Source organism: Scleropages formosus, chromosome 18, assembly GCF_900964775.1.
Source record: "Scleropages formosus chromosome 18, fSclFor1.1, whole genome shotgun sequence".
Lineage (NCBI taxonomy): Eukaryota > Metazoa > Chordata > Actinopteri > Osteoglossiformes > Osteoglossidae > Scleropages > Scleropages formosus.
Window position 1 is genome coordinate 24,942,714 of NC_041823.1, and position 121,896 is coordinate 25,064,609.

The 121,896-nt window shown below is 44.3% G+C and overlaps 6 protein-coding genes across 9 annotated transcripts; 1 reads left to right on the top strand and 5 right to left on the bottom strand.

Annotated features, from left to right (window-relative positions):
• Window positions 1–26,598: 26,598 nt before the first annotated feature.
• Window positions 26,599–36,870, bottom strand: rragca (Ras-related GTP binding Ca). The gene is made up of 7 exons (XM_018726881.2): window positions 36,450–36,870; window positions 34,808–35,011; window positions 33,034–33,233; window positions 31,392–31,506; window positions 30,510–30,652; window positions 28,283–28,431; window positions 26,599–27,929 (listed from the first exon to the last, which is right to left on the bottom strand). The coding sequence occupies exons 1-7, from the start codon at window positions 36,627–36,629 to the stop codon at window positions 27,778–27,780; spliced, it is 1,143 nt and encodes a 380-aa protein (XP_018582397.1). The 5' UTR covers window positions 36,630–36,870; the 3' UTR covers window positions 26,599–27,777.
• A 2,112-nt stretch (window positions 36,871–38,982) lies between these two features.
• Window positions 38,983–43,551, top strand: mycbp (MYC binding protein). The gene is made up of 5 exons (XM_018726933.1): window positions 38,983–39,107; window positions 42,012–42,084; window positions 42,192–42,240; window positions 42,714–42,843; window positions 43,107–43,551. Exons 1-5 carry the CDS (start codon window positions 39,093–39,095, stop codon window positions 43,149–43,151), a joined length of 312 nt encoding a protein of 103 aa, XP_018582449.1. The 5' UTR covers window positions 38,983–39,092; the 3' UTR covers window positions 43,152–43,551.
• Window positions 43,552–45,607: 2,056 nt separating this feature from the next.
• On the bottom strand, window positions 45,608–47,137 carry gja9a (gap junction protein alpha 9a). The gene has a single exon (XM_018726932.2). It carries the CDS (start codon window positions 47,135–47,137, stop codon window positions 45,608–45,610), a length of 1,530 nt encoding a protein of 509 aa, XP_018582448.1.
• Window positions 47,138–56,697: 9,560 nt separating this feature from the next.
• Window positions 56,698–69,065, bottom strand: rhbdl2 (rhomboid, veinlet-like 2 (Drosophila)). 3 transcript variants are annotated; one of them, XM_018726879.2, is made up of 8 exons: window positions 68,891–69,065; window positions 65,560–65,809; window positions 60,099–60,247; window positions 59,738–59,850; window positions 59,538–59,638; window positions 59,277–59,337; window positions 59,044–59,105; window positions 56,698–58,198 (listed from the first exon to the last, which is right to left on the bottom strand). In XM_018726879.2, exons 2-8 carry the CDS (start codon window positions 65,797–65,799, stop codon window positions 58,022–58,024), a joined length of 903 nt encoding a protein of 300 aa, XP_018582395.1. In that variant the 5' UTR covers window positions 65,800–65,809; window positions 68,891–69,065; the 3' UTR covers window positions 56,698–58,021. The 3 variants fall into 3 exon arrangements, with proteins under 3 accessions (XP_018582395.1, XP_018582394.1, XP_018582396.1); XM_018726878.2 differs by lacking the exon at window positions 68,891–69,065 and adding an exon at window positions 68,476–68,889; XM_018726880.2 differs by lacking the exon at window positions 68,891–69,065 and adding an exon at window positions 66,324–66,564.
• Window positions 69,066–71,815: 2,750 nt separating this feature from the next.
• akirin1 (akirin 1) lies at window positions 71,816–82,606 on the bottom strand. The gene is made up of 5 exons (XM_018726864.1): window positions 82,231–82,606; window positions 74,062–74,208; window positions 72,692–72,826; window positions 72,230–72,301; window positions 71,816–72,061 (listed from the first exon to the last, which is right to left on the bottom strand). Exons 1-5 carry the CDS (start codon window positions 82,433–82,435, stop codon window positions 72,051–72,053), a joined length of 570 nt encoding a protein of 189 aa, XP_018582380.1. The 5' UTR covers window positions 82,436–82,606; the 3' UTR covers window positions 71,816–72,050.
• A 5,402-nt stretch (window positions 82,607–88,008) lies between these two features.
• Window positions 88,009–100,890, bottom strand: cnr2 (cannabinoid receptor 2). 2 transcript variants are annotated; one of them, XM_018726951.2, is made up of 2 exons: window positions 100,681–100,890; window positions 88,009–89,433 (listed from the first exon to the last, which is right to left on the bottom strand). In XM_018726951.2, the coding sequence occupies exon 2, from the start codon at window positions 89,350–89,352 to the stop codon at window positions 88,183–88,185; it is 1,170 nt and encodes a 389-aa protein (XP_018582467.2). In that variant the 5' UTR covers window positions 89,353–89,433; window positions 100,681–100,890; the 3' UTR covers window positions 88,009–88,182. The 2 variants fall into 2 exon arrangements, with proteins under 2 accessions (XP_018582467.2, XP_018582466.2); XM_018726950.2 differs by lacking the exon at window positions 100,681–100,890 and adding an exon at window positions 89,675–89,761.
• Window positions 100,891–121,896: the final 21,006 nt, after the last annotated feature.

A 121,896-nucleotide genomic window follows, 5' to 3' on the forward strand; every position in this document is an offset into this window, starting at 1 on the left:
TCTCTAAAATGACTTATAGTGTTAAGTAACCTACAACTATTTACCCTTTTATACAGTTGGATAATTTTACCAGACCTATTTAAGAAAAGTACCGTGTCCAGTTGTATTTCTATGAGATGTACGTCGCTTTGGAGAAAAACATCTGCAAAATGAATAAATGCAAATGTCCAAAGGTACTACAACAGTTGGTGAGACTGAATCGGCATCCTTTGGCTCTAAAGCTATCATGCTGAAAGCATGGGTTGATAGTTATTGTAGTGGTGAGAGGGGGAGCTGTGAATATCCCACAATTCAGTGCTGCCCCAGTGTGTAAATAGTTGAAGGGGCAACAATTTTCGAAATATGGGGAACTGCAGGTTCCAGGGTTGTTCTGTCTGATCTGCAGTGTGTAGAGTGCAAACAGTACAGTGAAGGTGGGTTGTAATTATTATAAAGACTCTATAAAGTGTGTTGGAGACTTACATTTACTCATGTAGCTGGTGCTTTTCTCCAAAGCAGCTTACAATTACCTATTTACAGAGCTGGGTAATTTTACTGGAGCATTTAGGGTAAATACCTTGCTCAAGAGTACTACAAGCCAGAGGTAGGGATCAAACCTGCAACCTTTCAACCCAAAGGCAGTACCTCTAACCACTAGGGTACCAGCTATCTCATACTTGAAAAAATAGATACTTGGAAATATTGTTTTTAGTTTTCAATGCACTGGAAATTAAGTTATTCTTATTCCCTTTTAAAATACTGGGAAATGGGCTCTCGGTATCCAAAAAATTTGATATACACAATGTTTTCCAGAATGGAATAGTCTGAAAAATTGAGAGATATCTGTATATGAGGGAAACAACACAGAAAGAATCCTTGTCGAATAACACAATGTGTTAGTAACTAAACAGTAAACACAACTAACTCCAGAAAGGCAGCCAGGTGAACGACTCCAGTAAAGTACAGGGACAGCAGGTGGCATAGTAGTTAGATCCCAAGGATCAGTGTGTGAATCATGCTGCAGTACCCTTGATCAAGGGACTTACCCTGAGATGCTCCTGTAAAATGACCCATCCATATAAACAGGTCAGCCTTTATGAGTACTTTAGTACACAAACTTAACATTGCCAGCTGCCTTGAACAAAGGTCTCTGTAAAATGAAAAAAAAATGTCAGTAAACTGAGATACTAAGAATATGCCAAAAAAACATCCTGTAAGTTTGGACCCAGTCAAACGAAATGCATCTAGCTTCATACTAACAAATATTGCTACTTCTCTCAGATGTATGTGTACGATAATGTAAGAATGTTATGCATCTCTTAGTGTTACTTTTTTATCATTGGAATACATTTTCTTGCATTCCCCCAGGCTGACTCATGGAATATGCTGTTTTATTTCTTTATGTAAAACAAAACCATCATGTTTTAACCAAAACAAATGTTGTCAGATAATATTTCAACACAGTATTTATAATTTTTAACCATGCGCCATATGTGAAATCCAATCCGATTTATAAGTATGTCAGTTCATGTCTTGGCCAAAAAAAAATCCAGCTTTAAGTGTACACGATGCTGTGTGCCGGCGGCTGGCCAAATGTGCCATGTTCCCTGGGCTGCGTGCATGTCACATTGTGCGCCGTCTCCGCTCACAGAAGTGTCACAGCACAAAAGGTGCTTTCTTCACTTCCATTTGTTTAGCAAATGCTTTTCTCTAAAGTGACTTACAGCGGATGGTAACTCACACTGCTAGATACACTACTTACAATGGGTCACTCATCCATGCATCAGTGGAACACACTCTCTCTGTGTCACTCACACAACTATGGGGAACCTGAGCATGTCTTTGGACTGTGGGAGGAAACCAGAGCACAGACACGAGGAGAATATGCAAACTCCACACAGACCGAGCAGGGAACCAACCCACATTCTCTCGCACCACCACTGCTCTGTGATGGGTCTGGGGTTTGAGCCCTGCTTGGGGTGCCTTGTGGTGGACAGGCATCCTGTCCTGGGTCTGCCCCTTCCCCCTTCGGCCTTGCACCTTTGTTGCCGGGTTAGGCTTTGGCTCGCAATGACCTGCTCAGGGCAGGCAGTTGTAGACGTTGGTTGTTTGGTCCTCCATACCAGTGGACATTTCATTCATCCTTCTTACGCTGTTGTTCTCTGCTTCCTGCCTCCCTCTACTCCTTTCTGTCCACCATCCACCTCTTTATCAGAGCAATTAAGGCACGAGCCGCTCGCCTCGCGGCCAGTCCAGGCGTACGCTCTCGACGCCGCTCACTTTCCACCGGCAATCTAATTACCCTTAAAGAGGAGCAAGCGGCGAGAAATGGGCGCCGTCGCGGCCGTCCGTCCGCATTTGCCATTACGATTGTGTGATTCTCCCCTTCTCTTTTTGTCTAATTTTTTGCAGCCCTTCTCTTTTCCTCATTTGAAAGAGGGAAAAAGAAAGCGTTCAAAAAGAGCGGCCGCACGCTGCCGCTGAAGTGCTCGGACGGTAACGGCAGCGAGGGCGGCCGCGGAACAACAAACACGCCCGCATCTCATCAGGCCGCGGCTAATGTAAACAATGTCATTTTTTGCCCTTAATGAGCCAATTCTCCCCGGATACAAGGGGCTAACAATTGGGGCAGCGCCTTTGATGTGATTCATTTGAAGGTTTGTTTGTGATCGCTGGCACTTTCGCGGCGAGCGCTTTCATCTCGCTGAAAAGGGAGAGCCACATCTCACTTGGGTACGAAAGATGGACCATCAACCCTTTTCTAAATAAGCTGTCTTTCGTCAGCTGACCTCTGCGAGCCCCCCCTCCACGTTCCCCTCCTTCTTTCCACCCACACCTCTCCCCCACCCTCGAAAACAGACGCGCACAACCGGCGTATCTCGAAATAAAACAAGCGCTTCGGTGTTGTACTTATTATGATCAAATGAGGGCTCATTAAAAGGCTCCCCGACGCACCGTCAACACAACGACCGGCTTTAATTAACCGGGGGACGCAGAAAAGGTGAGGCACACCAAAGGGCCAGCTGGCAGCCACGTGTGGACACGCTGCTTGTGCCACGGAGGGGTCTGGCGCTATCCACACCTTGCTTGTCCAAGGGGGCGTGTCCCCAGGAGTCAGTGGTCCAGCTTTCCCGGGACACCCTTTTCCTACTTGCTTGTTCGACGATCTCCTCCATCTACACATGAATACCTATCTATTGCTAGTCAAGAAAGTTTTCAAAGCCTGTTTCGTTTTCCAGAAATGTTTAACCCACACACACACTTTGACTGAAACTGCTTGTCCCAAGCGGGGTCGTGGCAAACCGGAGCCGAACCCAGCAACACCGGGTGCAAGGCTGGGGGGGACATGCACCCAGAACTGGACGCCAGCCCATCACAAGGCACCCCAAACAGGACTTAAACCCCAGACCTGTCAGAGAGCAGGACCCAGCCAAGCCCACTGTGCCACCACACCCCCCCATTTAACCCACACACACACACACACACACACACACACACACACACACAAACACTGACTGAAACCGCTTATCTGAAGCGGGGTCGCGGCAAGCCGGAGCCTAACCTGGCAACACAGGGCATAAGGCTAGAGGGGGAGGGGACACACCCAGGGTGGGACAGCAGTCCGTTACAGGGCACCCCAAGTGGGGCTCAAACATTAGACCCACTGGAGAGCAGGCACAGGCCAAACCATACCCCTGTCCCTGTTTAACCCTTGAACCAAAATGAATGTGGCTATTTGCACAAGTGGATGAGGCAATTCTACTATACAGCATTTTGCACTGCCAGCAGTTCCTCTTTCAAGATTTGAACCTGTAACCATTTAGTGATAATACATAAGCACTGTAGGACCTGCTTCCCTCCACTCCAAGAGTTTTGCATTTAGACTGTAAAAAAGGAGAGACCTCTAGACATGTCTTACCTAAAGCATTGCTTGTACAGCAAACCAACAAATACAAGAAAACCAGCTCAATCAGTACAGGTGGTCCCCAAGTCACAATGATCCAACTTACGATTTTTCGACTTTATGATAGTGCGATAGCGATAGACACTCAGTAGAAACTGTACTTCAAATGCTGAATTTTGATTTTTTTTTTTCCCAGGAAAGCGACACACAAAGCAATACACTCTCGCGATGCTGGGCAGCGGCAGTGATCCGCATCTCCCAGTCTGTCACGCAGAAGTGTGTATTAGGTGTATTAAATGTATTTTCGACTTACGATAGTTTCGACTTATGATTGGTTTTGTGGAACATAACCCCATCGAAAATGGGGGACCACCTGTAAATGACTTCACAGTCCAAGCTTGCATATTCTTTTTGGCCTTTGTCTTACCATCAGGCCCAGTTCCAAAAACCATTGAGTGGAATTGCAGAGAGCAGACTGTGGACCCTTGCTGCTCAAACTATTCAGAAGCAGGTGGATCCATGGGAAGGGAAGTGGACCGGGGAATTGCTGCCTCTTGGGTGGACCAGCACCCTCACACTTCCACCAGGAAGGGCTGGCAGGGCCTGAACAAATGAGCCTGTTCTTGGAAGGTGGGGGGGGTGTCAGTGTGGCCTCAAGGTCTATAACTGGCAATGCCTAACCAAAATGGACCATGTCACTAAGAAGAAATCTGTTTAAATAACAAAGTTACAACTTTTGCCCTTTTGAGGAATAATCACATTTAATGAACTCTTTATTAACGGCTGTGCATGATGGCTTCATTAGGTTCTCAGCAATGTATCAGCTACAGCAACGTACAATGTGGAATGAATAAAGGTCATCGCTCCTAAATAATATCCCTACTACCTGTGTGTTTATGATAAACATTGATCTTTGTAAACAATATTATTTTCTCTTGACAAAGCTGGATTTTTTTACATAGAGAAATATACATCATAAAAAACTTGCTCTGCTCATTTAGCAGACACCTTTCCCCAAAGCGACTTACAATGATTTACCCATTTATACACGTAGGCATTTTTTTACTGGAGCAATTTAGGGTTAGTACCTTACTGAGGAGTACTACAGCAGGATGTGGGATTCAAACCTAAATCCTTCAAGTCAAGACATTGGTTCAAAGCACCACGGTGCTTGCTGTCACACTAAGCTCTAAGTAACAAGTTTCTTAACTCATAGCTGATACTATGATGTGAAAATTTGAGTGGAAAAAAGAATGCAATGAAAGCTGAGGACAGAGAGAGGGATGCTGGGAATGGAAGCGGCCCTGCATGTCCAGCCTTGTTCCCGTCAATCAGCCCAGTGGAGGTGAACTAAACTCCTGGCTAAACTGGCCTAGGCCCACACACCTTTCTGCATGTGAGTCAAGGGCCTGCAGGGGCCGAACGGAGCACCTGCAGGGCCCCGCAGGGGCCAGCTGTCAGCCCATCGTGTGCACGGACTCTTGTTTACTGGCGCAGGGGGCGCATGGAGCTGGGAGGAGCGGTGCATGGAGAACACACAGGAAGGGACGGAAACAAAGTTGTGCTAGCTGAGGCTCAGCTGGTGAGACTTGGCGCAAACCAGAGCCCCAGGGGGGCAGCCTGGCCTGCACTCTCACCCCCTCCCCCACTATCCCACCACCCCACTCCCTGAAGACGTCTTATTTTAGTTCCACCCCAGACCCCAGCAGTCACTTCCAATCCAATTCTGCAGATGCCAGCCTGCCAGGTGTTGAGGAACCAGATGCTACTTGCTCAGGGTATGTCTGCAAACAAAAAAAGAACTATGCCCCATGTTGGACAAACTTTCAGGCAGGTACTGGGCTGGAGTAACTTCTCCTCCTTTAAACACTTCTAGTTCAGTCATCATTTGACTTCAGTTCATGTCATTGTTCATTTGGAGTGCAGCTGCACCACAACCCCCTGTAGCGCTCTGGCTGCTGAGCTGTTCGCTCAGGAATTTGTTTGAACCGAAAAGTACAAGCTGGTCACTCCTAGGAGAAGGAGCAACCCGGCGTGTGCAAAATGACAAATGTCATCAAATGCATCGAAAGCACTTAGTCTGAAGGCAGAGCATGCATTTCCTCCATGTACAATCATAGCATTAAAAAAGCAACAAGAAGAGTCCCAATGAAAACAACAAGAGCGATAAACGCAGGCCTTTTCTGGAAAATCAATAATGTCTTTTGATATGAGCCTGCTCCCTGGACAATGTTACATCCCCCCTCTCTTCCCCCGCTGGCCTCATACCCCAAAGTAAATGGTGAGTTTTGCAGAATCGTGTCGAATTGTGCCCAGGAGACTGCGGTTCAAGGCTGCGCCGTGTTACTATGGATTAGCGGGCCCTGTGTCAGGCTGTCCGAGAGGGAGAGGAGATGAGCAAGGTTCGTAGCCAGAGCACCCCCCTCACAGCCCAGCCAGTGCTTTGCAGGGGGTCATGCTTCATTGTGTGTGCTAAACGGGAGGAATTGCTCTCTTGGTCTCTTTCTCTCATTGCTTCTTGCTTAGCTTGTGCAGATTTTTTTCTACCATATTAAATGCAATCTACTCTGAAGACAGGAGGGTTAACCAGAATGCATTGCTCAGAAGGGATTGGACATGGAAACAGCTGCTGCTAAGGCATTTAAGAAGTTATTGAGGTACAAGCATGGGTGACTAACAAATACGTGATTTAAATTACAGATCAAATATCTTAATTACCGGAAGGTGCTAAATCTGGATTTGAATTTCCTTTCTTCTAGATGTGTCAGTAGTCATAATTGCCCCATTTAGTTAAAATTTTGTCAACAGTATATTTGCAAGATGACTCCCAAAATTTAATCTTAAGATGTTGGGAATTTTGTGTTGTCTAAGTGCCTTGGCAGCCACTGGACTTGGCTTTCATCTCATCACTCTGGATGTATAAACTTGACTAAACTGTATGAAAAGTATAGCTATATATACAGTGGATCTAACAGATTTATTAAATTATTCATTTAATATAGATCCAGATAAATTTACACAAAATATGTTCTTTTGTAGTACAGCTTTACTGCATTTCATTGATAAATACTGTTTTTTCTCCAAAATAAATGCGTTCATGTTTTTCTCCAAGATAACTTACAATGTTCCTTTTGTATACATAAGGGGAAATCAAAAAGTATGTGCAATATTCTGTATTAATTTGACAACAGACTATTGGGGACACTTTTTGAATTAACCTCATACTTTATCTGGCTGTTTTACACAGTACCCCAATTTTTACTGGAGCAAATTCCGGATAAGCACCTGTACAGCATTAGCAGGGATTTTAAACCCAGGTCCTTCGATTGCAAGGCTACTGTCCTAATCACCACTCTGTCTGCTCTAACTCTATTTAAATGACTCATTTTCACTAAAACACACCAAGTCATCTTGTATTGTCTTCAGATATTAAAAGATTTGTCAGTGGAGTGGAGAGGAAACGACTGGTGACCCTAGTATGCATTTAAAGTATGACTACAATGGCTGACAGTGCATTTGTGGAGTCTTTTGACTGCCAAAAACTAACATTGGTTTCTGGATTAGTTCCATGAATATATGGTGTCATAGGATACAAAATGAAGTAAGGGAGTAGAGAGCATGGTAAATAGACAATACAGAGAAAGAAGAGGCTGTGGTGTGTTTATGGGGGTCCTTCGCTTCATGGCCGTTTCCTTAACTGTGCTCCTTTAAAGGGCCTCTCGCGTGTGTAACGGCCCTGCGTGGGCCACACGGATCAGCTGGAGAGCCTGGCAAACCGGGGAGACGTGACGGTGCGATCGTGCAGTCCTGACCCCCCCACCACGCTCCCTTTCCCCCTTCCCCCTCTGCCACCCCCAGCCCCGCCACGCTCTCCATCCCTGTCTCTCCAGGAGGCAGTTGTCAATCAGCCGCATCTCTCAGATTCCCGCCGGAGCTCATTGTGCCCGCGGTCGCCGGCGGAGGCAGCGCTCTGAGGCACCGGCAGCCGCAGATGGAGCGCGGCTGTCAGTCATTGTCACTAATTATTAATTTCTGTCACTCAGACCCCGTGGCAACTCCGCGACTGCCTGGCGCTCTCTACCCCCTCTCCCTTGCAAGCGCGCATGCTCTCTTTGGGTGATTTCATTTGGTATGCCACCTCGATGACACACACAGCTCAACCTTTCATTATGCGTCACGCACACACAGGCCCTTGCTGGGGTCAGTCCCTTTCACTTCACGTGCCCCATTTAACAGTCGGTCACCCCTGCACCTCAGCCGCCACCTCATCCAGTGTCTGCCTGTGCTCACGTTCTTATATTAGATTGCATCATCATAAATCTCCAAGCCCCACCTCCTTTGCTGTCATCTGACAACCTCCGCTGAGGAACCCACGACCTCAACTTCTGTGAGTTTTCCTGAATCTCGTTTCCTATCCAGAAATTAAAGAGCTCGCTGTGTGAGTGGTGCGTAGACACACACCAAAAGTGCATAGAGTGCCATTGAGCAATCTCACGCCCCTGCTCTTCTTCCCTCCCTCCCTTTCTTTCCTCCGGATTAATATTCGAGACGCGGGCCTGGCCCTGCTCTAATGAGGTGCAGAAGCCAGGCCAGCTGGACAGCACAGCTCCTTGGGTTGCCCCAGTCCCAAACCCCTGCCTGCTACACACACATTACTATTCAAGAGCCCCTTACTCATCTCATTCTCCCTCTCTCTCGCGCCTCCACACCCCAATACACAGCCCGTTAAAAAGACAAGATCTACAGAATTAAACGAGTGCCTTACTTAGAAAAAACAAACGTGTTCTTCACTTTTTTTTTAAAAAGGGATCATTCACATCACAACACGCTTTGTTTTTTCTTTTTTTTTTTGCAAATCGAGAAGCAGTAGCATTTTAAACTGTACTAAGAGTCATGCAAATTTTGGTTTCTTCCCAAGAAGTTCCCAGATAAAGAGCAGAAAACAAACCCGCATCACACATTGTACATACAGGTTGTCTTCAACTCACAACAGATTTCCAACAGTTTCTCCAAAGTGTCTCACAATAAATATTATGTACTATTTGGCAGACACTTTTTCGTCCAAGGGGTCTTCGAATACTGGATACAATACAGTACACTACCTACAGTCAATCACTCATCTAAACAGCATCCCAACATACACTCTCTCCCTCTTTCTCATGCACAAACACACACCTGGGTGACTACTTGTATATTCATTAAGCTAATTCTTTTCTCTAAAGCAACTTAAATATTTACACACAAAATTTATGGAAGTGGGTAATTTTTACTTTATTAGCTCTGGGGGTACCATAATCAAGGATACTACAGCAGGAGGTGGGATTCAAACTTGGGTCCTCTGAGTGCAAGGTTGCCACTCTAACCACTGTGTCACCTGCTGACTGTATGAGCTGCGACACTGTTTATAACAACTGTGTGCATTTAAAGATTGTGGATGAGCAGCTTTACAATAGACCATTGTTGATATTGTTGATTGAGTTCTTTGCCAGTAATAATGCTAGTAGTATGAATAGTACACACACACATTGACCAAAGCCATTGTTCCAAGTGGGGTCATGGTGAGTTAGAGCCTAACCCAGCAACCCAGTGCATAAGGCTGGAGAGGGAGGGGACACACCCAGGACGGGGCACGTGTCTGTCATAAGGCACCCCAACCGGGACTCAAACCCAAGACCCACCAGAGAAAAGGCACAGGCCAAACCCACTCTGCCACCAGAGAGCCCCAGCATGAGTAGTATTAAAATGAAATTGCTCCAGTAAAATTACCCAGCTATATAAATGGGCAAATAATTGTAAGTAGCTTAATATTGTAAGTCACTTTGGAGAAAAGGGTCAGCTAAATGAATAAATGTAAATGTAACACCACTAAGAAAATACTCCAAAAGACCAGACAGGTACGTTGTTTGCTGATTTCTGAACAACATTTAGTGCACACACAAGACAGGTTCTTAAAGTTCAAGTTTCAAGCTTTACTGTCATGTGTACTTGACAAATCAGTGAAATTCTTGTTCTACAATTCTCTCTTCCTACAGTACTACACATTGGGGGGTGGGAGGTTATAAACAGCAAGAAACTAAAAAAACACTGCAAGAGGAGTATAACAAAAGAGAGCAATTCACAGTACCAATGGATATACACACACACACACACACTTTCTGAACCACTTGTCCCATACAGGGTTGTGGGGAACCAGAGCCTAACCTGGCAACTCAGGGCATAAGAGGACACATCCAGGATGGGATGCCAGTTCGTCACATCGTCACAAGGCACCCCAAGCGGGACTCGAACCCCAGACCCACAGGAGAGCAGGACTCGGTCCAACCCACTGCGCCACCACACCACCCACTGGATATATTCCCTGTAATATAGGGAATGGACATTTACATCTTCCAGTAAGTGGTATGAGAGTGCAAGGTGGCAGGTGCAAACTGACCATAGGAAATAACTATTAAAGTTCAAACAGCAGTACAGTTCAACGGATAGTAGTGCGATGTCAGTAGTTGTTGAAAAAGTAGTTGATCTTAACTTTGTTTTTCTTCCTGTTGCTTATTCAGCAAAGGAAGAAGCAAAATATAACTTTCTCAGGTGGTAAAGCACAGAAGACTAGATTTGGGGTGCCAGCATCATACTCATCATCTCTGTGAGCAGTGGCTTCTCCCTGACAGTTTAATACCCCAGTCCCAAGTTCTAAGCTCCACGTTCAATGTGCTTTTGTTCAACACACTGCATCTGAAATTACTTATGGGCATAATTGCTGGGAAGAGAAGAAGAATGCAAATGGGGTGCCAATTATATTCCATCTGAAAACATCAAACCTGCATTTTTGAAATTAGCCTGGTGAGGAAGGAAAAGAAAAGATTGTATAGGGTTGTGCTATGGGGTTGGTGGGGTTGCAAAAAAGGAAAAAAATGAGCTTCTGCATACATTCAACACGCACATATCAATTTAGCACTGCATGCATTTTCATTCATAGTTTTACTATATTAAATTAATTTCTACCTGAAGAGGTATTTTAGGATTCTTTAGAAGTAAAACCACTATTAGGCACTGAAGAATCGAAAGGAGGTGTAATGCTCTCAGAGTATTTCTGTACTTAATGCTTTAAAAACAACTTCCCATGGAAGTTAGAGGAGGTAGAGAGAAGCTGAAAACTTCTTTAAAAAGTTATGACACATCGAAAGTTTTGGAAACGGCCTGTGAAGCGATCGATAAGGTGGATCATATTTTTGCTGAGGGAGAAAACAAACATTTTCCATCGAAACCAGATTAGAATCGAAGGGTTACTCAACTCCTTCATAAAACCCCTTCTGACCCGTTTGCTTATTCCAATAAGGACACGGCGAGCCTTAATTGAATCTCTGCCTACCATGAAGCGCATATCTTTTAGTGGGAAACTCAAGTCCTGAACCACCCCCACCCCTCCAAAACCCAGTGGGTGTTTGATAAAGCAAGGAAAATCCTCTACAGATCCAATAAAGCTAAAAATCAAATGCCCTTAACGTGCTTTGTGCCTTATTGCAGAGTTTAAACAATGCAATAAGGATAACATCCACTGCGTTATAACCTCCTTTGGCTGTGCTCCCGTGGGACCCTGTCGCTCCATTGCATGCCGCGCGGGAAGATTAAAACTCAAAAATAAACCAAATTGAGTAAAATCGAAAGAAATAGACCGACTCTGCGCTGCTAAAATTGTTTGCATCGCTGATTCTGTTTACCAGGCAAAAAAAGAAGTAAAAATAAAAACCATAAATGAAATACCAGCAGCCGGGGGTTATTGTCCTGTCTGACATGGTTTGGGCTGAGGCTGTTAATACGAGGCAAAAAAAAACCCCCCATCACAGGTGTTGCATTGACTCACTGCTTTGATTGCAGTTGACTTTGACAGAGCAAAAAAAAAAAAAAAGAAAAAGAAAAGAAAAACACAGCAGGATGTTTCCAGCATACAGGGCATAGACCAGGTCAGGACCCAACCTCAAATAAAAGTTTAAACACAAGCAGCTTTAATCTTAAACCAGGCTGCTGCCTGCTGGGCCGCCATTTATACAAGTGCTTGGCTCACACGAGTCCTTTCTGTACGGAGCAACTGTACCCTTTGGACGGTGTACGGCTAATGATGACACTTTAACAAGAAACAGAACCAGATTATCATCCAGATCATAGGGCATCAAGTGGCATAGTGGATAGAGCTGCAGTCTACGCAAAGAGCCCAGGTTTGAATCCCACCTCTTGAAATATCCTTCAGCAGTGTAATTTCCCTCAATTTCTCCAGTGAAGATTACCAAGATGAATAAATGGGTAAGTAAACTTGTGCTGTAAATAGCTATGGAGAAAAGCATAAGCTAAATGTGTTGGAAAATCGAAATTGTTGAATGAATATGGAGTTTGAAAGCACAGGTGCTTCAGGACCTGGCACCCCAATTTATGAAAGGGGCTGTGGCTCGCTGGGATGTGGCCACACACACCTATAGCTGTTCCCAGTTAAAAGAGACTACAGACAATGCAGAGCGAGTTTATGGAGTAGATCGGAGATCAGGACAGAAGTGAGTCTGAAAGAGACGTGTTTGGACCCATCCTGAATGTTGAGAGCAATTCAGAAGATCTGAGTGACAGAGGAAGATCATTCCACCACGCTTGAGCCAGAACCAGAAATCTACGTGCTTTTGATTTTGGACTTTGTGAGCATGGAACTACCAAGCAGTCAGAGATGGATCAAGTGTAACTGTTTGGTTGGGGTCTAGGGACCAGTTGGGTCCTGTAGGTATTGGGGTGCAGATCCACTTATGGTCTTGTGGGTATGTGAGGTCACTCTAAAATGTCTTATAATTCCTGGAGGTTCTACCTACGGAAAAAGTGGACAATCTTTCAATGAAAACTAAATGAATAATTTTACTTTCTGCCATCTGCTTTCTACTGAGTGAAACCAATAATCCAGCCTTACAATCATTCCCAATGGAAACCATCCGAGGAGGGCTATTCCTATGAGTGACCCTGAGGGCAGCATGAGTGTTAACTGGATTACTTAATATTAAGAAAAAAAAATGCCATGGTGTGGAACGATGTAATAAAGAAAACAGAGAATGAATGAGCAGTCTCAAAGTTAGGGTTATCGTGGACAGGCTCTGGGTAATTCCTGTGACAATGCAGGGGTGTCGTGCATTTTAGACAAGCTTCGGGAGGTTCCTGTGGGTGCACCTCCGGGCCTCCCCGCTTCGCTGCTCAAGTCGAAATCGAAGGGCAGCATTTCGAGACGCCATTCACACTCGCCAGGCGCTCTCTAAGATTTAAATAACAATGTGGTGGTGATAGGAATCACTGGTGTGGATCAAAGCTGGAAAGCCCCTTGAGCCAGTCATTCTCTGTGCGTGTTGTGTGTGTGTGTGTGTGTGTGTGTGTGTGTGTGTGTGTGTGTGTGTATGTGTGTGTATGTGTGTGCCAGTTAGAGAAAAAGACAGGGAATAAATACAGATAATACAAAAACAGTTGGTAATATGAAAGGTACAGTTACTGGAAAGGAATGTGAAAGGATTTCTACCTTCTACCCAAGATGAGAATTATGGTTTTTTGTCATTATGCCACCTTATGGTTGTTAAGTTTAAGTGCGTTCACTGTGATGGGGAGGGAATCAGAGACAAGACACTGTGATTATGAGGGTTAGGGGTTAGGCTTAGGGTTGCACTACATGTATCCTGTGTATTCTTACTGTCTCCATGCCTCACCATTCTTCTGCCTTCATTCACCGTGCTTTTTCTCACTCTATCGCAATGACTCTCTCCCATTTACATCAATATTTCCCTTTACCTTTCCTTTCCCGTCCCCCTCCTCACATGGGTCAGGTGGCTGCTCATGTAGCTGCAGGACGCAGCCATTGCTCGACGCTCTTGGCGTTCTGGCACGACACTGAGTGCCCCTTGCTGACGCACACGCGCAGAGTACATGTACACAGCAGCACGTAACATGGAGACAAATACACTACACATGCATAAATCGAGATTTATACAAATAAATAAACAAACAGGGATGCCGAGAATGAAGGAAAAACACAAGTGCACTAATACACACGGGAAATATAGACAGAAACTTGTAGACCCATAAACCCACAAACAGACAAATTTCACACCGATATTCCTGCACAAATATATGGAGCCACGCACACACACATGCACACACACAAGTGCTCGCAGACAGACAGACGAGGGGTTCGCTGTTTGATAAGCTTCTCCAGGGTGACCAGTGGGCATGACGCTGTGCAAATGAGACTCCCAGGCAGCGACAGATTTGGGGAGTGGATAAAGCATATTCCACAGTTAATTAAATCATGTTTCCATCCCTCTGCCTGCGGGGATCATTTTTAAAGAAGAGGACACTGATACAGTACAGAGGCCCATCTAATAAGAATGAATGGCTAATCCTGATGCAAGTAGAGAAGGGATGCGCTAGAGCAGTGGCTCTTGGGCCTGGCTCAGGCAGAGGCAAAGTATGGTACCGTGGTGCAGCGGGTGTCTCAATAGTTGTGTATATGTGGGTTCGAAATCGCATCTGTCTCTGCGGAATCCGCATGTTCCTCCTGTGTCTGCGTGGGTTTCCTCCAGGTGCTCTGGTTTCCTCCTGCAGTCCAAAGTCCCAAGTGCAGAGCGGTAATCGTGGCGGTGTCTTCGGGGAAATCCAAGAGAGGAGGTCAGAGGACGGGCAAAGGGTCTTCGAGGTGCGAACGTCGTAACAGGGAGGATCCAAAAGGCGAGGTCAGTACACAGGCAAGAGGTCGATGACCAGAAAGAGGTAGTAGATCGGGGGAACAAGGGACGGGTTCGGGGAAGGCGTTCGGGGAAGGCGTTCGAGAACAGGAAATGGCTAGAGAAGGTCGCTAACGAGGAGGCAGATCAAGGTTCCGCATCAGCTGGTGGTCTGACGCAGCCTTTTATGCTGTAGTCTCCGTTGCGTCCCAGGTGTTCCGTGTTGGCCCGGAGGTGTGGGCGTGGCAGTGTTGGAGGTTAACTGTTGTTCTAAACTGGCGTTGGTGTGTAAATTTGGGTCCGATACTGTTCTGCTTAGTGTGGCATATCTAGTCAAAAAAAGTCTTCTGCTCTATTATATAAACCACAAGGATATATAAACAATTAACCTGCATTGAGTGCTTTATAATAGAGCTTTGCCACATTTTTTCGCTAACTGAACCCATCATTTGTGTTGAAATGACACTAATGTAGAATAATAATAATGTGAAAACACACACTGTTTGAACTGCTTGTCCCATATGGGTTCGCGGGGAGCCGGAGCATAACCTGGCAAAACGGCGTAAGGCTGGAGGGGGAGGGGACACACCCAGGACAGGATGCCAGTCCATCGCAAGGCACCCTAAGCGGGACTCGAACCCCAGACCCACCGGAGAGCAGGACTTGGTCCAACCCACTCCGCCCTCCTAATGTGAAAACAGTAGAGAATTATATTTCCATGCTGCACCATTATTTTCACTTTCTCACCAGAACACTCACTTTTTTTTGCTCACTAGCCATTTTAAATAAAAAGCAACTTGAAGGGAATCACAAAGGAAGTTTTGTAGACAAAACAAAATCGCTGCAACACAATGAAACCTTGAGTTAGTAAGAAAGATGATGCCTTGCCAGCCGATGTCACCGTGCAGCAGGGGACACAAAAATAATTTAATAATTAATGAGGTGGACATCAAAAGTATGGTTCATCATAAGTCACCTGCGACATAACTTGAGGATCACCTGTATGTTGATTTTGAAGACATATGTTTATGTTCTACTGAGATAGAAGAGACTTCACTGCTGCTCCTGCTCAGTATGACGGGTTTCTCCCATAAGTCATAGGCAGGAGACACGTAGCTCTTGGACACTGTGTTCCAATGGAAGAGTGACCACGGTCCGATTTTGATACTTTTAGAAAAGTCTCTGGGCATTTTCCCTCCGAAACGCGCAGATAGAGGGGCAAATGCAAATTGAATTATATGGATTCACATTTTGCAATTTAAACTTTTCTAATGCTCAACCACACGATTCATGGAGAAGTTTTCTTAGGAAATGCCTAGAAATTCTGCAATTTTGTTTTTAAATGTAATTTTGAAGTTTTGGTTGCATTACATTTCTTTCTCACAACCTTTTTCCCGTTCATTTTTCCCCTTTTCTTATTTCTTCGTAGGCCCTAAAAATTTTGAAGGTGCTCGACATCTACATGTCTGCAGTGCCCAATGGGAAATCCAGCACTGAGAGTGATGCTGGTCCTCTCTGGAGCTGAGGACAGTGAACACAGCATCTCTTTGCACAGTCGTCACCATTGTGGTGTAGCAGCCACATGGAAAGCCAGTGACCCCAGACCCCTGCTGTTTCACACTTTTCTAGCATGCCGCTTCATCTCGTGTTGAGGCTTTTTTGTTTTCATTACATGGGATGGCGTTTCTTTCCCCCTGAGCAGCTATGGTACATATGCTTAACACCATCTCCTCCCAGCAGCAGCCTGGGTCCATTCCCCTCACATTCATTAACATCAGGCATGCTGCTCCTTAAACAGGAAATGTATGCAATCCTTTCCAGGCCAGCCATGTAGAACCTGACAAGCCAGGGTCAGCAGAACGACACATGTCTGCCATGTGCTAATGTGGCTAAGTGTATTTTCTCTGCTCCGCCCCACCTCCATTTTTTCTTGTGGACATTTAGGTGTCACAGTGGATTGAGCTGCAGATCCTGGAAAGAGCAGAGCGTTTTTCATTGTTTTTTCCCCCCCCATCTCACACTTTGTCTTTCCTGTGGAGCTGGTGGTGGCTTTTTTTTTTTTATCCTCACAACACACAAACACTTTAAACGAAATTATCACTCCACGCATCATCAGTCATCTCTCCAGCTCAGATACATCATGCGGCAAATGCAGGGCACCGTTTTGATGTCTAGTATTTGTGCGCTCTGATGAAACAGACAGACAGAGAGGGGAGAGTGGAAACGAATGGGGTTCTGGTGGGGGAAGGGGATGGGGAGGGAGGGAGGCGGGTGTCTGCGGCGCCCTGATTAGTCTCGCAGCGGCAGCGCAGAGCTATCAGCTGCTCGGTGGGGGGCCAGGGAGCCCAAGCGCTGGGGGCCCTTCGGAGAAGGCCCCGGACTAATGAGCCACCAAGACGGCTGGGCCTGCATCAGCATGACTTGCCGATCGAGCGGCGAACCCAATGTCCTGACACCGAGCTGCGCCCACCACCTGGGCACCTCCTGACCAGACACACCCAACGCTGGACTCGGCCTCTCGCCAAAAGCGATGCATGCTTTGTGGGGCCATTGTGTTTAGAACTGATTTTCATTCGTATTCCACACCACAGTCCATCATTTACTTCGTTCTTCTTCCTCCAGTAACAGTGCTATCTGTCATCACTCAGACAACACATACATTAGCCTCAGTTAATCCAGTCTCCAAGGTTAATGTTTAAACGCAGGGGTGAAAACGCCTCTTGGAGGAGGCGCCTTTCTACAGGTTAATGATTTGTGCAGCCTGAGAAAACAGGCCCGGCGCGAAGCTGTGCCTTTCGGTCAGACAGGCAGCAGAGAAGGGCGTCACCCTACAGCTTCTCCACTCCATTCAGCACGTGCCTCGGCGAGTGCCAAAATCCTCGGTCACCTCCTGTGACAGACGGGCATTTCAGCAGACAAGTGCTTCCCTTCGGACGCCTCCCTCCACAGCCGCTCTCGGAAGCGCCGGAACTGCAGATGAGATCGGAGTAGCGCAATATGCCTCTCCTGAGCCTGCAAATAAGGACAGGCTGAGCAAAGCGTCCAGGCTGTACATAGGAGCCAAGACAGCGGAAGGACCCAGAGATCAACGAGGCGCTGGGTAGTGGGGTAGGGGCGGGTGGAGCATGAAATCCAAACACAACTATTATTCAGCTCCGCCGCTGTGTGACTTCTTCTGCACCCCCGTCCCCCCATCCTGACAAACGCAGACAAACGTGGGGCGCAGGCTGTCACTTTGAACAACTTCGCAGGACCGTCGCAACTGCCCTTTGTCTGCAAGGCGCCGAGATGATGGTGGGCATTGCCCCTCCTCTCCGTCAGATGGTCCTCGCTCCCATTACCGTGCACTTGGCTGACTGCCCCAAAAGAACACGGTCCACTGGCTAACGGCGCATGCACAGGCTGCCGCTTCTACTCTGTCTCGTTTCTTTGGCCCCCACTGGACACGGGGGTGTGCTGGTCCAAGCACAGAGAGCTGGGACACGGCCTGACACGTGTGATGCCCTCGTCAAGGATCGATGTCAACCTGAGGCCTGTGTGGGATGGACTCTGAGGTCCACACCCAAGTGAAATAGCCAGCAATGGAAAGAAAAAATTAAATATATATGCACTAAAATGTGGTGAAGAAACAATGGATTGTTGTTTGAGGCTAATTTTACCATACGTACAACGTAATGAAATAATGATGTAAATACCGTTATAACAGAGGAATCATTCTCTAAAGTGTATGTCAAAGCCCAAAAAAAAGTGTGTGTAAGATGTTCAAGTGGGTTTATCTAATTCTTTGCAGGAGATTCAGAGTTTTGTCATGGAAGGGGAGTGGGGGGTGGCTGGCTACGGCGTGGGTTTTGATAAAGCAAGGCAATTTCAAAAGCTGCTATAGTGCCAAATTACAGTTGTACATCATGCTGATCTCTCTCTCATTGTGCAACTGTGTGATGTTAACATTTGATTTGCATGTTGCCCACCTCTCCGTGACTGAGGCTGCATGCAAAAAAGAATGAAATACTTGCACTTTCCACAGAACGAGAGGAGGCTGGCGCCACCTACAGGCAAGGAGTCTGCATTGAAGAAGCTGGAGGAGTTCCGATAACTGTGCCTGGTGTGTGTGTGTGTGTGTTGATGGTACAGTGTTGGGCCCTGAACTTAATACGAGGATGGGAAGGGGCAGCGGGGGAGGATAATTCCAGGTGTTCTTCCCCCGAATACATAAGCACTTTGTAGCGTTAGCATTTGGATGCAGAGGTTGCAGGTTTGAATCCCATTCCTGCTGTAGTACTCTTATGCAAGGTACTTACCCTGAATTGCTCTATTAAAAACCACACAGCTGCATAAATAGGTACATTTGCAGGTAGCATAATACTGTGTTGCTTTAGAGAAAGCATCAGATGAACGAATAAATGTAAATCAATTAATTATTTCCATGAGTGAACCAGTGAGCCTCCTGACTCTGTACTCGATGCTTGATGTTCTTAGATGTCCCTAAATGGACCTTCGAGTTACAGTGATTCAGCTTACTTCAATACACAACCATGTAAAATGCCTGCCTCAACATATGTACGCACACATGCCAGCGAATCCATGTACAGTCAGCCTCCGGATTACGAACGAGTTCCGTTCCTAAATCTGTCTTTGAGGCGGATTTGTGCGCAAGTCAGTACTGTTCCTGTCTAACGTCAGTTTGTCAAATGTTTGTCTTAATATATAGTATATCGTGCACCTTTCTACATATAAAAAACATTAAAGAAACACTTCTGGATACACTAAAACATTTTTAATATAATAATACAGTAATAATAATACATGTAACTACACTATAATAGACATAGATGGAGATAAATGTTACTAGAGTATTTATAATAGAGAGGAGGAGGAGAGGGAATGTGTGTAGGTATAAAAACATTAAAGAAACTAATGTTCGCTTTTCCAATATGCATTGTGTTTCACCTTTTTTCCGATCACTTTATTAGTTCCACTTTAGTTTCAGTTGTGATCATTTTCCTTTTCTTTGATGCATCACCCTCACTTGCATCACATTTACACTTTGGTGCCATGGTTAGGAGGGTAAAAACAACCAAAAAAAAAAAAAAAAAACCCAAATACAGTAACACACGAGACACTTAACAGCAATGTGGTCTGTGTAATATTGAGCGGGCAGGAGACTGAGGTAGGTATGTGTGTGGACTCAGTCACGGGATTTTTATTGTTGGTACACAAGGGAGCAAGTAAGATTCGTAGTTGGGGACAGGCGTGGGTCGGTAGATGCATAAATGTAGGTCTTGGGGATAATCTGATGTTATAGTTGAAGAGGTGATGCAAGTGTCCGGAGCCCTGTACGTCAGGAGCGGGAACGAGGGAGTGAGGAGAACAAGGGACTTGGAAGGACAGGTAGGTTGTTGTGCGTTCATTCAAAAGCACTGGAAAGATGGGTTTCTCAAATGAGATTCCACAACTAGGGTGTGTAAATGCAGCTTCTTTATATCCTACTGCTCTGATTTTGGGCAGGTGCAGAAGTTCAGGGTGAGATCGTGAGGTATGACAGTCTGACTGAAAAGAACCAAGTCTTTGTTCTACCTCGGGCTCACACGACGAGCCAACAAACTGCTGTAGAGGCGCAATATTCTGGTGCGCGTCGCAAAGTAGCACCTATTTGTTATTACGAATCATTGTACATAACTTGATTTTTTAATATTGTAGGCTTTACAGGAGTGGTTCGTAACTATGGGTTGTACGTAAGTCAGACATTTGTAACTCGGAGACTGCCTGTATACCCTTAGTTGCGATTATCATGAATATATAGCGAACCCAGTGATACATGCGCGTCTGTATGCATATAAACTCACACACTCTTTGTAGTGAATAAGCTCTTTGACACGGAAAAGGGCTTTTCTTACCTTTAATGGTTTTACTCTTGGTGCCTTTACAAAAATAAAAGACCAAATTACCCAAAACTCAGAGTGCTGTACTGAACCATAGCATTCAGTGCTCATCCCTCAGAATCACCACTCCTCATGAGAGCCTTGTCTTTGGCTGACCCCATAGCAGTGCTAGTCGATACATGAAGTTAGCACATTTGATGCCTTGACCCAGTATCACATGCTTTTATGCTGATGCTGTTATCAAATTAGCCCCCGTCCCAGCTTCAGGTAACCAAGGCAACCAAACAGCACCCAGGCCAGCCATTCATTTGAGGGCTGCCAACATGCAGAGCCACAGGGAAGCTGCAGAGAGGATTAATGTAGGGTTTTTACAAGAAATTAGTAGCTTAATGAAGTGGATCAAAATGCTGTCACTGTTTTATTGCATGTAAATTGCAGGGAGGGAGAAGCTGAAGTGTTTGTGTTGACCTGCTGACTGTGCAACTGCACCCAGACAGGGCCTGCACTGCCAGGTCTCCGCTCTCCCCTCAGCGGGCATGGGGCACAGGACAGTCGGAGAGGACCGCCAACCCGCAGCCTGCGTGCACATTCCTAGGACCTTCATTCCAACTCATCATCGTGCAGCAACTTATCAGGTACTGAAGGGAACCACAAATACTATCGACATTTCTACGAGATGTGCGTCGCTTAGGAGAAAAACATCTGCTAAATGAATAAGTGGAAACGTAATTCTCTGGGGAGTTGCATTTACATTTATTCATTTAGCTTACACTTTTCTCCAAAGCAACTTACAAGGTTCAAGTTAGTTATTACAGTTAGAAGCTTACAACTATTTACACATTTATATAACTGGGTAATTTTACTGGAGTAATTTAGGGTAAGTACCTTGCTCAAGGGTACTACAGCCAGAGGTGGGAATCAAACCTGCAATCTTTAGGTCCAAAGGTTCTAACCACTATGCTACCAGCTGTCTCTATACACACTGAACTTTGGAGCTAAATATAAGTAATTTGACAATATTAAAATATGTCACACATTGGGCTCTATAATAGCAAGGCATAGTATGCAAAAAAAATATGGTCAAAAAAATTCTTAGTTTCATTTATTTGTATTGTAACAACCCGCGTTACTGATTTAATGTAAATAGTTGCATTATGGGAAATCTGTAAATAATGTCCGTAACCGCTGGGGCTACTTCGGGGGGAAATGGTGGGTTGACCGTGTCTCCCAGTGTGTCAGGGAGAGTCTAGGGGCGCTAAGGCAGGCTAGGAGGGCTGGCTGTAAGCGCAGGTCCTGAAGGAAAAGAGATCCTTGGACCGAGAGCATTATTTTCCTTGTGCTGGTGTTCGAACAAACCGTTCGTTATGAATGCTGCGTTCGCGTCCCTCTTCGCCCCATCCAAACCCATGGCGCTGTGCGCCACAGTATTTTTGAACTCCACATTCATGTTAAAGCAGTAAGCGATAAAGTTTCCAACCTGGTCACTAGAAGTTGAGGCGAACCGTGGTGCAAAGGAATCTACGTACATAGCCTGTCCACTGTCCTTTTAACTGTTGTGTGACACCATCAAGTAGTCACTTGGAGAAAGGATTTGTAGCTCGCTAACGGACCTGTGAAACGAGAACAAGCCCGATACAGTGGCCCCAGGAAATACTGGCTCCCCTGGTAGATGTGCAAATACCAGTATAAAATGAGTTTCCAAATTATTGGATCCTCTCTTATTTGTCTTGTTGTGTGAGAGAATAAAATGGCAAATGCAATAGGATTCCTGATGGACCATATTTTTGATTTCCCATTCTACCGGGGTTTTCAAAAAAAGGTAACATGCAAGAAAACTTTTTAACCATCACCAAAAGGTCAAGAACTGGCACTTCAAAAGAGACAAAATGTTTCATCTCCACAAAAATAACCATTAAGTACAATTGACAATATAACAATCAAGGAAGCACAAAGCCACAAAAATCTGCTTAACTTACCAGGAAGGTTCATATGGGTATTGTGTCCCTAGACACAGTTAGGAAAACAGTGAAAAGTGAGGGTAAAAAAACCCCAAAAGATTACAGCTGCAGAACTGCAGTGTCTTGTGTATTCTTGGGTACACTAGGTCTCTGAGACATCCTGCAGAAGGTATGCATTTAAAAAGGTGGCCAGAAGACAGTCCTTCCTAGTAAGAGTTTGACAAACTGAAGCAGCTGCAATCTTCAAAAAAAAAAAAAAAAAAAAAAAAAAAAAAATTTTACGACGGGGGGGACCCACAGTGAATGCAGGGACCAGCTTTTAAAATATAGATCCCCATGAGAATGAAGCATTCAGAATACTGTTACTAGGGTTCTTTGAAAGGATGTTCAAAATTTATTTATTGAGCTAGTGCGTAAAGCATCTTACAATGGACTGTTTGTATACTAAGCTGCTTACAATGATTTATGCATTTACACAGCTGGGTAATTTTCCCTGGAACAATGCAAAGTGCTTTAGTCAAGGGTATTACAAGAGGAGCAGGGATTCAAACCCAGGTCCTTGAAAATAAACAGAAGTATTTACAGAATTGTTTCTTAATAAAACTGCTTACAAGTTTAACAGGAAAAAAGAATTCTGTCTTTAATATCCCCACCAAATATACATGTATGAATGTAAGTAAATAAAATAATCTGATAGAATTCATTGCAGGGGGGAATGTGCTGAATGCCACTTTGGCACAAGGTGTGGGCACAGTAATCTATAGCACCTGCAGGGGGACTCTGAAGTGTATTAACCCACCCATTTCTGGATGCTCCAAATCAGACCATCATGCTGGTGGGACTCGCCAGCATACAGTACTACAGCACTGTGGTTATTAGGTCAGAATTGCTATGTCAGGGATGAGTAAGGACTCAACATGCTGCTTTGCTTCTGAAAGACAAATGATGTTTCTGGGAATCATCTCAGTCTCCTCAGGGCCTCTGGAATGTGGTCTGTAAAACCTTGATTACTTTCTAACAGGACATCTCATGGATAGCTGTTAACGGCACTGACAAAATGTAGCTGCTACAGACTGTATTAGCTCTTCATAGGACTGCCACCACAGCTGTTGCACAGTCTTCTGGGACTGTAACTATGGTCAGGTTGGTCACCTTCCTTGTCGCTTGTAGCAGGTTCCTGCTGAAATCTTCTATGGCTGCTGGGAGTAACATTAGCACAGCCTCAAAGTGGTTTACAAACATAGCGTCGCCGATACAGCAGGAGATCACCAGCATTCTCAAACAGAGGTTATAGGAGACCGGGTACATCAGGGTAAAAAGGAGAGTGACATCCCCGATTGTGGCAGCAGGAACATTTTGACCCTCCTCCAAGAACTGCATATTCTTTCACTTGCAGCAAGGCAGACAGGAAGACAAAAGCAAAATAAGGACAAGGATGACTGCCAGAGGAGTGGACCCTAAACTGACCTGGCTGCAGGAGCTGAGCACATGGCCGTTGAAGGTCAGTGGGTGGCTGAACTGCCAGGTGTGATACCAGCAAAAAAAAAAAAAAAAAAACCACACTGGTTTTCCTGAATATACCTAACAAAGTCAATGAAAAAAAAAAATGACACAATGTAAACTAACATTACCATTAGTGCATTTCTTCCCTGAAACATAAGAAAGAAATTCTAACATTCTGTTCGTGTCATTTCAGGAGTGGGACAGCAATTACTCACTCGCTCACTTTCATTAATGGCTTATCGTGGTCTTGGGTGCGATAGTACAGAGCCTATCTCTGAGTGGGTGGGTGCAATGCTGGGCGTTACACCCTGGAAAGGACACCAGTTCATCGGAAGGTAGCCCTCCCTCTCTCTCACTCACACACTCACTCACTCACACACTCACACACACAGTAATGTCAATCCACCCAAACTTTTCTTCCCATACAGAAAAAGCATGCAAACTCCACAAAGTCTGAGCTCGATTCGAATCTATGCCCAAACAGTCCATGTGCTGTGAGGTGTCAACTACCTGCTGCACCCCTGTATGATAGTGACTGATTAATCACTGATATTCTCTTGAAATAGGTTGATCCAGTCCTTATGCAGCTTTGCATGAACACTTGAAAAGGTAACGCATAGGAGTGCAGCGTTGTTGACGTCGCTGAATGGCACACTCCACAACAGGATTGCATCAAAGACCTCATAGAAGCCACACAATAGTAAGATCATAAAGAACTAAATTTTAAGAAAACTGCAAAAACCAAGAAAAGATCAGAACTTTGCAAATAGCCTGCGTGCATATTCTCACCACATTCAGTACAAAACAGTTCATGAAGCCTTTATGAGAATAAAATTTACATTATTAACTCACCATAATAAAGCAAATGTGTATATATAATTTTACTTTGGCCACTGGGCTTTGAAGTATGATAAGTGATGACATAATAATACAGTGCTTCCTGATTGGTGAGCAAAGTTAACCTGATTTTCAAATTAAAATCATATCCATACACTAATCTCAGATTTCAAACCAACAGCAGAAAGAATTCTAAATTGGCAACCATAATGCCTCAAAGCATTGTTGCATTATACCCAACTGGTAAACTATTTACCGCAAGTCTGTGATTACCTTTACTCTTTTCACCCTCTTACACAAAGATATGACATATATTCTAATAATTATGCAGATATTGCTTTGAAAAATGGGGCAAAAGCAACAATCCTCATTATAGAACAGCTTGTATGTAAAGGATCATCAAAAGCAATGAGTTTACAGTACTTTAAACCATCTCTTTGAAATTAGTGCAAAGCAGGATGATTACTAAAATATAAATCTAAAATCAGAGGTTATTTCATGACCTAGCCACATGAACACTTGGAAATTCAGAGTCCACTGTGAAAACAGATCAAAACTTTCCAGTTTGCAGTGGTAAGACTGCCATCTGCTTGTCTAAAGGAGAGATCACCCTTCTGATTTTAAAAAAAAAAAAGTGCCAGATTTTTTTCATTTTTAGATTTTACCTGTTGCTGCCTCCAGGAACCTGGAAGAGACAATCAGGAAAAATAAACAGGATCACCATCAGATAAGCTGTAAAAAGATAACACTGATTAAACATGTAGCAGCACAGTCCACCACGCAGGAGCTGGTGATGCCCAGGGAAACAGACTGAAGTGCAAATTCAACACTGAATCACATTGTTCAGATCAATGCTGTTCTCAGCAGTAAATTATACACCCTCCCAAAAAAACAATTTTAAAAAAGTAAACCCAAGGTGTATTCCAATGCAACAAATGGTAACTACATCTACTGAACATATCAATTTACATCTATCCATGTAAATGAGTAAACTTTTAAAATAAAAAAAAAAAAAAAAAATTTAAAAAAAGTACAGTATTTCAGAGAAAAGAAAATGATTAAGACCAAAAGGAGAAGCTGACTGAGTCCAGGAGATACAACTTGGGAGAAAGTTGTTCCTAGTCAGGCAGGGCCTTGAAGGGCTCTAGGTTTGTAAGCAACCCAGTGAACACAGGAGCCTCTGACCTTAGGGCCGAGTTCCATCATGAGTCAACTTCGCTATATGCTGCAAAATCCCCTTATAATGTATTATTCACATTTAGCGATTTAGCTGACACTTTTCTCCAAAGCGACTTAGAATGTTAAGGTTACAATTATTACAGTTCCAAGCTTACAATTATGTACCCATTTACACAGCTGAGTAATTTTACTGGAGCAATTTAGGGTAAGTACTTTGCTCAGGGGTACTATAGCTGGAGGTTAAACTTGCAACCTTACAATAGCGCGGCCAACGTTACAGTACAGCAGATGTTTGTTAGAGCTTACGACCAAATGCAAGGACTCAAAAATATTAGGTTAAGGGGATAACCATCACAAGTGCAAGATGTCAAAAGTTGAGTATGTTTTAAGGCCAGGACCACCTGAAAGACAGTTGCAATGGTCTTTTGTTGTTGCAGCCAACTGCTATGACCAACCAGGTGAAATAACTTGAGGTAAACATTGCTGCAGTACTTTGATCAGGTTTCATGTTCAACATATAAAGCAAGCAGAACAAAGAAAGCTATCCATTTTCAATAGCTAAAAACCATTTTACTACAGTACGAGGGGCAAAAGAGAAAGGAAAAAAAAAAAAAAAAAAAAAAAACTCATTTGCAGATGCACAGGTGATTTTATTGTTGTGCATGATAAAATGGCAGAACTTAAGTGGTAATGTGTGAAGAGTTTCTTCCGGCGGAGATATGTGACACTAAATCACCACACACCCCAAATGCCCTAAAAAGCAAAAACAGACAAGCTACATAACGGCTGTCTTACCTCCACTGAACAAGTGAGCAGTTTGGTCACATTTTTTGGATTGACTGATCTCAATTCCCCCCACGTTAAAATACAATGAGCCACATTAACACAAAACAACTATAAGCAACATTTTTCCACAGACATGCTTGGAATGGGCTTTTTAATGACATTGATTGTGCCAGTTTGTGTTCTCCAGTAAAGTACTCGTGAAAACCCACTGCAGTGTCTCAAACATTTCCCTTCAGCCAAAGCAGCTCCACATGTTCATGTGTGATTAGGGTTTAGGAAAATAAAAGGTCAAAGTTCAAAAAGAATCAGGTAAGTTCAACTTTCAGTGCCCTTACAGAAACACCACTCACATGTACACTCACCCTTTCCCTCATACGTAGGTACACTCTGAAAACATATGAAAAAGTCAGCAAACACATTATATAGGGGAAGGGGGGGGGGGAAGCAGTGGGAATGGTGTAGGTTCGCAAGACCCAAACGGTATCATGATGCCTTTGAAGTGTTAATGTTTCGGTGAAACCAAGTCTTTCTCCCAGCTTGGTCCACAATTGGTTAGACACCAGCCTCATCCCACTTAGTTCTTTATCTTTAGTAAGGAATAAATCTTTACGCATTTTCAAAATGGACTTTCAAGCAAAAAGAACCTGCAACTATCAAACTCTTCCAGAATTCCCTCTTACAGTAGTCAGGCCTTTTTAAAAGTAAGTTCCGATGCACACTTGACAAATTGCTGAAATTCTCTTTTGCTGGTCATGTGTCGATGCCTTGGAGTCCCACAAACAGGCTACCTTTTAGTTTCCTGTGCCGTTGCATCACGTGCCAGTTTTAGAGGTCTTCTTTATCTCTACATTCCAGTATAGCCTTTGCAGTCCTCAACTCTTCATTTTGTGGGTAAGGCTTCGGGACCAAAGATATAATTAATGTACTGTTGTGTCCCCCTCCACCTGTCCATTTCTGTCTTTCTTTCTCTCTCTCACACACTCACACTCACACACACATACATACACACAGACACACACACGCTACACAGGGCTCCTTGGAGTGCCATTGTGCGTTACTGCCTTCATGTTGGGTGTATTGGACAACAGGGAGCCTATTCGCTGGGTAGAGATTCCCACCTCAAACACCTCATGGATGGCTTTGCGGAAACAATGGAAATTGTAGTCTATTAAACCTGAGGGAAAAGAAAAAAAGGAAAGGTTAGTTTTTTTGGCAGCGCTGAAGCCAAATTTTTTTTACTTTTTGCAAGTAGCTCTCACTACAACAGACAAATGTGTGTCAATCCCAGCAATGTACAGAATTACCTTTATTTAATTACCAATTCAACCAAAAAGCAAATGCCCTTTGCAGGTTAGCGTCAAGCATTATGTTAAAATAAAAGACTCGCTTGAATTAATTCAATGTACGAGTCCTTTAGTTTCCCCTTTATTAAATATTTGTGTTTAAGGCTTCATTAGAGCCAAACAGGTGGTCACCAATCACTGTCCAGAGCAAAGACAAATTGCTCAGTCCTTCAACTCCACACACCTTTCCTCTCAAAGCTTTCCTCTCTAAGGATACAGACGAGTGCAAGGAACTTGGTGACCTCCTTCAGGTACAGGACGGTGGTGTTGTTGAGTTTGATGATGGCCATGGATTCTTTGTCATATGCACTGCCACTGCCATCCTCTTTCAAGCTAGAACACAGCAACAGAACACACGTGAGGACAGTGCCAACACATGAAGACAACAATGGCTGAAATTCCACATGGGGACAGGAGTGGATTCCAGAAAGAAAAAAAAAAAAAAAAAAAAACCCACAACAGGTATATTCCTGCAGCCAAACAACAATCTGAACAAAACACTCACAGCTTTTTATTACCCCTAAAACAAGCATCCATTTCCAAACACTACATATTCGCTGTACGAAAAAATGGGACTTTAATCCAATAACCAGTTCTCTATTTCAGTTACTTTTTGTTCATTCAATATATAGTAATTAACCATGTGAGGAGAGATAAAGTATCAATAATACACTTTAAAGACAGAGATCCATAGCAAAATATCACATATCCACATTCCATGAACATATCCACCACTGCTGTGATACGCTGGGAAACAAGTCTGAAAGATGGATCGAGTGGCCTCCCTCTCATCAGTCCTCATCCTCCTTGACCTGCCTGAAGCATTCAACACTGTCAACCACCAGATTGTACTCTCCTCTGTTGGTCAGCTTGGAATCAAAGGAACAGCAGTGAAATGCTTTGAGTCCTACCCATCAGACAGATCCTACCAAGTGGCCTAGACATTCATCTCTCCAGCTTCTCTCAACTGGCATCCCACAGGACTCAGTACTGGGCCCCCTACTCTTTTCAATCTATACCTCTCCCCTCAGCCCTGTCTTTGCTTCTCACGGATTCAACGACCACTATTACACCTATGATAACTAGCTGTTCCTCTCATTTTCACCTGGAGCATCAGAAATTTCCTTGTGTGTTGCTGCCTGCCTATCGGACATCTCTGCCTGGATGTCTGATCACCACTTACAACTCAACCTCTCCAAAACAGAGTTCCTTCACCCCCCAGCTGGCCTGTCTTCCTGTCAAGAACTCTATCAAACTGGACGACGCACTGATTTTCCCTGCCTCCTCAGCTAAGAGCCTAGGAGTGATTATTCACTCAAGTTTGTCTTTTTCTCAACACATCGAAGCCACAACTCAGACCTGCAGACACATCCTGCATAACATCCATAGGATCCGTCCCTATCTAACAGGCTGTGTGCAACTATTTGTCCAGGCCATGGTGACATCATATCTGGATACTGCAACTCTCTGCTGTCTGGCCTTCCAGCTACTGGCATCAAACCTCTACAGCTGATACAGAATGGTGCTGCACAAGTTGCGCTTCACCTGCCAAAGCATTCCCATCACTTCCCTTCCTCATCTCTCTGCACTGGTTTCCTACAGCGGCCCAGATCAAATTCAAGACTCTGATCGTGGGCTACAAAACAACAAATGGAACCGTTTCCCAGATGTCTATAAGACCTGATCATCCACTACACCCCAACAAGACCCACGCACAAAAGGTCCAAAATCAGAAGCGTAAGAGTTTTCGGTTTTGGCTTCGATATCATGGAAGGATCTCCAGATCTGACTCAAAACTGCTGAATCTCTCTCTACATTTAAGAAGGGTCTTAAAACTCATCTCTTCTGTACTCACCTCTCCCATTTATCTCTTAAGTTCATGTAATGTGTAAATGTTCATGCAGTATAACTGAGATCATAACTGTTGAATAACAAACTTTCACAGCTACTCGTAATTACATTTATTCATTTAGCAGACACTTTTCTCCAAAGTGACATACATCTCATAGAAAATACAATGTGGACATTACTTTAGCAGAAAGAGGCAGATGTGTGATTCTTAAGTACAGTTTGGTTCATATGGTGAAAGAAACAATGTACATCATACAGATAGTTGCATAAATCTATTTGATATCAATGATTCCTAATCACCTTCCTAGTAATTTTTTTAACACAAACATTTATGTTACATTACAATGCAGCTGCCATAAAACAGAGCACTCAGCAGTGGAATTTGAGGATCAAAAACGACATGCAGAATTCAGTAGTATGCTATCAAACATTGGTTGGTCTTCCGTGAAATGGTAAACAACACCAGGACGTTGTCCAAGTCTTCTGTTGGTGGTCAGTACTCAGACTGCTGGCATAAGTACCCTGACAGGCACTAACAGAAAACCCAGGTAAATACTCACCCATAAATACAGGAGACATCAATAACCACATCAATCATGTCGCAGCACAGCTCATATGACTGCATGTCCACTGGCGAGCTGTCTGTGGCAATGTAGATTTTGCTGACCACATCAAAGAGGAAGGCCTTTTCTATCCCCGAATTCTATATCCAAAACATCAAAGAGAAGACAAAGGGAGACTGTGGTGGAGCAAATAGCCACTTGTTTTGGTGTTTCACCTTTGGGACAGCTAGTTACTTATAAAAATGCACTGTGAGCAATTTTCAGCAGGATTACCACTAAAGCCACTAGAGGTGGGGGGGAGGAGGAAAAAAAAAAAAAAACCAAGTCAATACAAAAATAGTATTGTCTGACAAAACTATTTTTCACAGCCACTAGAACACAACCTGTATTGTTTCCTAGAGCAAAATACACCACCCAGATTAATAAGAAATACTGCAAAAGTGACTATTAGAACAAAAAAAGCCAAGGAGTCAGTCTTTTATTCACAGTTTAGAAATACAGGTTAGGATCCCCAGTGACATTTCTACCACCACAGAGTACAAAAAAAAGTTCTATCACTGTATCTGCAGCTGATAATTTCATGTTGAAACTGAATGTAAAATCTTGTTTGCACTTAAATGACACATTAAACAGCTCATATTACAAGTGCACCATGAAAGCACACAGCAGAATGGGCGAACACTCAGTGCACATCATCGATAGTGGCAACACCTACACTCACCCAAATATACCCTCAGAGTCTCGTGACAACAAAACTGCAGGCACCTGTGCCTCTGCAGTCTTTTTTTTTTTAAAAACTTCCCTTTATGTAGTAGCCTTATCAGAATACATGCCATGTCACAAAGGCCAGCAGTAGCCCAAGAATTACTGGTTACGTACAGATATGAAGATGTTCAAAAGGTTCTCCAGGGTCGGGAGCTGGGGGATGAGTTTCTGCACGACTTTGCTGAATGCTTCAAATATTGAGTGGTCATAGATGCTTGTCAAGTAAAAACTGAAACAAGAGAATGGAAATGCAAGTTTAGACAAGTATAGAGCACCATAAAAAGAGGAACTGACAATTTCACTTGCACACAAAAACACAGAACATCATTTGCAGGACTCTCATGACAGTCAAAGTGTAGCTAAGACCACCTCTGCCCAAAAGAACTCAGTGAACAAACAGTACAAAGCAAATGAGCCCTAAATTTAATGGGCAGCAAACCACGTTACAATAAGGCCTGGATTTTTTTTTAAAAATAGCATGGCCAAAGTTGCTTCTTGTAAAATGAGATTTGTTCAAACAAAAAAGGCCAGTGTACCTAGTACCTATGAACTACCTTTTTAATTCCAAAGAATTTTGACCAATTTCACCGAAGCCAAATGCAACACTGAGATGTCAATCCGGAATTTCAGCCAAGTACCACTTTGCACCAAGGCATTTTCCATTTTATCTGGTTATGTTCCCAGTGATTTCTTCAGATTTAAAAAAAAAAAAAAAAAAATTAAGCAACTTGTAAATTAGTTAAAGGCTAGAAGGGCTAGCTAATTAGTTGCCTTTAAAAGGAGGGGGGGACAATAACCAACAATGACTACAAAGAACAACTTTGGTACAGTGACAAGTGAATGCTCTGACTCCTCTTAAAAACACAACTGGGACTGGAAGTCCGCCTATGGGATTCCTGCCCTGGGAGAACAGGATTCTTGACCAGGTCAGAGGATGCACCACTGTAATAGGCAACTAGGCTCCTATGATGTCAGACTTCAAGAACAATTTTCATGCCTAACGTGCACCAACACTTTAAATTATTTGAACAATTCAAAGGCAGTAAGTACTATGTTGTATCATCTTCATCAGCAAGCCTCTGAAGAATTTGACAGTTGGCATAAGAGTATGCCAACCATTTACTACAAGCCTGTAATCTGTTTCCGCTACAGCTCTGGATGTCTAAGGTTAACAACTTGCAGCATCTCTTTATTGCACAAAACTAAAAGTTTTGGTGATCACACTGCTTTCTTAACTGAGACCTTATTGGCACTTTTGGTTCCTAGGCAGCAATTACCTTGAACTACAATGTGCGAAATGTTCATTCTGATGAGTTCTAACCAAAAACAAAACAAGGGTTTTTTGTGACACTAAAATAACATTACTTGAGAGTAATCTTTAAAAACATGCTTTTCCCCCAGTATAACCTTGAAAATGCTGAGAACATTAAGGGCAGCGTGCTAATGCTTAAATTCTACATTGTTGATAAACCATCTGCATTATTCTTCAGAACTCATCATCGAGACACACACACACACACACACACACACACACACACACACACACACACACACACACACAGTCCTTAAACTGTAAAGGAACCAACAACCAAAAGTCCCAACACAGACCAACCATGTTTATAGAAGTTAAGCTGTATGCAGGACAACATTTATACACAGAAGCACAGCATATCAGATTTCAACCAACATTTTGCAGACTTCGGTCATGGGGCACTGCTGAAGTACAGAACCAGAGAAAGTCCCCACCATGACCAACCTGAGGTGCAGCTTCTCCAGACTGGCATCAGCCAGGTCATCGTTAGCTCGCTGATGAATGTCACGTTGCGTCTCAATTTTGTGGTCATCAGACAAGCCATCTACTTTGTGAATGAAGACCTCGAAGTTTATCTCAGGGTTGACTCGGTACGCCCTGGACACAGTGAGGTGCAATCTGCCCAGTGCCTCCATGTAGTCATCCTACACATGTCCAGAAATGAAAATACACATGGGTCAGATCTAAGGGCCTCAGGACTTAAGGGTGTTACAAAAAAAGCCAGTCTCAGAACACCTCTCCCATCTCTGTAAAATGTAAAGTATCCACAGCTAACCACACCCTTTAGCATTTATAACAAAAGCCAAAAACAGACAATGGGCATATTTCAATGAGCAACTGTCAGCATATTCCAATAATGAAAGAATACAGCAGTGAGAAAAACTTCTGTTCATGATTTCTTTTCCAGTGAAATTCTTTAGATGTGAGTTTTACAGCAAAGTTTAATAGAAGTGAACCAATACTTGATGGAAAATATTATAGAGGGCTATGTTGTAACAGGAACATGAATGAAATTAGTTTTGTCTCAGAAAAAAAGATGTATCTACAACTCCTAAATCAAACCTGAAACAGCAGGCCCAAAACAGGCCTGACTCCCACAGATGCATGTGATAAGCAAAGTCATGATTCATCAGATTACTTCCATCATTTTTAAATGAAGTCCTTGCATTTAACTTAAAAATATATATGCTGCTAGGCCTGGGATATAAGACTTAAGAGAGAAAGGAATACAAATTTGTCAAGAGGGACCTGGTGCCAACAGCAGCACATGATTAAAGAAAGGACATCATAAATAGTCCTCTGAGGAAGTCATCCAAAATCTCGAGGCACATTTGCTCTCTAATAAATAAAAGACACTCCAAACTACAGGTGCCAGTTGAAACCATGTGAAAAACATGTTTGGAAATCAGTGAACATGTATCCAGAAGACAACCCATGTCAGGTTCATGAAGACAAGACAGGGAGGTATGCTTTAATTAGCTTTTGATTTTCAAGTGATAAACTCCTACATATTTCAGCAAGGCATCACTTATATTTGCAGTTCATATGCAAATTAATGTATTAGTTTTTCCACAGGTTTTAAAAAACTACTGGAACAAAAATTGCTGTAAGTACCACCTAAAAAAAACATAGCCCCCTACACATAATTTGTTCTGTAAAATCACCCCATTTAGGCAAAATCCTGTGGTGAACAGGGTTGAATTACAATTATTGGAACTTGAGACATCATTAAAGCAGCCATGAGGTGAATGCTATGTTTGAGAACTCAACAACAGCACTGAAAACATGTGAATAGGGGGACCTAACCACTGAAAGTTGGAACCAGCTTTTAATTAAAAAGTCTTTCAATTTAGTTGTCGTTACACCAGTTTGCACAACAGCATAAAAGCTATACAGCAAGTGCAATGTGCTGGGATTGAATTTTTTTCTTTTAAAAACATGCCACTGGCTGAAGTAACACTATCCATCTATTGTGGAAGTAAAATGGCCACATAAAAGGTAAAAACATTGCTGCACTGTATTTTCAAATGCCACTGTAGCACTATTTCCATTGTATACACCACCATCACATGAGGAGTGAGTAACACAAATCATGATAAGCTAACTAAAATGTGGTAGAAAAAAAAAAAAAAAGTACTTTTTTTTTCTTTTTTTAAGACTGTCAACTTTCAAACATTTTTCTTAACCTGTATGAAAATATTTACAGGAACTTTTTTACCTGTGCATCAATGACGAATATCAAGGCCCCAGTGCCCCTGAATATCATCTCGTAGTCAAAGGTGGGATCAAAGAAGTCTACTTGACCAGGAAAATCCCAGATCTGGAAGTTAACGAAGGAACTGTTGGAGATGTCATCTTTGTAGATCTTGTTGGTGCTCTCTAGAAAGAGTGTCTCGTTGGGAGACATCTTGTGGAAAACCACCTAAAGCAGAACAAAGGGGTCATAAGTCAGTACTGAGCCACCATTACCACAGCTGCCTCCAGCTTCTGTTACCACCCATGTTGTCAACAGTGAGGTCACTGCAGAGTATGACAACTGTCACAGGACCTGGAACTGTAATATATGTGGGTTGTCACTTGTGAAGAGGCAGTTAACAGAATTGAGGGACATTTTTGAAAAACAGTCCTGGATGCAGTGCTTGTCCATTTACCCATTCATACACATTCCCTAAGAAAACCCACCATGATTAAATCAAAAAAGGGCTTGAAGGAAAAGAGATGGGATTTTTTTCTGTACAATTACTTGTTAAAATTAAAAATGTATCCAGGGCTGCACATGATGATGCAGTGCAGCCTTGTTTTCTGCGGTAATGAAAGATTCCAACCCCACACCAGCAGCTGTGGTACAAGTACTCTTGAAACACAAGGTCCATATCCTACATTGATACATGAAAAAAAATGTCTTTAGTAAGTCACTGTAAAAGTTTAACACGGTCATTCGCCAACTGCACAAACCACTTAGTTCTCTTTACAATCGGGCCATGTCACCCGTGACAACACTCTGCCTGAACGCTAAAAATGTCTGCCATCGTATAATAATAAAATACGCAATTCTGTTATCAATTATTTATTGAGACTTTACGTGCCAGTGGCAGAGCTGCCTGCTACACGAACGTCTGCAACCAGACTTAACAGATTTCTTAAATATATAAAATAATGCCGCCACGACAGAGCGGCTATTCTTGTCCTCGCGCCGAGTTCAACGGCTTATTTCGCGCTTATTCCATGCGCGCGGCGCTACTCGCAGCTGAGCGGGGACGCGCGCGCTACCCTGGGGGGAGGTGCGGCGCGGTGCCCACACCGCCGTAAGCGAACGGCAGGACCAGGGCGGCGCTATTCGACTAGTGTAATGATCTGGCGTGTGGGTGGAGGAGCCTCCTGTCCGTACCGGTAACCGGGGTCACTCCAGGCAAACCGCAGCGGGGGCAGCAATAATAACAGATTAAGGGAAAGAAGGTGGACTCGCCCTCGCGCCGTCACGTGGCCGGCGCCGGCGCAAGCCACTGGCGAACTCCTTGCGCTAACGATCACAGTTTTTCAGCTGCTCAGTTATTCACACGACAGTCGCACTGACTGAATAAGAACCGCTGTCCTGTGACTTCGAGGTTGCGACATACAGTTTGGAAATCCACAGACAAACGCTGAAAACGGACTATGAGATAACTAGCAACTGGCTAACGGAGTTAGCAGGGGCGTAGCAAACGTACTACTAGTAGCAAAGAAGAACCCTAGAAGTTGTGGGCAGTCGGACAGAGAGAGGAGTTGCAGTTCAATTCGAGGCGTCCAGAAAGGAGACGTATATTATCATGTCCGCGTGTTGTCAGCAGCTCCTCGCGGCAGGGGAGTCGCGAGCGTTCTACCTTCTGTATGGAGGACTTGCCGCTCCGCCGCAGCCCCATTAATAGTATCCTGGGTTTGCTGTCGGAAGGCGCCGGATTGTCGTCGATATCGGCCTCCTCCACCCCGTAGCCGAAGTCTTTGGGAAAGGAGTCCACCACCCCGTAGCTGTCCGCCAGCGGTTCTTCGTACTGAATCGACATTTTGACCTGACGACGCAAAAGCTTCCCCAAACCCCCCCTTTCCCCTCTTCGGAATCGCCGATTCCTTCCCCCGCCGCCTCCGCATAAACCCGCAGCGAAGAAATAATATTTTACAAGCTTCCTGTCGGAAACAACAAGCTAAAAGAGAATGTCTATTTGTTTCTGTGTTCTCCTTTAAATCTTTTCAGCTCCAATGTTTCTCGCTCGGCGAAGCCCTGCGTTTGAACCCGCCTTCCACTCTACGATTGGTTTGCGTGCTAAAAGCGTCTACGACGATTCGTCGAGAGGACTGTCAGTCGGAGAAATAGCGAGGCACCAGGGTGGGTCACTCCGTGTCATATGTTCTGTAGTCACCTGACTGTGTGCCTGGCGTGCGGCCTTCTTTGATGACCTTTCACCTGAGCTCGACGAAGCTCCACAGTCTGCTGTAGGTTTATTTTTTAGGCAACTGAAATGCTGGAAAACCACGACATTGGTAGCCTACAAACGAATACATTTAAGCAGAATTGTTACAAACCCCCCCTTTTTTTTTAACACTAATCTAGAGACATGTCCAGAACAGCCAAACTGCTTTATGCACAAATAAGATATATTTTATAGAAATATTTAAAAAAAAAAAATTATTACATACATGTACATTTGTGACATGTCGACAGGAATCCAAAGTCAACTTTATTGTAACTTCCACAATATGTTTGGAACATAAAATCAGAGTGAAATAGCATTTCTCCTGGACCACGGGGTGACACAGAGGACAACGTGTACAACATAAGCTATTACTACTACAGCACAGTTCACAATAACTAACTACTAAACTAAAAGTAATAAATAGAAATGTAAACAGATTTAAGTCGTAATGAAAAAAGTGAGTTTTTGTACAATAATTGTTTGGAAAAGAGGGGTTGTGTGACCTAATGTAGGTTGATGTGGAATGTATTAAAGAAATACAGCAGCTATACTTGGGATGGACCCCAATTTAACTGAGGTTTCAACACAGACTGTCGGAGACTTGGGAGGACAATCTTTGCAGACTGCATGAGAGCAGCTGGTGATCCTTAAATGGGGGGGTTTGAGCCTGGTGGTCAGAGGTCAGGATTCTAGTATGTATTGGGTGGTTATGGGTGCTCATGTTCCAACAGTGTTCCTCCAGTTCTCACAGGTGTGACAGATGCAGACCATTATAACAGGTCTGTTTTATGGAGAGCTGCACAGCATTGAGGTCTGAAGACTCAAAATTTTGGTCAGGTGAGACCCACATGTAGGGATTTTGTTTTAATGTGTAGTAAAACTGGTATCTATCTGTATAAAGATTTTTTTTTTCTTCTGAGCCAATGTTGTAATTATTATTATTATTATTACTAACCTTTTAGTTGATGCTCTTGTTCAAGGCATCTTCCAATATTAAAGTAGTTTTTTACATATTTATACAGCTGGGTATTTTTTCTGGAACAATTTATGATAAGTACCTTGCTCAAAAGTGCTGAAACAGGAGGAGATTTGAACTGGGGACATTCCGATCGCAAGGCAACAACTCTAAGCACTACACCACCTAGTAATGATATTTTTCCTCAGCACCCGTGTGAAACATCAACAATTTTGACACTACATTAATTATCTTAATACACAATTATGTTTACATTTGAGCAACTGATGTTTTGACTTTAAGGCTCATTAAAATAAATTTTCTGTGCTTGTCACAAATATATGCTTATGTTGCTTACCATAAGAGCACAGATTTCCAGTCTAGGCCATTAATTTAATGATTAAATGGCTTTGATTGTGTTTTGTGGTCCTCCAAAAGTAAATGTTAATGAAAATTAAATTGTTGAAAAAAATCCTCATTTCAGTCATTTACAGATGTGGAGTGCTTGTGTAAGGGCCTAATTGTTTAAATGTAAAGCCATCATTTGGTTACAAAGATATTTTGTAAACCGCACCAGATGTCATTGCAAACTAATCCTGCAGGATTAGTTTGACATATACCTCATTGAGATCTGCAATACAATAAAAATCCACAAGATGGCACAACAGTTTTTTTTTTTTTTTTTTTTTTTTTTTTTTCCCCCCCCCCCCATCTGCAGCGATACTAAAACGTGTACAGGCGGGTTCAGTGCTGTTTTTAAGTCATTAAAATCCAATTTAATACGCACGTTTCGTTTAACAGTGTTAGAACAACTAACCTTGTGCGTTTCAGATTTTGTTAATGTGTCATTACATATGAAGTATGCAGTTTGCCTAAACGACTACGTATTTCATAAAAGCTTATGTTCTTTGATTACATTCTAAGGTTGTAAGCAATAAAAGTCTCACTTAGCAGCGGTTTCCAATGGTTACACATAAGCTGCACGAGCGTGCTTGCCCCTGGGATGCGCATGCGCAGAGCGGCGACTCACGAAGGTCGGCTGTTGCGGAGAAACGGATAGAGAAAGAAAACTTGTGAAGGCGGCCGATTTGTTCACTAAAATGGCACATTACAGAGTGAGTACACGTGTATTTTCACACTGCTACCCCGAGCAGACACTCTGGACCCGCAGCCGTTCCCTTTGCGTAGAACAGAGGAAGTTTCACTTGTTTTCGAGCACTCGTTAGCTTCGCCAGCTAGCAAACCGACTCCAACCACAGCACAGCTCGCGCTGCTAAGTAATAATTTTTAATAACTATAATAATTAACTAGTTTTGAGTTACCTAGAAAGCTCGTTTTCTAATGCTTCAACAGTTATTGTAACGGTCGGTAAGTACTGTAATCCAAGTTTAGTCAGCAGTGTGCTTGTCTCTCTCTCTGCCTGGTGGGGTGCCCATCATGATGATGTAAAAGTTTTCCGTGGAGACGGATACCCCACAGAAAAGTCTTAACATGGACTATAACAACAGTGTGCTCACCCTTTTCATGCTTACAACACATTTGTAAATATTCAGTTAGAGCAAAATGGAATTTTTAGAAGGTATACAGCACACTTTGTCCCTTTAAGTAAAAAAGGGTACTAGACTCTAGGGTACATGAGTGTTAGAGTGTGATATGGTCCAGTACAGTGTTCTTAACCACAGCGTTTTACCACAAACCTGTGGTGTGTGTTTGCCACTAGCCTGTCTGCCCTTCCGTCTCTTAGAAATACACGGAGCCCAGTTTGGGGGGCAGGTAGTATAGAAGTTGGGGCCATTGCTTTGTAACCCGAAGGTCCTGGATTCTCTTGATCACAGTACTGTACTTAGCCTGACTTGATACAATGAGAATCCCCAGCTGTATAAGTGGGTAAATCTCTAAAGTTTATTAACACTGTAATATACATTGGGCAAAGGAATCAAGCTTAAAAAACAGTTGGTGGTAAGTGTTGAGCCATGATACATGGGTCATTTCAAACTGTTGTGTTCTCACCACACTGCAGTTTTAGAAGACCATTTGTAAGCAGGTTCTCCAGAACTCATTGTTGGGTTTGTGATTTATTCTCTAGCATGAACAAAAGAGCCCGTTTCTGCCGCAAGGGTTGCAAGTAGAGCCGCTACTCCTCGGGATTGAGAGGAGCCAGTTGAGATAGTTTGGGCATCTGGTAAGGATGCCCCCTGGGCGCCTCCCTTTGAAGGTATACCAGGCACGGCCAACTGGGACGAGACCCCAAGGTCGGCCCCAGACCCGCTGGAGAGATTATATCTCCCAGTTGGCCTAGGAGCGGCTGGGGATCCCCTGAGTTGAGCTGGAGGAAGTTGTGGGGGACAGGGGCGGCTGGGCTTCTCTGCTCTCTCTATTGCTGCCAGGACCTAAGGAGATAGGATGGATGAACAAAAAAGTACTGGGCTGAAAAGGTGCACATGCTGTTCTCGTTACGCTGCATAAGAGACCCATCTTTATTCTGATACTCTCTTAGCCAAGATGTCAGGGTGGACACGGGAAGTTTGATTCCCAGCATGTGTGGAGGCCCACCATTTGGGGAAAAAATCACCCCCAACACAGCTTGAGCACCTAAATCAAACTATGAATGGCCATTAATCATTCATACTGCACAAATAAACAGACACCAAGATACTTCCTTGGGTTGGGCAAGTGAGAAAATTCACTAGAAGATTTTGAACATTGGCAGACTTTATACATTATTACTGTAATTCTCAGCATTGTGTCGTTAAAGGAATCAACCTTAAATATGTAATCTAATATACGCCTTGTAAAAAACAGAACAAATATGTAATCGGGCATTGCTGAGATCTGGGACAGGACTTTTTTTTTTTTTTTTTTTTAAATTTCCATTTTAGGTTTTTTGGTTATAAATCAAAATTTTATGTAGGACATTTTGCCCAAATTCCCAAGAATGTCTGTAATACTTCTAGAAATAAATTACACTTCAATAAATTTCAATGCAAGGTATGAATCGTGTTTTACCTATTGGGCTATATTAAGTATTATATCCATTTTGTTTGTGAGTACAAGTACATTTTAGAGGCATAATTATGAAAATTTGCTGCCTCTTTCAAATCTGAAAGTTTTTGCAAAATACACTAGGAGTTCTTCCTCCCAACACCTCAAAAATATGATGGTTGTGGTGGCAAGTGGCTGCAAGCCAGGGTCTGGAAAAGACATGTCCTCATTCAGTTGGTCTTTTGGGCCTAACAGTCAATGCGGAATCAGACATTGTTCGACCAGTTTGACTGAGTTGTGCACCAAATATGAATGAAATTGGTGTGAGACTCCAACTTTATATTTGTCTGTGCTTTACTTTTCGGTGCTGATTTTGTCAGTCCTTCTTTTGCATATTTAGTTTTGCTTAGCTCATTATTCAGTGGGATTATAAAATGGCACTGCTGGCTTTACAATGAAGAATGAAGCTCCTGTACATCGATCCATTCCCCCCCCCCCAGAATCACAATGGCAAGATGGACTCAGAAGTTTATGCTGTCTTGCAGTATGAGTCTGCTGTGGTAGCATTGTACAGTTAGTAGCTTCAGTGGGAAATTTCAGATGTTGCCAACAAACTGGATGTTTCTGTATTTTGCATTGGTTGTAATGGAAAGAGTTAATGACAGTTTATGCAACCTTTTCCCAATTCTTCTGACTGGACAATGTTCTGTTTTGTACAGCGTGTATGAATCAGTGCATAAAGTGTAAATTTGAAGACACTGTCCAAACATGCTGTTTGTGTTTCAGCTACTTATTAAAACAATGGTAAGGGAACTTCACATGAGTGTCTGCCTACAGTTACTCTTAAAGGTGACAGAATGTGGGAAGAAACATTTAGCCACACAGGATCATCCCATGCTCTGCACTCTACTGGCAAACTCAACTGGTCTGCTCTATGATGCACTCGGCTTTTTTGTTTTCAGGTGACTGGTATTGTGCATTTGTTAATACAATAATGAATTAAGAACTGGTTGATGTTCTCCCGTTTCTATTTTAAGGCTTCAGAGTCCAAGCGTGAACAGTTTCGAAGATACCTGGAGAAGGCCGGGGTTCTTGACAGCCTCACCAACGGTTAGGCTTGTGGCAGACCGCCACCATCACCTCTGACACTTGTTGCTTGTAGCCTAGTAGTTACCTACTGAGTTCATACAATAACTGCATTTCAATCTCTCGTACAGTTTTGGTCGCGCTTTACGAAGAGACGGATAAGCCCAACAATCCTTTGGAGTATCTTTTGCCAAAAAAAATTATAATTTTTGTTCCTTAATCCACAGAGGTGTGTAATTTTGTTATAGCTATTTAATCCTAGTTGGAGTAAGTGTTCTGGATTCCAGTATGAAACTTGCCAACCGTGTGTCGGTTTAGTTGAACCACTGAACAGTACTGTCATTGTATATTTTATCCAGTGCAAACATCCAGTTACTTTAGTGCAGAGATTGGCAGATTCAGTCTCTGAAACTTTCTGCTTACAGAAAATATTAGTTGCTAACTTATGCATGAAAGATGAGGTGATGAGACAATATTTACATTAATTCATTTGTACGTGATCTTATACAAAGCGACGTACAACTCGGGGTGCTTCAGTGAAGCAATAAACAGCGAAACTGAACTGAAAACCAACACACCCTGCAGCTTTGGAAGACTTGAGTTTCTGAGCTTTGCTTTCCTGAAGTATGTAAGCCCTTTAACAGTCACTTCAGATTCCTCAGGCATCACCTAGGTGCAGCTGGCCCAGAAGCGACAGACACAGAGCTGCTGCGCCAAGAGGTGGCTGAGCTGCGGCAGAAGTGCGACCGGCTGATGGAAGAGAACAAAGAGCTTAGGAACAAGGTATCCCTGCTTTTATTGCAAAACGTGTGCACACCATGGTTTTCTCAGCTCTGTTCCTGAGTTTATTATATCAAAGTGTTTTAGTCATGATACATAAAGTTATTAATCCATTTGTTCCGTACAAAGGTAGTCAGTATTTTATAGGGCTAAAAATTTGGAAATCCTGCAGTCCAGCAACACCAGAAGTGTATAAAATTGGTTTGCACTCTTACATGACTTTTGAATGAACTCTGTCATCTGCCTTTCTCTGCTTCTTTTTTTAGCTTTTGCATTATGAACCTGCACAAGGAGATGGAGCACCTGAATAAGACTACCTCTGTCCAGACCAAAACTTCTTTCCTCACCTTGGAATATGACTTTAAAGAATGGCAACACTGGAAATGCAAGGGATTTTGTGTTTATAGTAATATAAATAGCTGAAGTGTTAATGTCTCAACATACTGTATTTTGTCCTTTTTTTCAAGTGGGATTTATAAGTTCAATACACATTTGAAGCAAGCAGTTGTTGTGCTCAAGTTATTTATAGTAGAGAATGTGTGATCAGTATGAAGTTTAAAATCATAATGGAATTCATTGAAGTACATTTTTCTAACACATTACAAATTTTTTTCACAGCTCTTCATATTTAAGGGAAAGTTTTAGTGCTTTTTGTTTGTATTTATGGAATGTAGTGGATTAAGTATGCTGGATAGATCCACATTTATGAAATGGGGGCCAACCCCATACACACTACCCAGACTGACTGATCATATTTATCATTTGATTTTGCACAAAAGGCCAGTTGCTTCACTCTGGGGAAGAAAAGTTGTTACAGCCTATTATCTTTCACACAAAATGAAATTGATACAGTAGTGGCTGGATTGTTTTAGTGCATACAAACAAAGGTCCAGTAGTTCTGTTCTGTACCTCATGTCAATACTGCAAATTTAGGCATAATTTTAATTCACTTCAGTACAAGCAGTTTGTCATCTGTCATTTCTTGCCATTTGTACTTGTAAATCAGATGAGTATGTTCTGTTACCATTTTAAAAGTTTTTTTTTTTAATCAGGACTCGGGGGAGGGGGAGCAGGCATGTCCCCTGTAATGGACTGGCATCCTGTGCAGGATGTACCCTGCTTGACACCCTGTTTTTGGTACAGGCTCTAGACTGGCATTGCCCTGCATTTGACAAGTGGTTATTGATTGATTGAATGAATGTATACTAACCTATTTCCAACAAGAGAAGAGTGGTAGAAATTAAGTTGTAATTTACCCTACAAATATTAAGTTTGCTTTTCTAAAAATCAAGCCATGAGTAAGAGAATATGGGATGGACATACTTGGGGAAAAATACATTCTGAATTCAAAATACAGGTTCATTTAAAGGAAAACTTTATTTTGTACCAAAAAAAAAAAAAAAACGATCATGAAGCAAAAGTTTCCTTGTTTCCCAAAGGCACTGCTTGAACACCCTGGTCACTCCTCATACCTTCCCAATAAATAAAACACAAAGCATTCAGTACATCATACGCAACATTTTAAAAGATATTTGCACTAATCTGAATGAAAAATTTTGAAACTTGTTTCTAACAATATTTCAAATGATGCACTTTTTTTCTTGTGTAACAGAAGGACAACAAGTTGTAATTTTGGTCACATCCTGAGATAAAATCTCATGACAATATTCATTGCAGAACATGTTTTTACTGTAGTATAGTGTTAATACATACATAGAATATAATTTATGTATAATGTTTACATGCTGTGTAATAGTTATAGGTTTGTTTCTATAAATCTCTTACTGTTACAAGAAACAGTGAGACAGCTGGGGAGGAATTCTTTTATACTCAATTTCTGAAAATGTTTCTGACCGGTTATGGTAATTTAGCTCTTGTTGCTACAGTAATTAGGAATATTGAAAAATACTGTGTGAAACTTGGGCTGTGCCTTATTTGCAGCCTAGTAGCAAAGCGTTTGCTCTTCATAGCTCAATATCACAATGTAAAGGTGCAAAATTCATGCTTCTGAGCCAAATATGCAAAACTATAATTCCAGCTGTCATCTTTCATTTCTAGTTAAAAGATGATACTAATAGCTAAATTGCTATATGTACAGCTGCCAAAGAAAACAACCTTGGAGCTGAGCTGGAACTGTGCTTTCTCCCACATTATCAGCAATTATCCAATTTACCAGCCACTCATTTTCTGAGTGCCTTGTTTATCAAGAGTAGCTGCATATCAGAGAGTTTTGCAAGCAGTGTGTTGGCAAAGTGCAACAGCAGCTGGCATCTGCCACAAGATGTTCAAGGAAAAGTGGCAAAGCCAAGTGGCTGAGATTCCAACCAAAGAACAAAGCATCACAGTAGGTCCCTTTGGTCTGCTCAGCTCCTACCATCAGTTTTACTGTTTTTCACCATCATTCTTACTTTATATAAGATCAGCCCTGGTAAATCCCACCCTTCAAAGCTTAAAAGTGCCTGTTTCTTCTCACACACACACACACACACATTTTCTGAACCGCTTATCCCATATGGGGTCACGGGGAACCGGAGCCTACCCGGTAACACAGGGCGTAAGGCCGGAGGGGGAGGGGACACACCCAGGACAGGACGCCAGTCTGTCGCAAGGCACCCCCAGCGGGACTCGAACCCCAGACCCACCGAAGAGAAGGACTGTGGCTCAACCCACTGCACCACCGCAGCCCCCTGTTTCTTCATTTTGTTGTAAATTGTAATGTGAAAGAAAGTAAGAATGAAGGTTTATGTGCTGCTCTGCCGGCTGTGCCTTATATTTGCAGGTCACCAACGGCATGCCTGCTGCTTGCGTTACTGGTCAGGGACATTCTGCGGGTGGGTGAAAGCATTGCCGGGCTGTGCCTATGTTCGGAGTTGGACTCCTCGATTGAATCTGGTGTCTCGGGTCGGCTGAGCCGCCTGCGGTCCGACTTGGAGGTGGCTCTGGGGCGGCTGCCAGGGAAACGTGCTGCTGCGCTGCCAAGCTCACCACTGCGGGCGTCAACATCAGATCCGGTGCCTTCTTCCACCGTGGAGCAGTGCCAGGGTGCTCCGACACGTCGCGGCTTCCTCCCCCCACCCGCTAGCAGCGTAGGGCAGGAGGAGGCATGAAATGAGTCCACTGGCAGCGTAGGGTACATGTGGCTCAAGGACTCATGTTCTTTGGCGCATGGTGAGAGGTTGGTGGGCTCCTCCAGTTCCCCTAGCTCCTCTTGTCTTGGAGGGGTGGTGGAATCTGTGGGTGGTGAGCGGCTCTCACTGCTGGTGTTGTTGGAGTTGCTGTTGTGTTCTGTGGGACTCGAGGGGTCCTCCTTGGCTTCTTTTGCACATTCTGCTGTCGCCTTGCACCCTGGGTCGCCCTGGATGGGAACAAAAGCCGAGGACGGGTTGATGAGCGGAGGGTAGTGGGGGCCTTCTACCTGCTGCAGTAGGGTGTATCCACTGGGTGCAGTGGGAGTGGCCGTCTTCTGGCCCATGGAAGGGCCTAAACATGTCTGTGGCACCACTGAGTTCTTCTTTGACTTGCTGATATAGTAGTCATCGAGCTCATCTTTCAGATGGGGGTAGTAGTCCAGGATGCCCTTCTTGAGTCTCTTGTATCCGAGGTGCATGACCTCCAAGATGTTGAGGAAAAGCGAGACTGCGGCAATGCACTGCATGAATACCATGAAAATGGATTTCTCCGTGGGCCGGGAGACAAAGCAGTCCACCACGTTGGGGCAGGGTTCACGCTTGCACTTGAAGAGAGGGTCCAGCTGGAAGCCATAGAGCAGGTACTGGCCGGCCATGAAGCCCACTTCCACAGCAGAGCGGGTGACGATGTGCGCCACATAGGTGCGCAGGAGCGAGCCACGCAGCGGTGCCTTGTTCAGCTTCCTCTGGTCCAGCTGCCGCAGCTCACGCTCCAACCGCCGCCGCGCCTCCGCCAGCTCCGCCTCCACCGCCTCCAGTTCACGCCGAAGCTGCGCCTTCTTGCGCTGGCGCTCCTTCTCCAGCGTGCGCAAGCGGTACAGGGCATGGCCCATGTAGACCAGCGAGGGAGAGGACACAAAGATGACCTGCAGCACCCAGTAGCGAATGAGCGAGATGGGGAAGGCGCGGTCATAGCAGACGTTGCGGCAGCCTGGCTGCTCTGTGTTGCAGATGAAGTCGGACTGTTCGTCGTTCCACACGTCCTCTGCCGCCACGCCTAGCACCAGCATGCGGAAGATGAACAGGATGGTCAGCCAGATCTTACCCACCATGGTGGAGTGGATGTGCACCTCCTCCAAAATTCCACCTAGAAAGTTCCAGTCTCCCATCTTCACACAGGCAGTGCAGTGTCTGGCAGAGCGGGTGAAACGAGAGCACAGGGAACATGAGGAATAGGAAGTGAGAACCACTGGAACGGTTCAAAAGGCAAACAGGAGGAGATATTAAATCTGAGCTATCAAATATAGTGTCCTGTGGAAAGGGGCTTCATAAGGCCCAAATAAAATCTTTTAGGAATACATTTGATATTAATCCACACTAACTGATGGAGAAGGCACTTTATTTTTGTACATTTTGGCTATAACCGAAGTAACATTTCCCAGTGTTACTTTTTCCTTATAAAGGTTTCATAGATTTTAATTTGAAACTCTCACTACAAGCTGAATTTGAAAACAAGGTCATTAGTAGCAGTGTGGATGATGTAGGTAACTGACTACTCTTGGACCACCCCAGTAAAACAATTAAAGCAGCTAAAAGGTAGAAGGAGATTCATTTTGTAAGCAAGGAGTGTGATTCTGCAAAAAATGTACTTTGCCTCTTTGTACCTAAACTAATGGCAAAATGAATTAATGACAAAACTTAGTTTTAACATTAACACATTTCCTTAAATCTGAATTATGAAGATAGTTTTTTAAATGTAAAACTATTACAAAATATCTTGTCACATTTGTTACAAGAAAACATCCTACAATTTATATATTCTGTTTTTAGGCAATGTCTAAATAATATATGCTGTTCCAAAACACTGCAAAACCTCAGTTTTGGTCAAATAAGTAAATGTATTAATTTTTTTCTGTTGTTTATGTTTACAGTAAAGTAGTTTTTTATTTCTTCAAAATATTTTTATAATCTTGTGTGATGAACATTGGTTCATATGGTGAAAAGAAACAAACTAACTGCACTTAAGAATCACACATCTGCAACTTTCTAAATTCATCTCTTTCTCCTAAGGCAATGCACAAATTGTATTTCTATGAGATGTATGTCAGTTTGGAGAAAAGTGTCTGCTAAAGAAATAAATCTAACTGTAAATGATGCATATAGCAGTGCAAATGAAAACTGTCCACTTACCTGTCACATTAAAAACACAAAACAGATACAGTCACAGTTTAAATGACAAGACTCCATAGTGCCATGTAATCCAAGGTACATCACACTGGTAACCTGTGAAAGAAGAAAGCAGTTGAATTAGGAAATCCATACATGAAGATTAACGAAATGCAGCTTTGACAGTCTTCGGGACTGCTTAGAGGAGGGCAGACTCTTGCAAAAAAATCACGCGTTTGCATTGCTCTGCAGCACTTATAGGGAGTCCGGAGAAATCAATGTGTGAGTAGTTGCCATTTACCTTGCCACTGGTGCGGATGGCCTCCCGGTGATGTGAACCCCCGTGGGTCATACAGGCGTAGTCGGGCCGCCTAAATATTCAAAATCGTTGGGAGCCCTCTGCATCTGGCACAGTGCACAGACACTGTTGAGCACCTGAACTTTGATGACCTGCGTCTCGCTATCCCGTTGGCATCAAGAGGAGTTGTTTCTGGTTGGGTGGAACGTTTTGTCTTCCCAGCTCCCAGGCTGGAATTTCAGCATACATGGGACATCAATAACTAGCACACTTAGAGTGCAAATTAATGCTTCATATAAAAGTTTCTGCAAATACATATATAAAAAAATCTGAATGCTTTCCACTGGCATTTGTTTATTTGTCTTATCCCTTTGCTCGGCGTTCTACAAAAAAAACACTGAACTGAATTGAAACTGAATGTAGGTTAGTAAGCTGTTCCTTCGGCCAAAAATTGCCCTGGAGAGGTTTTTAAGAAGAGAGTTAAGAAAAGGCTCAGCCATGATATGACTCTTTCATGTAAAAATACAAGTATTTCCAGTGTTCATGTCTGATACTGAGTAGCGCTATTGAGAGTCAAATATCTGGAGGCATTGAGACTTAACTGTATTTCAGCACCTGCTGTGAGGATGAGATCTGTAGTTGTGCTGCGCTGACATGCTTCAACATTTTTATCATCAGTGAGAACAAATTTTTAGAAGCCAGTTATTTAACATCTACAATGATGATCTACTTACTGAAAAACAAAGTGAGGATAGACGAATGCTTGTGGGAAAATTTAAAGAGCACGGTGCCGAAATCACACCCTTCTGTTAACCATTATAAAAAGTTATCCTCATTTGAGCTATAGAATTTCCCCACTGTCTTGTGAATTTGAGTAGAGCAACAGAGGCAATAAAACAGTTAATAAATCTCCATCATAAATGCTGGTGCCTTATGGAAACTTGCATTGCCACTAAGAATGTACATATGTGGGATAGCGGTATGCAGATTTGTCACCAGATCCATAAAAATACTTCGACACATACTGTAACTATTCAGCATGCCCCGAGTTTTCCCTAACACTGCTTTTTGATCGATAGTTGTTCTCCTCTGTGCTGTGATCAATCGGTCATGTCCGATTTCATACCCAAATGGCTTCCTCTGTATGTAATTAAGTTGTCCCTGCTCGCTATAGTGGTATTTTACCCCATTTAAAAGAAATCAATAGACTGAGGTTATGTACGTGCTATCTGTGCAGGTCTAGTTCACCGCCAGCCTAGAGAATACAACCTTCTCTAGTTAGCATAACAGACCAGACCATCTTTTCACTTATCTTGATTTTTTTTTAATTAGTACATTTGTAAATGTAAATGTAAATTTGTCCTCTGTGATACTTCAGAGGTATTTATAACACATCAACTTGGATTTTTTCCCTAATGAGTAAAAGTAACAATAGAAAAGAGAACAGGTGCAGAATATCTATTCTTTGCATTGTTCTCTGAAATATGTGACATTTGAGAAGTCTTATCATTTTTTCAGTAAATATTCATCAATGTTCCTAAAAGACAGAACTGATTTTACCTGAATCACCAATCGACCTGTTAAGCGTTTCTCCTAATAACTATTGCCTCTACATGGTTTATTTTTGGCGTGAATACCAGCGTTCATTAAACATTTTATTTATGTACATGTGGCAATGTAATAACATAGTGAATAAAATAGGAAAGGAAAATAAAATGCAAAAACAGCAAAAAGGAGGGAACAGTAATACATGTGATCTTAATGCATTTCGTTGCAAGTATTCACATACACACACACATTGTCTGAAACCGCTTGTCCCAGACGGGGTCGTGGGGAGCGAGAGCCTAACCCAACAACACAGGGCGTAAGGCTGGAGGGGGAGGAACACACCCAGGACCCACCCACCGGAGAGCAGGACCCAGTCCAACACACTGCGCCACCATGCCTGCAGTTGCAAGTATTCATTAAAATTAAAAAAAAAAAAAAAAAAAAAAAAACAAAAATGTACCAAATAAGTATCAAAGGACACGTCAAGTTGAAGTAATCTGGGAAAGACCAAATGAACGCTTTATGCCCGCTCTCATATTATTCTTGTGAGCAGTCCTCTCTCCAGGATAAACTCAGGATGGACAGTTAACACTGGCTGTTCGTCTGATGCACCAACATTCTAAAATAGATGTCCCTGTATGGCCTGTGGTTGAATGATGGATCAGTGCATCCAGGGGCTTTGGGGGACAAATTCTGTACTGCACTTATTCAGATTCATGACTGCAGACACAGTTAGAGGAAAATGAAATATGATCAATTTCCATATGCTCTATTCTATTTACTCTATATTATTTTATGATTTAACTTTATTATTATTTATATTTACTTTTGATTATTCTTTTTTTATTCACTAAATGGTATTCATCTTATGATTTACCTCATTGTGTATTACTTGTATCCATATCCTGTGACTTGGCCTGCTATAGAAATTTCATTGGATTGGATTGGAAGAGGGAGACCTTGGAAGGTTTCTATATCTGGTACAAGGAGTTCCAAAGAGTATAAAAAGACACAGAAGCATTAGACAGGGGCAGATGTCTGTGATGGGTAATGTCGGGTGTCAACTTTAATACACCATTTTTACACCTTCTTGTACCTCATTGAAACTCCAAAGAACCTTAAATTGTCTGAAAAAAGATTAGTCTCAACACCCATTTTAAAACGGTACCTGTGTTAAATTTGTAGGATATGAGAGCAAACATATACAAAACAAATAAGGACACCGAGTATTGACAGTTAAGACTCACATGGCAGGATGTTCTACAGAGGCCAGTTAGGTCTGGTCAGGCAGGCAAAATCGATTACCTTTTTTTAAAATAATTTAGATTCAATGTCAGTAATTAGAGCAGAGTGTGGTGAACTGTCGGCTCAGGGTCATTGTGTGATACTGGTGGCGCCCCAGTGGAGACTACATAGCTATGAACAGCAACAATTCAAGAAGCCCAGATAATCTCTGTAATATCCAACAGTGTATCATCCACATAAATCACTGCCATTTGAGGAATCAATGCTTCTACTATTTTAAAAGTCTAAAATTAAAGGAAAACTAGGGTGTTGGTTACCCTAGAGCACAGTACTTACCCTGAATTGCAACTGTAAAAATGACCCAGCTATAAAATGGGTAAAGCATTGTAAGTTGCTTTAGAGACAAGGATCAGCTAAATATAACCAAGACTATGCACAGCTTCCAAAATAACCCATTATGGGTGTTAATACAGCTACAGTCATGTGAAAAAGTACAGTGGCAGTGGGATAGTCGGGAGCATTCGGGTGTACAAACACCATGCCGAGGAGAAAAGACAGCAGCAGTGAACTCAGAGAAGGAATTGTTCCTGCTTATCAGTCTGGGAAGGGTCATAAGGCTGTTTCCAAACAATTTGAAATCCATTATTCTACAGTTGGGATTATTTACAAATGGAAAACACTGATGAGAACACACACACACACACACCATCTAAACCATTGTCCCATACAGGGTCGCGGGGAACCGGAGCCTAACCTGGCAACACAGGGCATAAGGCTGGAGGGGGAGGGGACACACCCAGGACGGGACACCAGTCAGGCACAAGGCACCCCAATCAGGACTCGAACCCCAGACCCACCAGAGAGCAGGACCCGGTCTAACCCCCTGCGCCCCTGCACTGCCCCCCCGATGAGAACAATGAAGTCAAATGCAAATCTTCCCAGGAGACCCAGTAAATTTGTACAATGAATATTTGAATCTTTATCAAGATAGCGACGAGCATGGACGCAGCGGCTTGGTACTCCCGTAAAAGTTCTTTGATTTTGTTTTTGTTGCTTTTTTGTTGTTTATTTTGGAGAGTAAAGTTGCAACACGCTTACTGTATAGCCGTCTTGACCTTCAGTTCAATTCAACTCCACATAATGGTCAGAAATCTCGAAGAACCCAAGGGCTACGTCTAGAGACCTACAGCCCTGCACCCTGTGTTGCCGGGTTAGGCTCCGGCTCGGCGCAATCCTGCTCGGGACAAGCGGTTTCAGTCAAAGTGTGTGTGTGTGTATATATTACTGAAGTTTTTCAGGTCCTGCATCTTGCTCAAAGGTGCAAGAACACAGGCATCTTGAAACTTGACCCAGTCCCTGGAAGACTCCCTGTTGCCCTTACACCAAGTTGCAGTAGTACATGTGAGTGGGAGAGAGAGAGAGAGGACCAGAGGATGGGGTGGAGCTCATGTGATGACAGCTTCCAAGTGTACGACATACAACGACAGGACACTGAGGACCAGCTGCTAGCAGTCAGCGTTGTCAAGAAAGGGATTTAAAGGCAACTGGGCAACAGCAAATGAGATAGCAGATGAGACAAAGACTGGGTAGCAGGGAGCAGAAGAGCTCGCAGAGTGGGATTTTGTCTGTTTGGGGACATTTCCTTGTTTTCATCCCTTTCAATTGCTTGTGCTTTGCCTCATAGGGACCTTTTCCCTACTGCCGGCCACTTGTACAAAAAAAAAATACGGCTGATGATCCGTAGCAGCAGCCTCTTGGTGCTAAGACAAGGGAGTCTACCTGTGGGAGTCCACTGAGGGAAGTCACCGGTACAGCTGTCTGCAAAGGATCATGCGCCTAATATGTCAACCATCAAAGTCTTCTACGGTAAGCGAGCCGTGCAAGTTCGCCACCGCCGAAGACCTGGGCGCTCTCGCTGCTGCAGTAACCTGGTCTACCCTCACCTGTCAAACCTTCCATCTTGCTTTACTTTCTCAATGGGACTCTGGAACTGCCAGTCTGCTGTGAGGGAGGCTGATTTCATACCAGCCTACACCTCCCATCTCTCACTGGACCTCCCGGCCCTAACTGAAACCTGGATCACCCCAGACAGCTCAGCCACACCTGCAGCACTCTCCACTAACTTTTCCTTCTCTCACACCCCTCGTTCCTCCGGCAGAGGTGAAGACACAGGCCTGCTCATCTCTTCCCGGTGGAAATCCTCTATTCTTCCTCTTCACTTGCATGATCTGTCATCCTTTGAATGGCATGCTGTATCTATCACTGCCCCAATCACTCTTGTTGTGGTTGTTCTTTATCGCTCTCCTGGCACTCTAAGCTGCTTCTTGGATGACCTCAACATCTGGTGGAACTTTCTGCCAGGGGACAACACTCCGTTGATTCTCCTGGGTGACTTCAACCTGCATGCTGATGACATTCATGCAAGCGGCCTTCTGTTGCTCCTACAGTCCTTTGATCTCTCCCGGTCCCAATCCCCTGCTACTCACAAAGCGGGCAACTGTCTTGACCTTGTATTTTCCCCCCACTGTGGCTATCCCGCCCTCTTTGTCACTCCGCTGCATGTCTCTGACCACTTCTTCATTTCCTTTCAACCCTGCCTGGCCACTAACTCCTCGCCCCTTTCTGCTCCATTTGTCACCTTTGCCGCAACTTAAAATCTCTCTCACCTTCCAGCTTTGCCTCTGCTACTGTGGCCGCTCTCCCTTCTGCTGCGCAATTCTCGGATCTAGCTACAGATGATGCCACTAACACTTTCCTCTCTGCCCTATACTCCACCCTTGATTCTCTCTGTCCTCTGTCTTCTAGACCAGCACGCCCCATTGCTACACCATGACTGTCTGATACGTTACATGCTAACAGGACCAAACTGCAGGCTGCAGGGCGAAGATGACGTAAATCCAAAACTCCATCGAACCTGGTTGCCTACCAGTCACTCTGAGCTGCTTTTCAATCTGCTGTCTCTTCAGCTAAAACCTCCTTCTTCCACAATAAAATACAGTCTGCATCTAAAAAACCACATAGACTCTTTGTGACCTTCTTATCCCTTCTGTGTCCCCCGCCACCTCCTCCTCGCTCTTCTCTCATTGCTGATGACTTTGCTTTGTTTTTCAGAGAAAAAGCCAAAACAATCACTGACAAGTTCTCAGCATCAACCTGCCCGGTTCACGCTAGACCTCCCTGCGAAGCTATCCTCTCCGAATTAAAGCCACTCTCCGAATCAGAAATCTCTGACCTCATGATACTGTGCAGAGCCACCACCTGCTCGCTTGACCCGATCACATCATCACTCCTATAGAACACTTCCCCGCAACTGTCCACCTTCATCTCTAAGATCATCAACTGCTCACTCTCCTCTGGCTGTTTCCCAGCTGCCTTCAAAACCACTCTAATTTCACCTCTGCTAAAAGACCCTCCCTGGATCCCAATCTGGCTGAAAATTACAGACCAGTCTCTCTCCTCTCCTTCCTGTCTAAAACCCTAGAGCGGGCTGCCTGTGATCAACTGTCTGATTTCCTCACCCAGAACCGTCTCCTCGATGGTTATCAGTCTGGTTTCAAAATTGGTCACTCCACTGAGACAGCTCTTCTGGCGGTGTCTGATGCTCTCCAAGCCGCTAAAGCCGCCCCCTCTCCTCGGTCCTCATCCTCCTTGATCTGTCTGCAGCATTCGACACAGTCAAACACCGGATTCTACTCTCCTCTCTTAACCAGCTTGGGACATCCTATCAAGTGGTCTGGCGGAGCTCTCGTTCTTCTCCTCTGCCTCTCTTAACTGGTGTCCTGCAGGGCTTGGTATTGGGTCTTCTTCTTTTTTCGATCTATACCTCCTCCCTCGGTCCGGTCATAGCATCCCACGGATTCAAATACTACTGCTATGCTGATGATACTCAGCTTTTTCTCTCCTTTCCACGTGGTGCGTCAGACATCTCCGCACACATTGCTGCCTGCCTGTCGGACATCTCTTTGTGGATGTCTGATCACCACCTCCAACTTAACCTCTCCAAAACAGAGATTCTTTACCTCTCAGCCGGCCCATCCTCCTATCACAATCTATCGATCAAACTGGACAACTCACTCATTTTGCCTGCCTCCTTGGCTAAGAGTGAGGGAGTAACGATGTTATTAAAAAAGAAAAAAAAAATTGGTGGGAGGGTATCAGGATTTGTCTATCCTGTGTCTTATGCACCAACTTGAACGATGAACCTCGGTGCAGCAAGTGGTAGGCAACAAATTAGGTTTACTTGAGTCACATGTCTGTAGCTGTGTCTCTTTCTCTTAATGAAATGCATAAATTGTACTTTTCCTGAGATGTACGTCGCTTTAGACAAAAGAATCTTCTAAATAAATGTAAATGTAAATACCTGGGGGGGCGTGGTGGCGCAGTGGGTTGTACCAGGTCCTGCTCTCCAGTGGGTCTGGGGTTTGAGTCCCACTTGGGGTGCCTTGTGACAGACTAGCGTCCTGTCCTGGGTGTGTCCCCTCCCCCTCTAGCCTTATGCCCTGTGTTGCCAGGTTGGGCTCTGGCTCCCCATGACCCTGAATGGGACAAGCGGTTTCAGATGTGTAAATACCTAGGTTTCTTTTGTAAAACATGCATGTCCTGAGTTTCTATCCTGCCCATGTGGCCACCTCCATCTCATGATCAGCTAGATAGTGACAGATTTCAGCATTTATTCACAGTTCCAAAATTTCCCTGAAGAAATATCTGCATCACTGTTTCTCTACCATTAAGATTCAGGACACAAAACGCACATTTTCAAACACTCAGCTACCTGTTTTCCACAAATATGAAAAGTATATTTTGGATCACAGAATAAAACTATGATAAGAATATAACAAAAATAAAGATTCAGCTCATCGCTTTAAGAAAATATCAGGTTTAATACTTGCCTAGATGTGACATGTTGAACACATACATGAAGTAGAGCACATCACATGCTGCAATCAGAGCTGAACTGTTCAGGTGAATTGTTTCTTCAGCAGAATGACTAAAGCTGGTCTTGGTAGTAGGTATAACAGTGAAAGCATATTGCATACAAGCCTTGAGTGAACTGCCATGAGGATGTAGCACCACTAACTGACATTAGGACATTAGGTCAGAGCCACAGTGATACAGGCATCTGTAGTGGAAAAGTTTTCTAGGCATAAACACTACATCATTCTGTCCTAATTATAAAATTAACAGTTGTTGGTATCTGTATATAAAGACAGTTGATAATGACATCCAATATCTGGTATGAGCAGTTCTAAAAAACAATGCTCAACAGTGGAGTGGAGTGGCCACAATAAAGCGGAATGGCTGTTACTATCAGAATACTCACTCCCACTTTTTTCCAATTTAGAATCGAAACAGAACACAGAACACTTTATAGTATTCAAAACCATTTTTTCCTTTATTATTCCTTTATAAAAAAAATTAAAACCATAGTATTTTACCATTATCAGTACAAAAAGTATAGGACAAGGGCATACATCCAATATGGAAGTGATTTACAGAAAACTACAAATATTATTGAAAAAAAAAGATATAAACACACCCCTGATTCTGGTATTAGACTAGAATGACTAAAAAAGACCTCCAGAGAGGGCAAATCACCACAAAACCTTTACCCAGCACTGGGGGGAGGGGGGGGGTGGTGGTGGTAATGCCCTCTGTTGTACACCTTGAAAAAAGCAAGCACAAAAATAAAACAAATGGGACTTAAACAAACAATTATAGCTAACAAGAAATGGGCTGAGCCACCATGCTTTGTACCCAAAATTCCCTGAGATAGTTTACTTCCTGTATATCTCATTGCTGGCTGCTGGACTTGCTCTGGGCATCTGTCCCAACAGTCAACAGCCTGAGCTGGAAATGTAAAGGATACAGATGTTTATCAACATCCTCTGCTGTCCAGTAGGAGAGATGTCCTACTCCTTATTGTCCTGAACCCTGCAGAACTTCCTTATTCACAAACATAAATCTATTAACAATGCGTTAATCTAGTGTTTTTTCCCCATTACTTATACAGTATCTAGTTACCAAACCACTTAAGAGCTTAAAAGATTTGGGTGGAACAAATTCAGGAACCATCTCAGGCGTAACAGTAACATGGTTTACAGTAATATTAACATCGAGAGAGGGAACCCCATCCAAATAGGAGCATACCCAACAAAGCAATACAGTATAAATGTGTAAGCACTCTTTCTCTGTCATTACCAAAGCACCATTTGGTGAGGTAGGTAAAACACATTTTAGGAGAGAGGTTTTACAAACTAAGCATGGATACATCAATTTTTTTATGAAGTCGGGAATTAAAACTATGGCTTATTTAAAAAGCACATACACTTTAGTCTCTGGTGTCACTTTCTGTAGACTGCCTTGAGAATTTTGAAAACTCCACTAAAATATTTCAGGAACACCTACCAAAGTCATTTTTACTCATTTGGATTTCAAAAAATAAGCTTGCAAACAGCTTCACCACAGACTTAACACTAAACCTCACCTTTCAATGTTGTTAAAACAGCAGATAGCTTCAGGTTTTGAAGGATAATATGTTTCCTAGTGATCAGAGCACTTAATTGGCACATAGAAGCTGAGAAAATTCTTTATAACCTGGATGCCAGTCCTTTAGTGTTAGAACAAATCCTGATTGGCAATGTCAAAAATGTTTTAGAAATGATGTCTTTTCCCGTTTTCATAAAATGAGAGACCTGTGTTCCACCATTAACATGCATGTTACACATTTATGTAATAAGTCCATGTGTTGTAAACAAGTGGCAAAAATACACAAAGGTACGATCTCCAGGATGTGTCCTTACGCTGGGGACAGAAAGATGTTGAAGAGCACAGCAAAGAGGACGAAAACTATATAGCCCACGATACACAACCAGAACCGTGGATCCTTGAGAAGCTTCTCGTTGTAGTTGCTGAAGAACACGTAACCAACAGTCATACCAGCCACTCCACCTGCAATGTGGGCCACAAAGGAAACCTGGGAGAGAAAGGGCCCGAGTCAGTGTGGACAACAGCTTCTTTAGGTCAGCCGGTGAGCTTTCGCGGTAGGTCACCACAAGTAAAAAACAAATACCCTTTCTACCATTTTCACAGCAGCATTCAGGTTTGTCCTGTGTTCACAATGTCAGCTGTTGCTGGTGATTTTTTTTCTTTTTTTTAGACATTACAGTACTTAGCAAATGAACTGCTAAAAATGCAGCTGAACTTCTCCACAGAGCACTGTCAGTCAGTTCGAGGACGCTGTTGGTGCGAACCAGCAGAATCAGCTTGAAATAAGTTGGGACAGGCATTCAGCTCTGCTGGGACAAAAAGACATCACCCAAGCAGAGGAAGTAAAACCATAAAGAGCCATAAGCAAATGACCAGTGAGGGATTTCCCATTGGGCCTGTGAATAGGGTCTATAATATTTTTAGGGCCTACAAAGGAGAGAAAAAATTAAAAGCAGTAAAAATAAGGAAACTTAATCCTTCAAAATTTCAAAAACACTCAAGAATTTCTAGGTATTTCCTAAGAAAATTTCTTTCTCTGGGTTCTTCCTTCTTTTTGACATTTTGCAGTGAAAGTACCCAGGGCTACAAACACCAAAACACCTAACACCAGGCCCTACTCATGACAACTCCAAGACCAGACATGCACTAGAAGGACATGATGAAGAACCAGGGCTCCCAAACAAGTCAATAGGAAACCATGATTTAGTCAAGAAGAGAAGACAAAGTTATTCTGATCAGCAGCCTTTCTGTCACAGCGGATGTGCAATACGTACGACGCCTCCTCAAAAGTCATGCTTTTCACGCAGCACACAGCCAGAGTCAGCGTCTTACCTTATAACCCACTTCGTGACTAATGAACCTTCTGTAGAGAGCGAAGCCCATATCCGACCCCACTGGCAGAGAAGTAAAAGAGACGCAGATGAGTATTTGTAAGCCTGGAAGTTCAAATAATAAGAGTTTACTGTACCACAAGTCCTGGTGGTTACTTACAGAAATTAAGAGGCGTCAGGTAACAAACACACTACTGGGTTACACAGTGGGCATGGCTGGTCACTCAAACTTACCAATGAGCACAATTGCCAGGATCCGAAACACTCCCAAAAGGGGGATCATCTCCCGAAAATTCTGCAGTAGGTGAGGGAGGGGGGGACAAGGAGCGGCAAGGATTTGTTACCAAAAAGGTGTAAGTTCCCATGCTGGGAGACAGAGAGAAGTTGCACCCTTCATCCTTCATGGCACAAAATATGTATTACCCGCACTGAACAAACTTGTAGGGGTCAAAGTGCGCAAACGTGAGTAAATTCATGAAACAACAGCTGGCTCACCACTACAGCATTCATGAAATAGCCCCCAAATAGAGCGTACACCCCCCCAGAGGCCCCAACAAGGGCATTCAAGGGGTCAAAGATGGAGCTCGCCAGAGACCCTGTGGATAGAAAGTCACAATCACTATCGGTCACCAGCAGTTGAACATTTCTTCTGCGAGCTGCTGTGGACAAGAGGAGCGGTGAGAGCGTGAACTTACCTGCCAAGACCCCAGACATGTAGACCATGCCCACTTCGAAGCCCTTGTGAACCAGTTCCAGGGGAATGCCAAGCAGCAACTGCATCAGCAGGTTGCCCATGATGTGCTGCACCCTGCAGAAGACCCAGGGTGGCATGTTTATTGATAAACTTGATAAACTTTATTACAGGAACTGTAGCGGTTATGTTGATCAAAGGTAATCACAGTAGGGCCTGAAGACTCAATCCAGTGACCTTCAAGTTACAAGTGCTCCTCCTTGACCATCACACTGTCAGACCTCCACAGCAAGACTCCCACATGGAGGGACCATACCTTCAATCAGAAACCCCCCATTAGGCTATGCTTTATTCCCTCTACTCACCCAGCATGGAGGAACATGTAGGAGACGAAGCGCCAGGCCTCCTTCCGCTTGTCGGGCTTATAGGCAAGGGGGCTGTTCCAGATGCCTTCACCCAACGTCACCCACTGCTTCTGAGGCTTCCACACGGCATAATAGATGAACACTGCCAACTGCACAGGGGGAAGTACAGACCAGACCACACAACAGGAGTGCAGCCTAAGTTACCACTCAACAGGGCAGGTGATGTAATGGTTAGAGCTTCCATCTTTGGACGTGGACTCGAATCCCACCTCCTGCAGTAATGCCCTGGAGCAAGGTACTTACCCTAGATTGCTGTTGTAAAAATTACCCAGCTGCATCAATGGGTAAGTAGCGTTGGAAAAAGTGCAGGCTAAACGAATGAATGTGAACACCAGAGTACAGAGCACAGTGGCTCTAAGCGCTGTCTGGGTGCCGACGTAGTTACTTTGCTGAATAGGGAGTCACCTCTTTCTGCATTCCTGGTTTAGATATTCTCAGAAACATACCGCAATTAAGCTCTCATGGAGGGTGCAAAAGGAGGGAAGAAGCTGTGTGGGAGGGTCAGAGCAGCAAAAAGGACAAATGGGGGAACACACAGGTGTGTGTGGGTGTGTGTAGAGTCTTGTCTCCTTTCTGCGGGGGATGTGGAACCATATACGTATCTTGGAGGATCTAAGGCGGGAAGTGGTGAATGAGATGAGATGAGCCAGAGCCCTGAGCACCACACAACCTACTGGGTAAAAACTAGAGATGGCCACTTCTTTACCACACTTGTATAGAAGTGGTGGTACACACTGGTCTCAGAGTGACATCAGAATCAGAATCAGAACAAGCTTTATTGCCAAGTATGTTCGCACATACAAGGAATTTGTCTTGGTGACAGGAACTACCACAGCACAGACAGAATGACAGTGACAAGACAGGTGAGAAGATAGAGTATGTGAGCAAGGGATAAAAAATATTTAAAAATATAAAGTACCCAATATACAAAAATAATCACTAGATACAAATGCAAGGGAGTGTGAGTAAGAGATATGTGATAAATAGTTATAAATATAAATATAAATAGCATTATGTATTGCACTGGTTTACTCTCTAGGGGAGAGATTTAGGTGTTCATGAGGTAGATGGCCTGAGGAAAGAAACTTTTCTTATGCCTGGCTGTCCTGGTGCTCAGTGCTCTGTAGCGCCGGCCAGATGGCAAGGGTTCGAAGAGGAAGTGGCCTGGATGTGAGGGGTCTAGAATGATTTTGCTAGCCCTTTTACTGACTCTGGACGAGTGCAGTTCTTGGAGAGCGGGGGGGATGTGCCGATGATTCTTCCAGCAGTCCGAACTATCCGCTGCAGTCTTCTGATGTCTGACTTCGTAGCTGAGCCGAACCAGACAGTTATAGAGTTGCAGAGGACGGACTCAATGACTGCGGAGTAGAATTGCATCAGTAGCTCCTGTGGCAGGTTGAACTTCCTCAGCTGGCGAAGGAAGTACAACCTCTGCTGGGCCTTCTTCACAATGGAGTCTATGTGGGGCTCCCACTTCAGGTCCTGTGAGATGGTGGTGCCCAGGAACCTGAATGACTCCACTGTTGCCACAGTGCTGTTCATGATGGTGAGTGGGGATAATGCTGAGGTGTTTCTCCTGAAGTCTACGATCATCTCCACTGTTTTGAGCGTGTTCAGCTCCAGGTTGTTATGACTGCACCAGACAGCCAGCTCTTGGACCTCCTGTCTATAGGCAGACTCGTCGCCATTCCGGATGAGGCCGATGAGTGTGGTGTCGTCTGCAAACTTCAGGAGTTTGACAGAGGGGTCCTTCGCGGTGCAGTCGTTGGTGTACAGGGAGAAGAGCAGTGGGGAGAGCACACATCCCTGGGGGGCTCCAGTACTGATTGTGCGAGTTTCGGATGAGAATTTTCCCAGCCTCACTATCTGCTGCCTGTCTGTCAGAAAGTTGGTGATCCACTGACAGATGGAGGTGGGCACGGAGAGTTGGGTTAATTTGGACAGGAGGAGGTGTGGGATGATGGTGTTGAAGGCTGAGCTGAAGTCCACGAACAGGATTCTCGCATAAGTCCCTGGTTTGTCCAGATGTTGTAGAATGTAGTGCAGTCCCATGTTGACTGCATCATCCACAGACCTGTTTCCTCGGTAAGCAAACTGCAGGGGGTCCAGCAAGGGTCCAGTGATGTCTTTCAGGTAGTCCAACACCAGTTTTTCAAGTGACTTCATGACCACAGACGTTAGGGCGACAGGTCTGTAGTCATTAAGTCCTGTGATTTTGGGTTTCTTTCGGATGGGGATGATGGTGGAGCATTTGAAGCAGGAAGGAACTTCGCACATCTCCAGTGATCTGTTGAAGATCTTTGTGAAGATAGGGGCCAGCTGGTCAGCGCAGGTTTTTAGGCAGGCTGGTGAGACACCGTCTGGCCCTGGTGCTTTCCTTGTCTTCTGTTTGACGAAGACCCGACGCACCTCCTCTTCGCAGATCAAAGGTGCAGGAGGGGGGAAGGTGGGGGTTACTTGAGTTGTTAAGTGATTGGTGGAGAGAGGGTCTGAATGGGTGTGGGGTGTGAGACAGGGTTTATCAAATCTGCAATAAAACTCATTCAAATCGTCGGCTAGTTGTTGAGTTGACACGGTGCCGGGGGGTGGTGTCTTGTAATTTGTGATGTCTTTCATGCCTTTCCACACCGACGCAGGATCATTGGCTGAAAACTGTTTCTTCAGCTTTTCAGAGTAGTTTCTCTTAGCCACTCTGATCTCCTTTGCCAGTGTGTTTTTGGCCTGTTTATACAAGACTCCGTCCCCGTTCTTGTAGGCGTCTTCTTTGGCCTGACGAAGCTGTCTGAGTTTTGCAGTGAACCACGGTTTGTCATTGTTGTATGTTAAACGAGTCCTGGCAGGGATGCACATATCCTCGCAGAAACTGACATATGATGTTACAGAGTCTGTGAGCTCATCTAGATCGCTAGCAGCAGCCTCAAAAACACTCCAATCAGTGCACTCAAAGCAGGCTTGTAAGTCCTGCTCTGCTTCCCCAGACCATCTTTTAACAGTCCTTATTACAGGTTTAGCTGATTTCAGTTTCTGCCTGTAGGTCGGTATAAGATGAACCAGGCAGTGATCAGAGAGCGCCAAAGCTGCCCGTGGGACAGAGTGATATGCATCCTTTACTGTGGTGTAACAGTGGTCCAGTATATTACTGTCTCTGGTGGGACATGTAATATGCTGTCTGTATTTTGGCAGTTCACGGGAGAGATTTGCTTTATTAAAGTCCCCGAGAATGATTATAACAGAGTCCGGGTGTTGTTGCTCTGTGTCAGTGATCTGGTCGCCCAGCTGTTGCAGCGCTGCGACATAAGAACAGACTGCCTCACATACACACAGAGAATAGAAATATTTCATTTTAAAAATCCATTCAGCCTGTTCTTCTGCATAAGTAAAATATGCGTACTTCTGGAGTACTATCTTACCATGGTATCCATCCCTCACTACAGTTCCATATAAAAAAAATAAAAAAATCAGTTTTCACAAAAAAATGAAATTGTAAGAAAGCTTGTGGAAATATTTTTGTACAGTTAGAGGCCGCCATGTATCCCCACGTGCACGCACGCGCACGCATGCACACGCACGCACACGCACGCACACGCACGCACACGCACGCACACGCACTGCATGGTGGTTTAGAAGCTGCAGTTGAACACCGCTCCCAGGGCTCCCGTTCCAAAAAAAAACTGTATTTTCAGAGCACTGCTTTGGGCTCCTGCTACAGTAAACAGAGCTGTTCAGTGAATGGTACTAGCAGGGCTGAGCCCAACCCAGGAAGTCACACGCTGGACAACCCCCTGGAAAGGCCACCTAAGAGCTGCAGGGCTTGGTGTGTGTGTGTGGAAGGGGTGCGAGCCTGAGCACAATGTAGCTCTGCAGACACTGCCCGCTTCCTGGCCAAGCCCTCCTTATAATTTTAGCTGTGCCCTGCGGAAGGCCAGCGTGAGCCATGAGACTGGGGGCCACTCTTGGGCAGCAGGCCAAGGTCTGCTCTTTGGATGAATGAAGGAGTTAAATGAAACATTACAAGGTTGTCCTTGGCTCTGAAGACAACCAGTGGAGGAAGCAAAAAAAAAAAAAAAAATGATAATAATAATTTCATCTACCACTGCTATGTTGATAATACCAAGCTCTTTCTCCCCTTTCTGCCTGGAGCTACAGACCTTTCCTCACACATTGCCACCTGCCTACCAGACATTTCTGCCTACATGTTGGCTCACCACTTATAACTACGTCTTCCTGTCAAGAACTCTAACTGGACGACTCACTCATTTTGCCTACCTCCTCAGCTAAGAATCTGGGAGTGATGATTGACTCAAGTTTGTCTTTCTCTCAGCACATCGAAGCCACAACTCGGACCTGCAGACACATCCTGCATAACATCTCTAGGATCCGTCCCTATCTAACAGGCTCTGCTCAACTACTTGTCCAGGCCATGGTGATATCCTGTCTGGACTACCATAACTCTCTCCTGTCTGGCCTTCCAGCTACTGCCATCAGACCTCTACAGCTGATACAGAATGGTGCTGCACAAGTTGCACTTCACCTGCCAAAGCGTTCCCATTATCTCCCCTCTCTGTGCATTGGTTTCCTACAGCGGCCTGGATCAAATTCAAGACTCTGGTTGTGGGCTACAAAATAAATGGAACCATTTCCCAGATATCTACAAGACCTGATCATCTGCTACATCCCAACAAGACCCACGCACGAAAGGTCCAAAATCAAAAAGCACAAAGGTTTTCAGCTCTGGTTCCGATGTAGTGGAATGACCTCCCCATCTCACTCAAAACTGCTGAATCTCCCTCTACATTTAAGCAAGATCTCAAAGCTCACCTCTTCAGGACTCACTTCATCCATGAAATCTTAACTGGATTTTAAATGTATGTGTAATAATTCTTACATTTACATTACATACATTTATTCACTTAGCAAACGCTTTTCTCCAAAGTGACTTACAATGGGTACTGTGTAGTGTTACTAGCCCACACACCTTATGCACCAAGGTGACTAACTGCTGGATATGCTACTTACAATGGGTCACTCATCCGTGCATAAATTCTGTGACTGTAACTGTAAAATAATGGATAAACCTTTATGGAGCTAATCGTGTGATGTACATTGGGTCATATGGTGGAAAGTAACTAACTGTACTTTAGAACGCCTGCATTTAAATGTCTCTCCCTGCTAATGGAATGCACACATTATACTTTCATTGAGATGTACTGTACATCACTTTGGAGAAAAGTGTCAGTTAAATGAATAAACATAATGTAATGTAAATGTGATTTGAAAATGTAAAAAAGCAACTAAAAATACACATACAGAACAGCTTGTAAGGTGTTTAAGAATCTATTATGGCTTTGATGAACCCGCAACACCTAGATGTCAACAAGAACAATCGGACAGATGCACTCACCTCTCCTATGCTGATGAGGATGATGAAGATTGGAGGAGGGCAGCAGTTGGCACGTTCCAGGTAGGTATCACGCTTGTGTGCTGGTAGCATCCATCTGGAGATGGAGTGCTGGAACTTCTCGCAGCAGCCCACTGGTCCTCCAGTCTCATCATCTTCCTGCTCCTCATCCTCGGGCTCCGGTGCTTCCTCATCCCGCTCCACCGGAAAGGCATCCGTCTCCTCGATTTCCCGACCTTCCATGTGTCAGAGCCTGGGGAGAAGGAGTCAGCAGGGACAAAAAACAAAAACAAAAAGGACAGCAGGACCCTTTTATAGTAACCATCTCAAGATGAAAACACTGCCAAATCAAAACTCAGAAGGGGCACTGATACTATCCCATGGACATTTATCTCAATGGTGAAATTTGTGATGCCCAAAAGTTAACCCATCTATCACCAGTAGGCTGGATTTTTGTTATGTTCTTTATAGTGTTCTCACAAAAAAGCAAGCTAAAATTAATAACTACTGATGGACTACAAACAGTAAAGAATGCTGCAGCTGAAGTCATCACTACATCAGAAGAGAGAACATATAACTTTACTCATTACATTTCATTGTTACTGATAAACTTTAGGACTGATTTTAAGATTCTTTTGCTAGTTTACAGAGCCTTAAAAAAACTGGCACCTGAGCACATTACAGAAAGCCTTTCAGAGAACAGCATAGCATAAGTACAGCATACTGTAGTCCAAGCCGTGCTCTTAGATCTCAAAGAGCAAACTTACTCCATACTGGGAAGTTTACACTTCCTACTGAAGAGGCAGCTTTCTGTTTCTATGCACTGAAATAATGGAATAACATCACAGTATATATTAGAGACTTACCTTCATACAGCTGCTCAAAACATATCTTAATTATGCTTTTAATTCTAAGGTTAAGGAGGTTTGATAGAAATTATTCCACTGAATCAATGCAGTAAAGACCCTTGCTGTACTACAATTTAAGGTGTATATAGATGAAAAATAAAAGATAAAGTATTCAACATTTATAGTTTTAAACTTTTTGGACTGAAATGCAAACATTAAAAAGAGGAAACTATCATTTTAAAGAAATGTATGTCAAGATAGGGGGTGTGGTGGCGCAGTGGGTTGGACCACAGTCCTGCTCTCCGGTGGGTCTGGGGTTCGAGTCTTGCTTGGGGTGCCTTGCGGCGGACTGGCGTCCCGGCATCCCGTCCTGGGTGTGTCCCCTCCCCCTCCGGCCTTACGCCCTGTGTTGCCGGGTAGGCTCCGGTTCCCCGCGACCCTGTATGGGACAAGCGGCTCTGAAAGTGTGTGTGTGTGTGTGTGTGTCAAGATAAATTTTAATTTAACTGAAAATAAGAACTATATATTTTGTAATAAATTATGTATATAATAACATGCCAATAAATAAAGTAAAACGGTCCTACATCTGAACAATTTAGCATTTATGTAAATAACTATTTGCAAGCTATTTCAACAAGCAAAAATGTGAAACTGAGAGGTACCTTTGCTTACTTTCTTCAACCTTTTTTCACAGTGTGTACTCCTATTGCACTGTTGCCATCCGCACCCTCATGTTATTGTCGTATCTTTTCGGAAATGGTCTATCTGGAGTCTATGTCTTTCTTCCTATGGTTTGCTGTCATCGCTCATGCGCTTTAAAAAAAAAAAATATTATGTGCTATTTATTTCTGTTATTTAGCGTTACTTATGATATCTTTATTTATTACTATTCAATTCAGTGGTGTCACCCTCATGGACCTACCAGACCATATAGAATACCTAATAACACACACACACACATTTTCAGAACCGCTTGTCCCAGACGGGGTCGCGGGGAACCAGAGCCTACCCGGTAACACAGGGCGTAAGGCCAGAGGGGGAGGGGACACACCCGCCAGTCCACCGCAAGGCACCCGAACCCCAGACCTACCGGAGAGCAGGATCTGGTCCAACCCACTGCGCCACCGTGCCTCCTACCTAATAACATTTTTTCTGAAAAATATATAAGTAATTTCTGTTACTTGTAAACTGTAATTCCTGTATATCACTGAATTATGTAAACTGGGCTTATGAAAAATGTTTTGTTGTTATAACTACAGGGATATTTTTAAAAATAATAATACATTTCTACTGAATAACTACACAAAAATTTTATAGACAGTCATTTTAGTGTCACCCCCTCTGGTGTCACCCGGTACGGTCCGCACCCAGTGGCGCCACCGATTTTGATTTCTCTTTAAACTCCAAATTGGTTTGGGCTCCGGGGAGCTGAAGGATGATGCCATCATTGATGGGCCTCATTCCAGGGGTTAAATTTCAGCGGAAGTCAAAGAACTGGAAGGGCGCGGCAGAAACGGACAGTGACATAAGAAAGGGCGCTTCTAGAGACACCGAGTACAGGCGGGCAGCGCAGCAATAGACCGGAGCTGCAGAAAGGCGACCGGCCGCTCTTCCAGAGAGTCCGCGTGAGAGCGCGCAGTGTGCAGGAAGTGGCAGCGCGAGACCCCTTCCCTCACTGAAACGCTTCCTTTCATACTTTTTCTGACAGAAAACGCGGGACTGCGAACTACACTTACATCATGTATTCCAGACTCACCAAAATAATACCAACAACAACAATTTCAGCGTCTAACTCAATTAGCTAAGATTTTTTTTTATCATGTACTTTACAAGGACGTAAACTTGCAATCGATATCCAAAAAATATATTTAAAGCACTAGTGTAAAAAGGTAAATCATTCGATTCGTGCAGTCGCGTAAAAAAACTGCTCAGTTTAGACAAAAATACAAATATGATTACAATTTAATATTACACTTAATTGAGTCTACGTTCATGGAAACTGATTTAGCAAGGTGAGAAAAGATTATTATTTCCTGGCGGTTCTACACACACACACACACACTCCACCTACCTTCACCGCTCTTCTTCCGCATGCAGGTGTCGACGTGTAATTTGTCACAATGTTTAAAATTTTACTTACGACTGTAGTCCACTATAATTTACAATGCCTTCAGATAGGAATGCTGAGTTATTTGCATGAGCTTGTACACACAGTAATAAAAGCACTTCCCAAAGCGGCTTTCCCAGCACGCGCGCGCAGCCCCCACTCGTCTTATTCTATTCTATTGTGTCCCTTCCCGTAGCGCGAGGGCGATAAACACACACACAGCCCCGGCCCCGTACTCTTCCCCACCAGTAAGAAAACGCCTCTATCAGATCAGCTGCTCCATCTCAGTACAGGAGCCACGGACACGCGGGATGCTCTCTATGGACACGAATACGAACGATCGTCCGGCGCTTCTACTCCTCTAACTTCTCGCCCTTACCTGTGTGCGACACACCTGGGCGTGGTGACGTCACTGGCCAGAAGTGCCTCTCGAGACGCCGCGCGGCTAGTTTGTGAACACGGTGTGTAACCGGACGGATTTCTGTAAGAAAACACCGCCACTGTCTCTTATTCACACTGGAAGACTGTAGACGGACTTTGGCTCGTTAAGTGTCCATTCCGCTGTTGGACAAGAAAACGCAACTTATGTCTCACAGGCCACCACTAGAGGGCACAATGCAGAAATAAAGTGCGGTGCTGTCACACTTTACCCGACTCTGACCTGCGCGCTTCTGGGTTTACACCACCCTGGAAATAATTGAAATGTAAATTATTATTAGTAGAAAAAGAAAACTACTCATCAGTGTAAACCAGATGCCAATTGAGGTAGCCTACTTGGGATCGTAGGCGAATCCTCTCCTGGGGGACTTCTCAGTTGTCATTTTGCGCATCCTGTCCTGCTGTTTCGTATAGTTCCAAAACACTTGGGCCCAGTGACCGTCTCTGGATCACTGCAACCTAATAGGGGAAGCCAACCAACTAACGTTAACAACCGCTTGTCCTGAGCAGGGTCATGGTGACCGGAGCCTATCCCAGAGAAATTGGGTGCAAGTCTGAGGGGGTTGGGGGGGGCACACCCTGCATGGGACACCAGTCCATTGCAGGGCCACAACTATTTTACCCAGGCACATAGCTGGGCAAGGGTACTGGAGCTATTACAGGGCAAACACCTTGCTTAAGGACACTACAGCCGGAGATGGGGATCAAACCAGTAACCTCCGGTGCCAAAGGAAGCCACCCCCTAATACGACAAGTGACTATTGAAAATGTATGGCTTTAGTATTAGTGTGAACTCGAGCTTATGGTACAATAGCCATAGTTATGGTCGAGCTGCGTTATGCCACACAACAGATTAATAGGTCCTGTTAGGTGTGTTCCCTAAAATTAATCAAAATACTGAAGTATTTTCACTTTTGCATTCTCTTGGATATATGCATAGACACATCTTGCCACATCAAATGTTTGCATGACAATACAACCAACATATGTGAAAAAGTATTTCTAATTTGTTGATTTTCATTTATAAGCAATGACAGCTTGACTGTAGTGTATACTGGAAGCATGAGGCATGACACAAGGTACATGTCTGATGTTCATTTGACTTATGTTTATGATGGAAGAAAAGTTCACAAGGTCACTGACTCTGCAAAGCAGCACATGAACACAATAGTTTAGCCAGGCTATGTGACACTACTAACACGTTTGAATCCCAGTCTTAAGCAAGGTTTGCTCACAGGCCATATTACACAACTCAATAAAAGTAAATCAGTGTCAGTAAGCTGCTTTGGAAGAAAGCATCAGTTAAAATGAATAACTGACGATCACTGCTGAGATAGGCACAATGTGGTAGGAAATGAGATGAGTAGTTCTCTTGGAAAGAGTATTTAGGCCAAAAGCTTTAGAGTAGAAGACAGTGACCAAAATACTCATGTCAAATACTGAGCTAAGGAGAAGGGGGGGAAGAGGGAAGAAGAAAGAAGGAAAAAAAAAAAAAAAAAAAAAAAAAAAAAAAAAACACCCTTTAAAGAGCTTGAAAATGGTATTAAACAAAAATCTCAGACACCATCGCCAATGTATTTATTTGTTTCAACGAAACCCATCAACACTACACAAAGAAAGAAAACAGGGGTAAAACTGTACAGAAAAATTAAAAATACAAACTGCCTTTTTGGTAAGGTATCTTCATGAACTCTTTTTGCTGGTTTAGGATGCTTACTGCTCAAGAAAAGTCCATTATAAGCCATGTGGACTCAGCTTCTACAATCCCGAAGCTGAACCAACTAACATCTATATATGCATATATGCACAACACTGTACATTTTTTTTAAAGAAAGTCTTACATAAATGATACAGGCAAATCAAAAGCTTAATTTAATTGAAAAAAAAAAAAAAAATCCACTCTAAATTTGTCATTTTTGGGGACATTTTAATTTGGGCACTTCTGCTACAGAATGCTGTGAGGTTACCCTAACACCATGCCAAGCAGGAAGCACTGCAACAAACCAAAATATGGTAATCTTTGATAGTTTTCAGTCTAAGACTGGTGGAGTGTAGTTACTTTATCTTTTAAAGAGCAGAGCCACACATTCCAGATATGGATTTCTTCAGTATCATTTGCCTTTTTCATCCAACACACCAGTGACAAGTCTCAATGCCATTAGTACAAGGGCTCCTGAAAGACCTTTCAAAACAAAGGCAGATGTAAGGGTGGAAACCTATAGAAATTTGCAGGACCCAATAACCCCCCCCACAATAAAGTTTAAAAGAATTTTTAAAACTCTTCAAGCCACAACCATCATTAGGTTTCCCATCCTTCCGATACTGGATCATGCAAAAAGAGCTGGTAAAACACGTGCATTTACCATCCGAAGTTAATTTACTGTAAGCCACTTTTAATCTTCAGGAGTTGAGAAAACTTAAGTTCTGGATCTGAGTATTTTTGGCAATTACTTTATATACAATTTATTAATAAACCACTGATGTTTAAGACTGTTGATTTAAGATACGGAAATGGATTTCAAAATTGTGCCAGTTACCATTACTCATTGAGTGGGGACTGCGCTCTGCCAGCTGTACAACTGTAGTGAACTGAAAAAGGATTTAGAAGTGTGAATTATGTACAAAGGAGAATGTGATAAAGGCTTTTATTTTCTAAAAATATTAAGGGAAAAAGTCCACATCCTCAGGTTCAACTTGCAGAACAGACGGTGGGAAGGGGAGGAGGCAAGTTTTGGCAGCTGCCGCAGAGGGGATAATATTGGCAAGGCAATACAGAACAGTCACAGTAGCTGAGCTTTCTACAGCGCTGAAGAACCTGACGCACACCAGCTTCACTTGCGTTTTCCAGAGGCAGCGCGTACATCTGCAAGACTTTACAATTTTTTTTTTTTTTTTTTTTTTTTTAAAACTGCAACAACGGGCCAGCAGCAACAATTCCAAAGTAGAACTTCCAGGGGATTTAAAAAGGTAGATAAATCATGGCACTGAAACATTTGGGTGGGGGGGAGAAAAATAAAAAACATGAGGGTCAAGGGGAGTGGGGTGAGAAGTACAGCAGCCATCTTGCTGATAGAAAAGCTGGTACCAGTTGATTGAGATCTTCAGGAAACATCTGAAAGAGGCACAATCATGAGAGCTCAATGAGGTTACATAATCACAACAATATTCAAGATCATTATTCAGAGGAGACAAGACCACATGTCACATGGCTAAAATTAACATCCACAACCATATCCACCGCCAGGCAATTGGAAGTGTTTAAAATGATACTGATACTTACAACTTGCTGGCCTGGTGCCGTACCGCCGCATGATCTGGTCTTGCGTGAATTTCACAAAGGACTCGTATTGCTCTGAAAACGGAAGACAACGACCAGATGAACGCGATTTGATTTTTAACAGCACAGGAAGCTGTGCCTCCCAGCACTAGGAACGAACCCTTTGTTAACAAGCGCCCAGCAGCTCAATGCAGACCCATTACACTGCTAATTGCAGACTACAGCTTTATCCTTACTCTGTCGCCATTATGCTAATCTCATTCCGCTGTGTTGGCAGTGCTAATTGCTGCTGCCTGCCAGGCAAGGTCTCAAATGGAGACTCTGCATGAATTCAATAGGAGTAACCAGCACAAGAACTCCAGTTCAAAAATAGGATGTTCATATTGACAGTCTGAATTTAGTCTGAACATTGCAGGGTGAACAAAGAGGGTAAAAAATATAAGGATGTCTGCTCAAAGGTCAAACCTGCAAGCTTTGTATTCAGGATCTGTTCATACTCCTCACGGATCTTCTCTTCATGATCTCTGAGGAGGCGCTCACACAGGTAGCCCACCTGACGCAAAGTGAACGAGGGCTGGTCCTTCCTCACAGAAGAAGCACCTAGAAAACAAGCAGTATAGCTGAAGTACTTGATGCAACTAAAATTTACCTTGAACAGGCTGTGAGATCTAACCAGAATTCCATCTTGCTTCAACCTGACTCACCAAGCCAGGAACCCTTTAACACAGCTAAGAAACTTCTGCCAGCTGTTTACTAAGCAATTTTGATGGATGCAATTTTTCACTGAAAGCTCAATGTTCTGCATGTCATGCTTTTCCACTGGGCACCACTAAATCACATCTGCAGTGGTACTCTGGCAAAACAATTCCCAGAAAGGACACTACAGTGGGCTAATGCAGGTAAGCCCACAAACTCAGCTGGTCATTCTGTGCTTAGGAGAGTAGGTCAGGTCTGGAACAGACAGCAGCACATGGGCTAGCAGGGAGTGGTTTCTAAAGACACCCCAATGCTTCCATTATCACTTCTGTACACTGCTGAGAGGTATGAATGGGGAGGGGTTAGTGTCTGCAACAGCAGCTTTCAAATCCTTTTACAAATAAAGGCTAAGGATGAGAGGAAGCACTGTCTGGTTCCATCTTTCACAGCAAATCAGCATGAAAGCAAAAAAGATCCTACTTGCAAAACAGCTTTTGTCTTCTTGCCCAACGATAATGGGGGTGGGGGACTATACTGCTGAACCATTATGACAAAACAAATGACAATTTGAAGCCAGCCTCAGAAGTTCATTAAACGAACATCATATCAGCAAACAGGAAACCTCATTAATACCAAAATAAAAAGCGGTTTGTCAGGAGTCAATTTAATTCAAATCCTAAAACTGTATGAAAAGAATATTTGCATCAGTCCTGAAAAAGAAAACCTGCAGAACCAGTGAGAGACTGACCTTTGTGGTGGTGAAGTGACAAACCTGCAAAGGGCAGGTTCAACAGAAAGCCCAACATGCTTGTTGACAACAAGGAAACAACAGACTGACGTGTCTGTGTCAGAACAGCCAGACAGTCGGGAGCCTAGTGGTTAGGGTTCCTGCCTTTGGACCTGAAGGGTGCAGGTTCGATCTCCACCTCAATCTCCCGCTGTAGTACTCTTGAGCAAGGTACTTACCCTAAATTGCTCCAGTAAAATTACCCAGCTGTATAAATGGGTAATTGTAACCTTAACACTAAGTCACTTTGGAGAAGAAAGTCAGCTAAATGTAATGTAAATGTAACTGGATTTTTATTATGGCTAAGCAGCACCTCACTATTTGTGAGCGTGGGAAGGTCTCTGCTGCTCACCTGGGGGTGAATTTGGGGCTGCAAGTGCAGGGCTGGGGCTCGGTCCATCACTAGGGCCGGCACCATCGCTTTGGTTGAAGGCACCCTCCAGCTGCCGTCGCCGCTGGTAACGGCTGTACTCCTGTTTGATGTTCTGGAAGATCTGCTCTGTTGGGTGAAGAGGTCAGAAGAGGATCAGTATTACAGGACAGACCAGCACAAAAACAAAAAAAGAAAAAAAAACCCATCATGCAGTTACCTCTGAAATTGCTGTAACGCAAGATTTACTTTCGCTACTCTGTCTGAACCCTTTCTTGGCGGCCATCAGTTACTTCCATTTACTCATTTAGCAGATGCTTCTCTAAAGCAACGTAGAGCACTGAGTAAACAGAAGTGCAACGACATGCGAAGAGCTTTAGAAGACAATTGTTTGAGCACTGCCAGTAGCTCTGTCAGTGCACGTTCCATAAGTAGTTACATATAGAACTGCGTCTAATAGGAAAAATAAAGACTAACGGGCTGCGTGATAAAGATTTAAAGCAGTCAGGAGAAGTGGATAAGTGGGTCTGAGAGATGCATTTTGAGAGACTTCTTGAATGCTGGTAAGATTTGGTACTTCTAAGGGAGAGGAACTGACCTGATCTTGAAGACTATGGGATTCAGATTCTTTTGCCACTTTGCAGGCCATAACTAAACCCTGAACTCAATACAGACAGTTACAGGAAGCCAAATGAGGGACTAGGAGAAGGAAAAAAAAAAAAAGTGTTTCATCTTTCCAAGTGTACAGTTTGTGCTGCTGCATTCTGGGTCTGCAAACAAGAAAGAAGGCATCTAGTTTTCAAAAGACTTGCAGGGTAATGGCAGCACGCTGTCATGTGGCACCGCAAGTAGCGCTGCTGTCTCTCAGCGCCTGGGTGGAGTAAGAGACTGTTGGTTTGATCCCTGCTCAATGTGTTTGCATGTTCTCCCTACAGGTTTCCTCCAGGTGCTCTGGTTTCCTCCCACAGTCCAAAGACATGCTGTTCAGGTGGATTGGTGACTAACTCACCCATAGTGAGTGAGTGATTCACTGGAGCGCAGATGAGTGACCCATGATAAATAGGGTACTAGTAGTGCAAATCACCTTTGGTGTAAAAGATGTAGGCTTGCTTGGAAGTCACTTACTGAGCCCCTCTCAATCAATCAGGAAGGAAAGTGTTCTGAGGGAAACGGAAGCTGAACCAAAATCAGAAGTTACACCAGAAACCACAACTCTAGCAGATGTTGTTACTGCTCATCCTCTGCTCGGGAGTTTGAACTCACAAACCCCTCCTCTCCACCGCATGAATGACAAAACACAATGCTTGTTGAAAGTTTCCTCTTCCCCAAAACATTTGTTCCACAGCAAAACATTTCCAGAAGAGCCTCTAAAATCGTTGCGGCAGGTCAAGGAGCGGAGCAGTAAAAGAGGCTACAAACTGTAGCCCCAAAGCTGCGGTCCTGAGGGTCTCGCTCTTGGATTACAGCAAAGCAGCTTGACAGGCAGCAGCTGAATGTGGGTGATGTAGGACTGCAATGCGGAGGACAGGCAAAGTCTAGCTCTTCTGCGGCCTACTTCTGGCACCAAGTGAGAAAGGGGGTTACATTTCCAGAAGGCTGCAGGACAGGGTTGCAGGACAGGGTTTCAGTACATCCTGCTGAACACCCTACATGTTCACAACAGCCATACCTTGCTTTTTCTTGAACAGCACAACATTCCTCTATCAAGGATAGGTGGCCAAGGTCCTTGGACATTAGGCATAATGCTAAAGGGGCAGACGGCAGTGGTACGGGATGCTCCATCGTACACAGCAACACACAACGGACCCCATGAAACTGCGCTGTTAGGCTGGTGGTAAAGCCTTCCTGTATTTACAAAGAAGCCCATCGTGTTTTATTTGGCAACATGCAGGGTTTTCACAGCCTAACAAAGCTCTGCTGACAGGGCTCCACAACCAGTCCACCCCCAATGCACAGCCACAGCTTTCACTCTGTGGAGGCATTCAGACTGGTGAGAAAGGCATACCCAGTCCCACTGGGCCAGGTGCACACACACATTGTGATGCAGCTCCATGAACGTGGGGATTAGGGCAAGTCTGGCTTGTCATCTGGCTCTATTTAAACAGCAGCGGAGTCACTCAGTGGTGAAGAGCAAAGCCAACAATGCCTCATTCCACAAGAGAACAACTACAAAGTTACTGCAAACGATCCTTTAGAAAAGATCCTGTGCACAAGCATTTTAAAAGAAATCACATTCCCACTCCTGCTGCTATAGTCAATCAACATTTCTTCAGTAAAATACTAAAATGGGTAAATTACCATTTTGAGATCCTTAGAAGATCAACAAAGCCTCAAATTGTTTAATTTTAATGCACATACAAAAAACCTCAGAGGCAAAGGTCCTGCATCAGGGAGATAGGTTCAAGACAGCCAAACTGAAAAGTAGGCACAAAAAAAGTTGATTCGAAGTGACCTTTTTCAGACCTTTTCCAAAAAAGACATCACTGATTAGACCCCACACCTCTCCAACACCCTGAAAACTGAGCCCTTCCCATACACTATGCTGTGATCCAACCTCCATCAAGTGGAGGTCATTTTTGACTGATGGCAAGCAGAGCCCCACCCCCCACTGCCATCTATGCTGCCACTGCCAACAACAGAATCCCAGTCGTGGACGCTGCCTAGCAACAGTGTGACCTCGCAGTGGTCAGAGAGCCATCAATCACAGACATCCGGGTGAGGAAAGGCAAGAAGGGCAGCAGCCCAGAAGTCGGATGATAGGAAAAGAAAACAAAAAGCATAGGACTGGCAAGATAAATTGGATGGGAGAAGGGATAAACTGCTCTGGGATCATGGAGGACAGGAAGAAACAAGTGAATACTGGGGGATGGAGAGGGGAGTTTAACACACCCACTTCTTAAGTACAATGGTGACCAGTGTCTGAGCAGGGTGGGTTCACAGAGTGGATCAGGCCAAGTTCAGACATGCCCAAAAGCCCCTGGGGTGTGACGGCTGAAGGAGGAATACGAACCAGCAGATTTGTACACGCAGAACAATATGCCAACAGTGGAGAAGGAGGATGGTGTGCTTTTGAAGCGTGGCCCCTGTTGAAACCAGAGCTTCATGGACAGCATGATGGGGCGGGGGGGTGGGCAGTTCACCAGCAAGTTTCTTCCTGGTCACACCTCTACACTCCTAGTACTTTACAGGGTGGCCAAGAAAGCTCAGTTTTCTTACTTGTGGATTCAGGGGTTTCGGATTGCACAGCACTCCTCCTTTCCCTCTTCAAAACCACATCTTCAAAGAGATTTCACTTTATTACAAGGTTTAGTCCTTAACAAAAATTAAAAGTCAGCACAACTGAGAACTTTGTCTTTCCTTATACCGCTGAAATGAGGGGAAGAATTTTACCCGTGCCATCTGTACAGTGCTCTTAAACAAGCTTTTTACATTAACACATGTGGCACAAGCTTTCAGTCATCAACATGTGACACTAACCCACCAAGTCAATCCTATGCAAATAAAAATAAAGACAAGCATACAGACCATCACTCCTATGATGAGCACTGGGCCAGTGTGTCCAGCCTTTGGGTGAAAAGCCAAGGGTGCCTTTCTGTAAGGACAGATTACATTCAAAATGTTGAGGCTACCACAAGTAATGAGAGTGGAGCGATGGGCTTTGTTCCACTTGCCTCCAGGCATTTATGCAGTGGGTAAGCATGCGGTGCCAAGTGTGCCATTCCATCGTTCAACAGGATCCACTCAACCTAAAATATGCTCTGACCAGCACCGAGGGGAATTCAGAAGGAAGTCAGTTGTGAAATATCCCCCTGGGGGGGGTGGGGTGTAGCCTAGACACTGTTCATTGCACATAAATGCTTCATTTATTTACTAAATAGAACATACAGTACTATTTTTCCAGCTTTTAGCCATACTTTAATGGACCCGTTTCAGCATCAGGCTTCATGGTATTTCAAACCTACTGTGCAAACACGACCATTTTGCAACTATCAAGAAAGGAATCGAAGCCTGGAAATAATATCTGGGAAAGTTTACAATTAATGCTCAACCGTTTATACAGCAAAAAGTACTGGAGCAGTAGAAATTCAAATACCTCACACATGGATAAATCCCTGCTGGATTTCAACCAGGTTACTAGTCTATGGCCTTATCCAATACTGTCACTACCGTCACTGATCAAGGCCCCTTGTCAGCTGTGTGGGACTGTCACTGAACTAGTAAGGTGGTGGTCAATGTGCATGAAACAGGTCTCCCTTTACAGTGCTAGGCCTGGTGAGGACTGACTCACCATAGCTTCTGCTGGAAGCAGCAAAAATGGACAGGGCCCGCTGAATAGTGAATAGTTTTAAAAAAAAAAAAAATTGACAAAGTGGTGAGAAAACAGGGCAAAGGAGAAGGGAGATCAGATGTGTGCTCTGCACACAGGAAGCGAAACGTAACATGTCTTCCTTTGACAGCTATTCACAGACAGGATAGTACTGGCACACAGGCTAAGGACCTTAAACTGAAAATGATAACCCTCATGATTATGATTATGATGCAAGACTGCAACAGATGAGAACAAGTCAGAAACAAGGTTCATTCAACAGAACATCTGGAGATTATTTCCACCCCTTTATGGGCAAATGCATAAGTCAACACATGTTGCATTTTACTGAATAAAGGAATGTTAGCCGATTCAAACTAAAGGTACACAAGAGTTGCAAGTCTATAGCCTGCAAGTGCAAGGCAGTTTTGATCATCTCCAATGGATTTTTCACTCTACTCATAAAAATGTTAGATTATAAACACTCAAAACTCAATGATCGCGCAAAGCTGGCTCCAAACTCCAGTTTCTCAGAGAGCTACACCCAAGAAAAGTGTACCCAGCAAGTCTGGCACAAAGCAGCTGAAATCAGGTACACCAAGTACTACTAACTGGAGAGATGTAGACCTTCTGGCACAGCATATATGTGGAATGAAATTGTTCAAGCAACATCTCTTGTACTAATGATGTTCACAGCCTTCATCAGGTTACAACATGCTATGTGGCACCAAGAAAATAATAAAAACACGCCTCTCATGTATAGCATGGGATGACTGTGTGCATGTTCAATTCTCCCCGCAGCAAGAGCAAGGAAATTCAAAATGTGTGCTCTTCATCACAGGTGGATCACAGGAAGCCTCGAACCAGATCTTTTAAAGGCTGGAACCAGAGCTTGCAAAATCAAATCAACATGTGAAGGAAGTGATGACTTATTCTGTGTAAATTGACTTAGTCTTGTTTAATCTAAAATGCCCAGGAGGGGTGGGCAGCCACTGGTACTTGGACCCCCAGAGACTTTTCCACCTCCCTTCACTTTCAGGAGAGCTTTTTTGTTCCTTTCCTCCGTGGCCAGTAGGCATACTTATAGGTTTAATAATTGCATGGATAGTGTGGTAATTTAATATATAGCTACCTTATGTGTTTGTCTTATCCCTTTGTCCTGCACTCCACATCACTGTGTGAGAAGAGCACTCTATAAAAATAATTGATGATGCTGGTGCAGAAACAGGGGTGATAATGGTTCAGGGATAGGTTACTACTGGCAAGGAAGTTGAAGTTATAATGCAAGGAGCCGTAGTATCTCCCAAAGGAAAACAAAGGCTATCTATACTCTGAGATGGTCATGCACTTTCAACAATGATCTGAGCTTTTAAATGGAGGAAGCATCAGTTGTAAGATAAAGGCCAAGGTAAAGAAGGTGGCCCAGTGCAGGCACAAAAGACCTCTTGTCCTTGGGGTTACCAAGCCACACAAACTGAAAGCAGAGCCACAAATGTGTTAGCCTATTCAAGTAATTAAAATTCTTAACACAAAGACCTGTGACAGAAGGGGGCTCCTGCACTGAACTGTGAGGTACTGCACTTGAATTATTTTAATTAAATGCACATAAATGAAGACAGGAAGGATTACTGCACTGCACAAATCAGTTTCTCAAAATGAAAAAGTAGCTACATAAGCAAGGTCAAACATTAGGATTTGGGAGGCATAATCCTCATTCTGACACATGCACTACATCACTTTACATTAAAAATATCAAATTGGATCCAAACCTAAGCAGCGGTTTAATTAGGATTTAAACAAGGCAGGGAGGGGGGGGAGCTGCTGCCAAACTGCTCTTTGTGATGAGCTCCACATAGTGTTCACAGGATTACAGCCAGGATATCCAGGTAATTATCTCCCTGGGCCCCTCAACCCTCAAAACTATTCAAATCTCAAAGGGCAGGACTTTCGAACGAATGGACAGGAAGGGTGCATGTGCACAAGAGAACAATAGCCTCCTAATTTTGTGGATAATGCAGCAGGCAGGGTAACACAGAGCCTTGCAATCAGAAGGTCCACAGTTCAAACCCCTCTCCTGCCACAGTACCCTTCCTTGATCAACACACTTACCCCGGATCCATACAGCAAGAATAGCCTGTAGAAAGGGGGAAAACCATTACACGGCTGAATACGTACCACTAAGTCACCTTCGAGAAAGGTATGAGAAACAAAAACATGTACATGTGTGTCTAAATATATGTACAGGAGGGTATCGATTATGGAGCCACCAAGTAGACTGGGAATCTAAATCACCTACTGGATATGAGAGCACAGCCATGTCTCTCTCTAAACCACCCGCACAGGGGTCAAACAACAAGGGCCATTCCCACACTCTGCTCAACAGCTGGACACTGACAACACACAGATGTGCAGGCGTGCTCGAGACCACCGGAAGTGGCGACCAGCTCAGGAGCGCCGCGGCGGACATGGAATTCGACACATCGGGGAAGACAGCGCCGACTGTCCCCGTACTGCTAGAATAGGACTTGTACAGAGGTTCACTCGGAAACATCCTCCTTGCCCCACGAGGAATTCAAAAGCCAGATTCCGCCGAGCGCACAAACAGCCGCTGCTGAAGAGTGGAACCGACAAAGCGGCGTGGGTGCGGTAAAAAAAAAGAAACATTTTTATTTGAGCCCCGATTTGACTCGAGCGCTTGAGGCCACTCCTGACCCGTGGCCGAGGTACAAAATTGTACCTCGAGTGGGAGCAGCGAACGGGCACCGTCTTCGCTAAGAGGAGCTTGTGTCGTGGGGTGAGAATTTTAAATGCGACATTCCTGTGCAGCACAAGGAAGAGCAGCTCCCAACCCCCCACCGGCCATGGGCAACAAGCCGGAGCAGCAGAGTCGAGAACCGCCGCCGGTGTGCAACATTCACAGTACTACACACACACACACACACACACTACAGTACTTAAGTACCTCCGCGTATCTCAAACAGAACAGACAGAGTATCTTTACTTCTCGTCAATCCATCATTCGCACAACACATCCGTGGAGACACTGACAACGCCGATAAACGTCCATCAAACGGCGCCGGCAGTATAGACGGATTTAGGTGGAGTAGCAACGAGGGATTACGCGCAAAACTGATATAAATGTAAATATGTGTGAAATTTACATTAATAAATTGTGAAAGCAAATCGACGATGACTGTACTGTACAGCTATCTGATAGCTATGTGTCACCGACGCTACCAGGCTCACGCTGAACTGAAAGTGCAACGCACAGCAGACCGCACGCACGTTGAAAGACAGTAAATCTGGCAGTTAACGACATAAATGTCACAAATGTTGATGCGACATCTTGCATCATGAGGAGACGACAGGTACGTAGTGTCGTGGAGGACCGTTAGGGAACGAACGGAACGGGTCGGTACCTCCACTGAGTCCACGGATCTATTTATTTAATCGCGCAGGGCAGCGGCCACTCTGCCTTTCTGTACAGAAAATAGACATGAACTCTTCGCTTTTTACAATCATTGTTCGAGAGAAGGTACAGGCAGAGGCAGATCGAAGTCAGCCCCGAGAAGCACAGGCCCCGGGCGGGGACGGAGGAGGCGACTCCGGAGGACCGGGAAATGGTTCACGAGGAGGAGCGGGTGACAAAGAGGGCCGCCGAACGTGGCCATAGGGCTCGTGCGCGTGTACGTTACATACAGTACTGCACATACGCGTGTAACGCAGCGATCCCCACCCCCATTGCACCCCCACCCGGTTCTCCCCATGCCACTCCACCCACCCCTCCCCCCCTCCTCTCACGCAGCTCTCACAATCAAACACGCTTTTTTCCGCGAATTACGTACCCGGTGTGAGTCTGTGTTCCCCTGCAACCGTCTGCGGGGACATCGAATGCGAGGGGCTCTCTGTAGACGGCCTCAAGTTGCACCTCTGCGGCGACGGGGTGGCCGGCGTCCCCGGCAGCGGGTTGCACCTCCTCCGCTTGGGGGACTGTGGGCTGAGGAGGGCCTCGAACTCCATCGAGCGCTTTAACGTGGCCCCACACGCCATGCTGACTTAAGTGCGAATGTCTAGGACTGACAAAGAAATAAACTAAAGCGCGAAAGAAGACACGGCTCCAGAAAGAGACTATTTAAGACTCCAGTATCCACCCTCCTCCTCCTCCTCGAACAATCTTACAATGGCGACTACGGCCGGGTTCATATGCCAACTGCCAGGCTTGTATCACAACTCCGGTACGTCACCAAGATGGACTGTACCACTTTCTAACGGAGAGAGTCACAGTTATTGTGCATGGAAAATTTACCAAATTATCTGAAAAGTTTTAATTAAAACTGTAAATATTGCACTTATTGTTTCAAATATAAATTAAATAAAAATAAATATAAACAAAATATTGACTTTTGAAAGAAGTGCATAAAGGTAAATAATGTGTACAATTTCGAGAAACTCCTGTTATTAGTACTGCTCGATTTAAAGTCAAACTTGAGTGCATACTGACGAGACATGGCAGTTTGTGTGGGGAGCTGGAGACGCGTAGTTGTGGAACGCTAACGTTTCTGTTCTCTTAATGCTTCAGAAAGACTTGAAATATGTCACCACTTTAACATTGCAATACAGTTTCACGAGTTCTACACATAGCATCTTAGCAAAACAGTTGGCAGCAATAGCTAGAACATTTTAATTGTAATAAAGACAAATGACGCCCTAAACCTACAATGGACAGCTTGCTTCTCTGCAGTTCAGCCAGTGAAAGTATAAATAAATAAAGTAAATAAACGAAACACTTTTATCTTCACTACTGTAGTAAACGGCTTGGGTGGAATGTCCTCTAGGGAGTAAAATGTCCTTGTTTTACACAAATACTAAACATGTCAAAGTTGAATGTTTCATAGGCCACTTTTTGCAGATGCCTACTGTGACCTGTGGGTTTGATTAGTTTTCATGTTTAAAAATATATGGAGAAAAGAATGTTTTGCATACGGATGGTTCTGTGGTGCTCACAACGGAGGCTGTGGAAAACTGAGAATGTCCGAAAGGACACATAGGGAAGGATGTTGTTTCAGTCGTTCTGCTCTGAAGCTCACAGCAGAAGGCTCAAGATGAATAAATGACTACTACCCATAGCTGGCCTTACATGGTTTAAGACAAATAACCACCTTTACAAATTTTAATACATCCTACTTTTGGTCAAACCTCTTGATTAAACCATTACAAATTTTAATACATCCTACTTTTGGTCAAACCTCTTGATTAAACCATTTGTACTAACAAAGCAGCTTTTGTATGCAATACTCTTTTCTTAGACTTTATCAGAGGGGAGGAGAGTGAAGGACAGCTGAGAGTGTAGTGGTTATATCTGCTGTCTCTGAACCTAAAGGTTATAGGTTCAATCCCCACTTTAGGCTGTAGTAGGTGTGAACAAGCTACTTACTCTAAATTGCTCCAGCAAAAATTCCCCAGGTAGATAAATAATTGTAAGTGGCTCAATGTAGGGAGTCATTCTGGAGAAAAGTGTTAGCTAAATAAATAAACCCACTGTTTACTTAGACTTTATCATACTCAAGTAGCTGTGCATGTTAACAAAGCTTTACCCAGTAGTGTGCTGATCATCTATCTGTCAGTCAGACACTGTTTCAGTTCTCAAGAGACACAGTACGAACACAGATTGCATTTCAAGACAACAGTGATATGGCACAATTTGTTTACTAATTTTTATATGTGTTCGTGCTGTGTTTCATTATCAATAAGCAGCTGTACTGTATACCAAATGCTACTGAAGCCAGTGCTTTTAAATTCTGTTCATTCCATTATACCATTTCCTTAATATTAAAAAGTTTGTAAAATTATGTAAGATATTTGATATTTAAATTTAATTGTTTAATACATATTAATATTAATTATATATTATTAATATTTATACAAAATACTAAGCCTTCCATCTCAATTCATTATGTTTTTCAATGTATCATGTCTATATTTTCGCACATGTATTTTCTCATATATACATTATTTACGGGGGCGCGGTGGTGCTGTGGGTTGGACCGGGTCCTGCTCTCCGGTGTTTCTGGGGCTCGAGTCCTGCATGGGGTGCCTTGCGACAGACTGGCGTCTCGTCCTGGGTGTGTCCCCTCCCCCTTCAGCCTTATGCCCTGAGCTGCTGGGTTAGACTCCGGCTCCCTGTGACCACGTATGGGACAAGCAGTTCAGAAAGTGTGTGTACATTATTTATATATATTTTCTCATATGTATACTGTAAGAAGAGTTGTACAAATTGGATATTTAATAAATACCAGTGAGTATCCTTAGCCTTATGGAGACTACCTTGACGTTCTTCAATTACAAGTTGTTCATGACATGATCATAACTCAATGACATTTCAGGTGGTCCCCGACTTTCAATGGGGTTATGTTCCACGAAACCCATCGTAAGTTGAAAATATTCTAAGTCAAAAATGCATTTACTGCTACTAATACACACCTCTGCATGACAGACTGAGAGATTTCCCAGCATCGTGAGAGAGTATTGCACGTGTAAAAATCAGAATTCGAAATACGGTTTCTATGAATGTCTGTTGCCAGCTCATCATCGTGAAGCCGAAAAAATCGTAAATTGAACCATCAGAAATCAGGGACCACTCGTACTGTGTTTCATATAAGCAGAGTACAGGGTACTGTGTAATTTTTTAATTGCAGATTTTTCCCCTCAGTCTGGTGTTTTTTCAAGCCAGATCACATCTCTGCTGTTCACACTAAGTTGCCTGAATAGACAGTGTTTTGCATGTAACAACTCTGTCAACCTGAGCAATTCTCTTTCTGAGAGCAAACCTGCCCCTCAGTCATCTTGTTGACACTCTGGCTTCCTTTACACATGGAAGCTAGTACAAGCAGGGAGGTGTGGTGGTGCAATGGGTTTGGCCAGGTTGTCCTTTCCAGTGGGTCTGGGGTTCAAGTCCCCCTTGGGGTGCCTTGCAATGGACTGGCATCCCATCCTGGGTGTGTTCCCCCCTGCTCCAACCTTGCACCCTGTGCTGATAGGTTAGGCTCCAGTTTACCATCATCCTGCTTGGGACAAGTAGTTTCAGACTGTGTGTGTGAGAATTATTACATGCTTTCATACACCTCTTTCATGTCAGTCTGGCCTAACCAGCTGTCCTTGAATTAGGCCCTTGCTTCAAATCACTGTGTTCCACATTCCCTGTCTCCACTTCTCTCTAAGACTAATTACAAAGCCATTTTGTATGGAGATTATATACACACACACACACACACACACACACACACACACACACACACACACACACACACACACAGACAGACATTTTCAGAACCGCTTATCCCATACGGGGTCACGGGGAACCAGAGCCTACCCGGCAACACAGGGCATAAGGCCAGAGGGGGAGGGGACACACCCAGGACGGGACACCAGTCCGTCGCAAGGCACCCCAAGCGGGACTCGAACCCCAGACCCACTGGAGAGCAGGACCCGGTCCAACCCACTGCGCCACCGCACCCCCCTTGGAGATTAAATATCCATATTTTATATTTTTCATTACTATAACTCTTCAGTAGTCTCATACTGTATTGGAGGTGAGATGGGAAGCTGTTTTTTGACTACCTTTACCACGATGTTCAGTCTGTATTTTTAAAGTAGCAAATTAAAAAAAAACAATCACTAATACTGAAGGAAGCTCTTTGAGAATAATTTAATATATTCTTCTTCTTCTTCTTCTTCTTCTTCTTCTTCTTCTTCTTCTTCACCATCTTATTATTATTAGTATTATTATTAGTATTATTATTATTATTAGTAGTAGTAGTAGTAGTAGTAATAGTATTAACATTGTCATCATTCTTATTATTTTTATCATCATCATCAGCAATGTTGTATGTATTCATTTATCAGTAATAACTTCCAAAGTGGGGTCGTGATGGTCCAGCTCCAAGAAACATAGGGCAAAGGCAGGGTACACCCCTAATGGTGTGTCAGTCCATCCAAGGGAAATCACACACGCTCAAACACTCACGCTTCACACACTGCAGGCAGTTTGGAGTCACATGTTTACCTGAGTCACAAGTCTTTGGGCTGTGAGAGGAAATCAGAGCAACAGGAGGAAGCCACACAAACCTGGAGAGAACATGAACATTGGACTGAGACTGGTTCAAACCCAACTACCAAACAAACAACCCTTGTATGTTTATTTCTATCATAATTTTTATTGGTGACAGAATGAAGGTTATTCATAAGGAGTGCTGCTCTGGTTTGTATCTTGTAACACTTCTGTGGAAGATGACAAACTCACGTACACATCTCTCTGAGTAACGGGCTTTGTGCAACACTGTGTGCTGGAACTGCAGGGATCTCTTCTCTTTCACCCCTGTTCCTATTTTGTGTCTTTCTTGCAGTCCAGTCACATGATGTGGTGGGCTGACCGTATATCACAGTGACTTTGTTTGCCCAGGGCTTTGTGTGCTGATGAGCTGCAAGAGCTTCAGAAATAAACCACACCAGCAGAATACATGGATACAGTGGTGCACACGACCGTCCCGGAGTTCAGATAGGCTCAAAGGAGAGAGATAAAACAGGGGAACTCTGCTTAACAGTTTAAGACATAATCCAGTTCACATGTGGGAACATTACAATGTTTCAGCATCCTAGTTTTCTTCATATTCTGTGCAAAATATGTCTCTCCTGGATTTCAATGGCACTCAGTCTTATTCATAAACACAACACAATGTCAGCTGTAAATCCCACACAACACCAGCCTTGAAACAGCATAAACTATTGACCACCAAATTTATACATGCTCGTAACAATCACATCCCAATCCTTGTTGCGAGAGATGGTGTTTAAGAACCTGAAGGAAAATGGCCTGAACATAAATTCATCTTTAGCAAAACAAAAAAGGGAAACATGACTATGATGGGGTACATGATGTCTTTTTTATTGGCAAAACGTTCCTGGGTCTCTCCCCAGGATGGGCTCTTATATTTTTGGGCAAGTTAGTTTTCTTTTTCCAGTATCATATTTAACTGCATAAATAGACAAGGTGTAAAAGAAATGAAATGTTTAATTAGCAAAAAGACAAAAGCTGCGCATACATCTGCTCAACAGCTTTACTGACACACACTTGAATACAACTGGAGTACAAGTAGAGTTGTAGCGATGCATGATGAACAGTTACCTCAAGTGGTCGTTACTGAGAGCAAGGGAAAGTACAAAAACAGTAGACAGAGACTATTCCTGTACATACAGTATCTGCTCAGCAATATGGGTTCAAGCCTAGATGATGTACTACTGTTGTACCTGTTTTACAGGGCTACAAAAAAATCTTCTGCAGATTACACAATTTCTCTTGTGGAAAAATAAAAAACACAAATACTTTGATAAATTTGATAAATACAAATAAACAATATAAACACCATTCTGTAATTTCTAAATGTAGATTTGTTTAAATGTTTTGAAAATAACGTAGATGAGAATTCTTTCCATTCATTCAGGTATGTTCATCACCTTCGTTCCCCAATGTGAAGCAATAGACCACTTTGATACACGAGCTACAGAAATCATTGGAAAGTCTCAACCTGAAATGATGTGAAGGGCCCTAGAAATAGGGCACTTGGCTCTGTTGAGAAGGCGCAACTTTATATCGATGACTGTCTTTTTCATGACCTGTTATCCACTCATCAGTTCACGACCACAGACACTAGACCCCACTTACACATGTAAACAAATGAGAGACTAGAGCAAAAATGACAGATTCCCTTTCTCATGCTGCTCTTCTGCCGAGTCTACATCTTTCACTTCCTGACAAGCTCCAGCTGTTGTTTGTCCACTCTCTTGGAAAGTGAGTTGACTATGGTGTGTACAAATGTTCCGGCCTCGCCTTCCAGAGTGAGATCATCGCTATAGCCGCAGTAGCCGGTGTCCTCCGAGGAGGCCCTGTAGTGGCACCGGCTGCAAAGGAACCGTTGGAAGGCATGTGCCAGCGCCCCTCGCAGCTCGCGGCAGCGTAGGGCATAGAGCAGCGGGTTGACGGCGGAGTTCACCAGGCAAAGCGTGCTGCAAAAAGCGAAGGCGCGTTGGTGGGCATGTGTCAGGCAGAAGGAGACGTCAGCCAGCATGAAGGACAGCACAGGCAGCCAGCACCCTACTAAGATGAGGAGGATGAGGCCTAGCATGCGGGCCACTCTGATATCCATGCGCATGCGCGCCTGGCCACTTGGCCCTGTCATATGGGTCGCCATAGAAGCTTCATGCCGGTGTGCCTTCCAAAGAATGAGCGCATAGGCACCCAGGATGATTGCCAGCAGAACCAGGATTAAGATCGTCCAGCAGGTCATATAAAGATGGTTGACGTAAGGGAAGAGGCGGGAGCAGGGTGGGGTCAGCTCAGTTTGGCACGTCCATCCCATTAGAGGTAGGAAGGAGACCAGGAAGACGGTGGCCCACAGTGCCGTCAGGCAGCCCAGGGCACGCCGGCGGGTCAGTACTGCCTTGTACTCGGAGGCCCGGTGGATGCAGATGTAGCGGTCCATTGCTGTTAGGAGCAGGCTGCCTACAGAGCCACTGAAAGCCAGGGTGACGCCGCCCAGCTTGAAGAGGTAAGCAATCTGTTGGTCATGCCGCTGGTACAGGTGGAAGTCCAGGAAGCTGATGGTGAAGAAACAGCTTGCAAAGACATCGGCCAGGGCCAGGCTACCAATGAATAGGTAGGACGGGCGTCGTCGCAGAGCGGGGGTTATCCCAATGAGCAACAGCACTAGCATGTTCTCTAGAAAAGTGACAGGACCTGCCAAGTAACAGATGGAACTGATGGCTTTTTTCTCCATGTCACTCAGGACCATGTAGCACTCCAGTTGTGAGCAGTTGAACAAGTCACATTGGTTGTGCCTAGGGGGTGGCAGGCAACTACTGTTACAGTGTGGGCCTGTGGGTTCAGTGGGGTAGGACTGATCCTGCTCTGCCATTGCTTCCCGTAGAGCGAGCACTAGGCTCCACAGTCCGTGGGCCTGCAGAGGAACTAAGATCAGGCTAGTTGTTCATGAGCCCTGAAAGATAAAAAGTCCATCAGGTTAGCAGGTGTCTTGTCAGTTCCATTCATCTGAGCTCCCACACTTGTACATCTTTCAATACTGAAGTCAAGTAAATGTAATGTATGGGATAGAAGTTTTATTGAAACGTCTCATTATAGCGATTGTATCTGACTGGTTTTTTTCCTACGCTTGTGGATGCTGACCATCAGGCCACAATCCCCACAATTGCCACAAAACACATGGAAGTAGGGTTTACTTTTTCAGACCACCAGATGGCATCAGTAGCACTGTTAGATTTGCTGTCCAAAGCGGAATGGATGTTGTTTTTGACACAACTGTTCCTCTTGAGCAGCCTGTAATACAAAGGAAGTACACAACTAAAACATAACCCATTCTGCTTGAGAGAAGTGAAATGTTTCTGGGGATGGAGACAGTCTGAATGTGAACCTTGAAATGTGAAAAGTGAAGTCTTATTCCTCCCTCTTCTGCTTCCCCATCTAAAATAGAGCCTGCCAACTCTACCAAGGTTTCCAAGGTTGACACTGCGGACACAAGGGAATCTAAGGGCCTGAGAAACAAGACAGTTACTGCTGATATGAAAAACTGAGCTGTAGGCCAAACGTTTGAGAACAGGCCACCCTGTACTGTTACTTGAACCTGATGCCGCATCCTTCACAACTTCCATGAAAACAAGCCCTTCCTCATCATCAGCTCCTCTCACCTGTTAGTCTGAAACCTGATTCAGAATAGGGATTTTCGATGAAACTCCCTGCTTTAGCCTCATGGTGTCAAATTCATATGAAACTTGGCTTTTTCATATATTCCAACGTGGTAAGGGGAGTGGACAATGACGAAAGAAGTGTAAATTATGTTGAAACGTTTAAAACCATTAGACATGTTGGAACTGATCCTTTTAGACAGTTCCAGGTTTTTTGGAGCTTGAATAATAAGGCACAAATAATCATAAAAATGTCTAATTATACTTCTACAGAGTCTCTCCAGATGTTCCCTCATTGCTGATTGCCGTGGGGCTCTGTCCACTGTGCTTGTATACACTCACCTTTATCGACTTCATCCTGTAAGAGAGACCATCCACAGAATAGCTTGGTTTTCCAGAAACTCCCATGATAGACAAAGAAAAGTAAACCTCCTCCGGACCCACTTCGCCCGTGATCTCTTAAGTTCATGTAAGATGTAAATGTTCATGTACTATAACTTTAAAATCACACACACACACCTTCTGAACCACTTGTCCTATACGGGGGTCGCAGGGAACCGGAGCCTAACCCAGCAACACAGGGCATAAGGCTGGAAGGGGGAGGGGACACACCCAGGATGGGACACCAGTCCCTCACAAGGCATCCTAAGTGGGATTTGAACCCCAGACCCACTGGAGAGCAGGACCCAGTCCAACCCACTGCACCACTGCACCCCCTAACTTTGAAATCATGCCTGTTAAACAATGGATAAACCTTCACGCAGCTACTCCTGTAATGTAACATAAATGTTTATATGTATCTTAAAAAAATAAATTAAAAAAATTAAAATAAATAATTTCTAAGAAGGTGATCAGGAATCGTCGATATTCTGATAAAGTTTTATGCAGCTACTCGTGTGGTGAACATTGGTTCATATAGTGGAAAGAAACAAACTAACTGTACTTTAGAATCACACGTCTCCATCTAAGTGTCTCTTTCTCCTAATGTAATCTACAAGTTGTATTTTCTATGAGATGTACGTCACTTTGGAGAAAAGCATCCGCTAAATGAATACATGTAAATATAAAGACAACAAAGGGGGCGCGGTGGCACAGTGGGTTGGACTGGGTCCTGCTCTCCGGTGGGTCTGGGGTTTGATTCCCGCTTGGGGTGCCTTGCGACGGACTGGCGTCCCATCCTGGGTGTGTCCCCTCCCCCTCCGGCCTTACGCCCTGTGTTGCCGGGTGGGCTCCGTGACCCCATATGGGACAAGCGGTTCAGAAAATGTGTGTGTAAAGGCAACAAGAAATATATAAAGGAGTAAAAAAAAAAGACATAAAAGAACACCATGCAATGAATAATCTAAGAAAAAGTAAAGAATAATTAAAAGTAAATAGTAATGATGTGACAAACAACACCAGTGGTGTGGAGAGAATGGATTACATTTACATTTATTCATTTAGCAGACGCTTTTCTCCAAAGCGACGTAAATCTCATGGAAAGTACAGTTTGTGCATCACATTAGGAGAAAGACACATAGCTGCAGATGTGTGATTCTTAAGTACAGATAGTTTGTTTCTTTCTACCATATGAACCAATGTTCATCACACAAGTAGCTGCATAAAACTCAGAATAGCAACAATTCCTGATCACCTTCTTAGTTTTTTTTTTTTTTTTGGGACACACAAACATTTATGTACATTACAGGAGTAGCTGTGTAAAGGATTGATCCGGATCCGGACATGATCATAAAGTTACGGTGCATGAATTTACACCTTACATGAGTTTAAGAGATGATAGGCGAAGTGAGTCTGGAAGAGATGAGTATTAAGACCCTTTTTAAATGTGGGCAGAGATTCAGCAGTTCTGAGTAAGAGGGGGAGGTCGTTCCACCACAACAGAGCCAGACCCGAGAACCTCCGTGCTTTACAGAGACTAGTCTACAGACTACAAAGGTAATAAAGTATACATAACATACATAACAATGGCACTGAACTGATGTCATCACTGTTTTTCAGTCTTCAGAAGTTGGTAAAATAATGAACTTCTCTTGAATGAAATCACTGTGTATATTCAACACCTACACAGTGACAAAATAATGCAGAAGTGTCATATACTACGAATGTTGTGTATCATGAGTAAATCACAATAAATGATCAATCTTAAATCTTACAAATCTAAATATTACATTATAATTATACTCTACATTGCTAGAATTTACAAAATAACCTTTTAAACAGTAAAAAGTCATTTGTTTATTATTTAGCTGTATTTTTTGAGAAGAGTGCAGTGGAAAGTACGACGTGCCCCTGGGGCAATAGAGCTCTTTGCACCTCTCTACTTCAACAGTGCATTTCAGAGCACTCATCTTCGTGAGAAACAGCTCTCAGGTTAATTTTTTTTTTTCGGAGAAAACAGGTCCTAATTTGCAATCTGAGAGCAGAGTGTTTTGTCTGATCCAGTGCAAGGTCATCTGATCATCCTCTTCCATGGCTTTCTGTATGTTTTTTACATTTACATTTATTTATTTAGCCAACACTCTTCTGAAACAATAGTTTGAAATGTTTGACCTATGTAAACGGCACAGCAATATTTACTGCACTTCACTATTTGCCTTTTGGGATAAGCACGATGTACAAGGGACCTATAGCATGCGTTGGGATTGAAACCTAAGTCCTTCAAGCAGAAGGCAGCATGTCCAACCACTGCACCACCTTCTTCTTGTAATTCACATTGTCATTACACACGTAGCAGGAGGTTTCATAAAAACATGAAAAGCTAATATTTCATCACAGAGGAAGTCCATAGAACAACCGCCTTTCCTGAGCGAGGTCACGGCAAACCAGAGCCTCACCCAGCAGTACTGGGCGCATGGCTGATAGGAGAGGGGACACAAGTCTATCACAAGGCACCCCAAGCAGGGCTCGAACCCCAGACCCACTACACAGTGGGCACTGGTTGAACCCACCACGCCTCCCACAACAATGTACCTTTTTCTGCCATTCCATAAAGCCATCTATTCACTGTCCCTCTTACAGTTTTCTCCCTTTGCAACTGATCTTTGTGCATTTATGACAGTAAAACAAAAAGTCCTTATGTCTCATAGCAAAAAAATTGATTGGCCAGTTTTACATCTATAGGCATGTCGCAGATGCTTACACTCTCACATTCACCTCTCTTCTCACACACACAGGACTGTTGCAGCAGTCAACCACAGGAGGAAGGGAGGTGACCATCATTCAAAGGGCACAGAGTGGGGAACACACCCAGGACACCAGTCCATTGCAAGGCACCCCAAACAGGACTCGAACCTCAAACCCACCAGAAAGCAGGCTCCAGCCAAACCCACTACGCCACCGCACCCCAAGAGAAATATCTCACATGTAAAAACTTACAGTATTTTATGCAATTATACTTAGCTGGGTAAAAGTGGATAGAAAGAAAGGAGCAATTCCAAAAACTCACAGTTTAGATGCACTCTAGAGAAAGTAAAGGGGGCACTGATGCTTTTATCGAGAAGCACACTGACCACTTTGGAGATGCCAGCTGCCAAACGCACTCAAGGAGAAACAGAGACAGTGTGTGTTCACACATATGCTCCATGTCCCCTTCCCACTTCCTCATCTGATTGCTGTAACAAGTACTTTCAACACTTGGTCAAAAAGTGTTAAAAGTAAAGGCAAATCAAAGAGACTTGCAACAACCCTGCACTTTTACAAGTGCCCTAATGCTCAAGCATGACTTTGCCGTTACACTGCCTAAACCTTGACAATTACCACTATTACACACTTTCTGCAGCAATGGAGAATGAGGTAAATGCAAAATGTTTTATATTTAACTGAAGCTTTTCTCCAAATAAACTTATAATGTTAAGGTTACAATTACAAGCTTACAGCTATTTACCCATTTATACAGCTGGGTAATTTTTTTACTAGAGCTATTTAGGGTAATTACCTTACGGAAGGGTACTACAGCCTGGGATCAAACTGCAGCCTTTGAATCCAGAGACAGTAGCACTAACCACTACACTACCAGCTTTTTTTTATTTTGAAAATCATATACGCATGTTTCATATGGACTAAGTCTAATGATACTGTCAGCATACTGAGTGGCATCCTCTCCACTTTGACTGCTCTTACAGGTATGTTGAGGGTTCTGAAGGTCCTGGGATCAAATTCCACTCCACAGTAACCTTGATCAAGGTACTTACCCTGAGCTGATCCTGCTGTACATACACACACACGCACTGTCTGAAACCGCTTGTCTCGAGCAGGGTTGCGGCGAACCGGAGCCTTAAGCAGCAACCGAGGGCACAAGAGACACACCCAGTATTGGGTGCCAATCTGTCTCAAGGCACCCCAAGCAGGACTCGAACCCCAAACCCACTAGAAAGCATGACCCAGCCAAACCCACTGCCCTGCTGCATTCCCCTCAATCCTGCTGTATAAATGAGTAAATAACTGTAAAGGGGATTATCTCATATTACAAATCCCCTTGAACAGATACAGGTTAGTAATAATAACAATAATAGCAACAGTATTGCTTGACTCATACAGATGCTATAGTTCTAGGCAGGTAATTCAGTGACCGTGTGTGCAGAGAAGCTGCCACTTGTTGGAATTGTTAAGCTTTTAGAGGAGGGTCAAATCCACCCCACGTGTGTGGAGAGTACAGCATGACATTCCCTACTCTAAAGGATGTAAAATAACTTACATATTCCATCATTACAGGAAGAAAAAACCTAAAATTCCCTCAAATTACTTTATTGAAGGACTTGGTAACAAAGTCTCATATAAAAAAAAAAATGCAGAGTTTTCAAAGATCCAGAAAAATCAGTGTGAAAACTGAAAAGTTTTCCCTTGGCCAGATGAGGACCAAATCGTAGCTTTGTAAATCCAACCGCTTTGTCACAGTAAATAAAAGCTTTATAATATAGATGTCCTTTGAGTTATTCATGACTAGGTACTGTAAAACTCTCTGATAAAACTATAATGATTTAAAAATTCACTCTAAGGCTTGTATTTATTTATTCATGCCATTCTCATCAAAATGCATGTCCTATACAAGGTCATTGTGTTCTGCACCTTGTCCTGGAAACACAGGGTGTGTGAACAACTTGGATGGGATGCCAGTGCTTTGCATCACTTTTATTATTTTTATTGTTTCTGTTCAACATTAAAATTACATTCAGTTAATTTCAACATTAAAATTAAATTTGTTTAGATTTAATTTATTAAATCAGTTTAGATGCACTCTAGAGACAGTAAAGGCCTGCTTCAACATACACATACTTCTACATAGGTTGACTTTGAAAAGCTCTTTAATACTGTATGTGTTAAAATGATGACAACTTAAGGTGAAACAAGAATGAGGAGGATGGGAGGAAACCAGAGCAACCAGAGGATAGTCATAATACGAATATTTTGTTCTTTGACAGTGAAGAATGCTCAAAATGAAAAAGAAAAAAACTAGCATATCTATAAATTAGTGTAAAATAATGAAGAATACCCTTATATGTGCCAGTCCTCAAGGTCTTCAAATCTTCATTAATCACATCAAACTTATTCAATAAATTCAAAATTAACAGTCATACTGTAACTAAAGAATCTGATAGATTTAACTGCTAAAGTAAAATAGTGTTGTGCCTTGTTTTTTGAATTTTTAGATTATGATGCTAGGGGGTGTGGTGGCGCAGTGGGTTGGACCAGGGTTCTGCTCTCTGGTGGGTCTGGGGTTCAAGTCCTGCTTGGGGTGCCTTGTGATGGACTGACATCCTGTGCTGGGTGTGTCCCCTCCCCTGCTGGCCTTATGCCCTGTGTTGCTGGGTTAGGCTCTGGTTCTCTGTGACCCTGTATGGGACAAGCAGTTCTGAAAATGTGTGTGTGTGTGATTATGATGCTATTGAGTTGATATGTTAAAAACTGAATCTCATTAAACCAGCTAGCAATGGAATTGTCACTAGTAAGCATGGAGTTCTGAGTTTATTATAGGTGTGGCTCACCAAATTTCTGCACTTTGTCTGCTCATCATCATGTCAGAGCCGGAAGATATAAACATCGGTAGTTTTCTGTTTCAGGCCTGCTCTCTGGTGGGTCTGGGGTTTGAGTCCTGCTTGGGGTGCCTTGCAGCGAACTGGCGTCCCGTCTAGGGTGTGTCCCCTCCCCCTCCGCCCTTGCACCCTGTGTTGCGGGGTTAGGCTCCGATTCACTGTGACCCTACTTTGGATAAGCGGTTGTAAATATTGTGGGTGTGTGTGAGTTTTCTATTTCTCCACTGTCATTTCCTCAGACTTACAGGAACAGATACGCAGCAACATGAACAAATTTTCAGTCATTATTTTCTAAGTGACCTAGGAACCCTTTTATGGATGTACAGCTGACATCTAAATACTGGTTACATTTACAACACTGGAAGGTACGGTGGCGTAACAGATAGCACTGCCACCTCACAGCATCTTGGGTTTGAATTTGACTCAGACTGCATAGACTTTACATGTTATCCCTGTGTCTGTGTGGTTTTCCTCTGGTTGCTCTGGTTTCCTCCCATCCTCCAAAAGATATGTAGTTCAGGTGAATTAGTGACTCTAAATTGCCTTAAGTGGGTGAAGTGGAAGGGGGTGTGGTGGTGCAGTGGGTTGGATTGGGTCCTACTCTCCGGTGGGTCTGGGGTTCAAGTCCTGTTTGGGGTGCTTTATGACGGACTGGCATCCCGTCCTGGGTGTGTCCCCTCCAGCCTTATGCCTTGGGTTGCCGGGTTAGGCTCCGGCTCCCCGTGACCCTGTATGGGACAAGTGGTTCAGAAAGTGTGTGTGTGTGTGTGTGTGTGTGTGAAGTGGTGCATAACTGTGTGTGCAGTTACCCTGCAATTGACTGCTGTGCCCACCTTGCACCCAGTGGTTCCAGGATAGGTTCTGGACCACCAGGGGAAGTGGTTTGTAAAAGTGAGTGAGTAACTTGCAACAGTTTTCTTGCTCTCTAGACAAAATGATGCCAATTGCCTCCAGCCAATCCAAGACCCCAATAACAGTTATTATTTCTATTTAATACTAATTTTCTTTCAGTTTCTATAAAAGTCCCATCGGTGTGAGTTCATGACTTAACTGGGATGATAATTTGCTTTTTCTGATCCCAGAGGGTAAATATACAAATCAATAGTGCAGCACAGTATGTCCAATAAACTCTCATAAAAGGACATTGACAGATGTCAAGTAGAAGTTCTTGACTGTCTTTTATGGCCTCCTTAACAACATATGGGAAACAGAGGAGCTGAATTTCTTGGTTTTTCTTACAGTTATTAATTTAAGTGAAGTTTTTCTACAAAGCAACTTACAATGTTAAGGTTATAATTACTGTAGTTAAACACTTAAAGTTATTTACCCATTTAAAGAGCTGGGTAATGTTAGAGGAGCAATTTGGGGTAAGTAGAGAGAGACTGAACTTGTGACCTTTGGGACTAAGGGTAGTGGCACTAACCATTACACCACCAGCTGTCCTGTTGTCACGCCCGCCAACTCAGTAACAAGCAACACCGGCAGCTGATCAGGTATCTTATGACCATAACACAACAGGTTTGTCATGAAAGCTCTTCAGAAAGATTGACAGTTTTATCCCTTTTTGCAGCTGGAGACATTTAGTCTCGACTTGTTCAAGATTTTAACACCTGAGTTTCCTTTGGGATTTGAATCAACAATGTTATGACCTTAACCACTAAGAGGGCTGTTGCTTTACTAAGACATAACACAGAAATACTAAAGAAGATTCTGGAAATAAGACAGTTGTAGCTGACCAGCCTCATTCAGAAGCTCCTGAGACTTTTGTAAAACATAAAAAAAACATGACCTGTTGTATGTGGGACTGAACACTGTTGAAGCAGTATTGAGAAAGATGTATAATGATTCTAGAAGCATGCTATACTGGCATCCCGTTCATTCCCATCCCCTCCCTGCCTTGCGCCCAATGTTTCTGGATAGGTTCTGGATCACCGCAACTCTGCTCAAGACAAGTGGTTATTGAAATTGGATGGACTCACGGATGGACTGACAGATGGATGGATGCACACTATAATCTAAAACAATTCTGTTTGTTGGCACAACATGGTTAGGTAAGGAACATTGGAACATTACTCAGTCACAGACTGCAGTCCTCCAAAGTACAATGGGAATGTGTTGCTTCCCAGTTGTATCCCTGTATGTTTCCACACTCCATGTCAGATAAGTTTTCCTAAGCAGTGAAGCCCTGTTCATAGACAAAGCAAAAGAATCAGTAACAATGTTTGTTTTGCTGTTGCTATGAATTCTTGTTATATTTTTTTAATGCCTACATTTACATAACAAAAAAACCCTATAAAGCACAGTCTTTAATGTGTGAAATAAAAATCAATCCTTGAGAACCTTGGAATGAAGTCATACCTTTAAAACACAAATAGGTCAAAAAAGTGGCTTTTTGTCTCCTGCGTCCTTTTTATGCCAATAGGTACAAATAAGGCTCTCCTTGAATAGGCGACAGTATCATTGCCTGTTTTTACCATGTCTAGATCTCTTATAATTTATTAGCTGTCAAGAAAGTCTACAAAGCAGGACTTCAGAGACTGTTCACCATCAGTATTACTAGTATTTCCCTCTTTTTATTAAAATGAAAACAAATGCAGCGACAGTAGAAATGAGAAGCAGGTGCAGCTGGATGAGAACATTATTGACACCCACTGCACTGGCGGAAAAAATACTTAGGTGCTCTCCCTTCTTTATTAAAGGCCACCGTGTAAGCGGCACTGCCAATATAGTGTAAAATAAGTAAAGTAACAGGCAAAGGTTGTGACAGATTGTACTGTATTTATTGATTCTTCTTTCCATTGATGATTCCAGATGAAAGGAATGATCATCACAGCCATCTCACATGACTACTATTAAGATAGCTGCCTTTTGTATAAAAAATCTGTAAAAAGCAGGTACAGCATAGCAGACAAATGGGCCACTGCTGGTGTTAAAGATGAGATGAAACAATAAATATACCTGAGCGTGTACGCTGTACAAGATATTTTTAAAGGCCAAAAGCAGTATTCTCAGTGACGACAAACTGAAAATTGTATATTTGTGATAGAAAGTCTGTGCAATTGACCATTAAAGTATACTGTGCATTCAGAAAGTATCCTTTACTTTTTTCACATTTTTTCAAATTCTACAGCCTTATGCTAAAATCATTCAAATTAATTTTTTTCACCCTCATCAGTCTATACTCATACACACACTGTCTCAAACCGCTTGTCCCAAACAGGATCGCGGCAACACAGGGCGCAAGGCTGGAGGGGGAGGGGAGACACCCAGGATGGGACGTCAGTCTGTCACAAGGCACCCCAAACAGGACTTGAACCCCAGACACCCCCCCACGCCCTGTGCCCCCCTGCCAGTCTATACTCAATATCCCATGATCACTTCCAAAAGGACAATGATCCTACACACAAAGCAAAGACAACACAGGAGTGGTTTAGCGACAACTCTGTGAATGTCCTTGAGTGGCCCGGCCAAAACTCAGACTTGAACCTAATCAAACATCTCTGGAGAGACCTGAAAATAGTTGTCTGCCGATGGTCCCCATCTACCTGACAGAGCTTAAGAGGATCTGCAGAGAAGAATGGCAGAAAATCCCCAAATCCAGGTGTGGAGTTTTTTATTTTTAATAAATTTGCAAAAATTTCTAAAATACTGTTTTCTCTTTATCGTTATGGGTTAGTAAGTGTAGACTGAGGGGGAGGAAATTAATTTAAACAGCAACATAAAAAAGTGAAAAAAGTGAAGGGGTCTGAATACTTTCTGAATGCACAGTAATTCTTGACATTTCATAATAAACTATGAATCTAAGAAAGCATATAATATACCAAATGAAAACCAGCATTTACAACAGAATTATAAACATATACACAAATATAACAACAGATGGGAAACATTAACCAGATAAAGCTGAAAATAGACCAATTTCGTGGTTACAAATTGTGAAACATCCTGACAACTGTCTTAAAATTCAGCTCAGAAGGTAGGGAATAATGCAAAAATCCTGCCAGTTTTCCCATACATAACTTGAAGACTTTCCATATTTTCACTACACAAAAATTAAAATCCCACAACCTGAATAAATTTGATATAATTATGTGACGAATTCATAAAAAAACCCTAAAACTAAAATAGGAACTTAAGGCAAGATGAAATAAATCCAAGAGTAACTAATTTTGTTGCTGCTGAACTAGGCACCTGAGTAAGTTTCACTGATTTACCACTCAGGGAGTGAACAACACTTTAGTGGAGTGAACCTGTCACTCATATATGGCACAGTAACATTTAGAGAATCTGACACATCCCCTTTTCAGACCTTTCTGAAAATGACTGATCACTATCTACACATCAGTGCAGCAAGATTTGAGAAAATACATTTTCTTTTGCATATATATTTATCTGAAATTTTTAATAACAGCCTTAATTTCACAAATCACCCATTTTTTAGAAATGAGCAACTTCAGATAGATTTATATGCTTTCCGCAAAGTTAATTTGTGGAGAACTACGCTTTCTGGCTTACCTGCACGCTTGCCTTTGAGTTTATCTGCGTCTCAGCACCTGCTGCCTGCTTTGGCTGCCACATCGCATAGCTCCTCGTTCTCATCTTCATCCAGTGACCAGCAGCACTACAGCATGCTGCCACTTATTTCTTCATACATCAAAAAAAAAAAGAAAAAAAAAACCCATCCAGCTCTCATGTACACAGCTGGAGCTCAACTGGCTTAGAGAGTGTGTGTGTGAGTGTGAGACACAGAAAGAGAGGGAGGCAGAGTGAGACTGAGAGAGAGGGGGTGAGAAAAACAAAGAGAGAGACTGAGTAAGGGGAAGAAAGAAATGGAAAGAGAGGAACACAGGACAGTGAAATAAGGGACCTTATTCAGAACCTCTGACCATTAAAGCTTCCTGCTGCCCTATACAATCTGTTTATCCACTATGCATTCATATGCAATATGCATATATACTTAGAGGTGGTGACATTTAATAATAAGTTAACCCTTTCTAAGATCTGAACACCTTACTAACATCAGAAATGCTGGTAAGAAACCACTTGTTTTTAAGTCAAGCTAAATATCAGGGATGACTGGTAGCTCAGTGGTTAGAGCTACTGCATTTGAAACCAAAGGCAAGGTACTTACTCTAAAGTGTAGCATAAACAGGTGAATACTTGTAACCTTAACATTATAAGTTGCTTTGGAGAAAAGCATCAGTCTGTCTGAAAAAATACATTTGTATTATTAACTGCAGTTATAGCCAAAAACATTTGCACCCTTGCACTTCTTACAACAATGACTCACAATTTTCCCCAAAGATAAGTTTAAATTGAACGCAAGTATTTGGGCTCCACAATTATTTATTTCACTTTTAATGTTACTGAGGGGTGTGGTGGCGCAGTGGGTTGGACTACAGTCCTGCTCTCCAGTGGGTCTGGGGTTCGAGTCCCGCTTGGGGTGCCTTGCGACGGACTGGCGTCCTGTCCTGGGTGTGTCCCCTCCCCCTCCGGCCTTACGCCCTGTGTTACCGGGTAGGCTCCGTGACCCCGTATGGGACAAGCGGTTCTGAAAATGTGTGTGTGTTACTGAATCTTTTTTGGTTCAGAATATATATATCCTTAGAAATTAGAAAATAAAAATGAAAAGTATAGTCAAATCATTGACCGCCCAGACTCAGCATTTTGTAGCACAATCGTTGGTTGAAATAACTGCAATCAAGCATTTCCTACAGCGATCAATGAGCTTTCCGAACCATTGTACTGGCACAGTGTGGGCCGCATTTCAAGGGTGGATTCTCCCAGCTGCTGTTTTCAGACATCTCCACAGGTTTTCAATTGCATTTCGACCCAGACTCATTTCAGACCAGTTCAGCATTTTGTCTTGAACCATTTGCCAAAGTAGGAAAGGTATTTTTTCTTTGAATGCTTCCTTTCAAGCTTGACAAAATTTTTGACCGTGATCATAGACATAAAAAATAGAAGAAGGATGGACAGAAAATAGGATATGGATTAGAGAGAGTCAATTACATTGGACAGTCATGAAACAAACAAAGACATAATATTATGAAAGCCAGCTAAATCCTTTACTTTCCACAAAGCTCATCTGTTGATTTTTACCACTGATAAGCCTTGACTAATCATGCACTGGGGGCTTTAGCACATCCTTTCTTCCTCTCTACAGTCATCATGGTATACAAATGGAGCCTCTGGTGACTCTTTTTAAGAGAGCATGAAGTGGTCCGACATTCTCTAGTCTTGTTCCACCTTCCAGCTGCGCCTCTCCTAGCTGTGTCCTAGTTTGGGCCACGAATGGAGTATTTCTTCTGAGTTTCATCTCTTGAGTATACAAGCGAGGTGGAAATGTGGGTTAGCCTCCTTATTGTCGGATGCTGCTATTAATTTTCACCTCATTGTGTACTGAACAGGAGGGGCGCAGTGGGTTGGACCGGGTCCTGCTCTCCGGTGGGTCTGGGGTTCGAGTCTTGCTTGGGGTGCCTTGCGATGGACTGGCATCCCGTCCTGGGTGTGTCCTCTCCCCCTCTGGCCTTACGCCCTGTGTTGCCGGGTAGGCTCCGGTTCCCCGCAACCTCGTATGGGATGAGCAGTTCTGAAAATGTGTGTGTACTGAATGGTGGATCAGGGGTGTGATGAATACACATATCCTGTGACACAACACACAAGTTATAGGTGAATGAGTGGCATAGGTTTTGATGGCCTAAATTTTGCTCAAGAATAACTTCAAACATTGGGGGGGTGCAGTGGTGCTGCGGTTTTGGCTTGTGCCTGCTGTGTGGTGGGTCTGGGGTCTGAGTGTTTTCTTTCCCATACTCATTCTCGTAGAAATTCATGTATAATATTGCCAATTCTGATAAAAACATTGAAAGAGTAACACTTAATTTATTTCATGGCAAATTTTTATTCAAGGTGGGTCTGGGGTTCGAGTCCTGCTTGGGGTGCCTTGCGGCAGACTGGTGTCCTGTCCGGGGTGTGTCCCCTTTCGCTTTGGCCTTGTGCCCTGTGTTGCCGGGTTAGGATCCTCCTTGCCGCGACCCTGCTTGGGATGAGAGGTTGTGGACATTCCAAATAACTTCAAACATTGTTGACAAACTTGTTTTGTGCAACTGTAAGCATGCCGCTTTCAGAAGAAATGGAGAACAGATTTGCCCTCCTGGGCTTTGACTTATCAGAGGGCTTGAAGAATTAAATGGTAGACTGTTTACAACAGGCAGGGGGTGTGGTGGCGCAGTGGGTTGGACCGGGTCCTGCTCTCCAGTGGGTCTGGTGTTCGAGTCCTGCTTGGGGTGCCTTGTGACGGACTGGCGTCCTGTCCTGGGTGTGTCCCCTCCCCCTCCGGCCTTACGCCCTGTGCTGCCGGGTAGCCTCCGGTTCCCTGTGAGTGTGTGTGTTTACAACAGTAGACCACCATTCTTTTTATCGATTATGTTCCACTTTTTACAAACCTTCAAATCAGAAGTAGCTAATATGATATCTTTCCAGCTGCTTTTGTTCAGTTGTGTGTTAATTCAGAAATTTAGGACAAGTTGCTCTGCTGTGCTGAGCCTTAGCAACAAAACTAACTACATCTGCATTAAGCGAATTGCTGGGGTGCAGGAAGGCTGATGTGAAAGAAAGCACAAGGAAAAACATCTGTGGTTTGTGTTGCTACGGTTAAAGCAGCAACCACTTCCTTTGCTTCCGCTGAAAGTGGCAGAATCTGCAATGCAGAAATACTGAAACATGTCTTTCCAGCCATGCATGTAACCGCATAGTCGAATAAGGGAACGAAGGAAACAGCAAACTGAGAGAAAGGATAGCACGCAGGTAGTCTTTATCGCTTTATCGCTGTTATTAGATGTAGTCCACAGATATAGTTGTGTGATCAGCGTACTGGTGTAGCACAGATCCAAAAGTTGTCTTGTGGACTAGGGTCACTCTTTTTACCCTGTCCTGGATGTGGAGCTATGTCAGAAACATGAGCAACTGTACCACTCTCAGAGCCCCAACTGGATGCAGCTGTTGCCACAACTCAGTTTGAAAGAACTCTGTATCTCAGTTACCACATCTTCAAGATTTGAGAAATATTCACACCCTCAGCATTTAATATAATTAAAAAGCACAGTCTCAACGATTAGACTTTGAACTATTTTTGATGGGAATCTACAGACGGTCCCTGACTTACGGTAGGGTTATGTTCCGACACAAATATGTGAATTGTAGACATGATGGATGCACAAAACACAACGTAGATAGGGTAGGGGGTATCAAAAAAACAGTGGAAACACAGAACACTGTAGAGTATTGGTTGTACGCACTAGCGACCACGTGGCAGACTGGGAGATGTGGATCACTGCCGCTACCCAGCATCACAAGAGAGCATCGTACTACATATCGCTTGCCCGGGGAAAAATCGAAATTCAAAACTTAAAGTACGGTTTCTACTCAATGCGTATTGCTATGGCACCATTGTAAAGGCGAAAAATCGTAAGTTGGACCATCATAAATCAGGGACCATCTGTACTTCTGTGCAGTTAAACCATATAAACTGAATGCACCTTTCTTTGTGAGGTTAAATACAAAAAAGCTCCCCAAAGAACTGAAGAACAAAGTTGTTGACCGACACAATACAGAAGAAGCATTAAAAAAAATTTCAAATTTGGAGGTTCAAAGGTTCTGAGAAACCAAAACAACACTGCTAAATTAACTATTAGGAAATACAGATAAAAATACCCAGAATTTTCAAATATCTTGTCATCCAAAACTTAGCAGCCAAGCAAGAGGAAAATTGGTCAGAGAAGCAGTCAGAGAAAAGGCCTAAAAGAGCTCTTAAGGATTTGCAGGATGTATCAGATGAGATGGGAGAAACTATGAATCAGTTGATGATTGCGCAGGTTCTCCACCAATGTGAGTGATGAGGAAGTGAATTTTGCAAACCAAGTTTGTGTAGAAGCCTTTGAAAAAATGTGGACAGGAGTTCTGTGGTATTATAAAAAAAAAGGTTATTTGGTCTTGACTCCAAGGACTATGGTTTGCAAAAAGAGCACAGCTCATCACTTACAAAACATTATCCTCACACTGAGGTTTGCTGGTTGCAGCAGGGTTTTCTAAGGTTGATTTTCATCACTAACACTGGAAGGCTTGTCAAAATGGAAGGTAAATGGATTGAGAGATACTGGGGCGCAACCTTGTAGAGTCTAAAAAATGTCTGAAACCGGGACACCTTAAACAACACAATGACCAGAATCACAAACCCAAAGCTACTCCTTGAATGGTATAAAACGGTGAAACTCCTTAACTTACCTAGTCAAGTATTTACTTAAATCACAAAATCTATGAAAACGTACTTAAATCACAAAATCATAGAAAATCTACGGCAGGATCGTAATAATAGAGTACACCGTTACTTCCCAAGCGACCTGTAACCGCTGCAGCAATATCATGCTTCCTATGCCCACTGTAAATACATTGACTCAGGAAGGATCTCTTTTAAGTCCCCTTACTCTTATGAAAGCAAGGACTGCTTGACAATAATTTCAAGATAATATGTGATATGCTACAAGAAGCAGGTTGGCTGGGGACAGCCAGTGAAGGTTGAGTAAAGGAAAACATATGCCATGATGTCATTCCCAGCCACCACCTTGGTCAAGACTTTTTGTAATCAGAGCGTTATTTGCCAAGTACTTTGCCATGTACCTGAAAAAATTTTGGAGCAATTGGACTTATTGGTGCTGCTCAACGTAGTAAAATAAAACAATGAACAGTGATTTTACAATTACAGGCTTATACACAGCCCGTAGTTACGAACCACTCCAATAAAGCCTACAAAATAAAAAATTTTAGTTACATACAATGATTCCTGTCACGCCAATGAACTCGGTGACAAGCAACACCGGCGGCTAATCAGGCTCCGGGCGCATAAAAGGGTAGCCCAGACCTTAGGAAGCTGCAGAACCCCGTCCTGCTCCTCGTGATTGACTCCCTGGTCTGCCTCGACTCCTTGCCTGTCTTTGAATTACGCCTCTTGGACTCTCCCTTCGGACTATGTGCGCACATCAGTTAGCCTTGCCTGCCTCCTCGACCATGTCTTACAGATCGCCCCTGGCTTGAACCAGCTTACCCTGCTCCTTGCTTGGGTTCAACGCACCTGCCCCGGGGAAGCACAGTGACAGAAGGTTCCGCCCTAAATGCGGACCCAGCGGAGCTGGACCAAGCACTGGCGATATTGGACGCTCGTGAGGTGCGTCTGGAGGGGATGGAATGAATGCTCACCAACCTAATAACCGCCTACAATGGAGTGGTAAGCGCCCTGAAACCCGCAGTTGACATCTGCACACCGCGTGCAACCGCTCCTGCATCGCCTAACCTCCCAAACACTCCCCTGTCAATACCGCACTACAGTCACCTGACCCCCTTGAACTGCTTTGACAGTACGCCCGCTCATTGTGCAGGCTTTTTGTTGCAGTGTGAAGTCATGTTTTCTAGTATGCCCCACATCTACCATTCTGATCGAAGTTGTATTGTTTACATAATTTCCCTCCTGTCCGGCCGAACACTTGACTGGGCCACTGCCGCATGGGGGCGCTATACTACTTAAATATGAGGAATTCAAAGACCTTTTTCAGGCAGTGTTTGGACTTCCCTTCCCAGACCTGATGGTCAGCGAACACCTCATGGACCTAACCCAGGGTGATCGTCCCGTGTCAGACTATGCGGTCGACTTCCGGATCCTCGTGGAGAAGAGTGAGTGGGATAGAAATGCCTTGCGCGCCTGCTTTCGACGGGGGCTGAACCCCAGGCTGCGCAAAACACTGGTATTCAGAGGCGAGACATGTACCCTTGACCAGTACATCGCGGCAGCTGTAGCTCTTGACAATCAAGCCAGGGAGAGACAAGCCCACATGCAACCCGTTCCAGGTAACCACTGCCCTCCGAGCAAGAGGATTAACTCCCTTCACCTCTACAAAGGCCGCCTCACCACCAGCGAAAGACAGTGCCGCTTACAGGGTTGGCTCTGCCTCTACCGTGGAGAACCAGGACATCTCCGGGCCAAATGCCCGATCCGACCTGACCCACCGGTGAGTGGTACCCTCCGCTGCAACTGCCTTTCCGTACCTGTAGTCATTTCCTGGGGACAACATTCAGTTGAGACCTCAGCTTTGGTTGATTCGGGGGCAGCCGGCTGCTTTATGGATGTTGGCTTCGCTAAATCTCACGGTTTTCCCTGGTCCCCATGTAAAGTCCGGATGAAAGTAGTTGCTCTTGATGGACAGCCTTTGGGGAAAGGTTACGTTGATTCCCAGACAGAACCACTTCATTTGGCTGTGGGGGTCGGTCACCAAGAACAGCTACGCTTCTAACTGATTTCTGTTCCCAAAACCCCAGTTATTCTAGGTTTTCCTTGGCTCGCCCTGCATGACCCAGTTTTCAAGTGGAGCATGGGGGACCTGGTGTCCTGGGGCCCACAATGTGGAAAGGCCTGTTTATGTGTCCCGTGCAGAGCTACGTCTGTCGAATGTGCTGACCTTCTCCAACAGGTACACATTCCTCCTGTGTATCGAGACCTGGCGGAGGTGTTCAGCAAACAACCTGGTCAGGATACATGAGGGGGATGAATGGAAGACAGCTTTCAGCACCACCCTTGGACACTATGAATACTTGATAATGCCTTTCGGTTTAGCCAATGCTCTCAGTGTTTTCCAGGATTTTGTAAATCACGTTCTCAGGTATCTCATTAACCAAGTGATCCTGGTGTATCTAGATGATATTCTGATTTATTCCCCTTCCATGGAAGAACATGTGGCCCTAGTTTGTCAGGTCCTTCAGCAACTGCTACAGAAGAGACTTTTCGTCAAAGGTGAGAAGTGCAGTTTCCACCGAAAACAGATTGCCTTTTTAGGTTTCATTCTCAGCCGAGAAGGGGTGGCCATGGACCCTGAAAAGGTAAGGGCAGTACTCCAGTGGCGAAGACCCACCACGGTAAAAGCCTTACAACGGTTTCTAGGTTTTGCTAATTTCTATCGCCGTTTCATCCGGGGCTTTAGTACTCTGGCTGCTCCTCTGGCAAGCCTCACCTCTTTGAAAACGACCAGACTCACCTGGACAGACGATGCGCAATGCGCCTTCGACACCCTGAAGAGAAGGTTCACGACAGCACCCATCCTCCGCCATCCCAATCCTGAGGTCCCGTTTGTGGTGGAGATGGAGGCTTCGGAAACTGGGGTAGGAGCCGTGCTTTCTCAGTGCCAGGGAGATCCCCCTAAACTGTACCCCTGCACCTTCTTCTCAAGGAAGATGTCCCCGGCCGAGAGGAATTACGACATCGGAAACCGAGAGCTCCTGGCAGTCAAGATGGCTCTCGAAGAGTGGAGGCACTGGCTGGAAGGGGCTCGCCACCCATTCGTCATCCTTACAGACCACAAGAACCTGGAAAATCTGCAAAAGGCAAAACGCCTCAACCCTTGGCAGGCGAGGTGGGCATTCTTCTTCACCAGATTTAACTTCACTGTCTCCTATCGGCCAGGTAGCAAAAACACCAAGGTAGACGCCCTCTCCTGCATGTACGACCGGGAGCCACAAGAACGGGGACCTGAATACATCTTGCCTCGGTCTTGTATTGTAGCACCAGTACAATGGGATTTAAACCAGGACCTAGCCAGAGCCCAAGCCATGGATCCCGAGCCTCCAGGTAAACCTGCAGGCAAACAATACGTACCCCCCAGGATGAGAGCCACCATCCTACAATGGGTGCATGACCATCCGGCCTCCGGCCACCGTGGGTACAGCAAGACCCAAGCTCTCCTCCAGAGGCATTTCTGGTGGCCGTCCTTGCAGGAGGACACCCAGGATTACATTCGGGCATGCCAGGTATGCGCACAAGTCAAACCAGAAACCTGTGGGACTCCTGGAGCCCCTGCCTGTACCCAACCGTCCCTGGTCCCACATAGCCTTGGACTTCCTTGTGGATTTACCCGCCTCAGATGGTAAGACCACAATCCTGACTGTTGTCTATCGTTTTTCTAAGGCTTGCCGTCTGGTGCCCCTTCCCAAGCTTCCGACGGCCATGGAGACCGCCGAACTTCTCTTCCTCCACGTGTTTCGTCTCTTTGGTCTACCTGAAGACATTGTGTCCAACAGGGGTCACCAGTTCACATCCCGGTTGTGGAAGGTGTTCTGGAAGAAACTAGGCATGTCTGTAAGTCTCACATCAGGTTACCATCCCCAGGCGAATGGGCAAGTGGAGAGAATCCAACAGGACATTGGTTGGTTCCTGCTCAGTTATTGCCTGGAGGAGCCGCAGCAGGGGGTCAGATACTTACCTTGGGCAGAATACGCGCACAATTCCCTACCTCACAGATCTACTGGCCACTCTCCATTTCAGTGTGTATTAGGTTACCAACCCCCGTTGTTCCTGTGGCAACCTGCCTCTAGTGATGTGCCGGCAGTAGATGAGTGGTACCGGTCCAGCGCAGACATTTGGAAAGAGATCCAGCAGCACCTCCTCCGCAGCCAGACTCAGATGAAACACTGGGCGGACTGCTGGAGACACCCGCTTACCTTCTTCCCCGGGCAGAGAGTCCGGTTGTCCACCCGGGGTCCCCGGGGGTCTTACCTCTCCAAGAAGCTCAGCCCGTGGTACATCGGTTCGTTTAAGGTTTTGAGACGCATCTCCCCGGTTTCCTACCATCTCCAGCTGCCTGCTCACCTAAGGGTCCACCCGACCTTTCACACCTCGTTCCTGAAACCCTGTGTGGTGTCCTTACACCAGCCCCAGTTGTCCTCTCCTCCTCCGATTCCCCTACAGGATGGCGGTGCCCCGGCACAGGCCGTGCGGGCCTTGTTGGATTCCTGTCGACGTTGGGGGGGTCCTGCAGTACCTCGTCGACTGTGAAGGCTATGGGCAGGAAGAGCGATGCTGGGTGGCTGCTAAGGACATCTTGGACACAGAGCTGATCGCAGCATTCCACAGACACCATCCAGACCATCCAGCGCCCAGGCCTAGGGGGCGTCCCCTGGCTCGGTGTACTGTCACGCCCACGAACTCAGCGATAAGCAACACTGGCGGCTAATCGGGCTCCGGGCGTATAAAAGGGCAGCCCGGACCTTAGGAAGCTGCGGAACCTTGCTTCAGCCTCGTGACTCACTCGCGCGCCTAGTAATTGCTCCTTGTGATTGACTCCCTGGTCTGCCTCGACTCCTTGCCTGTCTTTGAATTACGCCTCTCGGATTCTCCCTTCGGACTACGTGCGCACATCAGTTACCCTTGCCTGCCTCCTCGACCATGTCTTACGGATCGACCCTTGAACCAGCTTACCCTGCTCCGCACTTGAGTTCGACACACCTGCCCCGGGGAAACACCGTGACAATTCGTAATACCAAACGAACGCTACTTTGCGATGCGCATCAAAGCACTACGCGTCGGCAGCGGTTTGTCAGCCCGTGGGAGGGTGAGCCCGAGGAAGGACAAAGACTTGGTTATTTTCGGTCACGAGGGCGCAGTGGCAGGGTGGTGCCATGGCATTGTGGTGCAGTGAGTTGGACTGAGTCCTCTTCTCCGGTGGGTCTGGGGTTCAAGTCCTGCTTGGGGTGTCTTCCCCCTCCAGCCTTACATCCTGTGTTGCTGGGTTAGGCTCCAGCTCCCTGTGACCCTGTATGGGACAAGGGGTTCAGATGGTGTGTTTGTGTGTGTTTTTTCAGTTGCACCACGCTGTTGTTAACAGTGTCTTGTGTGTGTTGCTCTATTAATTTATTTTTATTGTTTTAACCCCTGTAACCATGGTACCAAAGTGTAAATGTCATGCAAGTGATGGTGATGCATCAAAGAAGAGAAAAACAATCGTGATTCAAACTAAATAAAGCTATCGGAAAAAAGGTGAAATGCCAACGAACAATGGAAAAGTGAATATTAAAGTTTCTTTAATGTTTTCATACCCACACACAAACCCACACTCTCTCTCCCTCCATTATAAATACTGTGTTACTGCAGTAACATTTATCATTATCTCTCTCTATTACACACACACACACACACACACCTTCTGAACCGCTTGTCCCAGACAGGGTCACGGATCCTAACCTGGCAACTCAGGGTGTGAGGGGGAAGGGACACACCCAGGACAGGATGCCAGACTGTCGCAAGGCACCCCAAGGGGGACTTGAACCCCAGAGCTACTGGAGAGCAGGACCCAGTCCAACCCACTGCACCACCACACCCTCCACTTCTATTACAAATACTGTTATTGTAATAATATAATGAAGATGTTTTAGTGTATCCAGAAGTGTTTCTTTAATGTTTTTATGCATAGAAAGGTACATGACATTCTATATATTAAGACGAACACTACAGTTAGACAAATACTTTGACTAGCTGACGTTAGATGGAAACCATACCTTGACTTAGGGAGCTTGGGCTGCTGGAAGGAATGTAGGTTAATACCTCACATGGGGTTTAAAATCAGTAGTGTTGCACTTGTAACTCAAATCACTGTCCCCAAAAATTTTTAAGTCTCTACAAAGATGTTGGGTGGCATGGTGACACAGTGAGTAAGAGTACTGTCTCACAGGGCCTGGATAGGGTGAGAGGATGTGGGTTCAAACTCTTACAGAACAAACTATTACAAGCAGAGAAAGTTAGCATGTTTTCCCCTTGTCTCTGTGGGTTTCTGGTGAGTGCTCTGGTTTCCTCCCACAGTCCCAAGACATGCTGTTCAGGTTCACCCATAGTGTGTGAGTGACAGAGAGAGTGTGTTCCGCTAATGTATAGATGAGTGACCCATTGTAAGTAATCTATCTAGTGGTGTAAGTCACCTTGGTGCTGTGGAATGATAACACTATTATAGAGTTCACTGACAGTTGCTTTGCAGAAAAGTGTCTGCTGAATAAATATAATGTTAAATAAATAATACACAGTGATCTTCCAAATGACACAGACTCTAGCCATGAAACATCAAGACAACACACAAACAAATAAAATGTTGTTACCTCTTTTAGGGAGCTTAAATGCAGTTTGTAAAGGACTTTCGGGGAGCCACTCAGTCTCTCTTTGAGCTCTGTCTCTGAGACGGCTCTGATGCATTTCTCTGCTTGTAATAGTTTGTTCTGTAATACTTTGCCTCTTAGTGTATTATTATTGCTTGCTTGTCTGCCCATTTGTTTTATTTACATAGTGTAAATGGAGAAGAGTTAGTCAGTTCAGGGAAAACTTTCTTTTGGTGTTTATGTCTTTGTTTCTGGGCTTGATAGCTAGAGGTGACCAAATGAAGGACTAGACTAGCTAAGTGTTTTTGTAACTGGGATACTTGGGTTTCTTCTTGTCACCTTTGTATTCCCTTCTAATGTAAATTGACTGTTTTGCACAAGAATATTATACCACTTTTGTGTTTGTCATACACTATTTGTGGTCCTCTCTTTCATTATAAAAAACTAAGACAATTTCAGGGGGTGTGGTGGCATGGCGGGTTTGACTGGTGCCTGCTGTGTGGTGGCTCTGGGGTTCAAGCCCTGCTTGGGATGCCTATCCCATCCTGGGTGTGTCTCCTGTGTTGGGTAGGCTCCTGCTTGGGACCAGTGGTTTTTGACATTGGGTGGTACAACTTTATGTTACAGCCTTGGGGTCATAACATGGTTTTGAGTTCCAATTTAATTTTGGCACACTAAGATGCAAGCCTACCTCCCAATGGTATTTTTTTGCATCCCCATCCTTCCAAAGCTTGATAAATGGGTCATTAACACTACATACACTGGTTTACAGAAAGAACAGTGAGAGAGAAATTATACAGTTTTGAAGTGTGCCCTAATTATAAGCCCAAAGGCTGTTGTACACTTTGGGAGTCCAGTCACACGTACTCTCTCCTGTTAATCAGGAATTTGGTGTCCCTGGTTGCAGCTCCCTCAATGAACCTCTAAGGGAGGCTCTTACCAGACCAAAATAGTCCAAATCTGTTCATTTTTTTGCAATTACTACTTGCAATAAAGGCAGAGAGCTGATGGAAAGCATGTGCTGAGTCTTGCCTCCTATAAAGTTCTTGTATTGTTTGTGTTACTGAAGTTTGCTTAATCCACCTGTTTGAGTTTTACTGTCACAAATTGCCTGCTTCACTGTAAATAAAAACCTCTACAGAAATAAATAAAAAAGAAAAGACCACAGTCCTCCAAATGAAGAGTTGGATCATTAATTTGCCAGTTAACTGATATGTTTCTCCAAAGCAACTTAAAGCTGGTAAAAGCAGGATTCGAATCGACAACTTTTATGTTATAATTCATTATCCCTGTCACACTGCCAACTGTCTCAGAAAACTGAGATACAATCTAAATAACTATGAAATAGGGAAAAAAAGCCAGTTTATGTTATTATCTGAGCTTGCCTTACTCACTCAGTGTAGCTGATGTGAAAATTATGAGCTAGACAATGGTTCTTTAGGAAACCAAAATGAAGTTATTGCAAGCATTGACTTGAATATAATTGATATATCTAGTTTACCTTGCTTTACTAAATGGTGTCTAAATTACACATTTGATATTTTGCTACTGACATTCTGGTTAGAAAGCAGTCGGAGTTTGTTACCTAATTGGTGTAGACATAGCAAGCTCACTAGTGTAAGATGATACTTCAGAGTCTGACTGGGTCTCATGTATTCTAATGTGGATGTGATTTGTAAGTTCATTTATAGCCAGTGTACCATTTAGAGTTAGACAGAATGTATGGTCAGTATGCCTTTTAAGTTGTATAACCCACATATAACCAGAATCCTGCTTCTAAGGGATATGTCTTCAAATCAGAAGTACCTAATGTGAACATGACTAAAGTGGTGAAAAACTTGCCAGCTGTGTACTCTTTCTGTCTATATGTTGCTGTGACCCAGTTTAAAAAGTTTAAGTTCACCTTGACAACCTGAGCAATACTTGTATTGGATAAACTGGACAGGAGAGTCAAAGTAAAGCAACCCAATGTATCCTACATCTCTGGAAATTGCTGCAGAAGAGCTGACATATCAGTTGATTGCTCATCAAACTTGTTAATCAAATGCCTTATGAAAAAAATTTCCTGCAAATGCACTCAAACTTTTAACTGGTGCGCTATAGGCCATGTAAGTGAACCGTTGTATAGTTAGTTGCGCAATAACGAATGAGGAAGTAAGAATGGAAAGTGCTGGGGGGGACCTGTAGCACTAACCCTTGCCAAAAAAAGCTGATTGTAAGTATGAGCAACATTCAGATTTCAATACTGCCAAAAACCTTCACCATTGGCAAGGAAAGTGCCCGGCTCTGTTTAATGAATGAGCAATGGGGGCAGAATGCTCTACACTTTTCTCAGCTATGACAACAAGCGATATTGTAGACTGTCAAAGGACATTAGGCTGAAAGTCCTCAGGCCTTCCTATGTTTATGGTGGGTCCATGTCCATCACACTGTACATGAACATTTGGAGTGGTTCCATCTGATGCTCCTACCAATACCCAAGGATAAACCATGTTGACTTCTTTCTGTGCATTGACACCCGATTTGAAAAGTCATGGTGACACTGGGGTGTGAGCACATGCTTGCAAGCATCACAGCTGACTGCTGATGCTTTTGCATTTGCTTAGGAGAGCAACATAATGCAATGAATACATCAAGTGAGTCTTCCGCTGAGCAGGCCCACCGACTTCAGCAGTGCACGCAACACATTTTCTGTGTGACCATGTATTTCATAACCTCCAAACCACTGAGGCTGTATATAATGAATCTGTTTATGGCTGATGTAGGGGGGGCATAGCATCGTGGCAGCGTGGTGGCGTGGCACGGTGGGATGGTGTGCTTGGCCAGGTCCTGCTCTCTGGCAGATCTGGGGTTTGAACCTGCTTGGGGTGCCTTGTGATGGACTGGTGTCCTGTCCTAGGTGCGTCCCCTCCCCCTCCAGCTTGCACCCTGTGTTGCTGGGTTAGGCTCTGGCTTCCCGCAACCCTGCTTGGGATAAGTGGCTTCAGCTAATGTGTGTGTGCATGTTTATGGCTGTGAGTGAGGATGGGGGATGTGTCAGCTCTGCAAATCTGACCTCCTTCCTACTTTAGAGTGACCCAAGTGAAGTTTTTTTTGACCCACTTTCCAAACATAGCTTTTCTCTTCCACAGAGACCTAGCCTTGAATGGTCTTGCCTGAGGAGAGCATGCACTCCCTAAAAGTTGGCAACAGTCCTTTGGACCTGCAGTTTTATATCAGACCATTATTACTCTTCTCTCAGTTCCTTCCAAATCCCAGTCAAGAAATTATTTTTAAATTTTTACTCCAATTAAACTAAGTAAGTTCATTAGTGACTTTGCATGTCAATGTGATCGTAACTTACTCTTTCCACCTTTTTTCAGATCGTAATGATCCAGCTGCTCCAAGGCCCATTCTAATAAACAGAAAAATACAAAAAAAATTTTCTCCCCATTATCCGCTATATGTATATAAACTCATGACTGAGTAGAGACATTGGCAACATATAAAGCACAGTTGAAAATAAAAACTAAGACAAATGTTCATTAAATTATTTAACCCATTTTCAACTGGAAAGTAGGTCAGTTAAAGATAACCTGGGGGTAAGATGTGAGAAGACCAAATACTACTGATATTTGCACACCATTTAACTGAGTTTCATACAGCTGGATGAAGTACTATGAACAGATCATGTGCAATATTTCCCCAAGGGTTAGATAACTTTTTATGGAATATGTACAAGACATGTTTTACTTAATTTTGTGGTAAGTTTTGTTAGCAGTGGAAATAAAATATATTAAAATGACATACTGTTAATGTTATTTTAAACAAGGAAATAGTCCTTTGATTCAAACAATATTTTTTCACATGAACTAGAACTTAGACACCCCGTAGAAGAATGTCGGGCATTGGAAATACACACACACACATTTTCAGAACCGCTTGTCCCATACAGGGTCGCGGGGAACCGGAGCCTACCCGGCAACACAGGGCGTAAGGCCGGAGGGAGAAGGGGACACATCCAGGACAGGACGCCAGTCCACCGCAAGGCACCCCAAGCGGGACTCGAACCCCAGACCCACTGGAGAGCAGGACTGCGGCCCAACCCACTGCGCCACCGTGCCCCCCTTGCATTGGAAATAAATAAATAAATAAAAAAATAAATAAATAAATGTTTCATGCATGTTCCAGTGCAAATGTTTTTCCTGTACACACACACACACACACACATACATATGCATATAGAAAATTTTTTTACACGGTGACAAGGAAGCACACAGATCACACTTGCAGTATACCGACCTCTCGTGGTACATAAGCAAAGCAACTTATTTCCTGCTGGCTGCTTGTTTCATGTATTCGATATTAATACACTGGTTACGTGCAAAATCAGGTGTTGAATTTATTGACATTTTGTTCTGAAGGGATTAAACAGAGGATGGAGCAACAGATGATTTTTTATAAAAAAAGTTATAATAACTCTCTATTCCTGTTAATTCCTATTCTTGATGACTGGTAAAAGCTACTGTATTATTACTGAATCGTTTGCTTTGGTTACCCATGAAACTGTATTTCATAAAATAAATATGCACTCATATTTACTGTATATTATTACACAAAGCTTAGGCCCTGCTTCATGAAACACATTATCACAACAAAGGGTTTTGAAAATTTTTTTTAACAAATATTTATGTTCTCTCGATGGACTGGTGTCCCGTCCTGGGTGTGTCCCCTCCCCCTCCAGCCTTGCACCCTGTGTTGCCCAGTTAGGCTCTGGTTCGCCACGATCCTCTTGGGATGAGCGTTTCAGACAGTGTGTGTGTGTGTGTGTGTGTGTGTGTGTGTAATTTAATATTATAAAACTGCAGAAAAATGCTTTTCCTGTAGCTTTCCACTAAAAGAGTTTTTAAATAAATAAATAAAAAAGCAGTGCCCTTTGGAGGAAGCAGTTCAAGAGCTGTGTTTTTATTCAAGGTATATTTGAAACACATGCAAAACATATGGAAAGAGAATTGCTGGCAGCTGAACACTGACGAGGCAATTTGGGGTTTTTAAGATAACAATCTACATGTCAGCTGGAGGGGCTTTGATCTGATTGGCCATATCGTGTTCTCCTAAAACACGAGAGGTCTTAAGGCCCCTTCTTTTCTGCTATACTCCTCCCGATGCCTGTGGAGGACATATCAGACAAGAAGCACATAAAGGAGTTACGTGATGGATTATCAGGCTGACCCAGAACACCTATACTGGGAATTACAGCTACCTGGATGGACTATCTGTGACATTCTTGTGTCTACCACTGTAATGCCTCCTGTCCATAATGATATCACTGCCAGTATTTCCTTGGCCACTCCTGAATACCTTCCTTTCACACAGCAGGGTGGAGACCGATGGAATCCATTGTTGGAGCCTAGGAATTTGCTATGACTTGTTCTTCTTAAAGTCATTGGAGTCTTGTCAGGGTTTGCACTCACCAGCTCCACCTCGACATGACGCCACTCTAGGTGTTAGGGGGACTCTCCAGTGTTAAGTTGTACTTGGTGCTGTCTATGGCATCTTTGTAAAGACCACCAAAGAGACATGTACAGTTAAAGATTTTGTTTCTTTCACCCTGAGTCCAGAGCTCATTTCTAGTAGCTCCAGGGGGTTTCAGAGTGGGATGGAGCAGGGTTCGTACCATCCGACCCAGAGAACGCATCGGAGGAGGGATCAGGCACCGGAGACAGAAGACCGGCAGTGGAGGGCCATGGAACTACTGACTGCCCTGGAGCAGCTGTGGGGACCACTGTCAGTGTACCAGCAGCAGGCGGTGCAGCAAAGGGGAAGCCCTTGGAGCACTGGCTGCAGATATCCAATTCCTGGTGCGGCAGGTGTACGTGCAATACCCCACAGCCATTCAAGAAGGCTTGGCACTACCGGCATTCCTCCGGGCGCTCGCTCCGGAACGCCTGCAGCAACATGTCAGACTCGCCGTCTTGACTAACCTGGACGCGGCGCAGCACAAGGCAGAACATGTGGAAGCTGAACCTAAAGGATACAAAGGAGCCCGCAAATTCTTGCTGTTCCCTGGAGGATGTCACTGATGATAAGGCTGCGGGAGAAGTTACATGCCAAGTCGAGGCACTGCCCCCGCGCCAATGGCTGCCTATCATCTGCTGGCGTTGTCGGAAGCGTACTCACCAGGCGGGTCACTGCATGGAGCCCGCCCCCGCCTCGTCTCAGGGAAATGGCAGAGGGGTGAAGCCGTGAGGGGGGTTTCATCCTATGACTCCACCCCCTCTCAGGGCATACCCTCCTTCCCAGTGGGACATCTAGGGAAGCTCTGCTGCCTCCGGCTGCTCTGCCTAATAGAGGGTGTGCCCTGCGAAGCCTTCCTGGACACAGGGCCTATGATCTCAATCGTCCGCACTGGGGTGCTGCTTGGAACTGCGCGCCGTCCCCTCAGAGAATGGACCGAGGTGTTGGTGAGCCCACGCATGGTCACAGGAGAGACCGTGGCGATATGGGGGAGAAGACGCTTGCGCATGGCTGTGGGCAGCCAGCAGCTGGAGCACGAGTTCTGGCTCACGAAGATCCAGGATCTGTGCATTGTGAGGATGGGCCTCTTAGCCAAGATGGGGGTGGTACTGGACCTGGGCAGGCATTCGCTCCAGCTTGCAGGTGAGACCATCATCCTCACCCATCCCCGGCGGCGGCGAAAATCCTCAAGGCACGGGCCCGCCTTCCTGGGTCACGAGCGGAGGAGACCAGGGCTGCACGCGAAACGGCACTAGAGGGAGAGACCCAGGCACACAACGGGGGCGCTGCCGGCACAGGACGCGTCCCACAGCCCTGGGCAGTGACTCGTGAAGAGGTGCGGGAACTGTGGCAGCGCAGCGGAGCAGAGTTAGCAGAGGATCAGCGAGAGCAGTTAAGGGAGCTCTTGGACTCTTTCATAGGCATTTTCATTGCCAGGGATGAGTAATGTACTAAGACGGACCTGGTGCAGCACTGCATCGAGACAGGTGACGTGGCCCTCATCCGCCTGCGACCGCATCGCCTGGCACTGGTGAAGAGGCAGATTGCGGTGGAAAATTTAAGGAGATGGAAGCAGCGGGCATCATCGAGCCCTCCAGTAGCCCCTGGTCAGCGCCGGCGGTCCTGGTGCAGAAGAAAGAATGCAGTCCAACACAACGTTGGTCTCTGTGGTTCAGCTCTCTGCACCTGCGGAGTGACTACTGGCAGGTCGCTTTGCTGCCGGAGGCCCGCGAGAAGATGGTGTTCACCCTGGGGTGGGGCCTCTGGCAATTTACGGTCATGCCTTTCAGCCTCTGTAACTTGGCCGCCACCTTCGAGCGGGTCCTGTCGGATGTGCCCAGGAGCCGGTGCATTGTTTATCTTGAAGACCTACTGGTGCATGCCCCCTCCTTTGAGTCCACACTGGCGAATTTAAAGGAGGTGTTCACTACCATTCATGCAGCTGGGCTGAAGCTGCACCCCGTGAAGTGCAACATCCTCCAAGTGGCAGGTGAAATTCCTGGGCCATGTTGTAGACACGGACGAAGTGTCCACAGACCCCGACAAAGTGGAACAGGTGCAAGACTGGCCCACCCATGGGATGTGATGGAGTTGCAGAGTTTCCTGGGGCTGGTATCCTACTACTGCCGTTTCGTATGAGGTTTCGCCGATATCGCTGCGCCGCTGCACTGCCTCACTGCTAAAGGGGTCCCGTTTGAGCAGACTTTCCGAATGTGCTGCCACCTTTCGCCACCTGAGAGGCTCTGGCGTCTGCCCCCATCCTGTCCCTGCCGACCCTGGGGCAGACCTTTGTCATAGACATGGACGCCAGTGATCGGGGTATTGGACCCGTGTTGTCGCAGGCAGGCGAAGGGGGCATAAAAGCGGTTGCATTCTACAGCTGCTGGCTGAGTCACCCGGAGCGGAACTATTGTGTCGCCCGGCAAGAGCTCCTGGCCATAGTGGTGAGTATTAAACATTTTCGCCCTTACTTCTACGGGACCGGGTTTCTGTTGTGGACCAATCACGCCTCGCTCACGTGTCTCCTGAATTTCAAGAAGCTGGAAGCGCAGATAGCACGATGGCTGGAACTACTACAGGGGTACAACTTCGAGGTCTAACACCGGCCAGGCAGCGGCCACGGCAAGTGATGGGTTGACCACTGACAACGCGGGATTGTTCTGTCAGGCACAGGAAGCCAATCTAGAGCTGGCGGTGGTGCGGGGTTTCCTGCGGTCAAGGCAACGGCCACCTTGGACCGCCATAACCCCGCACGGACCCACCGTCAATCCTGTAACACTGCACAGGCCCACCGCTCGCAGTGGGACAGCCTCGTCTTACGAGGAGGGCTGTTCTATCAGCGGTTGGAAGGGCCGGTGTGTGACCAAGTCCTGTGGCAGCCCCTCGTCCCCCATAATCTCAAGGAAGACGTGTTGCAGCGGGTGCACGGACTCGCCGGCGTGGCAAAGACGCTGCACTGGCTGCGCCAGGGGTTTCACTGGGCGGGGTGCTGTCAAGATGTGGAGTTGTTCATGCACTGCTGCAACACCTGCCTGCCACATAAGGGCCCCGAGTGACTGGTCACACACCCCCCTGCAATGGCTTCAGTCGGGCACCCCGATGGAGCACATGGGCGTGGATGTGCTGGGACCCTTTCCCCGAAATGATTGGGGGAACTGCTGTGTGCTCGTGGCCACGGGCTACTTGGTGGCCAGATGCATACATGGTACTGGACCAGAGTGCCACAACTACAGCAGAGCGGTTGGTGGAGATGTTCTGCTGTTTCAGGGCATCGGAGGAGCTGCACAGTGACCAGGGCAGGAACTTTGAGTCGCAGGTCATGAAAGAGGTGTGTGACCAGCTGGGGGTGTGGAAGACATGCACCACACCCCTCTACCCGCAGAGCAACGGTCTGGTGGAGCGTTTCAACCAGACGCTCACCACACAGCTCTCTGTGCCCACCTCCCGACATCAGCGCGATTGGGACTGACACCTGCCCCTGGCCCTGTGGGCATGCCACTCTGCTGTCCAGGAGTCCACCATCTGCACCCCCACCCTGCTCATGTTCAGGCATGAGCTGAGAATTCCAGTGGACTTAGCTTTTGGCAGCCCGCCGGAGCCCAAGGTGAGGGGAGAACCGGGCCCGGAGTACCTTCGGTGGTTGTGGCAGTGCTTGGAGTCTGCACACGCTTTCGCCAAGTGGCAGCTGAGGGAGGTGTGGGGGGCAGCAGAAGCAGGCATATGACACGTAGTGTCACGAGTGCCCCCTGGCCCCAGGGGATTGAGTGTGGGTCTACAACCCCTGGAGGGGACGTGGGCTCTGCCCCAAGCTCACAGACAGCTAGGTGGGTCCCTGCATTGTCCTGGACCGGCTGTCAGAGGTCACTTACAGGATGTGGATGAGACCTGGGCATCAGCTGGTGGTTCTACACCGCAACAGGCTTGCCCCTTATCATCCAAAGCAACCCGCACTGGAGCCTCCCATGGTGAGTCCGCCAGGTCCAGTGAACTCATCATCTCCACACAGACCCAGGAGGGTGTGCAGGTTGCCTCTGTGCTTCAGGGACTTTGTGTTGACAGGGTCGACAATTGCCGGGACAGACGACTGCTGAAGGGGGGGCCAATGTACTGGTGCCAAAGAGAGCTTAAACACACACACACACACACACACACACACACACACACACACACACACACACACACACACACACACTTTCTGAACCGCTTGTCCCATACGGGGTCGCAGGAAGCCGGAGCCTAACCCGGCAACTCAGGGCATAAGGCTGGAGGGGGAGGGGA

Excerpts from the sequence above, each read along its gene's own strand:
- rragca (XM_018726881.2), bottom strand. The coding sequence starts at position 36,629 with ATGTCGATTCAGTACGAAGAACCGCTGGCGGACAGCTACGGGGTGGTG. Across the intron at positions 33,234-34,807 it reads TATTCGTCATTGATGCACAG|GATGACTACATGGAGGCACT; the intron begins GTAAAAAAGTTC and ends GGACATGTGTAG. Across the intron at positions 27,930-28,282 it reads GGAAAGCTTTGAGAGGAAAG|GTTTAATAGACTACAATTTC; the intron begins GTGTGTGGAGTT and ends CTTTTCCCTCAG.
- mycbp (XM_018726933.1), top strand. Across the intron at positions 42,085-42,191 it reads TCTTGACAGCCTCACCAACG|TTTTGGTCGCGCTTTACGAA; the intron begins GTTAGGCTTGTG and ends TCTCTCGTACAG. Across the intron at positions 42,241-42,713 it reads AAGCCCAACAATCCTTTGGA|ATTCCTCAGGCATCACCTAG; the intron begins GTATCTTTTGCC and ends CAGTCACTTCAG.
- gja9a (XM_018726932.2), bottom strand. The coding sequence starts at position 47,137 with ATGGGAGACTGGAACTTTCTAGGTGGAATTTTGGAGGAGGTGCACATC.
- rhbdl2 (XM_018726879.2), bottom strand. The coding sequence starts at position 65,799 with ATGGAAGGTCGGGAAATCGAGGAGACGGATGCCTTTCCGGTGGAGCGG. Across the intron at positions 60,248-65,559 it reads TCCTCATCAGCATAGGAGAG|TTGGCAGTGTTCATCTATTA; the intron begins GTGAGTGCATCT and ends CCCCCTGTGCAG. Across the intron at positions 59,106-59,276 it reads CCTGGCAATTGTGCTCATTG|TGGGGTCGGATATGGGCTTC; the intron begins GTAAGTTTGAGT and ends CTTCTCTGCCAG.
- akirin1 (XM_018726864.1), bottom strand. The coding sequence starts at position 82,435 with ATGGCGTGTGGGGCCACGTTAAAGCGCTCGATGGAGTTCGAGGCCCTC. Across the intron at positions 72,827-74,061 it reads AGCCCCAAATTCACCCCCAG|GTGCTTCTTCTGTGAGGAAG; the intron begins GTGAGCAGCAGA and ends CTTGTTTTCTAG. Across the intron at positions 72,302-72,691 it reads CCTGAATACAAAGCTTGCAG|AGCAATACGAGTCCTTTGTG; the intron begins GTTTGACCTTTG and ends TTCCGTTTTCAG.
- cnr2 (XM_018726951.2), bottom strand. The coding sequence starts at position 89,352 with ATGGCAGAGCAGGATCAGTCCTACCCCACTGAACCCACAGGCCCACAC.